This window comes from Oncorhynchus mykiss, chromosome 24 (assembly GCF_013265735.2).
Source record: "Oncorhynchus mykiss isolate Arlee chromosome 24, USDA_OmykA_1.1, whole genome shotgun sequence".
In the NCBI taxonomy this organism is placed as follows: domain Eukaryota; kingdom Metazoa; phylum Chordata; class Actinopteri; order Salmoniformes; family Salmonidae; genus Oncorhynchus; species Oncorhynchus mykiss.
The window spans coordinates 12,268,337-12,397,804 of record NC_048588.1 but is presented as its reverse complement, the minus strand read 5'-3'; the positions used below and the strand labels follow the sequence as shown (position 1 = coordinate 12,397,804).

The 129,468-nt window shown below is 43.2% G+C and overlaps 2 protein-coding genes and 2 long non-coding RNA genes across 5 annotated transcripts; 2 read left to right on the top strand and 2 right to left on the bottom strand.

Moving 5' to 3' along the window:
* The first annotated feature begins 11,740 nt into the window (after window positions 1–11,740).
* Window positions 11,741–18,901, top strand: LOC110503763 (beta,beta-carotene 9',10'-oxygenase). The gene is made up of 12 exons (XM_036961925.1): window positions 11,741–11,864; window positions 12,117–12,318; window positions 12,446–12,657; window positions 12,776–12,891; window positions 14,486–14,588; window positions 14,769–14,906; window positions 15,147–15,307; window positions 15,478–15,645; window positions 17,422–17,559; window positions 17,937–18,119; window positions 18,260–18,370; window positions 18,470–18,901. Exons 1-12 carry the CDS (start codon window positions 11,843–11,845, stop codon window positions 18,626–18,628), a joined length of 1,713 nt encoding a protein of 570 aa, XP_036817820.1. The 5' UTR covers window positions 11,741–11,842; the 3' UTR covers window positions 18,629–18,901.
* A 304-nt stretch (window positions 18,902–19,205) lies between these two features.
* Window positions 19,206–21,100, bottom strand: LOC110503764. Its single transcript, XR_002470513.2, has 4 exons — window positions 21,003–21,100; window positions 20,536–20,633; window positions 19,860–19,911; window positions 19,206–19,615 (listed from the first exon to the last, which is right to left on the bottom strand). It is a non-coding gene; the product is annotated as an uncharacterized LOC110503764 (long non-coding RNA).
* A 5,313-nt stretch (window positions 21,101–26,413) lies between these two features.
* Window positions 26,414–99,364, top strand: LOC110503325 (sortilin-related receptor). Of its 2 annotated transcripts, none has more exons than XM_036961905.1 (48): window positions 26,414–26,800; window positions 40,610–40,726; window positions 42,186–42,320; window positions 45,378–45,539; window positions 46,009–46,076; window positions 47,036–47,216; window positions 61,323–61,424; window positions 61,811–61,980; window positions 63,208–63,400; window positions 64,540–64,657; window positions 69,841–69,914; window positions 70,392–70,480; window positions 70,977–71,155; window positions 71,414–71,600; window positions 72,305–72,433; window positions 73,714–73,799; window positions 75,074–75,246; window positions 75,467–75,598; window positions 79,489–79,580; window positions 79,832–80,078; window positions 80,619–80,757; window positions 80,996–81,169; window positions 81,971–82,084; window positions 82,415–82,537; window positions 82,758–82,877; window positions 83,017–83,142; window positions 83,362–83,472; window positions 83,708–83,839; window positions 84,132–84,263; window positions 84,386–84,520; window positions 85,639–85,791; window positions 86,097–86,267; window positions 86,603–86,731; window positions 87,127–87,253; window positions 88,081–88,250; window positions 88,990–89,102; window positions 89,393–89,494; window positions 89,627–89,693; window positions 91,671–91,753; window positions 91,845–91,935; window positions 92,089–92,279; window positions 92,795–92,914; window positions 93,156–93,320; window positions 94,346–94,520; window positions 94,888–94,994; window positions 95,131–95,323; window positions 95,644–95,856; window positions 96,545–99,364. In XM_036961905.1, exons 1-48 carry the CDS (start codon window positions 26,423–26,425, stop codon window positions 96,610–96,612), a joined length of 6,756 nt encoding a protein of 2,251 aa, XP_036817800.1. In that variant the 5' UTR covers window positions 26,414–26,422; the 3' UTR covers window positions 96,613–99,364. The 2 variants fall into 2 exon arrangements, with proteins under 2 accessions (XP_036817800.1, XP_036817799.1); XM_036961904.1 differs by having other exon boundaries at window positions 86,094–86,267.
* On the bottom strand, window positions 98,842–110,537 carry LOC118944090. Its single transcript, XR_005039398.1, has 2 exons — window positions 109,971–110,537; window positions 98,842–99,908 (listed from the first exon to the last, which is right to left on the bottom strand). It is a non-coding gene; the product is annotated as an uncharacterized LOC118944090 (long non-coding RNA).
* Window positions 110,538–129,468: the final 18,931 nt, after the last annotated feature.

Sequence of the window (129,468 nt, the reverse complement as noted above, 5' to 3'; positions counted from 1 at the left end):
ATAGCCAAGGGGTCCCAAATGGTCAAGACTATCTATAGGCTATTCTTACTGCCAGATCTGTTTTCCCTATCAGCCACTGCATGTGCTTCTTCAACTATTTTGTTTAACATTTATTTAGAGGATATATTTAGAGTCCTGTGAGCTCGGGTCTCTTTTCAAGGGGAGCCCTATGTTAAAAAGTTATAAAACACAAATAGAGTTCTAAAATGATTCCGCAAGACACCAGTACCCAAAATGATAGCCGGAATTGCAATGCCTACAAATTGAACGCCTATTTTTTATTTGGATTGGCCTAAATTAAACATTGAATAGGCTAAAGAACTTGAGCATTTAGATCATTTTGAATACACACATGAATGAGTAGCTGTGTCCAAACTTTTGACTGGTACTGTATATAAAAAAATAAAACATGTTGACAGCCCAATATTATTTATCAACCAGGTTGTCCACAAAATAATACAATAGTAGACTTTATTTTATTAATGCCAAAACTGATTTCTATGCTTGTTTTCCCTTAATACTTTGGGATACTGGTGCACTTGTAGTATACTTGTATAAAGGCCCTATTTCGTGTAGGCAACAGTAGGCCTACATGATATTCTTCATAAGGTATTTCATGGAGCCTACATTACACAATTTTCTTCGTAATGCATTTAATACAAGGCTCCACTTTTTTGTGTGCATTACACAATTTCTTACATAATGCAGTTTGTACAAGGCTACTTCGAATTTTATGAGGGTTGCCAGATTGAAGGTATTTGGATTGGTAATGGGGGATGGGGGATACATTTTATGATGGTTATGATTATTTTTATGATGGGAAATTATAACACACCATAATACACTTACACACACTCACTTTATTATACTCATGACTTATGTATGAATTATTTGTCGTCAAGTATTTATTATCTTTAACTGGTTAAATGTTTGTAGTTTCAGTAATGATTAAACAGTCGGAAATGTCTGCTGATTTAGCTTTTGGTATATTTGGCACTTTTATATATATTCTGTATTTCCACTGAAGAAAGCAACAATTAAATCAACACTACTGTAAATAAATGGCCACTACCTGTATAAAACAGAAATTGCTCTCTGTAAATAAATGGTGAGAAATACTCAGTCTGAAGCCATTCAGCTATGGGTTTCACAGCCCTATAACAATGATACAAGTTATATCAGCTTTTAAAAGGTTTATTTACAACCTCTGGGGTATAACATGTTGGGAAAAGTGGTATCGGAGAGTCTGACATATAACCCCTAACTTCAGTTCAGTCTTTGCCAATGAGAACCAAGAGGGGCCTAGCTTTGTCCTTCATGGCTGGGAAAGGCCTTGATTCTAGGCCCAAGGAAATCCTACATCCATCTCATTAGATCAGAACAGGATGGATCAACAGTGATTCATGTTACTGGTTTGCATCCTAAAAAAAGGATAGTTGTGTTTTGCTGCGTAACACACATCATTTGTCTACCGATATGATGCGGATCATTGTCAGGTTATTTGATATACAAGCTTCCGTAACAACAGAACACCACTTTAAAAAACAGGATGTTTGTAAATGTGCAGAAATGTGCAAAAACAAGCATAGAAGACAGCATTGGCATTAATAAAAAATATAAGGCTACTATAATATTATAAGTATTTCGGAGACAACCTGGTTGATTAATAATATTGGGTTGTTAACATTTTTTGAATATAAATAAATGTGGGACACAAAAAAGCCAATGTAGAACACCCTTGCCTAAAATGCATTGCTCCAACAACTTTCAAAAGATTGTTCTGAAGTTTGCCCCCCAAAAAATGTTTTTTTCCTATAAATGAAGTCACACAAATGTGTATTTTCCTACAAATTAGGTCGCACAAGAATGTGAGACAAGATCCAAATTACATTTGATTGTTTTATAAACTCTAAAACAATAATATGGCAACGAAATGGATATTTACATGTGTTACCTTTAGAATCAACTAATTCATTATAAGGAATTGGGTACAAGTTACACCACACTTTCAAAACAAAATGTGCCTTGTTTAGAGAAATAATTTTGAAATACACAATGTTCCTACAAATTGCTAATATTATATGTACAGTACCGTTCAAAAGTTTGGTGTCACTTAAAATGTCCTTGTTTTGAAAGAAAAACTTTTGTCCTTTAAAATAACATCAACTTGATCAGAAATACAGTGTAGACATTGTTAATGTTGTAAATGACTATTGTAGCTGGAAAAGGCAGATTTTTTATGGAATATCTACTTAGGCGTACAGAGGCCCATTATCAACAACCATCACTCCTGTGTTCCAATGGCACGTTGTTATCTAATCCAAGTTTATCATTTTAAAAGGCTAATTGATCGTTAGAAAACCATTTTGCAATTGTTAGCACAGCTGAAAACTGTGCTGATTCAAAGAAGCAATAAAACGGGCCTTCTTTAGACGAGTTGAGTATCTGGAGCATCAGCATTTGTGGGTTCGATGACGGGCTCAAAATAGCCAGAAACAAATAACTTTCTTCTGAAACTCATCAGTCTAGTTTTGTTCTCAGAAAGAATGGGTATTCCATGCGAGAAATTGCCAAGAAACTGAAGATCTCGTACAACGCTGTGTACTATTCCCTTCACAGAACAGCGCAAACTGACTCTAACCAGAATAGAAAGAGTGGGAGGCCCCGGTGCACAACTGAGCAAGAGGACAAGTACATTAGTGTGTCTAGTTTGATAAATAGACACCTCCACAAGTCCTCAACTGGCAGCTTCATTAATTAGTACGCACAAAACACCAGTCTTAACATCAACAGTGAAGAGGCGACTCCGGGATGCTGACCTTCTAGGCAGAGTTCCTCCAGCTACAATAGTCATTTACAACATTAACAATGTCTACACTGTATTTCTGATCAATTTGATGTTATTTTAAAAGGACAAAAAAAGTTGATTTAAAAAACAAGGACATTTCTAAGTGACCCCAAACTTTTGAACGGTAGTGTGTATACACATAATGAAAATATGTCTATCTATATACACACTAAACAAGGCACATTTATTTTGAAAGCATGGTGTAATTTGTAACCTATTTGAAATGAAACAGATTGAGGTTATCATCAAGATGTTTCCTGTTAGGATAATGGCCATGGATACAAAAGGAAACTTTATTCCATATTTGTTTTTTTAGTGAGGGACATAATTAGCATAGCTGATCAACTCAAATCTGTAGTCTCAAGGCTGTTGATTTAGTAATGCATAAACACCATACTGTGTAAATGGACAAAGATCTAACAGTCATGTCTGTAGTATTGACCAAAATGTCAGTTGGTTTGTAACTTTTAAATATTTATTACATGCTAAATAGAGGGTTTGCTATATTGTGAACATGTATTAATCATAACTCTCACTGTGCAGTACACATCATATAATTGACCATCAACCGTAGGATAAATAACAGGGGGATATGAGAAGAAAATGAAAGCTCTTACAATATTCAATATTCAACACAACATACACTTAGTGTTACTTTCTTAGCTACAGTATACGTATCTCCCTGGCATATTACATAATTTATGCAGCAGCATACTAGAGATTTTTGGATTCACCTTGTTCCTTCCAAACCACTCATTGTTGAATTTGAGATTTCCAACTTGTTGTGTAATGTTATTAATGTCCAATGGCCGATGAGCACCGACACGTTTTATCTATAATTTCTCTTCATTATTTATATTCATATGACAAGGATTGAAAAGGATTTGCCAGTAGATTGTCGACTTGATTCATGATGATGACTGCTAGCTAAGATTTTGAAAGTATGATGTTGACATGATCAGTCCAATCAATGCTACTATAACGTGATTTGATGTCATTTTATCTGTGGCCAATGACCTTGAGCCTTCTTGGATGGGCACTTCTAATGTATCTCTATGTCAATACCCAAAGGGCTAAAAAATGTTAAGCCTCCCCTTAGACTTCGCGGTGACGTAGTTTCCCCATGAGTGACAGAACACTGAGCCAATCACAGCGCAACGCTCCATATTTTCTGCTGGCTTGCCCCACCACCACAGAAAGCACTGAACTGGGCTGAAACACCTGCATTTTCAAGCTGCCTTACTCAAGAAAACCAAAAATAGACCATGTTTGTGTGCGGTTTTATTAACTCATTGATATGACACGTATGAATGCCAAAAGAAGTGTTTTTTAGCAAAAAATGTGGGGCTCAAAACATGGGGACCTGCCCTGAATGACAGGTCACCACTGGCTATGGCCTCACTGTGACACTAACACAAAGACATTGTGGTCACAGAATGCAAGTCGACTGAGCTCTGCATCTGCAGCTTTGCATATTTAGGATTTTGATTAACATCCTTGGGTACCCAAGAGCCTAAGCGTTGCCTATGAGTGATGCCACCGCACATAAAGTGGTAGAAAAAAGTACCCAATTGTCATACTTGAGTAAAAGTAAAGATACCTTATGTTACAGATACAGGTATCCTGTGTGTGTATTTCTTTTCCCTCCTTCTCCCCTCCTCACAGGTGGCAATCATCATTCCCCAATCAGTCATCAATCAGTCGCTAATCAGAAGACACATCTCCTCCTGTTTACATTACCCAATCACATCCCCTTTACCTTGGTTAAAAAACCCATTCAGTTGTTTCCTCTGTAGCTTGATCTCTGTGTTTCAATCTCTCGCAATATCTCTCTCTTTCTCTGGATTGAGCACCTCCATATCACTTTGTCCCCACCTGTGAGTATTGTTTTTGTTATGGTGTTTGACGGTGGGAAAAGGGGGAACCAAGACAAGTTGCCCCTGGGCATACACTACCTGTAGGACTACTTTGTCTAAGAACACTAGGTAGAACTGGGCAGACCCCCACTGTATTTTTGGTTAGTTAGTTGGCTGTAAGGAAGTAGTCTAGTTTAGGGGTATTTTGGGATATTTGTTTCTTTCCTTGGGTCCAGCTCAGCCCCTTTTACAGCCCCCGTTTATCGTTCCATCTATAGGCTACTAATGTACAGTAGTTACGTCAAAGGGACTGTGCCAATTCAGACAGTTTCAGCGTCAGATAGCGCCTATCATGTATATTGTCATCTTCCAGTTGGTTTAGGCTTGACCATCATGAACAGGTCAATATAACTATATCGTGTGTTCTCTACACTGTGATAAATTACATTTATCAGGAATGATCAAATGAACAAGGATTAAATGAGCTTTTTAAGTGACCATCCAATCTTGGAACACTGAAAGAGTATGTTTAAATGCTGTACATAGCTGCCTGCACCTGAACGCCTGTCCAACATCACTACTCTGGACGGCTCTGACTTAGAATATGTGGACAACTACAAATACCTAGGTTTCTGGTCAGACTGTAAACTCTCCTTCCAGACTCACATCAAACATCTCCAATCCAAAGTTAAATCTAGAATTGGCTTCCTATTTCGCAACAAAGCATCCTTCATTCATGCTGCCAAACATACCCTTGTAAAACTGACCATCCTACCAATCCTCGACTTAGACGTTGTTATTTACAAAATAGCCTCCAATACCCTATTCAATAAATTGGATGCAGTCTATCACAGTGTCATCCGTTTTGTCACCAAAGCCCCATATACTACCCACCACTGCGACCTGTATGCTCTCGTTGGCTGGCCCTCGCTTCATACTCGTCGCCAAACCCACTGGCTCCAGGTCATCTACAAGACCCTGCTAGGTAAAGTCCCCCCTTATCTCAGCTCGCTGGTCACCATAGCAGCACCCACCTGTAGCACGTGCTCCACCCCCAAAACCAATTATTCCTTTGGCCGCCTCTCCTTCCAGTTCTCTGCTGCCAATGACTGGAACGAATTACAAAAATCTCAAACTGGAAACACTTAGCTCCATAACTAGCTTTAAGCACCAGCTGTCAGAGCAGCTCACAGATTAGTGCACCTGTACATAGCCCCTGTACATAGCCTATCTATAATTTAGCCCAAACAACTACCTCTTTCCCTACTGTATTTATTTTGCTTCTTTGCACACCATTATTTCTCTCTACTTTGCACATTCTTCCACTGCAAATCTACTATTCCAGTGTTTTACTTGCTATATTGTATTTACTTTGCCACCATGGCCTTTTTGCCTTTACCTCCCTTATTTCACCTCACTTGCTCACATTGTGTATATAGACTTTGACTGTATTATTGACAGTGTTTGTTTTACTCCATGTGTACTCTGTGTTGTATGTGTCGAACTGCTTTGCTTTATCTTGGCCATGTCGCAATTGTAAATTAGAACTTGTTCTCAACTTGCCTACCTGGTTAATTAAATAAAGGTGAAATAAATAAAAACATGACTGTCTTATTGGCTAAATGAGGAAAGTTGCCAGTGAGACCAAGCGTTCCAAGCTGATAGAACGTAGCTCAACTGCAAGTGAAGAACGGTTCAGTGAAGTTGACCACCGCTGACCCGGCTCGGCAGGGAAGATTAGGACCATGACATCAAGTCAAACCATCATACACACTAATAATTATGGAGACATGGACAATGGCGACAGACAAACACATCTCAGGAAATTCCCTATAATACTGGCAAAGACAGCTGGAGTTTCCGCTTTTAAAAACAGCCTTATTCTCAAATTTCAGTGTACAGAGCTGGAGGGGATGTTCAATATTATGAGTGCATGGATGATTTTTGTGTTGTGGGAATTTCCTGTACTGAAATCAGCTGATTTAACCAATTATTGACTTTTCAAATGCAACTATTGCATATAAAATGTTCAGAGCAGAATCTTAATGATTTACACCAAAGATTATACGGTTTTCCTTCCTCTTTGTCTGTACTGTATGTCAGCGATCATAAAGTCAGCGATGGGGTGACGAGGGGATAGTGTTCATCTACCTATAACCAGTTAATATTGCAGGTGTGAGCGTTTATAATATGGAGAAAAATCGGACCTCTGAAATAAATGGATGGCCCTCCCTTCTGCAAAATATACATTATCTAAACCCTCAACGTTTGGGGGAAAGAAAAAAAAGCCCCTCCCCTATAACTTCTTGGACAGACCAGAGCCTTAGATATACTGTTTTAGAAACTGTTCTGTCTTTGTAGGCAGGAATTTTGATAGTGCAGAGGGGTGTGGGGCCAGAAAGTTGTGTTCACAGACCACCATGGACAAGAGTAGAGATGGAAAGATCTCCTTTAAGATCTGAGAAAGTGCCTTTTATTTTTTTAAATCATGCAATTCTAGTAATTTTACAATACCACACACACATGATTGAAATTACAGGAATGAGCAGAGATATGCCTGTGTTCATCTCATGTAGACAAACTGAATTATGCCTGCTCGAATTTGCCTACTTTCAGCACCATGAGCTGCCTATTTCTGATTGATTGTGCTGCGGCTTCAAGTTTCAGCACCACAATGCAAGTTAATTAAATCAGGCTTATTGTCAATAACTCTGATAAATACACTGAACAACAATAAACGCAACATTCAACAATTCCAAAGGTTGTACGGAGTTGCAGTTCATATAAGGAAATCAGTCAATTGAAATAAATTCATTAGGCCCTTATGTATGGATTTGACATGACTGGGAATACAGATATGCATCTGTTGGTCACAGATACCTTAAAGAAAAAGGTAGGGGCGTGGATCAGGAAAGTAGTCAGTAACTGGTGTGAGCACCATTTGCCTCATGCAGCAAAACTTCTCCTTCGCATAGAGTTGATCCAAAGCATCCCAAACATGCTCAATGGGTGACATGTCTGGTGAGTATGCAGGCCATGTAAGAACTGGGACATTTTCAGCTTCCAGGAATTATGCACAGATCCTTGAGACATGGGGCTGTGCATCATCATGCTGAAACATGAGGTGACACAGCAGATGAAAGGCACAACAATGGGCCTCAGGATCTCAGTGCATTGAAATTGCTATCGATAAAAATGCAAATTGGTGTGTTGTCCATAGGTTATGCCTGCCCATACCATAACCCTACCATAGGGCACTCTGTTCACAACTTTGACTTCAGCAAACCGCTCGCCCACGCAAACCCATACACGCCACCGTCTTCCATCTGCTCGTTACAGTTGAAACCGCTATTCATCCGTGAAGAGCACATTTCTCCAACGTGCCAGTGGCCATTGAAGGTGAGCATTTGACCACTGAAGTCAGTTACGACGCCGAACTGCAGTCAGATCAAGACCTGGGTGAGGATGACGAGCATGCAGATGAGCTTCCCTGAGATGGTTTTTGACAGTTTATGCAGAAATTCTTTGGTTGGGCATAACCCACATTTCTCTACCATAAGCCACCTCCAATGTTGTTGAGAATTTGGCAGTATGTCCAACCAGCCTCACAACCACAGACCACGTAAATACACCAGCCCAGGACCTCCACATCCGGATTCTTCACCTGCGGAATCATTTGAGACCAGCCACCCAGACAGCTGATGAAACTGATGAGTATTTCTGTCTGTAATCTTTATTGGGGAAAATCTCATTCTGATTGGCTGGGCCTATGCCCTCCCAGGCCCACCCATTTCTGCGTCCCTACCCAGTCATGTGAAATCCATCGATTATTTCCTTATATGGACTAACTCAGCAAACAACATTTTTGTTTAGCATACATTTATCAAGTATGATAAGATTAACAGGGATGAGCTTTTTCAGTGACCATCCAATCTTGGAAGACTGAAAGAGTATGTTTAAATGCTGTACATAGGAATGTCTTATTGGCTAAATGAGGAAAGTTGAGAGTGAGACCAAACATTCCAAGCTCCCAAGTTAAAACAATCACACACACTAATAATTATGGAGACATGGACAATGGCGACAAACACATCTCAGGAAATTCCCTATAATCAAGGCAGACCGCTGGAGTTCTGCTTTTAATACAGCCTCATTCACCAAATTCAGTGTACAGAGCTGGAAGGTATGTTTAATATTATGAGTGCATGGAGGATTTTTGTGGTGGGAATTTCCTGTACTGAAATCAGCTGATTTAACCAATTATTGACTTTTCAAATGTTGTGACAGCTAGAGATAATAATAACAAAAACACATACTCTATCGACTGAGTTGTTAACCAACTTCCAGATTGTAATAAGATCTAATGGGGGGAATATAACGCAGTAAATTCACAGTGTACTGCAGAGAAAGTAACAGTAAATCGTCATGTACGTGATGATGCCAGAGAAGCCACCCACTGGGAACAGACGTCAGTTCAACATACATTTTTGTCAGCTAATGTGAATTCAAAGTGAAATAAACAAACATTTTTACCAGGTCAATGGATTTAGGTTAAAAGTTGAGTAAAGACAAATGACAGGAAACCAAATTCCTTTATGTTGATGACTCTTTGCAAATCCAATAGGTTTTCCACGTTGATTCAATGTCATCAGAAGGAACAATGTCAAATAGGATTTAAATTAAAACAAACATTGATTCAACCAGTTTGTGCCTATTGAGCGGCTTTTATAGGATATATTGTCAAAGGTGTTGTTAAACCCGAGACAAAGTGAAACACAATCAGACAACAAACAAACCTTATGCCAAAGCAAATCAATATGCCCAACTTAGAGTTGGTTAATAACCACAACCTTAGCCAATGTGTCAGGTGAATCCACATATTTGGATGTTTGAGTAGCCTACATACAAACTGCTGTCCTTCAGTATCACCTTTTATATGACACATCTTTATGAGATGGTACAATGTCCATTGCAGTTAAGTTATTGCCTGGCTAGAGTCTAAGGTTCCAAGCATCCCATAATGTAACTTTTTTTGTAATTACTGAATTACTTTTAGTTAGTTTAACCAAATAAAGTGAAATCACAAATCTTTTGTTAATCTCTACCTTTTCATACATCTGTCCAGTGAGGATGTGTTTGAGCTGTAACATGACATGTAATAATGATAAAAGCTTAATAGCAGCTGTGTGACGTGCTTCCTGAGGTTAACTGAGGGACACATTTAGGTGATACACTACTCAGGGGTCAGTTATCATACAATAGCAGTTCTTGTAAGTTAACATTTACTGTTCATGACTGTAAACGTACACCCTAGTCTCGAACTTCAGCACTGTGCAATTGAGGTCAACTCTTAAAACACCCTGGCACATATTACACCAATCTCTTTGGTATTACTCTTGCCTTGACAATGTTTCAAAGGGTTAGATACAGTAAATTGTTCTACCAAATATGGCCATGTTTGTCCCTAGAAATAATAAAAAATTATAACGCAAAAAAAAATAGGATCAACTTTAAGGTCCCTGAAGCATCTTAGAAAACTGGATGAAACTTAAAGGTGAGGAACATGATGTCCAAGATGGATATCAGTTCACATAAAGTATGCATAAACATTTATTTTTAATTTTTATCCACATTCATTGTCTGTAAATAAGCTTATATCTCTGAAAATCCCGACACAAATAGCTTGTGTTTTATTAATAAAACAGCCTAAGGATACAGAGCTGGAGCGTGTCAAATATCATGACTGGATGGTTTATTCTGTTGGACTTTCCTGGCCTAGTGGCATGTTATTCATATTTTTCATAATATTAAAAAAAAAAAATTTTAAGTATATATTTTTCATACATAGGACACGGCTACAGTAACAGGTTGATAGCGACAATTGAAACCCTTCCAGAAAATAATAGTGCCGCATCAGAAGCATCTGTACCTTTTCAGACAGTAGAATTCTGCTCCTGCTTAGAATGTTCAGCATTGTTTCCCTGACAACAAACGTTGCTGATTGATGTGCTGTTGTGTTCTTTTTCTGCTGTTTTTAAAATGGTAGGGTAGATCGAAGTGTTGTGTTTTCTACTAAATGTATTGGTACGCCATTGTATTTAACGAACTTCAAAATACTTTTCCTAGGAGAGAGTGGTCTGCAAGCAGGCACCAGGCAGGGTGCACGTAGGCAGCTCGAGGTCATTTGATTGGCAGTTCTGGTTGCCTGGAGATAGAAGTTAGTCCAGCTTCAGAATGGACATTCCTTTACAGACATGTTAAATAAACCTTCAGTGGAGCTTAAAAACTATCTCCTGAGAAGGTTTCGTGGCGACATTTAAAAAGCCATAGTGCATGTACCCTTTCAGACAAACAAACATACCATAGCCAAGGGGCCACATTCCATGTCTTAAAGGGGTATATGACAAACGGTTTTGTTATATTTCAGTCTTCTATGATGTTTATAAAATGTAATACTGGGATGCAAACTCAAAATTGAATACATTCAACTCTGACATGGTACAGGTGTCTTTTTTCTAAGCCCACAACCATGTGTGTGGGGTGTATACTTTTGTTTCAAAGTATATTTGTTTAAGACTACCTTAACACTGTGTGACCTTGATTTAGCCCACTTCAGTAAAAGGTAAAGTAACAAATAATGTACACAGATAGCTAATGAACCTGGTCCAAAATATAATGTCCTGTATAGTGTAGTTACTGCTGTGATGGGTTCCAGAAGTTGTAAACTATCTAGATATTATCCCCATGATTGGGTTATCAATCATGGGTCCTTTTTTGACCGCAGGAAGATGTTTGGGGGTGGGGATGCTGTGATTCTTTCACTGACAGGGAAATACAGGACTAGTAAATGCCCAGTGCACTACTTTGCGTTATTAATATATATTTTTAAAATGCACATTTGAGGGGGTGCTGCTGCACCCTCAGTACCCCTACCTCCCCCGGCTATGCTTACAGAACTTCTGTTTTGCAAAGACTTATGTAAGAACCACCACGTGGTCTAAAGGGTTGCGCTACAGCGACCATATAAAAGTTCAGCCCGTTACACTAAGCGGCACACAGGAGCTTCACATGAGAAGAGTCCTATCACTTGCACTCCCTTCAAGCAAGACAGCCACAGACATTCTCAATCCTGACAGCAATGTCACCTCCAAGCTCTACAGGTAAGTTGATGTTCTCCAATGAGGGTTAAAGCATTTTTGCAGTCATACATTGCCTAATGACCTTTCATCTCATCTTTAAAACATAATTATTCAGTTTGTAAAAAAGATTCTCGAGAGTAACTTATTTTAGGCCTATTAATCCTCACAAGCTCCTTTAATAATTTATAGTTCTGCTTTGATATCCATCTGCTGTTTTTTTGTTGTAGGTCTTCAGGTGTTTTGAGTAATAATATTGTCTGTTTCCCCTTGCAGACCTGAAAAAGACTAAGTCAAAGAAGAATAAGAATCATCATTACACAGACGTGCACGGCCTGCCATGCATTGAGAAGATCGTGGCTTCTGTGGATGAGACCCCAGAGGCCATCAGCACTAATATCAGTGGAACTATCCCAGAGTGGATTAATGGCAATTTCCTCAGAAACGGACCAGGAAAGTTTGAGATTGGTAATAACAAGTGAGTATATCTTAAACAAGCTATATATATATATATGTTTAACCAGAATCAAATGAGGAGAAAAATGACTTGCTGCATATATGAAATGAATTACTGTACTATATTAACTATTTCTTCTGCTTCTCAGATTCAACCACTGGTTTGATGGAATGGCCCTCCTGCATCAATTCAAAATCGCTGGAGGTCAGGTGACCTACAAGAGCCGCTTCCTGGGCAGTGACTGCTACACAGCTAACAGTGAGAACAGCCGCATCGTTGTGTCTGAATTCGGGACTGTGGCCATGCCAGACCCCTGCAAGAACTTCTTCCAACGCTTTCTGTCCCGGTTCGAACTGCCAAGTGAGTTTACAGTTCAAGTCTGCAATTCAAGAGTTTGAGGTCAAAGAGTGGAGAATATATGAGACGGAGAATTGATTTACGTTGTACTAATCACATGAAAACGGTCTTTGGTCCACAGAAGCGTCAGATAATGACAATGTGAGCTTTGTGACGTACAAGGGTGATTACTATGTGAGCACGGAGACCAACTTCATGCACAAGGTGGACCCTGAGACACTTGAGACAAAGGAAAAGGTAGGCCTTGGCTAATAAAATATTGCATCGGATCTACTAGTGTGTAGCTTTTCCTTTTCTTTTTAAAGATCTACACAAACACTACCTACAGTAGCCTCATACAGTACAAAGGGTTCCATTAAGTATAAACAAATAACCAAATGATTTCGTTGAAATATTTAATAAGAGACCTATTACATTATAAACTCAGCAAAAAAAGAAACGTCCCTTTTTCAGGACCATGTCTTTCAAAGATAATTCGAAAAATCAAAATAACTTCACAGATCTTCATTGTAAAGGGTTTAAACACTGTTTCCCATGCATATACCATAAACAATTAATGAATATGCACCTGTGGAACGGTCGTTAAGACACTAACAGCTTACAGACGGTAGGCAATTAAGGTCACAGTTATGAAAACTAAGGACACTAAAGAGGCCTTTCTACTGACTCTGAAAAACACCAAAAGAAAGATGCCCAGGGTCCCTGCTCATCTGCGTGAACGTGCCTTAGGCATGCTGCAAGGAGACATAAGGACTACAGATGTGGCCAGGGCAATGAGTTGCAATGTCCGTACTGTGAAACACCTAAGACAGCGCTACAGGGAGACAGGACGGACAGCTGATCGTCCTTGCAGTGGCAGACCACGTGTAACAAACACCTGCACAGGATCGGTACATCCGAACATCACACTTGCGGGACAGGTATAGGATGGCAACAACAACTGCCCGAGTTACACCAGAAACGCACAATCCCTCCATCAGTGCTCAGACTGTCCGCAATAGGCTGAGAGAGGCTGGACTGAGGGCTTGTAGGCCTGTTGTAAGGCAAGTCCTCACCAGACATCCCCGGCAACAACGTCGCCTATGGGCACAAACCCACCGTCGCTGGACCAGACAGGACTGGCAAAAAGTGCTCTTCACAGGCGAGTCGCGGTTTTGTCTCACCAGGGGTGAAGGTCGGATTTGCGTTTATTGTCGAAGAAATGAGCGTTGCACCGAGGCCTGTACTCTTGAGCGGGATTGATTTGGAGGTGGAGGGTCCGTCTTGGTCTGAGGCGGTGTGTCACAGCATCATCGGACTGAGCTTGTTGTCATTGCAGGCAATCTCAATGCTGTGTGTTACAGGGAAGACATCCTCCTCCCTCATGTGGTACCCTTCCTGCAGGCTCATCCTGACATGACCCTCCAGCATGACAATGCCACCAGCCATACTGCTCATTCTGTGCATGATTTCCTGCAAGACAGGAATGTCAGTGTTCTGCCATGGCCAGCGAAGAGCCCGGATCTAATCTCACAGCAAGTACTGGCAAATCTGGTGCAGTCCATAAGGAGGAGATGCACTTGCAGTACTTAATGCAGCTGGTGACCACACCAGATACTGATTGTTATTTGGGATTTTGACCCCCCCCCCCCCCTTGTTCAGGGACACATTCAATTTCTGTTAGTCACATGTCTGTGGAACTTGTTCAGTTTAGGTCGCAGTTGTTGAATCTTGTTAGGTTTGCTGAAAATAAACGCAGCTGACAGTAAGGATGTTTTTTTGTGTGCCAAGTTTAGGATTGGATGATTGAAGGCCTATCAAGACATTTCATTTTTGTTGATGCTCTTAACAGGTGGACTGGAGCAAATTCATTGCGGTCAATGGAGCCACTGCCCACCCCCACACAGACCCTGATGGTACAACATACAACATGGGGAATTCTTACTCTGCTAAAGGTAAGTTAAAGGAATCAGACCCTGCCCATTCACTAACCACCTTCACTTAAGTCTAAAGAATTGCAGATTAAGAATGACAAAACACAAACCTCTTAAACCTGAAATCTGCCTGCAAAAATTGGTCAAAGGTCAGTTTTCCAGGTTCCAAATAAAACTAAAACCACCAGTGTTTTTTTTCAGGTGCAATTTACAATATCATCCGTGTGCCTCCGACAAGGACAATGCCAGAAAACCCAGAGGAAACCCTGGAGGGAGCTACAGTGGTCTGTTCTATTCCTTCAGTGGACAAGGCAAGACCTTCATACTACCACAGCTTTGGTGAGCAGACCACACAAAGCCTCCAGAGGCTCCATAGCTAATGACACATTTAATGTAAACAGCCTCTCATGTAAACCCTCTCACCAGTAGATGGCTCACTCCACAAACCATCTTCAAAGCAAAATGGTCATGTTTCATCCTTTTGTTAATCAGAATGCACAGCAATGATCTATCAATACTGATATGATCTGACTCAACTCCAAAAGAGTGGCAATTGATATACTGCTCATTCAATTTCAGCAATGTCAGAGAATTACGTGGTGTTTATTGAGCAGCCTATCAAAATGGACCTCTTGAAGATTGTGACAGGCAAGCTGAGAGGAAAGGGTATCAGCGATGGGATCTACTGGGACCCTAAACTTGAGACCATCTTTCATTTGATTAACAAGCAGACAGGCAAGGTAAGACCTTGGTCTAGAACGCCCTTGAATTGTTGGGAGTCTCTCAATTCGTGTTGAAAGTTTTGGTAAATGACAAGCTATGAACGAGACAAAGGATACTAAGCCTACAGTAATTGCTTTTAAGTTATACATTTCATTTCTGATGACTGACATCCTTTATTCTCTTCCAGCTCAACTCAGTCAAGTATCATGCCAAAGCGCTGTCCACATTCCACCAGATCAACGCCTGGGAGGAGGATGGCTTCCTGGTTATGGACCTCTGTGCCGCAGACGATGGCAAAGCCATCAACAACTACATTGTTCAGAACATGCGCAAGTCAGGAGAGGCTCTGGACGAGGTCAGTATAAGTCTAAACTGAAGGGTATAACCACTTCAATGAATAATCATTAATAAACTATTTACAAATACTATTACTAACTACAAATACATATTCCATTATTTGTAAACAGTTATATGCATTAGAATTCAGAAGAATATATACTTTTTTTGTATAACTTAAAGCATTAATAATGGCTTGTTCATTAGTTATACAGTGCCTTCGGAAAGTATTCAGACCCCATGAATTTTAAAACATTGTTACAGCCTTATTCTAAAATTTATTAAATAAAAATAATTTCTCAGCAATCTACACAAAATACCCCATAATGACAAAGCGAAAACAGTTTTACAGAAATACCTTATTTACATAAGTATTCAGATTGTTTGCTATGAGACTCAAAATTGAGCTCAGGTGCATCCCGTTTCCATTGATCATCCGTGAGATGTTTCTACAACTTGGAGTCCACCTGTGGTAAATTTCAATGGATTGGACATGATTTGGAATGGCACACACCTGTCTATATAAGGTCCCACAGGTGGCAGATGGCAGAGCAAAAACCAAGCCATGAGGTCAAAGGAATTGTCCGTAGAGGCCCGAGACAGGATTGTGTCGAGGCACAGATCTGGGGAAGAGTATCAAAATGTTTCTGCAGCATTGAAGGTCCCCAAGAACACAGTGGCCTCCATAATTCTTAAATGGAAGAAGTTTGTAACCACCAAGACTCTTCCTTGAGCTGTCCGCCTGGCCAAACTGAGCAATTGGGGGAGACGGGCCTTGGGTCAGGGAGGTGACCAAGAACCCGATGGCCACTCTGACAGAGCTCTACAGTTCCTAGAGATCCTTCCATAAGGACAACCGTCTCTGCCGCGCTCCACCAATCAGGCCTTTATGGTAAAGTAACCAGACGGAAACCACTCCTCAGTAAAGGCACATGTCAGCCCCTTTGGATGACTTTGCCAAAAGGCACCTTAAGAATCTCAGACCATGAGAAACAAGATTCTCTGGTTTGATGAAACCAAGATTAAATAATTTGGATTAATGTCAAGTGTCACTTCTGGAGGAAACTTGACACCATCCCTATGGTGAAGCATGGTGGTGGCAGCATCATGCTGTGGGGATGTTTTTCAGTGGGAGGGACTCGAAGACTAGTCAAGATCGAGATAAAGATGAACAGAGCAAAGTACAAAGAGATCCTTAATGAAAACCTGCTCCAGAGCGCTCAGGACCTCAGACTGGGGTAAAGGCTCACTTCCAACAGGACAACGACCCTAAGCACACAGCCAAGACAACGCAGGAGTGGCTTTGGGACAAGTCTCCGAATGTCCTTGAGTGGCCCAGCCAGAGCCCAGACTTGAATCCGACCGAACATCTTTGAACAGACGTGAAAATAGCTGTGCAGCAACGCTCCCCATCCAACCTGACAGAGCTTGAGAGGATCTGCAGAGAAGAATGGGAGAAACTACCCAAATACAGGTGTGCCAAGCTTGTAGCGTCATACCCAAGAAGACTCAAGGCTGTAATCGATGCCAAATATGCTTCAAAGCACTGAGTAAAGGGTCTGAATACTTATGTAAATAAAAATAAATACAACTGTTTTTGCTTTGTCATTATGGTTTTTTTTAGGTAGATTGAGAAAAAAAAATTGAAATACATTTTAGAATAAGGCTGTAACCTAACAAAATGTGGAAAAAGTGAAGGGGTCTGAATACTTTCCGAATGCACTGTAAGTGTAGGATCAGGAATCCTACATGTGAACTGCTTGAGGTTGAAAATATGTTTATTTGTTCAAATTAGGTATACAACACTATGTGCAGAGTGTTTCCCCGGCGATTTGTTTTGCCTCTCAACGTAGACAAGGAGACACCCTGTGGGCAAAATCTGAACATACGCCCTGACAGTACCGCCACTGCCACCAAGACTGCTAAGGACAAGGTGTGTGAATAATAATCATGCACAAGTCTTCTGTTATACATCACTGCTGAAATACATCACTAAGCTAAGCTCCCGAGTGGGGCAGCGGTCTAAGGCACTGCCTCTCAGTACTAGAGGCGTCACTACAAACCCTGGTTCGATCCCAGGCTGTATCACAACCGGCCGTGAGCGGGAGTCCCATAGCACAATTGGCCCAGCGTCGTCCGGCTTAGGGGAGGATTTGGCCGGGGTAGGCTGTCATTGTAAAATAAGAATGTTCTTAACTGACTTAGCTAGTTACATTTTTAATAATGTCCAAGTTCAGTAAACAAAAGGTTGTGATTACCCTCATTATGTGAATATTCACTATCAGAGCCTTATTAACTCGCTCTCTGCAGGTGTTCTGTACACATGAGGATCTGCACGATGAGGAACTCCATACGTATGGTGGTCTTGAGTTCCCACAAATCAACTATGCCAAGTACAACACCAAACCATATCGCTACTTCTACGGTTGTGGTTTCAGACATCTAGTAGGAGACACTCTCATCAAGATGGACCTCCAAGGCAAAAAAATGAAGGTTGGATGTCATTCATTCCTTTTTTTTAAACTCAAGAATATCTGCATCAGTAACACAGTACTCTATTGCGATGCGTGATGTAGGCCTATGTAATAGGAATAGGAAATTCAATGCTGACCTTCACACTGCTGTTCTTTAAGGTGTGGGAGCATCCTGGACTGTACCCTTCAGAGCCTGTCTTTGTACCCTTGCCTGGCGCTACAGAAGAGGATGACGGTGTCATTATGTCTGTGGTCATCACTCCAAAAAAGGTCAGTCCCCCTTAAACACCTTTGCCTGTTTGTTAACAATTGTTGCTCTCCTAACTCCCAATGTTGGCCTCCTAATGTAAGCATGTTCCCTTTCTCCAGGACAAGAGCACATTCCTGTTGGTTTTGGATGCCAAGACATTCAAAGAGTTGGGCAGAGCGGAGGTGCCTGTGAACATTCCCTATGGTTTCCATGGGACATTCAACTCCACTATGACTCATAGAAGGTATCTATTAGAAAGAAAATTGGAGGCACATTAGAGTACTGTGTTCATCTTTCATTTCTTGCCAAGTATCCTTTCTGATTGACTGGATAACCATCAAAACACCTTATTGTGAAGTTTACTTTCAAAGCACTGTGAAAAACTTGTTAGTTCCATGCAAACAAAGAAAATGTTTAATGTTCTTAAATAAGTGTAAGATTTACATCCACATCCACTCCTGTTTTGTGAATATATCAAACCTCTATATAAACAACTTATAATAAAAAAGATGTATTAAGAAAAGCCATGGGCAAATTTTTTATAATTTGGTTCACTCACCAACGAAAAGCTTGTAATAAATATTTCAAAAATACTATTGGAAAAAGTGAAATATAGGCTATGATAACACCACGCAATATTCCATGTGATACACAGATTAATTAGTCCTACAGCCTGAACTGACTCCATTGACTCTTGTGACCGTCTTGTGGTCACTCACAACACAGTTACTACCTAAAAGTTAGTTTCCTGTTTGGTAATGGTTAGGCTATATTTCACCGTCTCAAGTAAAAATCATTGATTTTATACATTTTCAAAAATGAGTGCTTAACTTATTGCAGACACTGAAACGTCAATATTTTTAACCTATTTATTGTTTACAGTAGGCTACATAGGCCTAGATCTACAGTATTCCCAATGCTTCAATATAAATAGGTCATTTATAAAGAAATGAACCACAATCACACTCACGTTGTGTTTGCCAGTGTGGGATAAAGAGTGAGGACAGTAAACCTAAAAAGCATACATAGAGGTCAAAATAAAAGTACTGACATGTTACTTATTGAGATCAGTGAAGAAATATTTACAAATGTCTGTAGCACATAGGCCCATGTAGCAAGTCTATCCCTGCAGTTTGTCAGAAATTAGAGCCAAGGTACGCCTCAAGTGATCTTTCTTCTCTTTCAGGTGTGACTCCAAGTTTCTGGCCTCCATCAATATGTCTTCCAACTCCCTAACTTGTGAAGCATCTATTGCAGCCCTCTCACTGTAGGAAACAAAGGCACTATGTATGATCGACATGGTGTGTACAGATTTCAAGAAAAGCATATTCACTTAATGCTTGTTAATCATAATAAAAAATGTGTGTATGCAGTAAAATTGCCTGGGTACTTAACATTATATGTGATGTGGGCAAAGCACTGAAATTTAAACTCATGTGGTCTGACATTACAAAGAATGGAATGAAAACCTGTTCAACACGTTTGTCACGTTACATTTGTTGTACCTACCTCAACACTTCAGAGTATTTGGAAAATAGCATGTTGACCTCTCTATTTGCACCTATCATTTGAAGGAAAATAAAGAGCAGCAATGTCAATTTCTCTGTAGCAAACACATTTAAAAAAAATATATATAATACATGCCATTTACCAGACACTTTTACCCATAGCAAGTGAATTAACTTATGAAAGGCTGATTCCAGGAATTGAACCCACTATCCTGGCGTTGCAAGCGCCATGCCCTACCACTTGAGCTACATTCTATTATTAGCTATAAGTTATGGTATCAATTGAGCCAAACATTTATCATTCTGATCTATGAAACAGAGAAATATTATTCCCAATGCAAATATGTGCATACCTGCAAGTGCACCCTCAAACAAATCTGAAGAGATTGAAGCTGGTGTTTTACTACTGTGTGTTTTTTTATTTTTTGCTGGAGAACTGTCACAATATGCAGATGTTTGTTCAACCTATTGCAATGAAAGAGAAAAGACAACTCTCAATGACTACAATCAATATGGATTTGCAGGGACTAGCTAATATAAAATTGATATGGCTGAGTTGAGAACAGATTGAAATAGGTAAATTAGCTATCCCAATTGTAGATGGAAGACATGTTTTTCTGATGGCCCCAGGGAGTACTTTTCCAGCAGATAACATCAAAACTGCAGCATTTTCTGACCTCTTGTGCCATTTTTTGGGGGCCTTTGTTGTCCATTCCCCTCCCTGTCGGTGGCATCACTCTGCCTGGCAATGGTCACTTAAGTTCCTCACTGCTTTCTAAAAAGTTACGTGGAGAGGTGTGGTTAGCTACAATGGCTGATGAGAGACTACATTTTAACACTGTAACATGTTAACGTTGGGTAATGTTTATGCGCCTGTCTAACTGAACAATTGCAGATAACTAACAACATTCTACCAGCTGCAGAATCAGCACAGCTGACCTCAACTAACAAACACTGCTAACTAGCTAGCTAAAGTTTGGTTAACCAACGGTAGCTGGCAGGGCCTTATCACTAGTTAGCTAACATGTTTAACTTAAACACATCCTTAATTTATTTCAAGGTAATCTATCGAGGTAATTAACAAAAATGATGTTATGATAAATTGATTAGCTAGCTACCTAAAACATTTGAAAAGTATACTTACTTTTGCGTATCCGTTTGGTTTGCCAAATTCGAATTCCGAGTGTTTTGCGCGAGCCAATCAGAACGTTCCATCAATTTCACGACGTGCTACAGTTCACACTATCGTGATCTACCGCCACCTACTGTCTCTAGACAGCGAAAAAACATGACATACATTTTTGGACCAAATCCAATATCCCAAAACAATCCAATATCTTGATGGCAATGTCTGATTATGCAACGAACCTCTGGTACTTTATGTTCAGCAAGTCCTGAATTGCATGATGTTTATACTTGTGTGTTGTCAGTCCATGTGCTGCCTGGCTGTCTTGTCTATAATAAAGGAAGTCTGATTTTTATTTTATTCAACTAGGCAAGTCAGTTTGGAGCAAATTCTTATTTACAATGAAGGCCTACCCAAGCCAAACCTGTCCTATGGGACTCTCAATCACGACCAAATGTGATGCAGCCTGGATTCGAACCAGGTACTGCAGTGACACATATCTCTTACGCAGTTGTAAATGAGAACTTGTTCTCAACTGGCCTACCTGGTTAAAAAAAGGTGAAATAAATAAAATAATAAAACAATTACACTGCGATGCAGTGTCTTAGACCACTGCACCACTCCGGAGCCCAAAATTCCCTTATGTTAGCTGTGAATTGATTTAACTACCTCTGTTTTTGAAGATAAGTGTTTTTTATATGTGAAAACGAATTGCCTTTAAAATGTGTGTCTGCTGTATGAACACAATGACGATCCTTTTGATCACTGTTTCCAAAAAAAACCTGTCTGGTCAGCACTATTGGTATAGGGTAGCTGCACCTCCAAGCACTCTCAATGACACATAACCATAGATAGAACAACCTGCTACTGTAGAAGCTGCTATAGACCACCAAGTGTTAACAGTCAGTATCTGGATAACATGTGAAATGCTTGATAATGTATGTGATATCAACAGAGAGGTATATTTGGGTGAATTAAATATTGACTGGGTTTCATCAAGCTGCTCACTCAAGAAAAGCTTAAAACTGCAACTAGTGCCTGCAACCAGGTTCAGGTTATCAGTCAACCTACCAGGGTAGTTACAAACAGCACAGAAATAAAATCATCAACATGTATTGATCACATCTTTACTAATGCTGCAGGAATTTGGTTTAAAGCACTATCCAAATCCATTGGCTGTAGTGATCAGAATATACAGTAGTAAGCATATCTAAGAAGTTCCACAGTTCCAAAGGCTGGACCTAATATAGTGTATAAGAGGTCATACAATATGTTTTGTAGTGATTCCTATGTTGTGGATGTAAAGAATATTTGTTGGTCTGTGGTGTGTAATGAGGAGCAACCAGACACTGAACTTGACACATTTATGAAATTGCTTATTCCAGTTACTAATAAGCATGCACCCATTAAGAAAATGACAGTAAAAACGTTTAAATCCCCGTGGATGGATGAGGAATTGAAAAATTGTATGGTTGAGAGGGATGAGGCAAAAGGAATGGCAAATAAGTCTGGCTGCACAACCGATTGGCAAACGTACTGCAAATTGAGAAACCATGTGACTAAACTGAATAAAAAGAATAAGAAACTATACTATGAAACAAAGATAAACGACATAAAGAATGATCGGAAAAAGTTTTGGAGAACCTTTAAAGAAATGTGGGACAAAAAGACAAACACAGCACCATTGAATCAGATGGCTCATTCATCACATAACCCACTGATGTTGCCAATAACTTAGACAAGATTAGAAAACTTAGGCATGACATGCCAGCAACAAACGCTGACACGACACATCAAAGTATAACTGATCAAATGATGAAAGACAAGCATTGACATTTTGAATTCCGTAAAGAAGTGAAATTATTGTTTACTATCAACGATGACAAGCCACCGGGGTCTGACAACTTGGATGTAAAATTACTGAGCACAATAGCGGACGATATTGTCACGCCTATTTGCCATATCTTCAATCTAAGTCAACTAGAAAGTGTGTGCCCTCAGACCTGGAGGGAAGCAAAAGTAATTCCACTACCCAAGAATAGTAAAGCCCCCTTTACTGGCTCAAATAGCCAACCAATCAGCCTATTACCAACCCTTAGTAAACTTTTGTGAAAAATTGTGTTTGACCAGATGCAATGTTATTTTACTCTACACAAATTGACAGCAGGCATTCAGCACGCTTAAAGGAAGGACATTCAACAAGCACGGCACTTACACAAATGACTGATGATTGGCTGAGAGAAATTGATGATAAAAAGATTGTGGGGACTGTTTTGTTAGACTTCAGTGAGGCTTTTGACATTATCGATCATAGTCTGCTGATGGCTTTACACCCCCTGCTAAATTGTGGATAAAGAGCTACCTGTCTAACAAAACACAGAGGGTGTTCTTTAAAGGAAGCCTCTTCAACATAATCCAGTTAGAATCAGGAATTTCCCTGGGCAGCTGTCTAGGCCCCTTACATTTTTCAATCTTTACTAATGACATGCCACTGGCCTTGAGTAAAGCCAGCGTGTCTATGTATGCGTATGACTCAACACTAGACACGTCAGCTAGTACAGTGAGTGAAATCAATGAAACACATCACAAAGAGCTGCAGTTAGTTTCAGAATGGGTGGCAAGGAATAAGTTAGTCCTAAATATTTCAAAAACTAAAAGCATTCACTAAACCCAAACTAAATCTTGTAAAAAATAATGTGGAAATTGAGCAAGTTGAGGTGACTAAACTGCTTGGAGTAACCCTGGATTGTAAACTGTCATGGTCAAAACATATTGATGAAACAGTAGCTAAGATGAGGAGAAGTATGTCCATAATAAAGCGCTGCTCTACCTTCTTAACAACATTATCAACAAGGCAGGTCCTACAGGCCCTAGTTTTGTCTCACCTGAATACTGTTCAGTCGTGTGGTCAGGTGCCACAAAAAGAAACCTCAGAAAATTACAATTGGTTCAGAACAATGCAGCACATATAATAATATGCATGTAAATCTCTCATGGTTCAAAGTGGAGGAGAGATTGATTTCATCACTACTTGTGTTGACATGCTGAATGCACCGAGGTGTTTGTTAAACTACTAGCTCACAGCTCAGACACCCATGCATACCCCACGAGACATGCCACCAAGGATCTCTTCACAATCCCCAAGTCAAGAACAGACTATGGGAGGCGCACAGTACCACATAGAGCCATGGCTACATGAAACTGTATTCCACATCAAGTAACTGATGCAAGCAGTAGAATCAGATTTTAAAAAAGGATAAAAATACACCTTAATTGAACAGCGGGGACTGTGAAGAGACACACACACAGACACAGACACACATACACATGATAAGACACGCACTCTATGCATATGTACACAAGGATGTTGTATTGTAAATATGTGATAGTGGAGTAGTGGCCTGAGGGAACACACTAAATGTTTTGGGTAAAGTGTTATGAAATGTAATGTCAAGTAATATTTTTAATTGGACATAACTGCCTTAATGTTGCTGGACCCCAGGAAGAGTGTGTAAAGGGGATCCTTAATAAATACAAATATAAAAACCCAGCCAGAGCTAGTTATAATAATATTTGACATACAGTGCTTTCAGAAAGTAATCAGACCCCTTGACCTTTTACACATTTCATTATGTTACAGCCTTATTCTAAAATGGATGAAATTTTAAAAAATCCTCATAAATCTACCCCATAATGACAAAGCAGAAACAGGTTTTTAAAAACGTTTGCAAATTTATAGAAAAATATATTTAAAAAAGACCTTATTGGCATAAGTATTCAGACCCTTTGCTATGAGACACACGAAATTCAGCTCAGGTGCATCCTGTTAACATTTATCATCCTTGAGATTTTTCTACAACTTGATTGGAGTCCACCTGTGGTAAATTAATTGAGTGGACGTTATTTGGAATGACACACACCTGTCTATATAAGGTTCCACAGTTGACAGTGCATGTCAGAGCAAAAACCAAGTCATGAGGTCAAAGGAATTGTCCAAGACAAGATTGTGTCGAGGCACAGTTGGAATCACCAAAATTCTTTCTAGAGTGTTCCAGTCAAACATTCCCTGTAAACGGTGATCTCTGAAAGAGGGAGAATCTTGGAACCACCTAAATTCTTCCTAGAGCTGGCCGCACGGCCACACTGAGCAATCGGGGGAGAAGGGCCTTGGTCAGGGAGGTGACCAAGAACCCGATGGTCACTCTGACAGAGCTCTAGAGTTCCTTTGTGGAGATGGGAGAACCTTCCATAAGGACAACCATCTCTGCAGTACTCCACCAATCACGCCTTTAAGGTAGAGTGGCAAGACGGAAGCCACTCCTCAGTAAAGGCACATGACAGCCTACTTGGAGTTTGCGAAAGACACCTAAAGACTCTCAAACCAGGAGAAAAGATTCTCTGTCTGTTGAAAACAAGATCAACTCTTTGGCCTGAATGCCAAGTGTTACGTCTGGAGGAAACCTTGCACCATCCCTATGGTGAGGCATGGTGTTGACAGCATCATGCTGTGGGAATGTTGTTCAGCAGCAACAACTGGGAGACTAGTCAGGATCGAGGCAAATATGAATGGAGCAAAGTACAGAGATCCTTGATGAAAACCTGCTCCAGAGCTCTCAGGACCTCAGACTGGGGAGAAAGTTCACCTTCCAGCAGGACAACAACCCTAAGCACACAGCTAAGACAATGCAGGAGTGGCTTGGGACAAGTCTCTGAATGTCCTTCAGTGACCCAGCCAGAGCCCGGACTTGATCCCGATCGAACATCTCTGGAGAGACCTGAAAATAGCTGTGCAGCAACACTCCCCATCCAACCTGACAGAACCTGACAGAGCTTTGTCATTATGGGCATAATGTGTAGATTTATGAGGGGGAAAACAATTTAATAAATTTTATAAAAAGGCTATAACCTAACAACACTGGCTCTGGTGTGATGGCTGTGAGAGTCTCTAATGAAATTAAAATAACAAGACAGGTAACTGGGGGCAAGTTATTTCATGTACAACAAGACTAAGACCAATGTGCGTCCTACGGCTGAGCTTGAGTAGGCCTATACTTCTCGTTAGTTTATTTTGGACCGTTTGAACGTTGTCCTTCAGACTTTTTAGATTTTTGTCATTCAGATTTTTGGGGGTTGGTACATGTGTAAGGATTTGCCATGTAGTGTTGTATAGAATTATTTAGATATATATAATTTGTTGTATATCATGTTGTATATCATATTTTTCAAGTGCATCCACAACTGTAAACTCATTCAATATACCAAAAGTCGCTAACAACGGGCGAATTCATTTTCCATTGCCCGGTGCCCGTGATGTCCGGAGTTTATACATTTTAGACATTCCATTGGTCCTTAAGTGAAATCTCCACCCACACGACGCATCGAGACATGCAAAACGAACTTGCCCAATGCAACTAGCATACTTTGCTTAGGAGAGGGGGATGATGGGGGTGCCTCCTACGCTTACTCCAATCGCCTCTCGAAGGAGCACTTCTAGTTACCCAAACGAAACATACACAAACATGGCGACAAGACAGACAGTCAAGATGCTGTCCCCTCTTAGGTTTACAATATATTTGTTATTTTTCTTCGCTCCTGGTACATTTTCCTCCACCCTTCGTCTTCATCGAGACCAGCGGTTATTGCTACTGCAGGACAGGGGGTTTTCTACGGTGAACGCAAATGAAGAATGTATCCATGGAATAGGCGCCGATGCGAAACGACGAGCTGCACGTAATGCAAGGGAAGTTTCGGGCATGTATCAGCATCGCATTCGGCGGAGTGCAGTCCAACCACCCGTGCCAAAGGTGTATGGACAGGTAATGCATTACTTTTCCAGTGTAACTAAAATTCTACTGAAAGCAGCTAGCTAGCTGATCTCTCGTCAGGCTATCTACAGTTAGCTACAGTAGCTAGTTAGGTTTAGCAGCTAACGTTAACTACCTAGCTAGTTTAGTAACGGAACTCAGAAACCTCAATGTCAGCGATCGTCAACTATATTCAGCTGCGGGACGATTTTTTTCTTGTGTGGATGGTCGGGGACCTGAACATAATTACAAATTATTTGTAAACTGCAAATTGACCGCAAGAAGCCACAACATGTATAATGTTTGACTAAAACATAATTTCAAACCTGGCTTACGTTTGTATACGATCAAGTGTATCTCTATTATATGTGTGAATACTTGAGGACAGATTTCTTAAATAAAAATCACTTGGAGCATTTAATTAAAAAAAATATAATAATAATTGGGCCAAATAAAACCACCCGTGGGCCAAATTCGGCCCGCTGGCCGCCAGTTGGGGAACCCTGCTGTATGGCTCTCATTTCATGCACGACCCTTGACGAGGAGAGGTGAAGAGCAAATAGCCAAAGCCAGGCTTTCGAAGTCAGTAGTCAGTGTGTGATTATCAGTACCACTGTAGCGAGATAGCTACTCGACTTTTTAACACAGACTGTCCCCTTTCAGCATACGATGCCATGGCGGGCGCTTTTCTCCCCGATGTAAGGCTCGAGCTACCATAGAAAGCACTGGCATAAAGAAAGCACTGCCTATTCAATGACGTCAGTCCATCTAGTAAACAAACCCTCCGTTTTACTGTCTACCAACAGACTGTTACACACACATGTATTGCACGAAGTCTTTGAATTATCTTCTTGACCAAACTAATGCAGTATTTTTATTTGACCAGTTTTTCAGAAACCCCGTGATCACAGCATGTCACCACAATCACACAGTTGATGACAGTGAACAACAACACAATTCTAATTAGCCAAGACTGCCACTATAGTCTTCCCCATGTGGACATGCTTGCCATATTGGATGGTGGAAATATTGCCAAGAGCCAATAATGGCAGTCTTTGTATATTACATTTTTGTTATTGATTTCTGTAAGATGTTGGGGCTGTTGTGTATGATGAATCAAATCAAATTGAATTGGTCACATACACATGGTTAGCAGATGTGATTGCGAGTGTAGTGAAATGCTTATGCTTCTAGATCCGACAGTGCAGCAGTATCTAACAGGTGATATCAACAATTCCACCACAAAACCTAATACACACAATCTAGTGAAGGAATGGGATTAGAATATATAAATATAAAAATATATGGATGAGCAGTGACAGAGCGGCTAAGATGCAATAGATAATGGATAGTGTAGTATACAGTATATACATATGAGATGAGTAATGCGAGATATGTAAACATTCTTAAAATGGTGTTATTAAAGTGACTAGTGTTCCATTTATTAAAGTGGCCAATGATATCAAGTCTGTAAGAGTCAGGTCACACTGCTGAGTAGCTCCATAATGTGATTTCTTATTTGTTAAGGTAGTCAGCTCTTCAGTATTCCTTAAAATGAAACTAAAAGTCATTGGTGGTTGCACCGCATTCCACACAACCTCGAATTGGAACAGACAGGGTTGCTTATGTGATCAACTTTGGAAATAATTCCTCTGCTGGTCAGATGTCATGGTTTGTTCTGGACAGTCGGTGTCTCTTCTGTGACAGAGGAAAGCCAATATCTTCAGGGATTAAATAGCTTTGTTCACTAGACAGGGCACTCATGGGATTCAGCCTAGATGTTTCTAAAGGTGCTGCAGCGAAAATGCACAAATTGTTTGCCAAAAATGCACAAAAAGGTACTTTATTTGTTTAAACATAAATAAGGTTGGCTATTTGTAGCAACTAGTGATAAGCTAGGCTATTTGTAGAAACTGAATGGCTGTTATTTTGGCATTTAAGTTTAAGTAAGCTTTCAGTCCCCCATTCCTAGCCATATCAAAACAAATCCAATGTTATTGGTCACATACACATGGTTAGCAGATGTTAATGCGAGTGTAGCGAAATGCTAACCTATAGAGATATATCCTATATAGATATAATTCTCCCTTTTAAATTTAATGATTGTACAAATCTGTATCGGATGTTGTCAGTGTGTGTGAAATGTGGATACAATTAATCAGTTTCTAAGTTTAAGTAAGGAATGTGGAATGTTGGTTTAAAGTTCATTCCTGATAATGAGCTCAAAAGAATGAGGAAAGGAAGTAGAAAAAACAATCTCTGAGACAAAGAATGGCACCCAAGGGGATGGCTGCCATTTTACGGTCTCCTAACCAATTGTGCTATTTGGTGTTTTTTCGCATTGTTTTTAACTTATTTTGTACATAATGTTGATGCTACTGTCTTTTATGACCGAAAAGAGCTTCTGAATATCAGAACAGAGATTACTCACCTAATAACTGGATGAAGATAATTTCATTAATGAGTCTGAAGCGAGGATATAATGCTGCTTCCAGATGAGGACCAAATCCCCATCATTCACATGAAGAAAAAAAAAAAGGAAATAAAGGGGGCGAAGATCATGGTGCCTTGTGAGAATTCGTCTGCGAGTGGGTAACCCGCCTCTACCATCCATTATATTTGCCAACGTGCAATCACTGGAGAATAAACTGGATGAGCTCTGTTCGAGACTATCCTACCAATGGGACATTTAAAACTGTAATATCTTATGTTTCAACGAGTCGTGGCAGAATGACGAGACAGATAATATACAGTTGGCTGGGTTTTCCGTGCATTGAAAGGACAGAACAGTTACGTCCAGTAAGACCAGTGGTGGGGGTGTGTGTCGTTTTGTCAATAACAGCTGGTGCACAATGTCTAATATTAAGGTAGTTTCGAGGTACGGCTTGCCTGAGGTAGAGTACCTCTTGATAAGCTGTAGACTTTCTTCTTCTTGAACTACACTGTTGGTTAAGGGCTTGTAAGTAAGCATTTCACTGTAAAGTCTACACTTGTTGTATTCGGGGCATATGGCAAATAAAGTTTGATTTGGTTAGACCACACTACCAAGAGAGTTTTCATTTATATTTTTCGTAGCTGTCTATATACCACCACAAACCGACGCTGGCACTAAGACCACACTCAACGAGCTAAATAAGGCCATAAACAAACAAGAAAATGCTCATCCAGAAGTGGTGCTCCTAGTGGCTGAGGACTTTAATGCAGGCAAACTTAAATTAGTTTTACCTCATTTCTACCAGCATGTCACATGCAACCAGAGGAGAAAAAAAAACTCTAGACCACCTTTACTTTACTCACAGAGACGTGTACAAAGCTCTCCCTCGCCCTCCATTTGGAAAATTTGACCATAATTATATCCTTCTGATTCCTGCTTACAAGCAAAAACTAAAGCAGGAAGTACTAGTGACTCGCTCAATACTGAAGTGGTTAGATGACACGGATGCTACGCAACAGGATTGTTTTGCTAGCACAGACTGGAATATGTTCCGGGATTCATCCAATGGCATTGAGGAGTATACCACCTCAGTCACTGCTTCATCAATAAGTACATCAACGACGTTGTCCCCACAGTGACCGTGCGTACATATCCCAACTAGAGGTCAATCGATTAATCGGAATGGGCGATTATTTAGGGCCGATTTCAAGTTTTCATAACAATCGGAAATCAGTATTTTGGACACCGAATTTGCCGATTTATTCTATTTATTTATTTTTACTACACCTTTATTTAATCTTTATTTAACTGCGCAAGTCAGTTAAGAACACATTCTTATTTTCAATTACGGCCTAGGAACGGTGGGTTAACTGCCTCGTTCAGGGGCAGAACGATAGATTTTCACCTTGTCAGCTCGGGGGATCCAATCTTGCAACCTTACAGTTAACTAGTCCAACGCAATAACGACCTGCCTCTTGTTGCATTCCGCAAGGAGACTGCCTGTTACGCGAATGCAGTAAACCAAGGTAAGTTGCTAGCTAGCATTAAACTTATCTTATAAAAATCAATCAATCAATCATAATCACTAGTTAACTACACATGGTTGATGATATTACTAGATATTATCTTGCGTGTCATGAGTTGCGTATAATCTGACTGAGCATACAAGCATACAAGTATCTAAGTATCTGACTGAGCGGTGGTAGGCAGAAGCAGGCGCGTAAACATTCCTTCAAACAGCACTTTCGTGCGTTTTGCCAGCAGCTCTTCGTTGTGCGTCAAGCATTGCGCTGTTTCTGACTTCAAGCCTATCAACTCCCGAGATGAGGCTGGTGTAACTGAAGTGAAATGGCAGGCTAGTTAGCGCGCGCTAATAGCGTTTCAAACGTCACTCGCTCGCTCTGAGCCTTGGAGTGGTTGTTTCCCTTGCTCTGCACGGGTAAAGCTGCTTCGAGGGTGGATGTTGTTGTTGTGTTCCTGGTTCGAGCCCAGGGAGGAGCGAGGAGAGGGACGGAAGCTATACTGTTACACTGGCAATATTAAAGTGCCTATAAGAACATCCAATTGTCAAAGGTTAATGTAATATAAATGGTATAGAGAGTAATAGTCCTATAATTCCTATAATAACTACAACCTAAAACTTCATACCTGGGAATATTGAAGACTCGGTAAAATGAACCACCAGCTTTCATATGTTCTCATGTTCTGAGAAAGGAACTTAAACTTTAGCTTTCTTACATGGAAAATATTGCACTTTTACTTTCTCCAACACCTTTGTTTTTGCATTATTTAAACCAAATTGAACATGTTTCATTATTTATTTGAGGCTAAATATATTTTATTGATGTATTATATTAAGTCAGTATTGTTGTAATTGTCATTACAAAAACAATAAAAAAAATCGGCCGATCAATCGGTATCGTTTTTTTTTTTTTTTGGTCCTCCAATAATCGGTATCGGTATCGGCGTTGAAAAATCATAATCGGTCAACCTCTAATCCCAACCAGAAGCCTTGGATTACAGGCAATATCTGCACCCAGCTAAAGGATAGAGCTGCCGCTTTCAAGGAGCGGGACACTAATCCGGACGCTTCTAAGAAATCCCGCTATGCTTTCAGACGAACCATCAAAGTCAAAGCGTCAATACAGGACTAAGATTGAACGCTACTACACAGGCTTTGATGCTCGTCGGATGTGGTTGCAAACTATTACGGACCTCAAAGGACAACCCAGCTGCAAGCTGCCCAGAGATGCGAGCGTACGAGATGGTCTAAATACCTTTTTACGCTTGCTTTGAGGAAAGCAATACTGAAGCATGCATGAGAGCACCAGCTGTTCTGGATGACTGTGTCGTCACACTCCGTAGCCGATGTGAGTAAGACCTTTAAACAAGTCATAGACTGTTCTCTCTGCTACCGCATGGCAAGCAGTACCGGAGTGCCAAGTCTAGGTCCAAAAGGCTTCTTAACAGCTTCTACCCCCAAGCCATAAGACTGTTGAACAATTAATCAAATGGCCACCCGGACTATTTGCATTGATTACCCCCCCCCCTCCCCCTCTTTGTTTTTACACTGCTGCTACTTGCTGTTTTATTATCAATGCATAGTCACTTTACCCCTACCTACATGTACAAATTACCTCGACTAACCTATACCCCCGCACATTGACTCAGTACCGGTACCCCCTGTATATAGCCTCATTATAGTTATTTTATTGTTACTTAAAACAACTTTGAAAATTATACTTTAGTTTATTTAGTAAAACATTTATTTACTTTATTTTCTTAACTGCATTGTTGGTTAAGGGCTTGTAAGTAAGCATTTCATGTTAAGGTCTACACCTGTTGTATTTGGCACATGTGAAAAATACAATTTGATTTGACTTGCGGTGTAGGCAGCATTCGAGGGGGCTGGATTGTGAAATTCAAGTGCGAAGTGTGACTGAAACCTGTCTCGAGCATCTGCCAGTTGAGATTCTCACTCAAAACAAACAAGCGAGCCAAGCCTCTAGTCTAGTGTCTCGGTTGTGTTCAGCCGAGACAGAACGTCTTGAAACAGAGCGAAATGCGGAAGTCATACCTGAACTTGTCCAATAGTGATTTTGTTTTGCTAGGGCGTGCCTTACTGAACACGCCCCTGAAGTTGCTCAATCTATCCAGTAAATGGTTTCCCACAGTTCACAAACATCTCCAGGGAAATAACATGACACACTCTGAAGGTGTACTGCAAGCAGGATCTGGTTCCCTGCCACAGGACACACAGTCAACATATCAAACAGGGTTTGTGCATAAGAACACTATTTCAGTGCCATGGTGATGTTTGGTCTGGCTTGGGGAATGCTTGGCTCTACTCATTTTCCTCATTAAATAGTGGTCATCATGTCACACGTAAGGAGCCTTGATTAATACATTTGACTAGACTTGTCTGGTGCCTGGACTCATTCTGATGCATGTCATCTAGCCTACGTCTATGAGCCTACGTCTATGAGCCTGTGTGAGCAAGGAGGATACATATGTTTGCAGTTATGTGTTGAGTTTCAAGAGATCAGGCCTAATGTAGTAGAACAATTACTGTTTGCTAACTGCAATGAAGTGAGTGCCGGTGAAAAACAAGTGCTCTGGTATACAATCCTGAACAATCCTGATCATCTTTGATCGTAATGAAGAAATTATGGTTGAATATCTGCAGTTGTATTAGACACCTTGTTGCTCATTCACTATTTCGGCCTATCGGTGTGTGTGTGTGTGAGAGACAGCGAGCGAGAGAACAAGCATTGGCAAGCTATACCAGCCATTTCATTGGTTTCTTTTGTGTTTGTATATCATTCACTACAGTCTGACAGATCCGTTCAGGACGAAAACCATAGACTAGTTTTTGACCCTTAACACTCACTTACAGTTAGGAGTTGGTGTGAATTCACTGCAATTTGCAGTAAAGAAGGTAGACAATACAGATGTGGAAAAGGTATGTCAAAAAGGGCATTTTCAATGCTCGTGTGTGTGTGTGTGTGTGTGCGCTGTATTTCAGCTCACTAGTCTGTCAAGGCCAGATGAAGTCGGAAGTTTACATACACCTTAGCCAAATACATTTAAACTCAGTTTTTCACAATTCCTGACATTAAATTCCTGACAGTAAATATTCCCTGTTTTAGGTCAGTTAGGATCACCACTTTCTTTTAAGAATGTGAAATGTCAGAATAATAGTAGAGAGAGTGATTTATTTCAGCTTTTATTTCTTTCATCACATTCTCTGTGGGTCAGAATTTTACATGCACTCAATTAGTATTTGGTAGCATTGCCTTTAATTGTTTAACTTGGGTCAAATGTTTCAGGTAGCCTTCCAAAAGCTTCCCGCAATAAGTTGGGTGAATTTTGGCCCATTCCTCCTGACAGAGCTGGTGTAACTGAGTCAGGTTTGTATGCCTCCTTGCTCGCACACGCTTTTTCAGTTCAGCCCACAAGTTTTCTAAGGGATTGAGGTCAGGGCTTTGTGATGGCCACTCCAATACCTTGACTTTGTTGTCCTTAAGCCATTTTGTCACAACTTTGGAAGTATGCTTGGGTCATTGTCCATTTGGAAGATCCATTTGCGACCAAGCTTGAACTGATATCTTGAGATGTTGCTTCAATATATCCACATACTTTTCCATCTTCATGATGCCATCTATTTTGTGAAGTGCACCAGTCCCTCCTGCAACAAAGCACTCCCAAAGCATGAAGCTGTCACCACCGTGCTTCATGGTTGGGATGGTGTTCTTCGTCTTGCAAGCTCTCACTTTTCCCTCCAAACATAATGAGGGTCATTATGACCAAACAGTTATATTTTTGTTTCATCAGACCAGAGGACATTTTCTCCAAAAAGTACTATCTTTGCTCCCATATGCAGTTGCAATCCATAGTCTGGCTTTTTTTTATGGTGGTTTTGGAGCACTGGCTTCCTCCTTGCTGAGTGGCCTTTCAGATTATGTTGATATAGGACTTGTTTTACTGTGGATGTAGATACTTTTGTACCTGTTTCCTCCAGCATCTTCACAGGGTCCTTTTGTTGCTGTTCTGGGATTGATTTGCACTTTTCGCACCAAAGTACGTTCATCTCTAGGAGGCAGAACGCTTCTCCTTCCTGAGCAGTATGACGGCTGCGTGGTCTCATGGTGTTTATACTTGCCTGCTATTGTTTGTACAGATGAACGTGGTACCTTTAGGCATTTGGAAATTGCTCCCAAGGATGAACCAGACTTGTGGAGGTGTACAATTTTTATTCTGAGGTCTTGGCTGATTTTCCTTCCCATTTTCCCAAAGAGGCAGTGAGTTTGAAGGTAGGCCTTGAAATACATCCACATGTACACTCAAATAATGTCAATTAACCTGTCAGAGGCTTCTAAAGCCATGACATCATATTCTGGAATTTTCCAAGCTGTTTAAAGGCACAGTCAACTTAGTGTATGTAAACTTCTGACCCAGTGGAATTGTGATACAGTGAATTATAAGTGAAATAATCTGTCTGTAAACAATTGTTGTAAAAATGACTTGTGTCATGCACAAAGTAGATGTCCTAACTGACTTGCCAAAACTATAGTTTGTTAACAAGAAATTTGTGGAGTGACGAAAAACGAGTTTTAATGACTCCAACCTAAGTGTATGTAAACTTTCGACTTCGAGCTGAACCAGCTTAACCTTCCAAGGAACGAACACACCACACACACAGCTACACTACAAGTCCAAAGTTTGGACACGCCTACTCATTCCAGAGTTTTTCTTTTGTTTTTACTGTTTTCTAAATTTTAGAATAACAGTGAAGACATCACAACTATGAAATAACACATGGAATCATGTGGTAACCAAAAAGGTGTTAAACAAATCAAAATATATTTTGGATTCTTCAAAGTAGCCACCCTTTGCCTTCATGACAGCTTTTTATACTCTTGGCATTCTCTCAACCAGCTTAATGAGGAATGCTTTTCCAACAGTCTTGAAGGAGTTCCCACGTATGCTGAGCACTTTTTGGCTGCTTTTCGTTCACTCTGCGGTCCAACTCATCCCAAACCATCTTATTGGGTTGAGGTTGGGTGATTGTGGAGGCCAGGTCATCTGATACTGCACTCCATCAGTACTTTCTTTGGTCAAATAGCCCTTACACTGCCTGGTGGTGGGTTTGGGGTCACTGGCCTGTTGAAAAACAGTCCCACTATGCGCAAACCAGATGGGGTGGCGTATTGCTGCAGAATGCACACCATCACACCTCCTCCATGCTTCGCGGTGGGAACCACACGTGCAGAGATCATCCGTTCACCTACTCTGCGTCTCACAATGACACGGCAGTTGGAACCAAAAATCTCAATTTTGGACTCATCAGACCAAATTACAGATTTCCACTGGTCTAATGTTCATTGCTCGTGTTTCTTGGCCCAAGCAAGTTTTTTTATTCTTATTGGTGTCCTTTAGTAGTGGTTTCTTTGCAGCAATTTGACCGTGAAGGCCTGATTCACACATCCTCCTCTGAACATTTTGATGTTGAGATGTGTCTGTTACTTGAACACTGTCTAGCATTTATTTGGGCTGCAATCTGAGGTGCAGTTAACTCTAATGAACTTCTGCAGCAGAGGTAACCCTGGGTCTTCCTTTCCTGTGTCGGTCATCATGAGAGCCAGTTTCAACATAGCGCTTGATGGATTTTGTGACTGCACTCGAAGAAACTTTCAAAGTTTTGACATTTTCTGAATTGAATGACCTTCATGTCTTGATTTAATGGTGGACTGTTCTTTCTCTTTGCTTATATGAGCTGTTCTTGCCATAATGTGGACATAGTCCTATTTGGTAAAAGACCATCTTCTGTACACCACCCACACCCCTACTTTGTTACAACTGATTGGCTCAAACTCATTAAGTTGTTAAAAGTACATTTCTGGAATTTCTTTCCAAGGCACACCTTTTAATTGAAATGCATTCCAGGTGTCTACCTCGTGAAGATGGTTGAGAGAATGACAAGAGTGTGCAAAGCGGTCGTCAAGGCAAAGGGTGGCTACTTTGAAAATTCTCAAATATGAAATATGTTTTTATTTGTTTAACACTTTTTTGGGGGTTACTACATGATTCCATATGTGCTATTTCATTAGTTTTGATTTCTTCACAATTATTCTACAATGTAGAAAATAGTAAAATAAAGAAAAACCTTTGAATGAGTAGGTGTGTCCAAACTTTTGACCGGTACTGTATATCTTTTTGTGCACCAACAATTGATTCCCATTCAAAATCCTATCCTAACCTTAACCCCTAACCCAAACTCTAACCCTAAACATAACCCCTATGCCTAAAATTGTGGCTCTGCAAAATGTTCCTCACTTCTCTGAATTTGTGTTGGTTTACTAAAGTGAATACTTCTGGTACTCACAAGTATAGTAAAATGTGTACGCACACACACCAAGTTCACTTCAAGTCTCACTTCAAGCTTGTTTCTCACATTTTACCCCAAAAGAATGTGCCAGGCACTCACTAATGTTTTGCTGGCTGGCTACTCTTCAGCTGGCAACAGCATTGAGACATTCACCATGATCTGCCATGTTAACCCACTTATCATTCAGCCTTGTGAAGAAGGACTCTCTAGTCTCTGTCAAGGAGCCCACTTCAGAGATTCCACAGAGCAGGGCAGCCCTTTTATATAACATAGCCGATCCCAGACTACACCATGGGGAGATAAACATCTAGCCTATAACAGATTTACATCAGGTCCTGTCGCAGCTAGCTGGCCATCATCCAGTGTGTGTGTGTGTGTGTATGTATATATATTAAATAATGTGTGGCATGACTGTCACAGAGGACAGTGGCTCGATTGTGCTGCATCCAGCCAAAAATACACACTGGTAGTTTGAAAATGCAAATTTATCATCGGCGGTTCAGCGCCACTCCAACAGTGACACTCTTTCAGCCGTGGTTCATTATGCTCTCTTGAATAATGAAGGAAAACACGATGGGGGAGATGTATACTCACCCTATTTGACTGGATTTTGTTCTTTGCTTGTTGTTGTTGAGGAAACTGATTTGACGTCGTAGCGCCAGGGTCGTTTAGTAGGGCACAAAACCGTTTTGCCACGGTAAAAGAAAAGGAGCGTTTCTTGGACAAGTTCAGGTATTAGCCAACCTCCCTGTTTCACTCGTTTCAAATCAATTTCTCTCCACTGAACACAACCATGCTTCTCAAAGAAAGGAGGGTGCATGAGAAGAGAAAAGGAGAGAATGTTGTTTTTGGTACCACGAAAGTGTCTCCTGGCTTTTGTAAAGCATGGTTTGCATACTTCCTTTTCCATTCTGATGATGTTTTGCAACTGATATTAATCTAGCTTCGCCCGGTTAGTGCAAAAGGAGCATGAGCCTTGAGCTATGGACAGATTCATTTACTGTTCCTTCAAGGTTTGGCCAAGTCTATAAAAAATAAGTAAATAAATAAAGAAGAAATGGGCCTGCGTTCTTCCTGACTTGGTGTTGAATAATTTTGGGCTTGTATGGTGATACCAGAGCTTACGTCAATGCACTAATGCAAAGGAATTTGTATTGATAGAATCCCTGGGACTTGCTTGGTGAAGACTGCTGGTTGTCTTTTTTATGTACAGGGTCACTTCTTTCTTTGCAACTTTCTATCCTCTAACTAGCATACTAGCAATCATGACTGTCTATGCTAAAAATCATTTGGCAGTGTTAAACAGGACGCTATTATCAAAGTTAGGCACATTTTCGGGCCCAACATTTACTTCAAGGCCTCTGTGACATCAGAGACTTCCGGGAACGCTTTCGAAACAGACCAAACAGACCAGGCTGGTATTTGGGGTTTGAGAAGTCAATGACCGAAGTGAACATTTCTTCCTTACTTGTTCATTTTCTCAATCTAAAGGCAAAACTTAGATCCGAGCCAATGTCTTAAGTAGTTAAATGTTATTATTCCAACCTTATGAAAGTGACAAACTGACACGTTTTAATTTTTGTCAAAAACAACTCTAAATCGAAGGAGTGCCTTTGATTTGAGGGCCTGCACATGCTCAGTTTGGCACGAGACGACCATTCGACCCCGATTACGTGTTTCTAAGCATGAGCTTTGCTCGCCAACGTCGCCATGACATCGCCTACAAGTGTGATCAGGGATTTATTTTGGAGAAGCAGTTATAGCCTCTTCATGCTGCACTGTCTTTGGTAATAACGTCAATCACTTGCAAGACCACAAGCAATAGGAGATGCCATTGTGCTCGAGGTAGCCCAAAATGTCTACACACAAAGACTTTAAAGACACAATGATTAGACCTATTATTAATTCATCACAAACCTAAATAGAAGGCAGTTACAGTCAGTCCCATCTACCCTAAAAGCTGTGTTGTGAGATTTAGCGAATGTTAGCCAGACCTTTTGGGACCAAACGGACAACAGTGAGTTTATGAGGACCTAACCCCAAGCATAGTCCAATGCTTCACGTAGCTGGAGAGGGTTTGAGTGACGCTCACGTCATTACCTGTTAATGGTTGATTTGTTATCGAGCGCGGCGAGATTAATAGATTGTGTCTCATGATGCCATTTGCAGCAGTTTACCAGTGCCATCACTCTCCCGATTCAGCGGTGTCAGGAGGACCACACCGGCACCCTTTTACATGGTCCGCCGGCAACGAGGCTTAAACGGCTCTGAGATTTACCGCAGAGTCATCTCAGCCTCGAAGACGGCCTTGCCTTTGACTCAGCTGACCTCCTGGGATGTGTTCAGTAGGGCCCACCGTAGTGAAAATATTTTAACACGTTCTGAATGAGCGTTTCTTATTTGACAAGTCCCGTTAGTAGAAGTGTTCTTCTACTATTTTGGAACTCAGCGAATGAGAATGTTATTACATGGAATGGGTTACCGTATTACAATGTTCCTGCTGAAATCATGCTTATACACACACAACAAACCCTTGCAGGCTGTTTTGTAGCAATTTGCGGCAGAAATCACATTCCAAATCACATTCCACATTCCACATTCCAGTCTACAAGCCGTAGTACCAATAGTGGGTGTAAAGTTACCACTGAAAGAAGAGGAACGTCTGTTCATCATTTAGACAGAAATTACAGTCTTTGTGTTGTCAACAGTGCAAGTCTGTAGAAATACTGTAGTAAAGGGAGAAAACCGAGCTTTTCAAAGAGCCACAGCCCCCTGCAGAATGATAAATGAAGAGTGAGAGAGAGGAGCGCTCAGATGAGAGGCAAAGGCAGTGGGAATTAAAATGACATACTTTTTTGTGGACTCACACTTCACAGATCTTAATGTCAGAGCTGCACCAATGGAGCGTTGGCGTTTGTTTGACCTGTGCCTTCTGCTTTTACACTACTACATCTACCACAAGCACTTAGTATAGCAGCATTGTGTTGTTTCAATGGACACCGTGAAGGCCTCTGAAAGTGGGCGATGTGAGGTAAAGCTGCTCACTGCTTGTTCTCTCGCTCACTGTCTCTCTCACTCACACACACACACACAGATAGGAGCCTTTAGCCAGGTGCTCCTCACAAGGTCATAACAATAAGACCACGGAGTCCGTTGCCATAGTAACGTGCGCCAGTGAGCTTAACTGGTTAAAAGGATGAATAAAGAAAAGCACAACAGCCCTGTTCAATACACCAGACACAGTCAGGCAAGGTACAGCAACCTTTCACTGATTTCTACCAGCTAAGCAGGTGCTGCGAACCCAGCAAAATCATTACAATGTCTAGCTGATAATAGCTTTTCATAACACATTTGATATGCTAAAAGGATGTTTATCAGATATAAAAGCCTCTGTAATTGATCAGATAGTCGCTTAATTCATTGGACTCTGAGTTGAGCTGCATTTTGACCAAACAGAACAAAAATAGAACAGGTCAGTTGAATGTTCTTTTCTTTGCAGGCCAACCTGAACGATTCCCACAACCAGATGGTGGTGCACTGGGCCGGGGAGAAGAGCAATGTCATTGTGGCGCTGGCCAGAGACAGTGTCGGAGCCGCAGGTCCCAAGACTAGCTCGGTGAGTACACAGTAGTACACTTCCTGCGCATACAGTAGTACACTTTCTGTAAGTACAGTAGTACACTTCCTCTGTGTACCGGAATACACTACCTGTGACTACAGTAGAACACTTCCTGCGAGTACAGTAGTACACTTCCCGTGAGCACACTAATGTAGTAGCCTACATTTCCTGTAAGTACAGGAACATACCTTCTGTGTTGGATGGTGATCCACAATTGCACAAAAATAACATCCATGAACCTATCCACCACCACATAGCCTGATGCCTACATGTTGTTTTGAACCACTTTTGAATCTTCTTCCCTCTCAATTCACATTTCCCTCTATTCAGATAACACACATAGGATTCTGCCATTTCAAATGTAGACTCCTTTGTTTTCGAGTTACCATGGCAGAAATGGTAGCGCCATGTTAACCACAGTTTGACTGTGTCATGTTGTCTTTGTGTATCCATGTGTGTTTGTGTGCGTGCATGCATGTGCGTTGTGTGCGCGGGCGCCCATCTGGTCAGTGACAGTGACAGGCCACGTGTTGTCAGTGCTGCGGGGCCCGGACCTGTTCTCCTGTGCCAAGGAGATGGCGCCGTGGCCTGCCAGCCGGCCGTGTGCTTCCTCTCCTCTCACTGATCAGATTCACTGAGCCACGGATGAATCCCTCCGTCTGTTACACCACCAAAATAGTTCTCTCTCTACTCTGTCTTCTTTTGATGTTATCAGCTCCCTGTCCGGCCTGTTACTCACACTCAGCTTACAGTAACCCAAGCACCTCCCACTGCTTTTGTGCACAGTGTAAGAAGGACCTCCTGCGCTCCTCAAGGGGGTTAATGAAATTAACTTTAGATGTAATGCCATTTGCAAAAAAAAGTGTTTGATACTAAACCGCAGAGATGCCACTGGTGAAGGACAGTTTATTTGTTCAAGAATTGTTAGTTTTGTGTCTCTCTCCGCTCCCAGTTCAGTACGCTCCTCGATATAACTTCCAGCCAGCATTGTGGATTCAGTGGTCTTTGTGTGCTGTTCTCTGTGGTCTGAGATCCTTGGTCTCTGGCACTCTGACGGGAATCTGAGAGCTCTGACCTCACTCGTGTATTGTCTTTGGTAGAATCTGCAGGACAGGAGGGAACAGAACGGAACACTAAACTCTCTAGTCACTTAACATGGACAAAGCTTTTTCCCAAGTATTGTGTTTCTCTCCGTAGATAAAGTCTGTAGCTGGAAAGTCTAGCTACTGCCTAAATGCTTTGATTCCTTTTACTGAGTCAGTTAATGGCCTCCCTCCCAATACACCCATTCTAAAATGATGTTGTCCTCTACAAGAAATGTCCTTCATCAAAAATCATTTTTCCTGTCCAAAAAGCATCACAACAAATAGAACAGCGATAGTGGATTTCATTTGTTCACCATGTACTGTGACTTCCATGTTCTCACCTCGTTCCTCTCTCCTCTGTCACATGGTAGGTGTACGTGTCTTATGACTATGGAACCAGCTTCACCCCCATCTCAGAGAGGTTTCAGCTGAGTGGGGAGAAGGAGAAAGAGGGGAACAAGCAGGTCATCTCCCAGTTCTACCACAGCCCTGCTGACAATAAGAGGGTAAGTGGCTGAAGACCATAGAGGTACGTACACTGAGTGTACGAAGCATTAGGAACACCTTCATAATATTGAGTCACATCCCCTTTGGCCCTCAGAACAACCTCAATTTGTCAGACATGGTCAGGTGTCGGAAGTGTTCCACAGGGATGCTGGCCCATGTTGTCTCCAATGCTTCCCACAATTGTAAATTTGGCTGGATGTCCTTTGGGTGGAGGACCATTCTTGATACACACAGGAAACTGTTGATCATGAAAAACCCAGCAGTGTTGCAGTTCTCGGCACACTCAAACCGGTGCGCCTGGCACCTACTACCATACCCCGTTTAAAGGCCCTTAAATGTTTAGTCTTGCCCATTCACCTTCTGAATGGCTCACATACACAATCCATGTCTCAATTGTTTCAAGGCTTAAAATCCTTCTTTAACCTGTCTCCTCCCCTTCATCTACACTGATTGAAGTGGATTTAACTTCATAGACTGACCAGGTGAAAGCTGTCATGTTTTGTCTACTCTGTGTATAGTATGATAAGACACACTGTATTAAGACCTTTCTCTATATCGAAGACTGCCCTGATAGGAGTTTTATTATGTTTTCTAAGTTTGAGTGTATAGCTCTTTTTCGTTTGTTTTCCCATCTCCGCACAACCAGCGCAAGGCACATAACATTATTGAGCTTGTGGTTTATTAGGGTTGATTTACCTGTATAGTGTGTGTGTGTGCTTGTGTACATGCGTAGTTATCAGTCATGAGCTCGAGATTGTTCGATGCAGTGCCTTGAGGTTTGGTGCGGTGCCGTGTTCGATTATGTCTCATTGTGTGCCAGTGAGTCATAGCCCTGGCCCCGCCCCCAGCCGTTCCCCCTGGCACTCAGCCCAGTGGAGGTTATTGCAAGGTGTAAGGGTGCATGGGAAACGCAGTTTGTTCCATTAGCAGGCAGGCAGTCATTCGCGTGTGGCCTGCCTTGTGAGCCCTGCAGGCTTGGGCCATCAGTCTGCAGACAGGTGGACTCCAGAGAGCGAGGCAGGGCGGCCTGGTACAACAGCTGGAGGACTCCACCCTCTCAGTCTGCAACATGTTCCCAACATCATGGAGATGGTTACGATGGGAAATGAGTGGTTTCTTCTCATCTGCACATTGAGCTGTGAGCTTTCCCTTTTGAATTCAGGGCCCGTATTTAGCAAGCTTCTCAGAGTAGGAGTACAGATCTAGGATCAGTTCCTCTCTGTCCATAATACCACTTAGGTCTGACTGGTTACGGATATGCCTATTTAAAAGAAAGATTCACCCATTTTGATTATTATTATTATTTTTTTTTGCATCTCTGACTGATGTTCTATTCCCAGGGTCATTTCATGTTTCCATGTGTATAAGTATTCACACTCACCGAGTCAATACATGTTACAATCACCTCTGGCATCGATTACAGCTTTCAGTCTTTCTGGGTAAGTCTCTAAGAGCTTTGCACACCTAGATTGTTCAGTATTTGCACATTATTCTTTTTATTTTATTCTTCAAGCTCTGTCAAGTTGGTTGTTGATCATAGCTAGACAGCCATTTTCAAGTCTTGCCACATATTTTCAAGCCGATTTTAAGTCAAAGCTGTAACTTGACCACTCATGAACATGCAATGTCCTCTTCAAGTGTATATTTGGTCTTGTGAGTTAGGTTGTTGTCCTCCTAAAAGGTGAATTTGTCTTCCAGTGTCTGGAAAGCACACTGAACCAGGTTTTCCTCTAGCCTGTGCTTTGTCCTATTAATTTGATTTTTATCCTAAAAAATAATCAATCGTCCTTGCTAATGGCAAGCATACCCATAACATTATGCAACCACCACCATGCTTGAAAATATGAAGAGCGGTACTCAGTGACGTGTTGTGTTGGATTTACCCCAAACATAACGCTTTGTATTTAGGACATAAAGTTAATTTCTTTGCCACATGTTTTTGAGTTTTACTTTAGTGCCTTATTGCAAACAGGAGGCAATCTTTTGGAAAATGTATTCTGTACAGGCTTCCTCCTTTGTCATTTAGGTTAGTATTGTGGAGTAACTACAATGTTGTTGTTCCATCCTCAGTTTTCTCCTATCACAGCCATTATGGAAGGTGGAATCCATGAGTGGTTTCCTTTCTCTCCGGCAACTGATTTAGGAAGGATGCCTGTATCTTTGTAGTGACTGGGTGTGTTGATACACCATCCAAAGTGTAATTAACAACTTCACCATGCTCAAAAGGGATATTCAATGTCTGCTTTTTTTTTTACCCATCTACCAATAGGTTTTTGTGAGGCATTGGAAAACCTCTGGTATTTTTGTATAGATCTGTTTGAAATTCCTTAATTGACTGCGGGACCTTAAAATGATCTGTATGTGTGGAATACAGAGATGAGGTAGTCATTCAAATATCATGTCATACACTATTATTGCACACAGAGTGAGTCCATGCAATTTATGACTTGTTCAGCGCATTTTTACTCCTGAACTTATTTAGGCTTGCCGTAACAAAGGGGTTGAATACTTGTTTTGTTGTCATTTTTTTCTAATTTGTAAAAATGTATTTGTCCCGTTTCCAAGTGGAGGCTGTTGAGAATATAGGAGTTATTGGGAAGGCAGTTAAACAATAGATCAAAGGAAGGGCCGACAAAATGGGATTATAGCTCCTGTATAATTACGTAATCTGAATTTGCAATTAGGCATTTCAAATGAAATATCTCTGAATATTTATTTTGAATTTCTCATTATTTTTGGGGGGTTGTTTGCAAACAGTCTTTTGAAATGGCTATACGAGAGATATTTGGAGGTGAGATATTAGGCCGGTTCTTGCTATTCTAGTTTGTTGAAATCAGTCAGACTTGACGTTTTAGCAGGTTTATTCAGCTTAGAAAGTTGCAGGTACAAATACAAATGCTATGTATAGAGCAAGAATGATTCCCTGTTCTACAGGAAAGAATGTCCTATCTCTTCTACACAATATATTTCTATCTTAACATTCCTTAACACTCCTAAACAGACCCCAGTGGGTATTTAGCCTAACCTTGGCCTGTCTTGTCCTTCTCTTGTTCCAGTACCTCTTTGCAGACAGCACCAACAGCTACCTCTGGAACTCCTTTGACTTCTGCAAGACCATCCAGGGGTTCTCCATCCCCTTCAAGCCCACAGACCTGCTGCTGCACAGCAAGAGGGCCAACCTGGTCCTGGGCTATGACAGCTCCCACCCCAACAAACAGGTACTCAACTGACTGCTATAGAACTGACTGCTATAGAAATGGAGATCTTTGTGCAGGAGGTGTCTATTATGATGATCAGTGCTTTGCCTGTAGCTCTGTGGCCACCATTTTGGTTTGGGGTTAGATGCCTATGTGGACTAATGGCTCTACTCCATACGCTGGATTGCCATACTATAGCCCACAGCATTTGGTTTATAATACAGTGTTCTAGAGAAACACAGCCAATATTTCTTAATGCAAATAGTAATTAAATGTCACAGCTGCATATACTAAACTGTCTCTCTGAAAAACACAATACATTTTGTGGAATTTTTCCGAACTACTTATTCACGTTTCAGCTTAACAGAAATGATGGAAAACGGTTAACTCTCAAACATTCTGCCAGTTCTATGCAGCCTGGAGTCAACATGTGCAAATGAGCCCCTGACCTACATTTACTCCCCACCCCCCGCCTCTGTTATTTTTGCAGCTATGGAAATCTGACGATTTTGGAGAGACATGGGTGTTGATCCAAGAGCACGTGAAGGCCTATTTCTGGTAAGATCAATGCCTCTGTGATTGTGTGAGGAGAGGCAGAACGTACAGTCATCAGTATAACCAATTGTCGATGTTGAGTACCAGACTGTCTGCAAAACATTAAAGCATCGGTCTGGGAGAGGGATGGGTGGGATGTGTGTGTGTGTCTTCATTTCCTGTTTACTTCCTGTTTTTCTGTGACTGCTTGCCTCCTCCATCATCTGGCCCTCACTAGACCTTAATGTCTTCCGATTGCTGTCTGCTTACCAAGCATGCAGCTCGCCAGCTAACCCCCTGCCTCTCCAAGTTAAATATATGGATTAGATTGGCCCTTGTAATTGAATGACAATGCAAAGAAAATGCCACTATGATCCCTGAGGAAGAGAGAGACTGATTACAAGATTTTTATTTGGGCCTCACTATGTGTGAATGGCTTAATGACTCTGGTAACACCAAAATGATTTTGAACCCTGCTATCAATCAGATCTGGGTTCAAATTGTGTTTTAAATCTTTCAAATACTTTGAACGTTTGCTTGAGCCTGCCTGAAGTGCCAGAAGCGCAGAGTTTGCAGAGAAAAGGTCTATCAAGCACATCAAAAACAACAAACTTGCTTAAAACAACCTGATAACGATGATGATTGCGACACTTTCAGTGCCATGTGTCTCTCACCTCAAGTAGTAGGCCTAGGCAGGAGAGTGGCACATTCAAACATAAAACATATTTTCCTTTCCTTTCATATTTCCCCATCCATAAAAGATAAAGCCCTGCTTTGGAAGGATTTGACCGATCTGTTAATGATTTAAAGGCGTGGATGTGGAGGGTTAGCTAGGGTTAGACGTCCAGACCATGCTATCTGAATGGGAAGAATTCCAAGGCCCTTGGCCAATAAATTCTTCCAGTTCAGTTCACATGGTCAACAAAGAAAAACTTTTGGCCCTACCTATGTCCCACTTGCGGCCGTTTTCTGCATCTTTCCAGGGGTGTGGAGCCGTACGACTCCCCCACCACGGTGCTGGTCCAGAGGCACGAGCCCCAGGGGGTGTCCAGCATCCTCAGCAGCACCGACTTCTTCCAGAGTGAGCAGAACCGCCGAGTCGTCCTAGAGAGAGTGGACAACTTCCAGCTCCGGGACAAGTACATGTTCGCCACCACTTCCACAGTAAGTGAGGTTGATTTGCAGGGGGAATTATACATGACAGGCATTCTGTTGCTTTTGCAGTGTTGAGAATGCTCATGTTAATATGGAGAGGAATGCCCACATTGATTATTTTAAAAACACAAAAAGTGGGTGGTCTTACCTTAACTATGTTCTATTACAGTGCCTTCAGAAAGTATTCACACCCTTGACTTCTTCCACATTTTATTGTTAAAACCTGAAGTGAAAATCGATTAAATAGTGTAATAATAGTGTTTAGCATGTTTATTTAGGACTACCTCATCCCTGTACACATACAGTTATCTTTAAGGACCCTCAGTCGAGCAGTGAATTTAAGGAAGGAAACCGCTCAGGGATTTTGAGGAAGGAAACCGCTCAGGGATTTCACCAATGGTGACTTTAACTTCTTGCGTCGAGCCATCCCGGATCCGGGATCGTGACTACAGCCTCAAGCTCATTACCATAACGCAACGTTAACTATTCATGAAAATCGCAAATGAAATGAAATCAATATGCTAGCTCTCAAGCTTAGCCTTTTGTTAACAACACTGTCATCTCAGATTTTCAAAATATGCTTCTCAACCATAGCAAAACAAGCATTTGTGTAACAGTATTGATAGCTAGTGTAGCATTTAGCGTAGCATTTAGCGTTAGCATTCAGCAGGCAACATTTTCACAAAAACCAGAAAAGCATTCAAATAAAATCATTTACCTTTGAAGAACTTCGGATGTTTTCAATGAGGAGACTCTCAGTTAGATAGCAAATGTTCAGTTTTTCCTGAAAGATTATTTGTTTAGGACAAATCGCTCCGTTTTCTACGTCACGTTTAGCTACGAAAAAAACCTGCATCCAGGATTGTGTAAATCTATCCGCAAGCTCATTAGCATAACGCAACGTTAACTATTCATGAAAATCGCAAATGAAATGAAATAAATCTATTTGCTCTCAAGCTTAGCCTTTTGTTAACAACACTGTCATCTCAGATTTTCTAAATATGCTTTTGAACCATAGCTAAACAAGCATTTGTGTAACAGTATTGATAGCCTAGCATAGGATTATCCCTGGCATTCAGCATGCACCATTTTCACAAAAACCAGAAAAGCATTCAAATAAAATAATTTACCTTTGAAGAACTTCAGATATTTTCAATGAGGAGACTCTCAGTTAGATAGAAAATGTTCAGTTTTTACAAAAATATTATTTGTGTTGACAAATTGCTCCGTTTTCTTCATCACGTTTGGGTAAGACATTTAAAAAAAAAAAAAATGTAAGTCATTAAAACGCAAACTTTTTTCCAAATTAACTCCATAATATCGACAGAAACATGGCAAACGATGTTTAGAATCATTCCTCAAGGTGTTTTTCACATATCTATCGATGATAAATCCTTCATGGCAGTTGACTTTCTCTTCTGAAGAAATGGAACGCGCATGGACCTAGAGATTACGCAATAATTTCGACACAGGACACCGGGCGGACACCTGGTAAATGCAGTCTCTTATGGTCAATCATCCAATGATATGCCTACAAATACGTCACAATGCTGCAGACACCTTGGAGAAACGACAGAAAAGGCAGGCTCATTCCTGGCGCATTCACAGCCATATAAGGAGACATTGGAACACAGCGCCTTCAGAATCTGGGGCATTTCCTGTATGAAACTTCATCTTGGTTTCGCCTGTAGCATTAGTTCTGGGGCACTCACAGATAATATCTTTGCAGTTTTGGAAACGTCAGAGCTTTTTCTTTCCAAAGCTGTCAATTACATGCATAGTCGAGCATCTTTTCTTGACAAAATATCTTGTTTAAAACGGGAACGTTTTTTATCCAAAAATTAAAAGAGCGCCCCCTATCTCGAAGAAGTTATTAAAACAGTTACAGATGTCGTGACGTGACCTTCATTAATCTGATGACTGTTATTTATTCAATCCACTAGCTATGTTTAATTGTTACCCCATTTAAATGAGTCATGTAACAAACTCATTAGGAATTTACCATCTCCTGAATTAAACTCTAGATATATATAAGTTGTATATCGATAACAATCACTTATTAATCATTACCTCATATCAGTCTCATTTGGAACGTCGCAGACTTCTTGAATCCGCAAGAACCCCATCCTTTTCTGACTATTCAGTACTAAACAAATGTATTTAATTGTTTATTTAATAACTAACTAAATAGTAATACCGAATACACATACAGTCGTGGCCAAATGTTTTGAGAATGACACAAATATTAATTTTCACAAAGTTTGCTGCTTCAGTGTATGACAGCTTGTTACACAGAGATGGAGAAGGGGGTGGGGAAAATAGAGAGAGAGGGAGAAAGGGAAATTTATCGTGGATACATTCTAGGACTGTTGTCACATTAATCCTATACCTTGCACACGAACTGCCACCCGTTTGGGTAAGAAGTGTATTGATGTGTAGATGTCCTTGTTTGTTGTGTCTCTGTTGAAACCAATCAATCCTTTTATGGGGAATGGCTCGATAATGTAAGGCTCTTATTTTTCACCAGAAGTCGCAATGTCCTTGTCCTGGCTTGGAGTGGAGTGTTTCTTCAGAACAGATACTCAGTGATTGTCTGAGATTGAATTTTATTCTTTCCCACCTCGTGTCTTTAGTCAAAGTTCTAGGACCACTTTTACATGCCCAGCTGCAGACTGGAGATTTTAATGCCTAGTTTTTATCTTCTTCACCTCGTTTTGAGTTTCCAACCGTTTGTAACATTTAGCTCATGCTTCACGTCTGCTGGTCTCAAGATTGATTATTCAGGGTTCAGCTCCCGACCACTTTACATGCCAGTAGCAACCCGGCAATATTCGGGTCTGTTGTAAATTTTGTTACCAAGGCTTTTTATCCTCAGGGAAAAAGGGGTCATTCAATCACGCCGACACGATGTCTGTGCTCACTTGGGGCGTGGCTACTGACTGGGCAAAAGTTTATATGAAAAACAATTATCTCATTAGAAGACTAAAATCACATTCCTATCTTAACAAAAAAAACTCTCATACTTAATCATATATTTTGTATAACATTTAGATGTAAACTTGACACTTTCAGAGTTATTTCTTGATATCATCCTTAATGACATCAAAATAAACAATATGACAATAATATTCTTTAAGTCTCCACTGATCATTCTAAACTTTCAGATGTTCCAATGTTCACTTTCTGGGCAAAAAGGTTTTGTCGGCAAAAGTCTTCTGGAGACAAAGCACATTTCTTTCCCAATACTGAGGAGCAAAGGGAGAGATTCTCCTCCTGCCTAATTTACGACCGAGTGTTAAGGTGTCAAAACCGGGCCACCCCCCCTTCCCCTCTTCTGTGGGTAAGAGGGTCTGGTTGTTGTCAGCTATTTACCAAGCTGATCTGAGGCCTTTGTGTCATGACTCTCCTGGGTGAGGCACAGAGTTTAATGGCTGTGGTAGGAGAAAACTGAGGTTTGATCTACAACATTGTAGTTACTCCACAATACTAACCTAATTGGCAGAGTGAAAAGAAGGCAGCCTGTACAGAATAAAAATATTCCAAAACATACATCCTGTTTGCAACAAGGCACTAAAGTAAAACTGCAAAAAATGTAGCAAAGAAATTAACTTTGTCCTGAAAGCAAAGTGTTATATTTGGGGCAAACACAACACATCACTGAGTACCACTCTTTATATTTTCAAGCATGGTGATGGCTGCATCATGTTATGGTATGCTTGTCGTTGGCAAGGACTAGGGAGAAGAGCTAAGCAGAGGCAAAATCATAGAGTAAAACCTGGTTGTCTGCTTTCCAACAGACACTGGGAAAAAAATTCACCATTCACCAGGACAAAAACCTAAAACACAAGGCCAAATATACACCCTGGTTGCTTACCAAGACAACAGAATGTTCCTAAGTGGCCTAGTTAAAGTTTGACTTAAATTGTCTTAGAAATCTATGGCAAAACTTGAAAATGGCTGTCTAGCAATGATCAACAACCAACTTGACAGAGCTTGAAGAATAAAATAAAAATAATGATGTGCAAATATTGTACAATCCAGGTGTGCAAAGCTCTTAGAGACTTACCCAGAAAGACTCACAGCTGTAATCGCAGCAAAAGGTGATCTTAACATGTATTGATTCAGGGGTGTGAATACTTATGTAAATTTGATATTTCAGTATTTATTTTTCAAAAATTGTGCAACAATGTCTACGAACATGTTTTCACTTTGCCATTATGGGGTATTGTTTGTAGATGGGTGAGACATTTTTTATTCCGGCTGTGACGTGACAATATGTAGAATAATTTAAGGGGTATGAATACTTTCTGAAGGACTGTAAGTCATTAGTCAAACCCATCATATTGAACTGGTATGCTTAAATACCTGATAAGTCCACCACATGCATAGAATCGTTCTAAAGGTAGTATCTCTTATCCCTAGCTAAAGTATTTGGCCTCCTATAACCCCAGCAGTGTCTGTTTGCGATAAAGTCGCACGTTGTTTGGCATATGGAAACCACAGGCACACGACTGCTGCTTTTTGAAACAGATGGGGACGGTTTGATCCCAGGTTCCTTTCTTGGCTGTGAATCTGCGTCACAAATATCCAGCGTGCTTTGCCTGGGCGCATGCAGTCCAATAAATGATTGACTCCTCCATGAAAAGAGGAATATCTTTTGTTGTGTACACAATGTGGACTGGAGAGACAGGCCATGTCATGTACTGTGGAACACTGGGGTTAATGTGGTCTGATACATACCGATCCCATCAAAACTAGGCTGAAATATTAGTTTGCATTTGATAGCACACATGTCTATTCTGAGCCAATTACGGGTAATGATTTCTGTCTGTGCAAACTCAGTCCTAGCCCTGAATAACCACGCAGACTCACTGCAGTCAACGCTGTGTTGTTAAACAGCCATGGCCAAACACACGTATCTGAATCCTGGCATTACCACACACACACACACACACACACACACAAACATGTAGCGGAAAGGGGAAAGAGAGAGACTGAAAGTACAATTGCAGATGACTGTTGTTTGGGGCATTTTCACTATGAGGAAGTGGTGTTTCTGTAAAGAAACTGAATGGAGAGCTGAGGTTCTGCGCTGCTGCTTAGCTTGTGCAACCTTGAAGAAATATGCATTCTTAAACCCCTATAAATATGCACATTGTGTATTGTGAATGTTTGTACGTTGCAACTACCATATCTTTATTCATATCAGTCTCTTACAAATCAATTGACTCAACATTCACAGCTACAAGCATACTTCATAATGTCGTCCCTATCAGAGGTGGGACCAAGTCATTGTTTTACAAGTCACACGTAAGTCTCAAGTCTTAGCACTCAAGTCCCGAGTCAAGTTCCAAGTCAAGACAGGCAAGTGAGACAAGTCTCAAGTCTTAGCACTCAAGTCCCGAGTCAAGTTCCAAGTCAAGACAGGCAAGTGAGACAAGTCTCAAGTCCTAAACAAGTCATAACATGCTCTTCACCAAATGTAATACCATTTCATGTTTTTAACAAGAGTAATAGTTAGTATATTACATTTACGCAAATCATGAATGCTTTTAAAAATATCTATATATTTATTACTTTGAAAATACATTTTATATTACCATGGAAATACATGGGTAGCCATGAGAAAGACCCCCCCCCCCCCCCTCTGTGACAGCGGGAGAGGAGTGGTAGGCTGGGTCGTGTGGGGTGGTTGCTCTCCTGTAGATGAGTTAAGCAGCAGAGAATCTGCTGGCCATCCAACATGGCAATTCACATAGAAATACATCACCTACAACAGCCGTTGCCGTGTAGAATAGACAATCGAGTACAGATCTATGTATTGCATTTCTATCTGTAAGACTGTATCTGAATGCGATGCCTCAGATGAAATAAGCTGCCGTTCTTCATTCATTATCAATGGAGAAAGCTCAAAACTGCGGAGGACAGCAGAGACAGGGATGGTGGGATGTGTGAAGCATAAACCCAACCAGAGGTTCAAGCACTCACTGTAATCAGCAGGTTAGGAAGAGTACACAACCATTCTAGGAGGCACTCTGCCACAAATGTGCTCATTTGATCTATTCCAGCTCCAAACAGCGTGGTGGCGAGTCAATCTGCAAATCTAATCTAGGCAAGCAGTGAGGAGCACACATAACAATGCAGCCTCCAGACATCACAAGCAGTGAGGAGCGCACATAACAATACAGACTCCAGACATCACAAGCAGTGAGGAGCACACATAACAATACAGGCTCCAGACATCACAAGCAGTGAGGAGCGCACATAACAATACAGACTCCAGACATCACAAGCAGTGAGGAGCGCACATAACAATACAGGCTCCAGACATCACAAGCAGTGAGGAGCGCACATAACAATACAGGCTCCAGACATCACAAGCAGTGAGGAGCGCACATAACAATACAGACTCCAGACATCACAAGCAGTGAGGAGCACACATAACAATACAGGCTCCAGACATCACAAGCCAGGCAAAAAACAACAACCATGAAACAAACAAGTTACACACACTCATAAACACACAGCCTCGTGTGATGGATAGCTGTCGGCTATATTAGCCACGACTTACCGTTCTTTGTGCAGCTTCAAATGTTGAACAAAGTTGGAAATGGTTGCGCCTCCGTCTGTCATTTTCTTGCCGCATATTTTGCAAGTTGCAATCCGTTTTTTGTTGATATAGCATCGTCTTTATATCCGAAAATAAATAGTTTTGTGTATCATCTTTCCAAGGGCTCCGTCTGAATTCACCTGCCGACGTTACTCTACACTGCCACACACAATTTGATTGGCTGCTGTCCAATTCAAACTGTAATCCGTTAAATGAAGAGTTGATGCGCTGCACACTTTTTTTTCATAGCATCATTTGTAATATTTGGGCTTGGGGAGGGTTGGGGAGGCTTGGGGAGGGTATCAAATCAGTTCGAGTCAAAAGGCTCAAGTCCAAGTCAAGTCACGAGTCATTGGTGTTAAAGTCAAAGTCGAGTTGCAAGTCATCATATTTGTGACTCGAGTCTTACTCGAGTCCAAGTCATGTGACTCGAGTCCACACCTCTGGTCGAAACTCTCTTTGGGTAAGGCTAGCAGACTTTAACAACACATTTGCATGTGACAGAATGCGTTACTATGACGGTCTCCATAGAGGCGAATGTATGCTAAGGTGGGTCGCTCAGATTGTCAGAACAGCGAAATGGCTTATGTTGTGTCTCGTCTGCATACCCAACCAACATGTTGGCCAGCAGCACTCCTGTTGGTCGGGGCTAGAGAGTGCAACTTGTCAGACATGACCGATCTATGTGCTGTTAATGATGTTGTGGTTTGGTTGCTTGGTGTCACTAACCACTCATGCACACCCTCATCAGGGTTCTGTTGCCCAGTGCTGCCGTGTGCTGCAGTCTCAAGTACTGTTGCTATTCCCAATGGGCTGATTTGTTCCATAGCCAAAGGATAGTATGGTGTGTGTTTTTTTTTCTGGCTAGAATTGTATCCCAAACTATATCATTTCACACTTCCACTCGTAGAAAGTGATATTCCCACTTCCATTGTAGATTTGGATTGTTTTTATAGATGGTAATGAGACTAAATACAAAAGGCTAAACACAAACGAATGGTTGGAATGTAGATTATGTTAATCACCAACATCATTCACATGAATCCAAAATAGGCAAATTAAAAAACAATATGGAAAACTACACTGAGTGTAGAAAACATTAGGAACACCTTCCTAATATTGAGTTGCACTCCCTTTTGCCCTCAGAACAACCTCAATTCATTGGGGTATGGACTCTACAAGGTGTCAAAAGCATTTCACAGGGATGCTGGCCCATTTTGACTCCAATGCTTCCCAGAGTTGTGTCAAGTTGGCTGGATGTCCTTTGGGTGGTGGACCATTCTTGATACACACAGGAAACTGTTGAGCATGAAAAACCCAGCAGAGTTGCAGTTCTTGACACACTCAAACCGGTGCGCCTGGCACCTTCTACCATACCCGATTCAAAGGCACTTAAATATTTTGTCTTGCCCATTCACCCTCAGAATGGCACACATACACAATCCATGTCTCAATTGTCTCAAGGCTTAAAAATCCTTCTTTAACCTGTCTCCTCCCCTTCATTGAAGTGGGTTTAACAAGTGACATCAATTAGGGATCATAGCTTTCACCTGGATTCACCTGGTCAGTCTATGACATGGAAAGAGCAAGTGTTCCTTATGTTTTGTACACTCAGTGAATGTGGTTAAATTAATAAATATAAAGCTATGTTAGTTCCTATCTAAGAGCCTCTGATGTCATATCTTTGCATCATTAGCTTAAGCACTCAGTTAATTAAATAAAACTACTACAGTCTGTGACCCCACAGCCTGACCCAACCTACAGCACAGCCCCCCCCCCCCCTCCCAAATACGGTTGAGCAGTGAGCATGTGAAATGCTCAGTGACGCAGCCCAGTCGCAGAGCATTAGCAACACCGTGTCAACGCTAACTCGTCACTTTCACTCACTCTCATCCGTCTCTAGTCATACCCACTACCCAGCCCCTACTAATATCTTCGGCTAGAGCTAATAGGATTACCGTAATGAATATCACGAGCTTTTGGCAGCACCAAGCTTCTTAGGCCAATTAAAAGCCCCAGAAACGCAGAGTTTTTATCCCAGGCCTGACAATATAGATCCCTGAGTAATGATTGATAATCAGACCTTAAGACCTCTACTCCTTTCCATAGTCCTCCGGAAGATAACTGGCTTAATTAATATAAATGGACGTCAATAAGAGGTTTCTTAGGTTTTGTTTTTAACACATTTCCTTGTTATTTGCAAGGTGTCTCAGTGGCGACGAGAGGAGGGGGAGTGTAACAAGATCAAGGACTTCCTTTTCGAATGGTTGCCTGTGCTTTCCCTGATGCGTCAATACCTCCAATGTGTTTAATGTAGCCATAACGGCATAGAGCAGACCAACAACCACATTGAACAGGAGATTGCAATGCTGCTGTTTGGACTTTTTTGTTTCCCCTGGAAAATAGATTTAAGTGTTGTGACACCCAGAGAACAAGACCTAGCTTTATTCCTTTGGGCAGGCATATTGGTCGCAATGGCCCTTAACGTTGTAGTGGCCTTTTACTTTCTTCCTTAACGTGTGATGCCAAACCCCACATTTCCCCAGCTCCCACTGCAATGTGTGACTCATCTCACACACACACACACACACACACACACACACACACACACACACACACACACACACACACACACACACACACACACACACACACACACACACACACAAACAACAGGGCACTTCGCTGTAAAAAACAATGCGACATGTCCAGTGTGAGAGAAGGAGGGCGGAGATAAACATGCCACTTAAAAGCAATGGGAGGTCTGGGTAATGGCTCTATGTCCCTCAGATTAACAGTTACCTTCTGGCTGGATAAACAAACCACAACGACAGCTCCCATAGGCTCGGCTCTGCAGGAGGACTGGAGAGGACAGGGTTTCATGTGCCCCCCCCCACTACTATTCTTCTAGTTTATTGATTTAGATATAGAATGTGAAAAGGCAGGGGGGTTATCCAAATATCATAATTTGCATTGGAAGCACAGTGCTTCTGTTCTGAGCAGAAGTTAGACTGCTGAAGGTATATTCTTGCTATGAATATGTACAGGTGAATCAATTCAATAAGAATGCATGGTGCTCAGTATCTGTTCCTGGTATTTATATTAACATAATGACGCTTCATAATGACTTAACCATCCATCCAACTATCATGAAATTATTATTAAGACACCGTACATTTGCTAAAGCAAGGTTTGATATGAATCCCTGGTGGATAGAATCCATTTTCCACAGATCGTCAGACCTCTCTTCTGTCATGGAAGCCAGTCAAGCTACTGTGGTTGAAATGACCCCCCTGGCCTGCTGTCATTGAAGCATTGAAGCAGTAGTCTTTTCCCGTGACTAGGTTTCTCTCCCCTTGGTATTCTCCATGCCCACATTGTGTTGTTGTGGCTGCTTGGCTTTCAGAACACGGCAGACTCTGTCGCGGGGACGGAACGTTAACAGCAACAGTAGATAAATCAATAGGTTGAAAAGCACTGTGGGGACCCAGACTTGCGGACAGACTTGCAGGCAGGCAGACAGACAGACTCACACGCAGGCAGGCACATTGTGTCTCAGGGAACAGGGAGTCACTTTGTTGCGCCTGCTGGGTCATCAGATAAAAGACAGACTACATGACATGAATGCTTGCCTAGATCCATCAGTCATCAGTGGGGGAACTGGGAAAGCTCTCAGTGAGCGCGCGCATGTTTTGTTTTTATTGATCATCTTGGCTGCCTTGAGGGCGCTCTCTGCTAATCCAAGATGATGTCATGAACCTGATTGCTGTCCTATGCGGTGAATAATTCTGTGATGTTCAGTGGCTCTTATTTGCTGCCTGCTTTCCAACTGTGCACCACTAGTGTAGCTGTGTTTTGCGTGTGTGTGTGTTTGTCTGTGTGGCCCGTCAGACTGAAGTATTATTTCAGTGCATTACTGAAGCCATCTGTCCTCTTCATTGTTAGCATCATCGTGGGATTTCCATGTCTGTGTGACACATCTCTTTTCCACAAACTGTTGGCTGCTCTATGATGTTAACACTGACCTTTGTAGTGATATTTTATAACATTGTTTTGTCCCAGCTCGGTAAAGATACTTGTATTAATCGGTGTGTGTGTGTGTATTGCGTGTGCGTGCGTGCCTCAATAACTACAAATATAATCATATTAAACTGTGTATTTGGCCTCCCTAATAAAGTGTACTCGCTTGACATTTATTACCTGCAGCTTTTAATGAAGATAATATTTCTGTTAGTTGTTAATGGAGGGTGGAAGGCCAGACAGGCTGTTAGTGGTCCCATCCTGCTGATGTGAGCCTAGCTTAGCCAATCCCTGGGAGGCAGATCACATGGTGTCGGTGTTGCCAGACTGACACGTAAGAGGAGACACATCACTGGCTGTGTCTCAAATGGCACCCTATACAGTGCACTACTTTTGACCAGGCTCCATTAGTCTCTGGTCTAAAGTAGTGCATTTTGTAGGGAATAGGGTGCCATTTGGGATGCAAATAGCGTCTCAGGTCTCTCTGGGGATCCGGAGGGCGGCGAGACTCGGCGCTTTGGTCTTCCTGCTTGTAATTCATTAGAGTACAGCCCCTTTCCCCTCTCTTGAACAAAGTGGTCTCGCTGACATAACAATGAGATTTGGCCTTTGATTGTTCTCATTGGCCCACTGAGCTTACAATCCGCCCAACAGTACAGATAGATTCATCACTTGAGTCTTTAAATGCCCTATAAGACCATGGCCAGAGCTTACCCATGATTTTTCACAATTATTTAAGTCAGTAAGTCATAGTTTCCACTTTGTGCAAATCCTTGTGAGTGCGGTATCTTTTCCTATGATATGACATACAAATTATTTTCAGCCTACCATTAGTTTCAGGGCTGGGGTTTATTTGAATGTTACCACCCACCAGCAGTGTTGTTTATTGTTCAGAAATAGCTGCAAAGTTGCTCCTCTTCGTGACTGAGATGAGCCAAATAACCTTGTGTTCACTTGGCCGCCTGAGCAATGGAGGAAATTAAAACGCGGTGCAAATTTGTTTTTCCACCTTATTTTGGAGCTAGTCTGTATTAAAAATGTATACTCAGCACTCATGTATATACCTACTCATTCAAGGTTTTTTCTTTTCTTTTTACTATTTTCTACGTTGTAGAATAATAGTGAAAACATCAAAATATGAAATAACACATATGGAATCATGTAGTAACCAAAAAAGTGTTAACCAAATAAAAATATATTTTATATTAGCCACCCTTTGACTTGATTACATCTTTGCACACTCTTGGCATTCTCTCAACCTGCTTCATGAGGTTGTCACCTGGAATGTATTTAAATTCTTAATGTGTTTGAGCCAATCAGTTGTGTTGTGACAAGGTAGGGGTGGTATATCAATTTCAAGAACTTTGAAAGTTTCTTCAAGTGCAGTCGCAAAATCCATCAAGGGCAATGATGAAACTGGCTCTCATGAGGACCGTCACAGGAAAGGAAGACCCAGAGTTACCTTCGCTGCAGAGGATAAGTTCATTAGAGTTAACTGCACCTCAGATTGCAGCCCAAATAAATGCTTCACAGAGTTCAAGTAACAGACACATCTCAACATCAACTGTTCGGAGGACACTACGTGAGTTAGGCCTTCATGGTCAAATTGCTGCAAAGAAACCACTACTAAAGGACTCCAATAAGAAGAAGAGACTACTTGGGCCAAGAAACACGAGCAATGGACATTAGACCGGTGGAAATCTCTCCTTTGGTCTGATGAATCCAAATTCGAGATTTTTGCTTCCAACTGCCATGTCTTTGTGAGACGCAGAGTAGGTGAACGGTTGATCTCTGAATGTGTGGTTCCCACCTTGAATCATGGAAGAGGAGGTGTGATGGTGTGGGGGTGCTTTGCTGGTGACACTGTCTGTGATTTATTTAGAATTCAAGGCACACTTAACCAGCATGGCTACCACAGCATGCTGCAGCAATATGCCATCCCATCTGGTTTGCGCTTAGTGGGACTATCATTTGTTTATCAAGATAATTCAAGGCACACTTAACCAGCATGGCTACCACAGCATTCTGCAGCAATACTCCATCCCATCTGGTTTGCGCTTAGTGGGACTATCATTTGTTTATCAAGAGAACAATGACCCAAAACACTCCTCCAGGCTGTGTAAGGGCTATTTGACCAAGGAGAGTAATGTAGTGCTGCATCAGATGACCTGGCCTCCACAACCAGTTTGTGATGAGTTGGACCGCAGAGTGAATGAAAAGCAGCCAACAAGTGCTCAGCATATGTGTGAACTCCTTCTTGTTGGAAAAGCATTTTTCATGAAGCTGGTTGAGAGAATGCCAAGAGTGTGCAAAGCTGTCATCAAGGCAAAGGGTGGCTACTTTGAAGGATCTCAAATATAAAATATAATTTTGATTTGTTTAACACTTTTTTGGTTGCTACATGATTCCATATGTGTTATTTCATAGTTTGATGTCTCTACGATTATTCTACAATGTAGAAAATAGTAAAAAATAAAGTAAAACCTTTGAGTAGGTGTGTCCAAACTTTTGACTGGTACTGTATATAAATGTTATAGTTGCTTGATGTGATATTATTTTGCAATCCCCCGTCGCCCCAAGATGGATTATTTTGACCACTAACGTTTTGCCTCACTACACACCCCACTGCTTTGGTTGGTCTAACATTACCTAGACACCACAACTGTCTATCCAGATAAGGAAACGGCACTCGTGAAAAAAGTTCAAGGAAATTATAGTAACATGTCATTTGCTGCTTGGATGATCATGAGCAAAGCCATTGTAGCCTATCATTTCACTTCCCCTGTGAGAACCATGTACCGCAGCCAAAGCCTGCCAGCAGCCTACTTACTACCAAAGGTTGTCCATTAAAATGTAGAAAAACGCATATCAGCAATCTTTCAATACTTATCCATATTACCGGAGCTTCATCTTGTTCTTTATAAGCCTTTCGATGGTGGATTCGCGGTCATCATTTTTTGGAAGATGCGAAAACTTTGGAGATCACAATAGATGGTGAAGTCAAAGATAGGCCAGTGGTTTCCATCTTTGAGATGGTTTTCCCTAAATCAATGCTCATGACACATCCAGAACCAGCCATTACTGGCTAACATTTTGAAATTAGTATAGGCCTAGTAAAAAATAAATGACAGAACATTAGCCAGCTAGATAAGGTTAGCATGCTAGCTAGCTACACTGCCAGCTGCCAGTGCCCTATTTGCTGATGTTTATAAACGCCACGTGGAAAATCCCACACCCAATTTGTGAATATGAATAAGTAGTAAATCTTCGAAGGTGGAACCTAAACGTGCCTTTCCTGTCTATAGGACAGGAAATTACGTTGATGTAGTTTTGTCAACTTTCTCTGGGGGGTCCTTTTAATAATAGCAGATTCTATAATAATTTTGTCACATTGGTCATAATTAAGAGGTGGTCATTAAGCTGTCTCCATGGCTCTTTGTGTTTCTTATTGATTGATTTATTAATTGTACATCTGTTGGTTCCAGACTTTGTTGGGGAGCCATGAACCATCCTCCGTCCAGCTGTGGGTGTCCTACAACCGCCAGCCAATGAAAGCCGCACAGTTCATGACCCGCCACCCAATCACAGTGAGTCTCCAGGCCTGCTTCGCCACACCAGAACATCCTCTCTGTGGCTCCTAGTTGATTCCTAGTCTAGAGAACAAACCTGTCACTGTATCGTTGATGAAATTGGGAAAATGTGTTTGTAAGGAAATGCTATAACTATACTATGTAGCTAGTATGTAGTTGACAGCTCAACATGAGCCAGAAATCACAAGAACAATGCTGTAAGGCGTTACACTCCACTCACAGTAGAAAGATTTTAATTCCATTACATTATTTATCTTAAAAATGAACCTGTTTTTGTGTAATAAAAGTTTAATTACAATCATCAGCTTTTAGTTGTGAGAGAATCACACCATGCCCTTCACAAATATGGAAAACTGCTCAACGTCTCTTTTCTTCTCCTGCAGGAGTACTACATCGCTGACGCCTCGGAGGACCAGGTGTTTGTTTGCGTCAACCACCTCAACAACGTCACCCACCTGTACATCTCAGACACGCAGGGCCTGTCCTTCTCCCTGTCCCTGGAGAATGTGCTATACTACACCCCAGAGGGTTCAGGCAGCAACACCCTCATCAGGTAGGTACAATATTCCTAGTGCTTCTCAATTCTCTACTGGGGGGTTGCACAACTCTGCTCCAGGCCAGCACTTACACACCTGTTTCCTCTATATGACCTAATCAACCAATCTCGGGTTGCTCATTTTTGTTTCAGGCCGGCCCAGCACTAACCCACCTGATTTGATCTATTAACTAATCGCAGGTTGCACATTTTTGTTCCATCCCAGCACTAACCCATTATATTCAGCTAATCTGCTTATCACTGTGATTAGTGGCTTGTTAGTGCTGGGGTAGGACCAAAATGTGCGCCACCTTTGGTGTATCCCCCCCCAGGAACAGATTTGGAAACACTGCAGTATTCTACTAAGCAACAATGGATCTGAGATCTGGGTTCAATTAGTATTGGTATCTTTCAAATACTTAAGCTGCCCTTGATTGAGCTTACCTGACACAACAGAATCAAAAGAAAAGTCCCAAAAGTGCAAGCCCTTCCCGTCTGACACTCCAGGCAGGCTCAATCAATCACCCAATGCCTTTCAAAGAAAACAAGTACTATTTGAAGTCTGCAATATTCTGATGTGACTCACAGTTAAGGCAGCCTAATTAGTAGGAAACACTATGAGATCTGTAGTGTCTTGCTAGGAACAAAGTAACAGAACTCACCTTGATCAAGTACACACACCCTTGGATCAATTAGACCCACCTTGATCAAACGCACCCACCCAACTTTATTTATTTTGGAGAGAGGAGGCTGTTCTACGTCTGATCATTGCAGCACTGGGGGACCTCCTGGGGTGCATTCCTAGTGACGACGATGAGTCAGTGTGTGTGTGTGTGCGCGTTTTCTCCTCAGAGTTGGTCAACAACAGCAGGGCCTTTGCATGTGTTCACATGTTTAAATCCCAGGGACCAGGATGTTGGATGTTTGCTGAGTCCATGGCGTCACGGCGCTGCAGTGTAGCGTAATGCGTCCAGCGCCTATAATTAGTCAAATGACTAGGACCAGCTACCTGGAGTTGTTGTGTTGTGAGAGCAGCTTGATTGCTTCTTGATAGTGAGGCGACCTCACGACAGGAGCAGAACACGTGTTTCCTTTAACCAACATAGCCACAAGATACACTGAACGTGATCCTGTATTGTTGTTGATGCTAATCATGTCTGTGTGTATATGTGCATCTGTCTGTGTTTGTGTACCTACGCCTGTGTGTGTGTGTGTGTGTGTGCCACTGTGTGTGTTTCATCCCAGGTACTTTACCAATGAGCCCTTTGCTGACCTGCACCGTGTGGAGGGTCTGCGTGGCGTCTTCGTGGCCACGCTCATCAACGGCTCACTCAGCAAGGACAACATGCGCTCCGTGATCACCTTCGACAAGGGGGGCACCTGGGAACTGCTGCAGGCCCCCTCCGCCGACAGCCTGGGAGGAACACTGGACTGCCAGGTAGCTAGCTAGCTGTTACAGTAACACCTGACCCTGTATCAGTGGTTAGAGAAAGCGTTCACCTACTCCCTGGTGGGTTTCCCCTAACCACTGATACAGGATACTGAAACACAGACTCTAGGTTATAGCTGCCTGACAGACCATTGCTGGCAGCTTCAGCAATGTGACATCATACACATCGGGTCGACAACAACAGGATTACACGAAGCAGACCATTCTCTTTTTTCCTTTAATAACCTGCTGCATGTAAAATATTGTGTGCTATAGCTTGGAAAATAAATAAATGTGAGTCTGGATGACAACGTAATGTTTGTTTCCAACATTAGGGCTGTTTTCCTAAATAAGTTATATCCGCTTCGGGTTTTGTTTCCTTTCCACGATACTAGCGTGTGTCGCGATACTATTATCATCCCAGCCCTAATTAAGATCTGCCCAAGTCTCCCACTGTTGGCTCTTGTTAATGTAGGCATGCCTGAAGGGAGGGCAAAAATTGGGAAGAGACATTAAAGTGACAGTCTTGGCAGAATGTAATTATTTTCTTGTTGATGTCTGTGAGCAGGAAGTTGCCTCGTTGTGTGTAACACTGTCAAAGTGTTGAGTCTATGAGTCCTTTGAGGTAGGAATTGGGGGTGGGTTAATATGAACCTACATTAGTGGTTAGGAACAACAGCCGTGAGGCCACAAGGTGTGTTTGCATTCTAAAGGGGAAGTAAGTTTGCATGCAAACAGGTGTGTTCTGTCTGGTTTTAGAAAGTGGTTGTGTCCCTTGTACTAAAATGTATGCACTCACTACTATAACCCGCTTTGGATAAGAGTGTCAGCTAAATTTACTATGATGTAAATGTAGCTTCACTTCTGAGAAAATAGTTTATATTTGTATTTATTTATTTTTGGTTTTGCCAGATTGTTGTCTCCATTGACCTAACACTTCTCTCTCCATCTCTCCCCTCTCCCTCCACAACGCCTCTCCATCCCTCCCTTCCCCCCTACTCGATCTCCCTTCACCTTTCCTATCTATCCCTCCATTTTTTCTTTCTATATCTCTCTCCTCTCTATCCCTCCCTCCCTCCCCTCCATCCCTCTTCGACACCCTCTCGGTACCTCTCTATCCCCCCCATCCTGTCCCTCCCTCTCTGTAGCTCTCCAAGGGCTGCTCCCTCCACCTGGCCCAGCGCTGGAGCCAGCTTCTCAACATTCAACTGCGCAGGATGCCCATACTGTCCAAGGAGTCAGCACCAGGGCTCATCATGGCCACAGGTGGGGAGGCTTAGACTAGCATCATACCACTACAATGACTATTTATTTTAAAATACGTACAGTACCAGTCAAACGTTTGGACACACCTACTCATTCAAGTTTTTATTTATTTTTAATTTGACTATTTTCTACATTGTAAAATAATAGTGAAGACATCAAAACAACTATGAAATAACACATATGGAATCATGTAGTAACCAAAAAAGTGTTATATACAGTGCCTTGCGAAAGTATTCGGCCCCCTTGAACTTTGCGACCTTTTGCCACATTTCAGGCTTCAAACATAAAGATATAAAACTGTATTTTTTTGTGAAGAATCAACAACAAGTGGGACACAATCATGAAGTGAAATGACATTTATTGGATATTTCAAACTTTTTTAACAAATCAAAAACGGAAAAATTGAGCGTGCAAAATTATTCAGCCCCCTTAAGTTAATAATTTGTAGCGCCACCTTTTGCTGCAATTACAGCTGTAAGTCGCTTGGGGTATGTCTCTATCAGTTTTACACATCGAGAGACTGACATTTTTTCCCATTCCTCCTTGCAAAACAGCTGGAGCTCAGTGAGGTTGGATGGAGAGCATTTGTGAACAGCAGTTTTCAGTTCTTTCCACAGATTCTCGATTGGATTCAGGTCTGGACTTTGACTTGGCCATTCTAACACCTGGATATGTTTATTTTTGAACCATTCCATTGTAGATTTTGCTTTATGTTTTGGATCATTGTCTTGTTGGAAGACAAATCTCCGTCCCAGTCTCAGGTCTTTTGCAGACTCCATCAGGTTTTCTTCCAGAATGGTCCTGTATTTGGCTCCATCCATCTTCCCATCAATTTTAACCATCTTCCCTGTCCCTGCTGAAGAAAAGCAGGCCCAAACCATGATGCTGCCACCACCATGTTTGACAGTGGGGATGGTGTGTTCAGCTGTGTTGCTTTTACGCCAAACATAACGTTTTGCATTGTTGCCAAAAAGTTCAATTTTGGTTTCATCTGACCAGAGCACCTTCTTCCACATGTTTGGTGTGTCTCCCAGGTGGCTTGTGGCAAACTTTAAACAACACTTTTTATGGATATCTTTAAGAAATGGCTTTCTTGCCACTCTTCCATAAAGGCCAGATTTGTGCAATATACGACTGATTGTTGTCCTATGGACAGAGTCTCCCACCTCAGCTGTAGATCTCTGCAGTTCATCCAGAGTGATCATGGGCCTCTTGGCTGCATCTCTGATCAGTCTTCTCCTTGTATGAGCTGAAAGTTTAGAGGGACGGCCAGGTCTTGGTAGATTTGCAGTGGTCTGATACTCCTTCCATCTCAATATTATCGCTTGCACAGTGCTCCTTGGGATGTTTAAAGCTTGGGAAATCTTTTTTTATCCAAATCCAGCTTTAAACTTCTTCACAACAGTATCTCGGACCTGCCTGGTGTGTTCCTTGTTCTTCATGATGCTCTCTGCGCTTTTAACGGACCTCTGAGACTATCACAGTGCAGGTGCATTTATACGGAGACTTGATTACACACAGGTGGATTGTATTTATCATCATTAGTCATTTAGGTCAACATTGGATCATTCAGAGATCCTCACTGAACTTCTGGAGAGAGTTTGCTGCACTGAAAGTAAAGGGGCTGAATAATTTTGCACACCCAATTTTTCAGTTTTTGATTTGTTAAAAAAGTTTGAAATATCCAATAAATGTTGTTCCACTTCATGATTGTGTCCCACTTGTTGTTGATTCTTCACAAAAAAATACAGTTTTATATCTTTATGTTTGAAGCCTGAAAAGTGGCAAAAGGTCGCAAAGTTCAAGGGGGCCGAATACTTTCGCAAGGCACTGTATTTTGTATTTGAGATTCTTCAAAGTAGCCACCCTTTGCCTTGATGACATCTTTGCACACACTTGGTATTCTCTCAACCAGCTTCATGAGGTAGTCACCTGGAATGCATTTCAATCAACAGGTGTGCCTTGTTAAAAGTTAATTTGTGGAATTGTTTACCTTCTTAATGCGTTTGAGCCAATCAGTTGTGTTGTGACAAGGTAGGGGTGGTATACAGAAGATAGCCCTATTTGGTAAAAGTCCAAGTGCATATTATGGCAAGAACAGCTCAAATAAACAAAGAGAAACAACAGTCCATCATTACTTTAAGACATGAAGGTCAGTCAATCCAGAACATTTCAAGAACTTTGAAAGTTTCTTCAGTCGCAAAACCATCAAGCGCAATGATGAAACTGGCTCTCATGAGGAAAAGAAGACCCAGAGTTACCTCTGCTGCAGAGGATACGTTCATTAGAGTTACCAGCCTCAGAAATTGCAACCCAAATAAATGTTTCACAGAGTTCAAGTAACAGACACATCTCAACATCAACTGTTCATAGGAGACTGCGTGAATCAGGCCTTCACGGTCAAATTGCTGCAAAGTAACCACTACTAAAAGGCACCAGTAATAAGAAGAGACTTGCTTGAGCCAAGAAACACGAGCAATGGACATTAGACTGGTGGAAATCTGTCCAAATTTGACATTTTTGGTTCCAACCGCCATGTCTTTGTGAGACGCAGAGTAGGTGAACGGATGATCTCTGCATGTGTGGTTCCCACCTTGAAGCATGGAGGAGGAGGTGTGATGGTGTGGGGGTGCTTTTCTGGTGACGCTGTCTATGATTTATTTAGAATTCAAGGCACACTTAACCAGCATGGCTTCCACAGCATTCTGCAGCAATACGCCATCCCATCTGGTTTGCGCTTAGTGGGACTATCATTTGTTTATCAAGAGAATTCAAGGCACACTTAACCAGCATGGCTACCACAGCATTCTGCAGCAATACTCCATCCTATCTGGTTTGCGCTTAGTGGGACTATCATTTGTTTATCAAGAGAACAATGACCCAAAACACTCCTCCAGGCTGTGTAAGGGCTATTTGACCAAGGAGAGTAACGTAGTGCTGCATCAGATGACCTGGCCTCCACAACCCGTTTGTGATGAGTTGGACCGCAGAGTGAATGAAAAGCAGCCAACAAGTGCTCAGCATATGTGTGAACTCATTCATGACTGTTGGAAAAGCATTCCAGGTGAAGCTGGTTGAGAGAATGCCAAGAGTGTAAAATAGCTGTCATCAAGGCAAAGGGTGGCTACTTTGAAGAATCTAAAATCTAAAATATATTTTGATATTTTAACACTTTTTTGTTTTTTTTATGTGTTATTTCATAGAGTTGAAGTCTTCACTATTATTCTACAATGTAGAAAATAGTACAAATGAAGAAAAACCCTTAAATGAGTAGGTGTGTCCAAACCTTTGACTGGTACTATATATCTTTAAAGATGGAGAGAGACGAGGACAGTGAGGAAAGAAGGAGGAAGGTTGCGTTAAAAGGAGCCCATACTGCTACGGCATTACCGCTATACACGCCAGGCCACTTAATTACCATTTCTATGGTGAATACGTGACTTCCCTTATGGTGGTGCAACTTCCGCTGTTGTCTGATCTGATAGAGAGGACCACTTCCTCCATCAGTCAATCACACAGGAAATGAGACTATGTGCATAGAGAAGCTGCCTAGTCTCTCCTTCCTGCTTGTTTGTCTGCGTCTGTGTTCATTTAAAAAAAAAAATATTTTAACCTTACTTAGAGGTTAACCTTTATTTATTCAGGCAATTCAGTTGAAAGCAAATTCTTATTCACTGTGTGTGTGTGTGTGAGTGGTGTGTGGTTGTGCGTGCGCGCGCACGCACACGTTTTTCTGAGTGCTCATTTTTGAGTGCTTTTTTTCTGAGTGCGTGTGTTCATGGTTTGTGCGAACGTGTGTGTGTGTGTGTGTGTGCATGTATAACTGCGTGTACTCAGGTCAGAGCAATAGACTTTGACTGGAGTTACACGAGGAGCAGTTGGACACATCCATTGTGTTTCATCCACTAAAATTGTCTCTCTGTCTCTACCTCGTCGCGCTTCTGCCTGCTTGGCCGAGTACATTGATTTCCTTTGTAGCTGTGTCTGGAAGGAGGAAGAAGCCTCTACACCCTGCGAGCTGCTAGAACCCTTAATTAAATTATTAGTAGATAATGGCCACGGGGAGAAGTGCAGAGAGGAGCAGGGAGGGAGGGCTGCGGAAACACTATGCCCCTCTCGTCCATGTTATCGCTCACACACAGATGCACTAATTACTTCTGCATCACACAGCGGGTACAAGCAAACGCACACACAGACCGTCTCCCTCCTTGTGTGGACCCAGCCAGCCACACACGACCAGCATCCCCACACCACCTATCAGGAGGAGCGTTTCCACCGAAGCGTTTTGTTTTGTGACTGGTACCTGTATACAATTTCTTAATTTGTAAAGCACCGTTAATATGGCCTCCAAGAGCGACAGTCATTAGTGGTGGCGCAGGGGAGGAGAACATCATTCACATACAGTGGCTTCATTAAACAGCTCTCAGGATGAGTGTCACGTAGAGAGAGAGCCGTACACAACTACATAAAACAATAAGGAGTTGGAGTCAGAGCTTTGATACCTGCTGTGATCCATATTGTACAACAGGTACCAGTACGCGCACACCGTTAGGTGCAACATGGTAGTCTACATCCACCTAGGATAAATAGATATATGATGTTAGACATTAGACTCATTACACTCGTTAGGGCCTTCCCCCTAGAATGACTGCAGACTGATTTTGATATTATTCATGCCTTTATGTTCAGCACATGGTAAAGACAGAGTATTGACACTGCAATCTAATGTTGACAATAAAGCACACGAGAGAATAGGAACTTTTTGGGAACATCGGTCTATCACTTGATCTCAAGTATCCGTTTAACAACCCTGGATAGAATCTGTCCCTATATAGAGCCACCCAGCTATAGGGCCATGCTACACTAGCCCCTTTCTCCATGGCCTGCGTCTCAAGTCACTTTGTGTGCTCTGGGCTGTGCTCGGATGCGTCCCAAATCGCACCCTATTCCCTATGCATGTAGTGCACTACTTTTGACCGGGGCTTTGGTCGAAAGTAGTCCACTATGTAGGGAATAGGGTGCTGTTTGGGACAAGACCCGGGATACTGCAGGCACTGGAGACCACCTGAAGCTGCAGTAGTGATTCTACTGAATCACTCTCTGTGTGTAATGTTTAATTCATCACCTCCTCTCTCACAGCCATTCCACTGATCATCCTGTGTCTGTGTCTGTCTCCCCTGCAGGCTCTGTGGGTAAGAACCTGGCCAACAAGCCCAATGTGTATGTGTCCAGCAGTGCTGGGGCCAGATGGAGAGAGGTCAGTGTCTGTCTGTGCGCGCCTTGTTTTTGTGTGTGCTCCATAAACGTAACTATGCACATGATGAGCATGCTGTAAATCATGACGTTGGTTATTCTTTCCTGCCGATGCCACCCCTTCATATGCCAAAGGGTTTCTGTGCAGCGCCTCGCCATAGTGCTGAATGGCCAGCGGAGGACACTTTCTTTGACAGCATATTATTAAGCAACCACAAAGCCACACGGGGAACCCTCAAAAACAGAAACAACGGAAAAGCACCCACAACATTTTCACCTGCTCTTGATGTCTACGATGTGACATTCCACAAGAGCAGAATGACTTTAAAAAAATGTTTTACATTCTTTTAATCTGACCATGGTGTCATATTATTTGTAAAAATACAGTTGTATTCGTCTTATTATGGTAACTATATCAATTGACCAGCAATCTTATGGAGTGTGGCTTTAATGGGTGTTCTTCACATTTCCCCTTCTCAAGGCGCTGGCCGGTCCTCACTTCTACACGTGGGGTGACCACGGTGGCGTCCTCATGGCCATCGCCCAGGGGGGCTCCAGCACACACCTCAAGTGAGTCTCACAGCAGGGGCCTTATTTAGGGCTGTTGTATCTCCACTGCTAGAACAGAACAGTGTGCTGTGTATCACCCCCTCCTCATTGCACCCCTCTACTTCCCACTGCAACTCTGCCCTAGGATGTTGACTTTCAGTCTGCTTACCTTAACTTAAGGTTCAGTGAATTATACCCGTCTCAACCCACTGTGTCACTGCCAACCCAAGCAGTACTGTGCTGGCTCTGAAATGTTATTTTCACATTGTCCTTTCCAGCATGGTTCCAGCTACTACAGGTCATGGGATACGTAACCAGGCTAATGCACTACAGCTTGGCTTGGCTCAGTAGTGTAAAAAGGGTATACATATTGTAACCATGCTAATTCTGATCTTCGTACTGTCTGCCGGCCCATCTATAGACTAGCATCCTGTTCAGATGGTGAATTAGGAGATTTTCCCTACGGGCCATTCTGGCTCGGACAAGGCTACCTACCTACTGTCTCTCTGTGTCTCAGGTTCAGTACCAATGAGGGGGAGACGTGGACAGACTTCCGTTTCTCTGACAGGGAGGTGTATGTCTACCAGCTGCTGACAGAGCCGGGGGAGAAGAGCACCATCTTTACCATCTTCGGCTCCTACGCCGACCAGAGACACAGCTGGCTCATCCTGCAGGTCAACGCCAGCGACGTGCTCGGTGAGGCGACTCTCATAATATTACTACGCTGGGCAGAAGTCATGATTGAAGTATGCTCAGCCTGGTGCTTTTGCGTCTGTTTGTCTTCCATTTTCACAACGCAAATGAGAAACATACGCCCACTGACCCAGTCTCACTGAGGTGTGTGTTTGTGCGTCCGCGTGTGTCCACTGTCCAGGCATATGTACTCTTCTGTCCCCATGCTACGGTAATAAAATATCACCAAATCCCAAATCAAGTATTTGTGTGTCTCTTCAGGCGTGCCGTGTGCCGAGGGAGACTACAAGCGCTGGTCCCCATCAGACGAGCACGGCAACGACTGCCTTCTGGGTAGAGAGATGGTGTACAAGCGACGCACGCCCCACGCCACCTGCTTCAACGGGGAAGACTTTGACCGGCCCGTCACCGTATCCAACTGCTCCTGCACACGCCAGGACTACGAGTGGTGAGACCAGAGGCATCATTGCCAAGCCCAAATCCACCCTTTGCCTCTACCCCTATACTCTATCTACCCCGAGACACCTTATATAGATCTGAAAGGATTGGATAGCTGCTGTCTAGAAAGGTAACAGCTCCATGTTTCCTTCTGTTAAGCTAGGACTAGGTGGAATGTTTCTCCCTTACTTTACAGCTATGTTATCCTTCCAGGGTAGGAGCTAGGGGTTGATTGGAATTGGGCCACGGTCTTTTTCCACTCATCTCTATCTGTTCATAGTTTCATAGTTAGGTCGGCGAACAATGGGTCTCTCTGTTTCTCTCTTTCTGTTTCTCTCTTTCTGTTTCTGTCTCTCTGTTTCTCTCTTTCTGTTTCTCTCTTTCTGTTTCTGTCTCTCTGTTTCTGTGTCTCTCTTTCTGTTTCTCTCTTTCTGTGTCTCTTTCTGTTTCTGTCTATCTTTCTCTGTTTCTGTCTCCCTTTCTGTGTCTGTCTCTCTCCTTCTCTGTCTCTCTCTCGCTCTCTGTCTCTGTGTGTCTTTCTCTCCCTCTCTCTCTCTCTCACTCTCCTCTCTCTCTCTCTCTCTCACCCTCCTCTCCCTCTGTTTCTCTCTGTCTCTCTCACCCTCCTCTCTCTCTCTCTCTCTCTTTCTCTCACCCTCCTCTCTCTCTCTCTCTCTCTCTCTCTCTCTCTCTCTCTCTCTCTCTCTCTCTCAGTGACTATGGCTTCAAGCTGAGCGAGGACCTGTCCCTCCAGGTGTGCCTGCCCGACCCCGAGTTCTCGGGGAACCTCTACGCCCCTCCCGTGCCCTGCCCCGTTGGCACTACCTACCGTCGCAGTACGGGGTAAGTCAATATCCCTTTGGTATTAACATATTGTCACTTCATCAGAAACCAAGCTTTACCCTTCTCATAATTATAGGCTTTACCCTTTTGTTAAGGTGACTGTTACGGCCTTGCAATGTGGGATGGGTCAGGATTATATGACCTAGCTGAGCTGAAGGGGTTTGGACTGAATTCATAGTGTGTCCCAAATGGGCCTTGGTAATAAAAAAAAAAGTAGTGCACTATAAAGGGAATAGGGTGCCGTTTGGGACGTACAAACAAATGTTGAGATACACTTGTCCTTGGTGGCAGACTGGCAGTGACATGTCTTGCAAAAACAAATGGCGTTACCTAGCGTACCAGTCTTCACCTCAGTCTTCTATGTTTTTTACTGCCACAAAGAGATGAGAGTTCGATATCAGCATGGTTATTGATGAATATGATATGCACTCTATGTAATTGGCGTCTTTTGTTGTCAGGGTAGAACTCTCTTTGTTCTTTTTTAGTGCTGTGGGGAAGAGGAAGGAGTGACGTCATTCCATTACATAGCCCTCGTTTATCATGGAGAACAGCCCCACCTAGTGTCATAAGGAGAGAAATGTCCCAGCAAAATCTTGACATACACTGAGTGTACAAAACATTAAGAACACCTTCCTAATATTGAGTTGCACCTCCTTTTGCCTTCAGAACAGCATCAATTCGTCGGGGCCTGGACTCTACAAGGTGTCGAAAGTGTTCCATAGGGATGCTGGCCCATGTTGACTCCAATGCTTCCCACAGTTGTATCAAGTTGGCTGGATGTCCTTTGGGTAGTGGACCATTCTTGATACACACGGGAAACTGTTGAGTGTGAAAAACCCAGTAGCGTTGCAGTTCTTGACACAAACCGGTGTGCCTGGCACCTACTACCATACCCCATTCAAAGGCACTTAAATCTTATGTCTTGCCCATTGACCCTCTGAATGGCACACGTACACAATCCATGTCTCAATTGTCTCAATAATTAAAAATCCTTCTTTAACCTGTCTCCTCCCTTTCATCTACACTGATTTTGAAGTGGATTGAACAAGTGACATCAACAAGGGATCATAGCTTTCACCTGGTTAGTCTATGTCATGGAAAGGGCAAGTTTTCTTAATGTTAAGTATACTCGGTGTGTATAAAATGGGGAACATGTAAATGTTTGTACTCCTCGTACACAACTACGCACAAGATACACTTTATGGGTGGTGGGTGTTTGTCTGACCATATTGTTAAGCAGTTTGTTTGTGTGTGTCTCTCTCTCTCTCTCGCTCTCTCAGGTACAGGAAGGTGTCTGGGGACAGCTGTAGTGGAGGGGATGTAGAAGCCAGACTGGATGGAGAGATGCTGCCCTGTCCTGTAGGAGGTAAGCCTCCCCTCTCTCAATTAAGTAACCGTCATTCGAGCTGGACCACTAGCCATCATGGTGGATGGGCCAATAAAGAAGCCATCATTAGTGCACAGCTTACTTACCCACATACAATCAGACGATGGACAGTAGGTATCAAGCACCTGGGAGTATGCTGATTTAAGATAAGTTTAGTCTTTTAGATCACAATGAATAAGAGACACCTGAATGAATGAATAAGAGACACTTGAATTAATGAATAAGAGATACCTGAATGAATGAATAAGAGACACTTGAATTAATGAATAAGAGATACCTGAATGAATGAATAAGAGACACTCTGAGACGCTTGATACTGGGTTCACAATTATTTTCCCTTTGAAAGGCCACAATGGAAAGGGGAGAACCTTATTCCTTTTTTGCCATTTATGAACGTGTTATTCATTGTGTTTCTATGGGCTATAGTAGTAAAGGCCAAATGAAGTATTTTAATATTACCTAAAGGGCCTAAAATTCAAAATCAAATAGCTCAATTATCCAAATCTAATTTTATTGGTCACATACACACGTTTAGCAGATGTGATTGCGGGTGTGGCGAAATGCTTGTGTTTCTAGCTCCAACAGTGCAGTAATATCTAACAAGTAATATCTAACAATTTCTCAACATATACCCAGTACACACAAATCTAATTAGGAATGATGAATTAAGACTATATAGATACAGTGGGGCAAAAAAGTATTTAGTCAGCCACCAATTGTGCAAGTTCTCCCACTTAAAAAGATGAGAGAGGCCTGTAATTTTCATCATAGGTAAGGAGAGGGGTACCTGTACAGAGTCAATGTGGAGGCTATATACAGGGGGTACCGGTTCAGAGTCCATGTGGAGGATATATACAGCGGGTACCGGTACAGAGTCAATGTGGCGGCTATATACAGGGGGTACCGGTACAGAGTCAATGTGGAGGCTATATACAGGGGGTACCGGTACAGAGTCAATGTGGAGGCTATATACAGGGGGTACCGGTACAGAGTCAATGTGGAGGCTATATACAGGGGGTACCGGTACAGAGTCAATGTGGAGGCTATATACAGGGGGTACCGGTACAGAGTCAATGTGGAGGCTATATACAGGGGGTACCGGTACAGAGTCAACGTGCGGGGGCACCGGTTAGTCGAGTTACAGAATAAAAGGCTATTTGTTGCTATTTTGTTACCAGTTGTTACTCTTCACATGGATGAAGATTAGAATGAATTGTTTTAAGTGTTCTTTTTTTTCTCCTGTTCTTCTCCAGAGAGCAATGAGTTCATCCTGTACGCTGTGAGGAACTCCATCCATCGCTATGACCTGGCCACAGGGACCGACCAGGTCCTGCCCCTCTCTGGTCTCCGCGAGGCCGTGGCCCTGGACTTTGACTACGAAAGGAACTGCCTCTACTGGGCCGACATCTCGCTGGACACCATACAGGTCAGTGCCTTCACAGAAGGCACTCAGCTGTAACCATGACTTACCCTATTCCCTATATAGTACATTACTTGTGTACTATATAGGGAATTAAATGCTATTTCGGACACAGAATCTATCCCACACACACTTCAGTGACCAAAAGTACATAGTGAATTGTGATTAGTGAAAACCATATACACACACTTCAGTGACCACATCCCTCCCTGTTCTCCCCCTCCAGAGGCTTTGTCTAAATGGCAGTACGGGACAGGAAGTGATCGTTAGGAAGGACCTGCAGAATGTGGAGGCCCTCACCTTTGACCCCATCAGCAGGCTTCTCTACTGGGTGGACGCCGGAGCGCAGAGGATTGAGGTAAACATGAGGAACAGGGATTTGTCCAATATTTTATATATACTGGGCAAAAATATAAACACAACATGCAATCACATTTTCAGTGATTTTACTAAGTTTACAGTTCATATAAGGAAATCAGTCAGTTGAATACGTTCATTAGGCCCTAATCTATGGATTTCACATGACTGGGCAGGGCTGGGGGGCAACTGGAGAGCCAGGGCCAGCAAATCAGAAGGAGTTGTTCCCCACAAAAGTGCTTTATTACAGACAGAAATACTCCTCAGTATCATCAGCTGTCTGGGTGGCTGGTCTCAGAGGATCCTGCAGCTGAAGAAGCCGGGTGTGGAGGTCCTGGGCTGGCGTAGTCACACGTGGTCTGCGGTTGTCAGGCCGGTTGGAAGTACTGCCAAATTCTCTGCTGCCAAATTCTTGAGACATCTGTGGCATTGTGTGACAAAACTGCACATTTTAGAGTGGCCTTTTATTGTCCCCAGCACAAGGTGCACCTGTGTAATGATCATGCTGTTTAATCAGCTTCTTGATATGCCATACCTGTCAGGTGGATGGATTATGTTGGCAAAGGAGAAATGTGTCACTAACAGGGATGTATAAAAAAATGCGCACAACATTTTAGAGAAATGAGCTTTTTGTGCGTATGGAACATTTCTGGTATCTTTTATTTCAGCTCATGAAAAATGGGACCAACACTTCACATGTTGCGATTATATTTTTGTTCAGTGTGTGTTTTTATTAGTTTATTTATTTATAAATGTGTTTATACATATATATGTATATATATTTATTTAGATTATATATATATATATTTAAACTGGGTGGTTCGAGCCCTGAATGCTGATTGGCTAAACACTGTGGTGTATCAGACCGAATACCATGAGTATGACAAAACATTTCATTATGTTGTTAACCAGTTTATAATAACAGCAATAAGGCACCTCAGGAGTTTGTGGTATATGGCCAATATACCATGGCTACGGGCTGTGTCCAGGCACTCCGTGTTGCGTTGTGCTTAAGAACAGCCTTCAGCCGTGGTGTGTGTGTGTATATTATTATACACTGCTCAAAAAAATAAAGGAACACTTAAACAACACAATGTAACTCCAAGTCAATCACACTTCTGTGAAATCAAACTGTCCACTTAGGAAGCAGCACTGATTGACAAGAAATTTCACATGCTGTTGTGCAAATGGAATAGACAACAGGTGGAAATTAAAGGCAATTAGCAAGACACCCCCAATAAAGGAGTGGTTCTGCAGGTGGTGACCATAGACCACTTCTCAGTTCCTATGCTTCCTGCCTGATGTTTTGGTCACTTTTGAATGCTGGCGGTGCTTTCACTCTAGTGGTAGCATGAGACGGAGTCTACAACCCACACAAGTGGCTCAGGTAGTGCAGCTCATCCAGGATGGCACATCAATGCGAGCTGTGGCAAGAAGGTTTGCTGTGTCTGTCAGCGTAGTGTCCAGAGCATGGAGGCGCTACCAGGAGACAGGCCAGTACATCAGGAGACGTGGAGGAGGCCGTAGGAGGGCAACAACCCAGCAGCAGGACCGCTACGTCCGCCTTTGTGCAAGGAGGAGCAGGAGGAGCACTGCCAGAGCCCTGCAAAATGACCTCCAGCAGGCCACAAATGTGCATGTGTCTGCTCAAACGGTCAGAAACAGACTCCATGAGGGTGGTATTGAGGGCCCGACGTCCACAGGTGGGGGTTGTGCTTACAGCCCAACACCGTGCAGGACGTTTGGCATTTGCCAGAGAACACCAAGATTGGCAAATTCGCCACTGGCGCCCTGTGCTCTTCACAGATGAAAGCAGGTTCACACTGAGCACGTGACAGACGTGACAGAGTCTGGAGACGCCGTGGAGAACGTTCTGCTGCCTGCAACATCCTCCAGCATGACGGTTTGGCGGTGGGTCAGTCATGGTGTGGGGTGGCATTTCTTTGGGGGGCCGCACAGCCCTCCATGTGCTCACCAGAGGTAGCCTGACTGCCATTAGGTACCGAGATGAGATCCTCAGACCCCTTGTGAGACCATATGCTGGTGCGGTTGGCCCTGTGTACCTCCTAATGCCAGACAATGCTAGACCTCATGTGGCTGGAGTGTCAGCAGTTCCTGCAAGAGGAAGGCATTGATGCTATGGACTGGCCCGTCCGTTCCCCAGACCTGAATCCAATTGAGCACATCTGGGACATCATGTCTCGCTCCATCCACCAATGCCACGTTGCACCACAGACTGTCCAGGAGTTGGCGGATGCTTTAGTCCAGGTCTGGGAGGAGATCCCTCAGGAGACCATCCGTCACCTCATCAGGAGCATGCCCAGGCGTTGTAGGGAGGTCATACAGGCACGTGGAGGCCACACACACTACTGAGCCTCATTTTGACTTGTTTTAAGGACATTAAATCAAAGTTGGATCAGCCTGTAGTGTGGTTTTCCACTTTAATTTTGAGTGTGACTCCAAATCCAGACCTCCATGGGTTGATAAATTAGATTTCCATTGATAATTTTTGTGTGATTTTGTTGTCAACACATTCAACTATGTAAAGAAAAAGTATTTAATAAGAATATTTCATTCATTCAGATCTAGGATGTTATTTTAGTGTTCCCTTTATTTTTTTGAGCAGTGTATTTATTTATTTAACCTTTTTTTTAACTAGGCAAGTCAGTTAAGAAATTGTTTTTATTTACAATGATGGCCAAACCCGGACGACGCTGGGCCAATTGTGCGCCACCCTATGGGACTCCCAATCACGGCCGGATGGGGTACAGCCTGGATATATTGGTCAAATACCACACCCCCTCGGGCCTTATTGCTTAAATATTTAATATTTTTGATTTAGATTTATTTCCTCACCTGATAAATAGTGTCAGGCAATACAGTGTGTGATGATGTTGACCCCCTCCATGTGTTGTGTTGTGTAGGTGTTTAACCCTGATGGTGACCCCCTCCATGTGTTGTGTTGTGTAGGTGTTTAACCCTGATGGTGACCCCCTCCATGTGTTGTGTTGTGTAGGTGTTTAACCCTGATGTTGACCCCCTCCATGTGTTGTGTTGTGTAGGTGTTTAACCCTGATGTTGACCCACTCCATGTGTTGTGTTGTGTAGGTGTTTAACCCTGATGTTGACCCACTCCATGTGTTGTGTTGTGTAGGTGTTTAACCCTGATGTTGACCCACTCCATGTGTTGTTGTGTAGGTGTTTAACCCTGATGGTGACCCCCTCCATGTGTTGTGTTGTGTAGGTGTTTAACCCTGATGGTGACCCCCTCCATGTGTTGTGTTGTGTTGTGTAGGTGTCTAACCCTGATGGTGACCCACTCCTTGTGTATGTGTTGTGTAGGTGTTTAACCCTGATGGTGACCCCCTCCATGTGTTGTGTTGTGTATGTGTTTAACCCTGATGGTGACCCCCTCCATGTGTATGTGTTGTGTAGGTGTTTAACCCTGATGGTGACCCCCTCCATGTGTTGTGTTGTGTAGGTGTCTAACCCTGATGGTGACCCACTCCTTGTGTATGGGTTGTGTAGGTGTCTAAACCAGATGGTGACCCACTCCTTGTGTATGTGTTGTGTAGGTGTCTAACCCTGATGGTGACCCACTCCTTGTGTATGGGTTGTGTAGGTGTCTAAACCTGATGGTGACCTACTCCTTGTGTATGTGTTGTGTAGGTGTCTAACTCTCATGGTGACCCACTCCTTGTGTTGTGTTGTTTAGGTGTCTAACCCTGATGGTGACCCACTCCTTGTGTTGTGTAGGTGTCTAAACCTGATGGTGACCCACTCCTTGTGTATGTGTTGTGTAGGTGTTTAACCCTGATGGTGACCCACTCCATGTGTTGTTGTGTAGGTGTCTAACCCTGATGGTGACCCACTCCATGTGTTGTTGTGTAGGTGTCTAACCCTGATGGGGACCTACGTCACACTCTACTCAACTCCTCAGTGCTGGAGCATCCCAGAGCTCTGGTCCTCATGCCAGGAGAGAGGTAACACAGTCTAATAACCTTGAATAACTACCATACATTTTTCAATCAAATACATTTAGAAAGCTTTTTTTACACAAAAAATGTCTCCCTCGTGACCGACTGGTAAAGGGGCAATCTGTGATCGCTACATACATCTTGGACTGTATCGCTTTGTTTTTGTTTGAACTGCAGATTGCCCCTTTACCGTAAATAACATCAATGCTAATATCTGTCTGATATACTTCCTTAATCTGTGATGCGTCTCCTACCAGCCTGATGTTCTGGACAGATTGGGGCGACCGTGCAGCCGGCGTGTACCGTGGCTACATGGACGGCTCCAACGTGTCTCGCATCGTGTCCGAGGGCGTCCGTTGGCCCAACGGCATCACGGCTGACGACAACTGGCTGTACTGGACCGAGGCCTACGGCGACCGCATCGAGCGGGCCGACTTCGCCGGCGGTCAGCGCAGCGTGGTCATGGAGGGCCTGCCTCACCCCTATGCCATTGCTGTTTTCAAGGTACTTTAGAACAGTTGATGTGTGCTTATGGACTGGACTATTCAGGCCCACTGTGATATTCATAGCCGTTTTTGATTATTTAAATGAATGTAAACCCGTTGATTCTTGAAGAATATCACTTATAAATGCCTTTACAAGCTTAGTTAATTTGTCTTAACGTCTTTTGATGTAGACTCAGTAGGACATCGTCGTACACAGCCTGTCAACTTCCTTCTTGCAGATGTCAACAACAACAGATTTAAAATCTGCCCAGAACTGTCCCTATTGACTTTTTCCAAATGTGCCCCCTCCCTTGAGGCATGTCCACATTGGAATTAGCCAATAGAGGCAGTCTTGGCAAATAAGAATGTTATTGATGGCTGGAAGCAAAACGTTGGCAAACTGGGTATGATGATGTCATATCCCCAGTGTTGAGTGTGTAACACTGGGGATAAGTCTGGCACACACTGTAGTACAGTCCCACTGTAAAATATATCCAGGTTTGTTTTCATAATCTCACAGTTACTGGGCAAATCCTCATTGGCCTGTGTGTGTTTTCAGAATGACCTGTACTGGGATGACTGGTCAAGGAGGGGCATCTTCAAGGCTCCCAAAGCAGGCTCCCAGGACAATGAACTCATAGTGGGTAGACTAACCGGGGTCATGGACCTCAAAATCTTCTACAAAGGCAAGACTAGAGGTGAGAGACAAGCAGCGAAATCATATTTAAAAATCAATGCCCATTGTAAGTACACCTTCCAAGAACTTCAATTGTCAGCATTAAATAGATATTATCAGAATGCTGCTCTGGAAGGGACAATACTGGAAGCTTTGTTTGGACAGCCACACTACTTCAGCAGAGTTAGATGAGTGGCATGATTGGATCTAAGTGTAACTGTCTGCTCATGACAAACCCGTGTGTGTCTCCACTCTTCCAGGCCATAATGCCTGTGCAGACCAACCCTGCAGCCTACTGTGTCTGCCCCAGCCCGGGCACCGCCACACCTGTGTCTGCCCCGACGGCACGCCCACCACCACCCGACCCGACGGACAGCTCCAGTGCCAGTGTCCCACCGGCTACCAGCTCCACAACAACACCTGCGTCAAGACAGGTGAGGCCTGGCACACACACACTAACATACGTGCGCATCGGCTCTCTGACAGACAAACAAGCGCGCACACACACACACACACACACACACACACACACACACACACACACACACACACAATGGCCTCTGTGGGCACAAAATACTACTGATCAAATCTCACATTTTGTAGGTGTAGTAGACCTTACTGTGAAATGGTTCTTTATGAGCACTTAACTAATTCATGCCATACGATTAACCTACAATGCAGTTTGAAAAAAGTAGGTAAGAAAAATGTTGTAGCTAAACTAAAGAAAAAATAGTAACCCAATTAAAATAACAATAACGAGGCTATATATGTGCATGTATAGAGGGGTAAAATGACAAATGCATGATAAAGTATTGAGGTTCTCGACAGTCCTTCAGGCGACCCTATCACACTACTACAGATCCACAAAGGTGCAGGCTTTTGTTCCCACCTAGCACTAACACCTGTGCCACCTAATTCAACTCATCGCCAAGCGATGAGTTGTAATCAGGCGTTTTAGTACTGGGCTGGACCAAAAGCCTGCAGAGCCTGCGGGTGGGACCATCGCCAGGATTCGGGATTGAAGATCCCTGCCTCAGTGAATGTAGAGAACCACTGCCCTCCTCCCCCTCTCTTCCTGACTGGCTGTGTGACTGGTGGTTGTTCTGCAAGGACCACTTTGGAAAGAAGTGTTTTCATTGACACTTTCAGTTGCTGTCCTTCAGGATTCAGATACACTTCTTGATGATGTGCGTTTTATTTGCAATCCAAAATGGAATGAAATTAAACTCCCCCAGAACACACGTGCCTGCCCAACCAGTACCGCTGCGCCAACGGCAAGTGTATCAGCAGCATCTGGAAGTGCGACAGCGACAACGACTGCGGCGACATGAGCGACGAGCAGGAGTGCCGTGAGTGAAGCCAAAATGGCACCCTATTTCCCATATAGTGCACTACTTTGGGTCAGACCATTTCAGACACACAGCTAGACAATGGACAACTCACTCAGATTATTTTGTTTATTATTATTGTGGTAAAAAATGATTGTGTGCTGAGTTCTTGTTTGTGTACATAGTGAATCAAATGGATCCAACAGATAATGTTCAATAGAGCCGGACTAGAGTTTGTTGCTGTCACTGTCACAATACACTCTGCTGCTGTTCTCTCTCTGTCCTTCTGGCCTCAATGTCAACACCCTGTCATTCTGTCTGTCCCTCTGCCCCCTGTCCGTCCCCCTCCAGCCACCACCTCCTGTGACCCGTCCATCCAGTATCGCTGTGTGGCGTCCGGCTCCTGCATCCCGCTGGCCTTCAAGTGTGACCACGAGGACGACTGTGGGGACAACAGTGACGAGGAACACTGTGGTACGAGGACGAGAGTGTGTGTGTGTTTTTTGTATCCATCCATTCAGTCGTGTGTGTGTGTGTGTGTGTGTGTGCGTGTGCATGCACTTCCAAGCATGTTTTTTTTTCCTGACAACGTGTGCTCTAGCCTGTATGACTTTTGAGATCGTATATAGCCTATGTGATGCTTCCTCTGATTACTGACCGTGTGTGTGTGTGTGTGTGTGTGTGTGTGTCCCAGAGAGTCACCAGTGTGGATCAGGGGAGTTCTCGTGTGCGCGGGGCGTGTGTATCCGCGAGGCCTGGCGATGTGATGGAGACAATGACTGCAGGGACTGGTCAGACGAAGCCAACTGTACAGGTGAGATCAGGAACATGTTCAAAAAGAATCCACTGTGGAACGTTGCACAAGTCTCTCTCTTACTCTCTCTCTCTTACTCTCCCTCCCTCCCTCCCTCCCTCCCTCCCTCCCTCCCTCCCTCCCTCCCTCCCGGTCTCAGTGGGTCACCACACCTGTGAGGCCAGTAGTTTCCAGTGTCTTACGGGCCACTGTATCCCTAAGCGCTGGGTGTGTGACGGTGATGACGACTGTCAGGACAGCTCTGATGAGGAGCAAGCACACTGCGGTGAGGGGACACACACACACAAACTCACACACGCACAGACACAGCCCTCTCTCTGCTTGACCACAACACCCATGATGTTATGTCATTGTTATGACAATACTATGACAGTGTCCGGTAGCATTTATGAAGGACAGTTCAAGCAAAGTGTTACCCAGATTTCTATGCCCAGCCTTTGATAGGAGGGTTTGGCACTAACACATGCTGTGTTGTTGTTGACAGTGGGGGATCGCTGTAATGGCTTCCTGTGTTCCAACGGCACCTGTCTGCCTGCCAGCGCCCACTGCAACGGAGTACAGGACTGCCCAGGGGGCGCCGACGAGCAACACTGTGGTGAGTGACCAACTGAAAGTCGAACTAGAATCTATTTCTACGCTGCAGACATTGTGTATGTGTATCGTCAGTGTTGTTTTTCGCCTGCTACCCCAGATGCACTTTGGTCTTTTGAAAAACGGAAACATTTGAGGGTTATTGTCGTAGAAAAGAGTTAAAATGAAACGTTTGTTGAGACGTATATCCCATTGTAATATAGTAGTACTCTGTGTGTGTGTGTGTGTCCTCCTTGCAGATCCCCTGTGTACGCGCTACATGGATTTTGTGTGTCAGAACCGAGCCCAGTGCCTGTTCCAGTCTCTGGTGTGTGACGGCACCAAACACTGCGAGGACGGATCCGATGAGGACGTGGCCTACGCCGGCTGCTGTGAGTCCTTCTCCTCTAACCCCACCGTCACAGAAAACACTACAACGTTGCTGATATCTACAGTCACTAAATACATATATATTTTCCTGTGCATGTGACCGAACCTGGGTCATGTTCAAAAGGAAAAATCCAGAGGGAAACATTTAAAAACGTGCAACGGAAAAGAAACAAGCATTCCTTATTTGGTTTCACTCCGTTTTCTCCGTGAACCAGGAACATGTTTTGGCCGGGTCAGGAAAAACTAAATGAATCTGCCGGTCCTAGAAAGGCATTGAAACATCTCTCCCTCTAGCCACTCACCCGGAGTTTGAGAAGACGTGTGACCCCTACAACTTCCAGTGTGCCAACGGGTTGTGTGTGAGCCTGGGGTGGAAGTGTGACGGCATGAACGACTGCGGGGACTACTCTGACGAGGCCAACTGTGGTGAGTACACACATTGTGTGTGTTTGCGTGTCACATGCATCAGTTGTGTTCACTGCAGCGCTTTATAAAGGAAGTGTTTGTATCTAGAAATTAGATTATTCCTGAGTGTGTGTATGTTTCAGGCTCCCCCACTGAGGGGCCAGGCTGCACGCGGGACTTCCAATACGAGTGTCGTAACGGGCGCTGTGTGCCCTCCTGGTGGAAGTGTGACGGAGAGAATGACTGTGGAGACTGGTCTGACGAGGCTCAGTGCTCTGGTACACCCTCTCTCTCTGTGTCCATCTCGCTCGCTCTGTGTCCGTCTGTCTCCCTCGTTCTGTGTCCGTATGTCTCGCTCGCTCTGTGTCCGTCTGTCTCCCTCGTTCTGTGTCCGTATGTCTCGCTCGCTCTGTGTCCGTCTGTCTCCCTCGTTCTGTGTCCATATGTCTCGCTCGCTCTGTGTCCGTATGTCTCGCTCGCTCTGTGTCCGTCTGTCTCGCTCGCTCTGTGTCCGTCTGTCTCGCTCGCTCTGTGTACGTCTGTCTCGCTCGCTCGCTCTGTGTCCGTCTGTCTCGCTCGCTCGCTCTGTGTCCGTCTGTCTCGCTCGCTCGCTCTGTGTCCGTCTGTCTCGCTCGCTCGCTCTGTGTCCGTCTGTCTCGCTCGCTCGCTCTGTGTCCGTCTGTCTCGCTCGCTCGCTCTGTGTCCGTCTGTCTCGCTCGCTCGCTCTGTGTCCGTCTGTCTCGCTCGCTCGCTCTGTGTCCGTCTGTCTCGCTCGCTCGCTCTGTGTCCGTCTGTCTCCCTCGCTCTGTGTCCGTCTGTCTCCCTCGCTCTGTGTCCGTCTGTCTCGCTCGCTCTGTGTCCGTCTGTTTTGCTCGCTCTGTGTCCGTCTGTCTCGCTCTGTGTCCGCCTCGCTCGCTTTGTGTCCGTCTCGCTCGCTGTCTTTTTCTCTGCCTCTCTCGCTGCCTCTCTCGCTGCCTCTCTCGCTCTCTCTCTCTCTCTCGCTGTCTCTCTCGCTCTCTCTCTCGCTGCCTCTCTCGCTCTGCCTTTCGCTGCCTCTCTCGCTCTGACTCTCCTTCTCTGCCTCTCTGCCTTTCTCGCTCTCTTTGCCTCTCTCGCTGTCTCTCTCGCTGTCTCTCTCGCTCTCTCTCTCGCTGTCTCTCTCGCTCTCTCTCTCGCTGCCTCTCTCGCTCTGCCTCTCGCTGCCTCTCGCTCTGACTCTCTCTGCCTCTGCCTCTCTTGCTCTCTCTGACTCTCTCGCTCTTTCTCTCTGACTCTCTCTCTCTGACTCTCTCTCTCATTTTCTCTCTCTCTTACTCTGTCACTCCTGCCAGATCTCTCTTACCAAACCATTTGAAGTGCTATATGTATCTACACCTCTTCCTCTCTGTTTTCTTAGGAGGAGTCACGCCCCACACCCCTGCCCCAGGCCCGTCGTCCTGCGCCCCTAACCGCTTCCACTGTGGCTCGGGAGCCTGTATAGTCAACTCCTGGGTGTGTGACGGCTACGCTGACTGTCCCGATGGCAGTGATGAGCTGGGCTGTCCCACAGGTGAACCACCGTCTCCATCTACACCAAAGGGCTTGTCACCTTGGCTACACAGCTCAGGACTAGTTATATAGCTGTATGTAGGTAGGGCCAGGTGGTTATTCCTGACCATGTGACTTGGCCAGAAAACACTTTGGAGCTACTTGTCTCCTTTCATTCATCTGCCGCGATTGGAAAATACTGATGGTGGAATCTCAACATTAGGCAGGGTACGGTAAGACAGAGGAGGGCTTTTTTTGCTCGCTCAGACGCTCTCTTCTGTGAGACTGTTTCAGACGTGTGGTTATGTTCTGTTTCCATGGCAGCAGCCAATGGCACGGCGACACAGGCTCCGTGGCTCACCCAAGCCCCTCCCCTGCCCCCTGGCCACTGCAGCAGGGGCCAGTTCCTCTGCCGGAAGCCCCCCACCTGCATCTCTGACTGGCAGCGCTGCGACGGCCACCAACACTGCCTGGACGGTTCGGACGAAGCCCACTGTCGTAAGTGTTACACACAGAGTGTGAAGGACCTATGCTCCCCATTCATCCAGCCAGTCAGTACAGACTTGAGTGGAAACTTTCAAACTGGCCAAAAAGGTGCGTCTGATACACATAGCCAACCCAGTAACGGTGTTCATTCATAAAATGCACAAAACACAGTTCCATCTTGAGTCAGTACCACAAAAAAAAAATGACTAAGACACTGGAGTGTTGACGTCTCAGTCTGCGTGCCAAGTAAACCTTGAAAGGGGATGTGGTTCTCACACTTCTCTTCTCCTTTTCTCTCTTTCCCTTCCTCCCCCTGTCTTCTTTCTCTCGCTCTCTCTGTCTGGTAGCCACGCGAGGGCCTCTGACGTGTGCGAACGGCACGCGCTGCGCTGACGGGGAGGCCTGCGTGCTGGACGGTGAGAAATGTGACGGCTTCATGGACTGCTCCGACCACAGCGACGAGGACAACTGCACCAGTGAGTCTTCAGTAGTCAGGCTTCTTCCGCACTTAAAATGGAGACTAGGGAATGTACAACCATCACACGTTGCGGGCAACTTCCTGCTTTACAGACGTCAACAACAACAGAATTAAAATCTGCCCAAGAAAGACTGCCTGAAACAGACCCACACCGAGCTAATAGAGGCAGTCCTGGCCAATTCTAATGTTATTGTTGTTGTTTATTTCTGTATTCAGGAAGTGGCCCTGCTGTGTATTACAATGTCACATTGCTGAGTCTACTTTTAATGAAACTCATGTCACAGCCCCAATCAATGTACATAAGCAGAGTCTTCAGTCATCCAGGTGAGGGTGATGGCGTAGTATCTCTCCTCTCTAACGTTTGTACTGGGGGTGGGTTTCTGACCTGTGTAGCCGACTCTCTGGTCTACAAGATCCAGAACCTGCGGTGGACGGCAGACTTCTCTGGCGCCATCACCCTCACCTGGTCCAGACCTAAGAACCTGCCCCTGACCTCTTGCTACTTCCTCATCTACTTCAGGTCAGTCTGTGTGTTCTGTCTGTCTGTGTTAGTGTCGTGAGTGAGTGAGTGAGTGAGTGAGTGAGTGAGTCTCCAGGGCCAGCTCTAGCCTTTTGGGGGCCCTAAGCAAGTTTTGGTCCCCCCCCAACCTTGCTGCAAACATTTTTAGTGGCTCCTCTCTTGACAGCGTAGAGAATAATTTTTAGTTAATTTCCTGCAATTCTACACATTTTGCCATGGGGCATAGAAACATTTTGCAGTTTTAAAGCAAGTTTTCTGTAATTGTAAAAATTGTATAACATTTTTATAACACATTGCAATTCTACTCATTTTTCCATGGGTTGGAGATGTAGTTTTAAAGCTAAATTCCTGTAGTATTATTCACATTTCCCCATGAGTTATGCCATATTAATATGATGTCTGCGTGAGGATGACTAACAAAATAAATGGGGGGCCCCCTGGATGTCAGGGCCCTGGTCACATGTCCTGCGTGCCCGCTCAATATTCAGCCATGATTACTACAAGTTTAGATAGCTAGCTAGCTAACTACCAATCTGAAAATTGTCAGCTGACATGGCTAATTGAGTGACTGTCTGTGACATAATGAGAGAAACTGTCGAATGACGCACAACCAATTCAAATTACACCTGGTGTATTCTAATATTCTTACTCTCAATAGTAAGTTGAGACCCCCAAAAATAAAAAGTTTGAGTTTTTAGGGCTTGGGGGCCCCTAGCAGCCGGGGCCTCTAAGCAACCGCTTATGTCGTGTTTGCGTGTATGTGTCTGACTGTATGGGTCTGACTGTGTGTGTCTGACTGTGTATGTATGTCTGTCTCTGTGTGCTAGGCTGGTGGGCACCCAACAGTGGACCTCTATGGACACACACAGCAACAAGAGCAGCTACACCCTGTCGGTGCTGAAGCCAGACACCACGTACCAGGTGAAGGTTCTGACCCAGTGTCTCAGCAAGCAGCACAAGACCAACGATGTGTTGACCCTGAGAACGCCCGAGGGATGTGAGTACTGTCTCGTGTGTAGACTACACGACTTTCCAAATCCTAAGATCGCTGAGCCTCTCGTTAAACCACCGTCTCTCCTGTAGGGGTTTGTCTTTCCGACGTAGTGGTGCGCTCGCTGAACGATGTGACCCCCAACGGGGGGGGGGGGGGGTCGCACACTACAAGATTCTTCACTTGCCCGCGATGATCTCGACACCACGCTGTCTCGCGAAAACAATGATGTGATTCGATTGTTAACGTTAGCTGTGGCTAGTCAGACTTGCCGTACAGAGTTGAAATACCTGCTCAATCCATTTTTGAGTTGAACGACATTGCTCGTGGCGAGCTCTCATTGGCTATTGCTGATCACTGTTCTTAAAATGGAGAGGGTAGAGGGGAAGGGGAGCGATGAGGGGGAGTGAAAGGGAGAGGGAGCAAGACACACGATCATTTTACTGTGTTTATTCACAGCAGTTGAATGCTCACCCTAGTTGAATGCACTACTTGTAAAAGTGCGCGGCTAACTGACAGGCAAAATGAGTAACAGAAGGAATACAGGAAGGTTTTTCTGGACCCAGATTAAGCCCCTGGACTGATGCTCAGTGGAGAATCTCCATTGAAAGGGTCTTGGAAATACCTCTTTAGTGTTTATATCACTGTTATGTTACTTTTGAAGTTTGTGGCCTGCCCGCTAACAGTGTTTTCGAATGGAATATTATGGTGGATCGACAGTACTGTTATGTAATGTTTGTTGCAGTGCCCGACCCCCCCAGAAACCTGCAGCTGTCGTGTGACCACGGAGAGGACGGCACGGTGGAGGCCTCGTGGAGCGCTCCGGACAAAGCCCACGGCCTGATCCGGGAGTACATTGTGAGTTAGCCTGCCCAGATACTCAATGTCGTTTCCTCTGGTAAACCTATTAACCGCCTCTCCGTTAGTGTCATGTCCTGAGCAGTAGGGCTATAAGAAGAGATAGAAACATACGCACAACCGTTGGCTTTGAGCGGGTGCTGGATATCAAAGTAAATGTTCACCAGAAAAATATGAAAGACTTTGAACATGAAAAGAGTTTCAACCCTGTCTTTCCTGTTTTGTTTCTCTGACTGTGTGTGTGCGTGTGTGTGTGTGTGTGTGTGTGTGTGTGTGTGTGTGTGAGACAGGTGGAGTACAGTGAAAAAGGTGTGGAGTGGTTCTCTCAGCGAAGCACCGGCAACAGTGTGGAGGTCAAAAACCTACAGCCCAGCACTCTGTACAAGTTTAGAGTAAGAGACCTGTCTTTCAGAGCAGCTTCATAATGACATTTGGGTCCTTAGCATTAGAGCAAGGTAACATGAGCTCTTAGAATTGTTGAGTTGTGAGCCTGTCTGATGAGTTGTAAACCTGTGTGTTTTCAGGTGGCAGCAGTGACGGGTCGAGGTATGGGGAACTGGACTGAGGTTAAATCCATCATGCCCAAGAAAGGTATGACAATCTCTCATGATCATTGCCCTGACAATATATAATTTGGCAATGTGATAGTTTGATAAATTTGACCAATTCACTAATCCAGGGTTTGTTAAAGTATGTGAGAGGTGGGTCGCAAGTTAGAAGAATGTATCTGTAATCACACGCTACAGTGCCTTGCGAAAGTATTCGGCCCCCTTGAACTTTGCGACCTTTTGCCACATTTCAGGCTTCAAACATAAAGATATAAAACTGTATTTTTTTGTGAAGAATCAACAACAAGTGGGACACAATCATGAAGTGGAACGACATTTATTGGATATTTCAAACTTTTTTAACAAATCAAAAACTGAAAAATTGGGCGTGCAAAATTATTCAGCCCCTTTACTTTCAGTGCAGCAAACTCTCTCCAGAAGTTCAGTGAGGATCTCTGAATGATCCAATGTTGACCTAAATGACTAATAATGATAAATACAATCCACCTGTGTGTAATCAAGTCTCCGTATAAATGCACCTGCACTGTGATAGTCTCAGAGGTCCGTTAAAAGTGCAGAGAGCATCATGAAGAACAAGGAACACACCAGGCAGGTCCGAGATACTGTTGTGAAGAAGTTTAAAGCCGGATTTGGATACAAAAAGATTTCCCAAGCTTTAAACATCCCAAGGAGCACTGTGCAAGCGATAATATTGAAATGGAAGGAGTATCAGACCACTGCAAATCTACCAAGACCTGGCCGTCCCTCTAAACTTTCAGCTCATACAAGGAGAAGACTGATCAGAGATGCAGCCAAGAGGCCCATGATCACTCTGGATGAACTGCAGAGATCTACAACTGAGGTGGGAGACTCTGTCCATAGGACAACAATCAGTCGTATATTGCACAAATCTGGCCTTTATGGAAGAGTGGCAAGAAGAAAGCCATTTCTTAAGATATCCATAAAAAGTGTTGTTTAAAGTTTGCCACAAGCCACCTGGGAGACACACCAAACATGTGGAAGAAGGTGCTCTGGTCAGATGAAACCAAAATGGAACTTTTTGGCAACAATGCAAAACGTTATGTTTGGCGTAAAAGAAACACAGCTCATCACCATGAACACACCATCCCCACTGTCAAACATGGTGGTGGCAGCATCATGGTTTGGGCCTGCTTTTCTTCAGCAGGGACAGGGAAGATGGTTAAAATTTATGGGAAGATGGATGGAGCCAAATACAGGACCATTCTGGAAGAAAACCTGATGGAGTCTGCAAAAGACCTGAGACTGGGACGGAGATTTGTCTTCCAACAAGACAATGATCCAAAACATAAAGCAAAATCTACAATGGAATGGTTCAAAAATTAACATATCCAGGTGTTAGAATGGCCAAGTCAAAGTCCAGACCTGAATCCAATCGAGAATCTGTGGAAAGAACTGAAAACTGCTGTTCACAAATGCTCTCCATCCAACCTCACTGAGCTCGAGCTGTTTTGCAAGGAGGAATGGGAAAAAATTTCAGTCTCTCGATGTGCAAAACTGATAGAGACATACCCCAAGCGACTTACAGCTGTAATCGCAGCAAAAGGTGGCGCTACAAAGTATTAACTTAAGGGGGCTGAATAATTTTGCACGCCCAATTTTTCAGTTTTTGATTTGTTAAAAAAGTTTGAAATATCCAAGAAATGTCGTTCCACTTCATGATTGTGTCCCACTTGTTGTTGATTCTTCACAAAAAAACACAGTTTTATATCTTTATGTTTGAAGCCTGAAATGTGGCAAAAGGTCGCAAAGTTCAAGGGGGCCGAATACTTTCGCAAGGCACTGTATTTCCTTTTAGTTTGGGTCACCGGAGGATGGCACATTACTTATATGGGTCTCGAGCTGTCATCCTTCAGTGCTCTTCCTCCACTGGTTGCGTTGTGGAGATGTACAGTGTTTTATCGCCCTCTGCTGGCCACCACTGTGTGCTGTGCCTAATGTATTGGAGCTGATGCTTATTGTGTCTCTCCCTCTCTCTCAGCTCTACCACCTCCCTCAGTTATCACCGACAGCATCACAGAAGACTCCATGAGCCTGTCTTTCAGCTTTAACTCCCAATATGAGGTCAGTTGGTGGCGTCTCTGAGTGACTTAGTGCTTGTCTATGTATTCTAACTTGCCCTATAATTCTACCGTTGTTCCGTGGGTGTGTGCAGGTGAGGCAGTATGTGGTGGTGCTGTCCTGGGTGTTTGATGCTCACGTGAAGGAGAGCAGGAACTACACTGTGCGAGGCAGCGTACTGAAAGGTAGGCCCCTGTCTGCCACTAGTGTCCACACATTTTCAGACAACAAAACAAGTGTTTTTCAAACATAACTTTGTGTTATGCATCACAAACACACACTTAAGTGTTTTCAATATCCTAATCCAACTCTGTCTGTATCTACCTGTACACTTGCAGCTGCCAACCTGACCACGGGTACCATCTACGAGGTGGCTGTGTGGGCCCAGACCAGTGTAGGAGACAGCCCCACAGCCCTATCCCGCCAGCAGACCACAGGCACTCAGCCGGAGCCTCCCCTCCTCAAGGCCCGGGCCCTCAACCAGAGCTCTGTGGACTGCAGCTGGACTGTAACCGGATCCCCAGCACAGGTAACACGGGTACAGCATGACAGCTACTGTATTACAGACATGGGACATGTTCATTTGGTCACGCAACGGAAAACATCATACAACGTTTTTTTGACCCGAAAACGAAAATGAGCGCTTCTTCTTGGACAAGTTCGGGTAGTCCCTACCCAAGTCTGTTTTCTTCTATTTGGTGCCTAATGAACATGACCCTGGGTTTAAGTAGTATCTGTAGTATCATTTCAAATGCTTAAAGCATTTGATTAAGCCTGTCTCGAGTGCCCGATGGGCGGGGTTTGCACTGTTTCATTGCTTCCATTACGCAAGAGCAATAAAGCGAGTCCCCACAAACAAAATATAATAAGGAATTACATAAATGAGTCATAACTGATTGGATGTGTTTTCTAGATGCTCAAAGCTCTATCCATAGTAAGGGGGGAACTCTCCTCATCCACCGCTACTGTGAAGCACCCTGCTGGAGTATTCTGGCTCCCTGTGCAGCCAGTGATGTACTGCGTGGTTGTTGTCTGTCTGTACAGGTGTATGGCATCTTCTTTGCCACCTCCTTCTTGGACCTGTACCGCAGCCCTCACAGTGTGAACACCAGCGCTAGTAGCCGGACCGTCACTGTGGACAGTGATGAGCAGTACCTGTTCCTCGTGAGTTCACCCCCTATTCCTCTTCACCCTGATTCCTCTCTCAGATACAGAATCCGACAAATTTATTAGACGTGCAACACGATTTTTCGTTGTCGCCACTGATTCCATTTTGGTCCCAATTGGACTGAACTGTAAAATGATCGACTGCAGAAAATCCGCTCACAGTTAACCAATGTGTACATTTTGGTTTCTGAAGAACAATATCTCAATGTGTGTGTGCTTGTTCACGTGTGTGTGACAGGTGCGGGCCATCTCTCCCTACCTGGGCCCTCCCTCGGAGTATGCGGTGGTTAAGATGATTCCCAACGAGCGGCTTCCTCCTCGTAACCTGCACAAGGTGCGAGTTGAGAAAACCCAGGCTACGTTGAAGTGGCAGCCTCCCTACGACTCCCCCAGCGCCCCTCTGGTACGGCCAACCTCAAGTGTCAGCTCTTTCAGATACAGTTAATGTGATGGGTAACTTTTTTTTTAAGTAAGTTGAAGCTTAAACTTCAAAACAGACCCAAAGTCTGGATTGCAGTCTCTCCTAGTTACACTTTCAGTGTAAGGATACATTGTTTGAAACATGACTGGGAGTACAGATATGCATCTGTTGGTCACAGATACCTTAAAAAATGGCCCTCACATTGGGCCTCAGGATCTGGTCACGGAATTGTTGTGCATTCAAATTGCCATCGATAAAATGCAGTTGTGTTCGTTGTCCGTTTGCTTATGCCTACCCATACCATAACCCCACTGCCGCCATGGGGCATTCTTTTCACAACGTTGACATCAGCAAACTGCTCGCCCACACGATACCATAAATGTGTTCTGCGGATGTGAGGCCTGTTGGACGTACTGCCAAATTCTCCAAAACAACGTTGGAGGCGGCTTATGGTAGAGAAACTGGCAACAGTTCTGTTGGACATTCCTGACGTCAGCATACCAATTGCACACTCCCTCAACTTGTGTCATCAGTGGCATTGTGTTGTGTGACAAAAGTGCACATTTCAGAGTGGCCTTTTATTGTCCCCAGCACAAGGTGCACCTGTGTAATGATCGTGCTGTTTAATCAGCTTCTTAATATACCACACCTGTCAGGTGGATGGATTATCTTGGCAAAGGAGAAATGCACACTAACAGGGATGGAAACAAATTTGTGCACAAATTTGAAATAAGCTTTTTGAGCGTATGGAAAATGTCTACCTTTTATTTCAGCTCATGAAGCATGGAACCAACACATGTTGTGTTTATATTTTTGTTCAGTGTAGTACCATGAACAGTTGTCCCTCACTACTTTTGACCAGGGCTCTGGTCAGTCGGGTGCCATTTTGGATGCCAACACGCCTGTCATTCATTGTTCTTGTGTTGTATTATATTACTGTAAACTCTGTTGAGATTGTTAAATGCACCTTCAATAAAGTTTGATTTGGATGTGTCCGTCCCGTGCAGACATACGCGGTGCACCTGAAGGACGTGGTGCGTAAGACCGAGAGCAGCTACAAGCTGACCACCCAGAACAACACGGTGGAGTACTGCCTCAAGGGCCTGGAGCCCGGCGGACACTACAGCGTCTCCGTCCGCCTGCGCAACATGAGCAAGGAGGCCAGCTACACGCTCAACACAAGTACGGCTTATGTCCTTGAGACGGGCGCGTTCCAGGTCATCTTTATTGCAGCCGACGATCAGCTTTTTCTTTTTCCCACAATCCCCCGGGAAAGAGTTAAAACATCTCAGGGGTCATGTTAATGTAATGTAGCGATCTTCTGGCATGTGCAGCCCAACTGCAATATAGATAGACGACCTGGAACGCGCCCACAGTGTGTTATATAGTGGCTGGGGGATAGTCAAGGTTTCTTGAATATTAAAGGAGTTCAAGCTAGAGCACCAACAGCTCTGGGGAGACCACATTCAAAACCTAGTGTTCTTACATGAACATAGTTGTATGAATTGATGTTGTTAAAACGTCTTCCTTCTACTCTGTGTGGACATAGTGCCCCTGCCTGCTCCAGAGGCTCTGAAGATCCTGACGGAGAAAGACCATGTGTTCCTCTTCTGGAAGAGTTTGGCCGTGAAGGAGAGGAGCTTCAATGAGAGCAGGGTGAGGGACACACACAGCTGTCTCTCCCTGTGACGACAGATCTACCCCATTGTATTTTAGTTCCTCTGATATTCACCATCACTGTCTATGTCTGTCTGTGTCTGTCTGCACATCTGTGCTCGGTGTCTCTCCGCAGGGCTACGAGGTGCACGTGTACGACAGCCTGTCCAACTCCACCGTGCTCCTGGGTAACACCACAGAGACCTTCTTCCGGATCAGCAGCCTGCTGGCGGGCCACAACTACACCTTCTCCGTCCAGGCCCGCTGCCTGTTCAACGGACAGCTGTGTGGCGAGCCCGCCCTGCTGCTCTACGACCAGCTGGGACAAGGTGAGGCGGGGAGGGTACACTGGGGAGGATGGGAAGTTACGGGACAGATTTACTACCAACATCCATAAATCCTCAACGTCGGTTTCAGTAACAATGTGTGGTGACATTCATACAACAGAGGTATACGAGGTAGGATACTGATATGATGGATATGATGATTGTTTCCATGTTCATCTTACTTCATCAATCAACTTTGTGAGATAAAAGTATATAAAGAATCTCTCATAATGGCTCCTTCATGTGCTGTATATGCAATGTCAACCACGTCAGTGAGTGAATGTCACTCACCAGGTGTAACTCCTCCCCCCACCTCCCTGTAGGTCCCAGTGATGCGGTGCGGAGCTCGGGTCAGTCAGGGGACATGGCGGTAGTGGTGGTGCCGGTGCTGTTCCTGCTGCTGCTGGGGCTGTGTGGGGTCCTGGTGGTCCTGTACCTGAGGCACCGCCGCCTGCAGAACAACTTCACCGCTTTCTCCAACAGCCACTACAACTCCCGCTTGGGCTCGGCCATCTTCTCCTCGGGGGACGAGCTGGGTAAGACTCCTTGGTTAAGTTCTATATCGAAGTAGCCACATACGTCCGTAATTGCGTCGCTCCCTTGTTTTGTGTTGACTCTTGGTGTTACCGTTGACTTTGCCTGCGTGTGATGGCTGCTAAGGAGCCTTAATGTTATCAGTCTACACTGTGTTGGACTTGAACCACGTTGTCTTTATTTGTGAACTAACACCCATCGGGTATCCCGCTCTGCGTCCATCTGATTGGCATGGCTTTTGGGGCGGCAGGGTAGCCTAGTGGTTAGAGTGTTGGACTAGTAACCGAAAGGTTGCAAGTTCAAATCCCCGAGCTGACAAGGTACAAATCTGTCATTCTGCCCCTGAACAGGCAGTTAACCCACTGTTCCTAGGCCGTCATTGAAAATAAGAATTTGTTCTTAACTGACTTGCCTAGTTAAATAAAGGTAAAAAAATCTAATGAAAATCACTTGTAGGGCCCGGAGTTTCTCCTGATGGTGTGACCTGACCAGGAAAACTCTGGTCCCCAATTAAAGGCTGTGCTGCTAGGGACCGTAGTTTGTCCTTGTCAGGTCCCATTGTCCGGAGAAACTCCTGGCCCCACTCATTTCTCATGGGTATGACCAGGATGATAAACCACATTTTAGCATGAGCCGTTCTCAATGCAACTATCATGTCATTGTTCTCTTGTTTACCCGTCCTCCTTAAAGGTGACGATGACGAAGACACCCCCATGATCAGCGGCTTCTCAGACGACGTTCCCATGGTGATTGCGTAGCAGGACCACCCTTCCTCATCCTCTATCCCTCTACTATACACTCTGCCCTGCCTGTCCCAACCCGTCACCTACGCGCCCGTGCCCACGTGGTACGACAAAAGGTCAGAGGTCAAGAAAGAAGGTGCGCCAACACTTTCGTCAACCAACACCCTCCGAGAAAACAGTCTTAATACGATTCCGGATCAAAGGAAGAAAAAGTGAAACGCAACGAGAGATATTTTTTAAAAGAAAAAAACGATGCACTTTTTTGGGATGCGCAATAACTTATTTTTTTATACATAATATATATATATCGGTCAAAGGACTATTGGTCGGGAACTGATGCTAACTGTGAAGGATTAGGAGTCTGTCAGGCGAGTCGAGTCGTGTGTTAGTCGCTCTGGGAGAATAGACCCAACTACAAACTAACTCCATAAAGAGCAGTTTGTTGCTTGAAGCCAAAATAAGTACCTAGCAACTGGAATATCCAATGCAGAAAAAAACACACCTAAGGAAAGAAAATATAATCAATATACTGTATGTAAAAAAAATATTGTTCAAAAGTTACCAATAAAAGCTTCTTGAAGGGAGTGAGGAAAACAAGCTCTTGACACAGCATAAATTAACAGTCTTTATGGTATTTATTCAGGATTTATGTCACTTTAAAGAGTATACTATTTGCCCATGGTATGTTGTTTAGTGTCCATACTGAAATCGATCTGAATATGTTGCTGTCTGTTCGAATGAGATCACTTTAATCTGTTGTTGATATTTGATTTGAAACTGTCCGTTGCCCTGAACACAGCATTTCGGCGTCCGCGTAACCAACCAATGAGTAGCGATTAGATGAAATCGATGGCACCAGGCAGTGTCATATAGATCCATGTACCTCCTACCACCAGCACAGGAGTTGCTGTAGTCTACTCAGCAGTAACAATAACACAAGAGGAGTTGTTCACATTTATTAACTCCAAAAAGTCAGCTCGATCATTCTGTTGTGTTTCTCTACCCCCAATGCTGCATCAATAGGAAAACAGTTTGATTTTAGTTGGGGTTTTTTCAGGACCACCACGATGTAAATATTCTTGTTATTCAAATATTATTACGCCCAATCTGCTGCCGTTAGTTTGTAGTGTTTGGAACCTTTGTCTCTGATGTTCTCAGGGAACTGGGTCTTTGTCTGGTCTGACACTGGCGTGGTACCATCATCTGAGTCTTTCGCCAGAACCCTTACTGAGGTACTATCGTAACCCTAGAGACAGCATTTGGAGCATGACGTAATGTTGTTGTAAGCTGGTTTTCTGGTTGAAAATATAAAACCAGATGACAAGGAACTGGTCTCTGTTACAGCAAGATATATTTTTCATGACGAGCGCAAGACGTCATATTTTGGTTGTCATCTGGTCAGATAACCAGATTATTGCATTTTGTGGTTGCTGTTTGTTTTTTTTGTTTTAAAAAAAAGGACACGTCTAATCTACAACCTGATCATAATTTAATAGTAGACATCATAACGATGTCATTGAAACCACTTTTGCTTGCTGGGATAACAATATGATGTTTAGGTCACAGTGAAGTGGACTGTGTGTCCGGCTCTCTTTCCCTGTTTAGCAAAACGCTTCATGTCAGTTTGATGCGCCAAGAAATGTTTTTGTTTTTACTCTTCCCCATCTCAACCTATTGTGTAGTCATGAACTGAAACGTGTTTTTTCCTCTATGCTAAAGAGCCATTTCAATTGATGTGAGGTATGCTTTTATTCATTGACCTGTTTTGGGGTTTTGTTCATGAATGTATTTTATATCTGTGATTTTATGGCTACGAGGCAATGTGGTCCTCCCCCCCCCCCCTCTCCCTCCCACCTCTCATGTGAAATGGATACACTCGCAGTCCTCTCACTTTGTATAGCCAAGAACTCTACTTTGAAGGGTTCACCCCTATACTCTTGGAAGAGAGACCTGATAATGAGTTTTGATAGTGTCTGACTGTAGACTGGTTCAGGGCAGGCATCGCACCCCCAGACTCCAGGACCACGTCCCCATCCCACTGTGGGGGTGACGTCACAGCAGCCCCCCCCTCCCCCATCGCACTCTCCGGCCCCCGGCCACTGCAGGGCTGCTTTCAATACATTGTTTTGACATTCTTTCCTTAAGGTACTTGTGATTTTATCTCCCCCTTTTCTGTTTTCCAGGCCTTAAATAGTGCTGTCAAGTTACTGATGGGACTGTTTATTTTCTGTGGACTTTGATATGCCACATATGCCTTATTAGAACACATTGAGTTTGTATGTATGTATGTACTGTATTTATGACGACACGAGTGCACACACACACACACACACTCAGTACCCTTACACAATTGCTAAAGAGAATGATCTGTACTGAAGAGAGAGCAGTAGAAGTTGTTTGTTGTTGTTCTATACAGGTCACTACTCCTGCCTGCTTTGGCTGTTTTAAACAAGGCACATATCTACAGCCACCTGATGGATTTTATCTCATGTAGTCCCAAGTTTTGACAATTGTACAAAATATACATCTTGATTGTGTGACCGTTTCAACCCCCAACCCTTCCAAAATGTAGATTTTTAATTTTTTCTTCTGTAAAATAGTATGCTTAAAAATGTTTTTGCACAGAATATAATGATATTGGACACCGCCATATTTGAATATGTTGATCTTGCTTGCTTATGGGGGTCTCAAGGAAATGAGATGTTTGAGGTACAGTGTGAAGTGTTTTAAAAACCACTTCTACTGAAATAAACTCACTGGAAATGTGCCGAAGCCTCATTTTTCTCTTTTTTCACAGAGGATGGATGGATGGATGGATAGACAAAAACAACACTGAAGATCTCTGCTTTCTAAAATGATTTAATTATTTTTTGTTTAATTTACTGTCTTTAGTCAATGTCCTTCCAACTTCCAAATGCTTTTGATAGAAATAAACAAATCCCCTATCGAGTCTCCTCAAAGACCCTTAACAAAGCAACGACGAACTCAGCCTTGGTTAACCACAATGCTATGAGTAAGTCCTTCAGTATTTGGCAGCGTGAAACAGGAAGGAGTGCATGTAGAGTATGTGTGTGTGTGTAGAGGTTCTAGAGTACGGACGTCCTGGAGATGAACTGGGGTCAGTCCTTAATCAGGCCACTCTCACTGTGGTTTTTGACTCGCGTCTCATCTCCTGGTCTTTTCATTCTCTCTCGTTCCTCCAGTCACGCAGAACGACCACAGCTCCACTGACGCTCATAAGGCTTTTATGACTGTTGAGTGAAGGGCATTGTCCATGCTCTCAGGGGAACTTCTGAGAAAGAGACAGAGGGCTAGAAACAAACAGTGAGGTCATTCCAGCTTTAATGCAGGCTGCACAATTCCCCAGACAGCTCTATGATTAAGTAAAGAGGCAGGTGTGCTTCTGAGACTGTCAGGCTAGGTGCTTTGAAGGTACACAGTACAGTAATCAATGGAATAGACATCCATGAAATGAAAAAACAGAACAACACAACCGCAAAAGAGAGTAATATCTTTTGTGTTTTTAATCAAAGTTTTGAAGTGCTACCTTAATCAAGTGTACATATTTATTTTATTTTTTTGGGGGGGGGGATAATTGTGTACTTAAATAGTAAAATCATGAACAGCGCTAAGTTTAACAAGGTCATTAGCAAGACGCTCTTCACACTTCTATACTGTATGTCATGCTTTCAGTATATCAACAGCAGTTCAAACTTCATCAAATAAATACTATAATACTTAAAGACGAACGTTGGAAGTTGAATATGGAAGTTGAATTGCTCTCTGATTACAAGGGGTTGAGTTAAATGCGGAAGACACATTTTGGTTGAATGCATTCAGTTGTACAACTGACTAGGTATCCCCGTTCCCTAATTGTTTGCTAAATGTTGACTTGAATGTTTGCTGTATGGTTCATATACAGCACATTATCACACACAATATGTTTATCATAACAAGGTGCACTTCTTGATATATTTGTCCACTTAGCCCTTTTTTCTCAAGAGCATCCCCAGGGGCAAAAGTTCTGTATGACCTCTTCTTTAATCTCTCATTCCTTTGCGCCAGCTCATTGTTGTGTTCCACCTGAAAAGAACCCTCTGACATTGCCGAAAGAAACGCTCCCAAACATAGTTAATAATCTTGAACTTCAAACATGACTTCAAACAACACTGTTATAGTACAGGGAATTAAATCCTGAAAGGGACATTATCATATATTGCCCAAAGAGTAACCAACTGGGCAGTCTCCCTCAGCAAAAATACCCTGTCGGGAACCGCTATTAGAAATATTTGCTCCTTCTCAACTGTCTCCTCTCTGTTATTTCTCTGACTAAACTCGTCTGGCTGTATTTATTTTCAGATCTGACTCGTCCTGGTCAACCACAGACAGCGGACCCAGACATGCTGTGCTCGGATGAATCCAAGTATATTTGTTGTGTAGGCTACAGATTCTTTTAAAAGCTCAATGACGAAGTACTGTAACAGACTGCTCTCCTTTCTTTCTTTCTTTCTCTGCTCCAAAAAGAAAGCACTCCACTCTTACAACGTTCTAAATTGAGTTGCGGTACTCCTCTCTCCTCACCTCTCCATTCTCATCTGTCCATCAGATTCTGAGGTCAGCTCAGACAGAGAGCACTGACACCACAGAGTGTCAGGATTTATCTGACGCTGTGATGCATTTAGCCCCCACTGTTGTTCAGAAAACACAGACCTGCAGTCAGAAAAGCTCCTTCCTCGGCTCAACTGTTCACAGTAACTGTGCCGTCATACCAGGGATGCTCTTGTCTTTGGCTTTTTTTGTTTGCCTTTTTAGAGTGTAGGGCTCCATTTGGGATCCAGACAAGCTCTTCTTCTTTTGTGGAATTGCTTCGTTGTTCTCAAGGCTACCACTAGAGGTCTCACGTGTTCGGTTTCAGAGCTGTCGGAGAAAGACCTGCTTGTTGAAGAAGTTAATTCCTCCCTGTTTCTCTTTTCAAGTCAAAGTTATTCATCTCTTTCCAAATCACAATCACTGTTTATGTGAGTAACGGATGCCAGTGCACTGAGAAAAGTACATTGTTCAAGATTTGAGACCATCAGTTCTAGATTTTGAATGGAATATTCCACATCATGGTATCACTATCGACCTTTGTAGACAACAATGATTTGCTAAACAGTGCTTAAGAAATGACCCCAAACATAAGCGGCCAGGCCCTGACCCTCCCTTCAACTGGTGTAATTTCATGTCAGTCACAGATTTGTCTCTCCCTCCCACTCCCCCCTATACAACAGCCAGTTGTTCTGTTGGTGACCTGTCAGTGCATCGGAGGGAGCAGCATTGAGGTCGGTGCCTCTTATCAGCCCCAGCAGACGCAACAGTGGGCTCCAGTGTGTACTGCAGCCAGGAAAAGGCCCGGGCCTTGGGAGGACGATGAGCAGATGCTGGGGAGGAGGGGGGTGAGAGGGGTAGTCTGGATAAACAGCCCGTATTGTCATGGCCAGGCAGCGTTCACCGTACACAGCACAGACTGGACAGTGCAGAACACACACACATCCCAAGGTATTTTTAAACCAATAGGTTACCCAGTTCACAAATGTGTGCATGTCACAGTTTCGGATGAACGTCTTCCGATTTAACAATTGTCAGCCCCATATATAGTAATTTTCCGACACCATGGTTCTCAGACTCCTACATTGCTTTTGGTAAGTACTCAAACAACCCTGTTACATAGTCCTGTAGCCTACAGTACCCCTCTAGTGGGCCTCAGATTGCTAAGGATTCTCACTGGCCAGAGATTTGGGAGGAGGAAACTTGAACAAGTGTTTATTTCTCAGCCTGGAATCTCCTCCAGCAGAGGGCATGCTTGATATAACACCATCTGTGTTGCCTCCTCAACAAGACATTTATTACTGCCACATTACAGTGTTCCAAGACCCAATCAAACTGATAAACATCATTAGTCAACTACTTTGTCGAACCCTCTTGTATAGAGAGGTGAATGACCTCAAAATCAAAGAGAACATGATTGTGTCCTGGATGCTGGGACTTAAGATATATTTTTACCTTTTATTTAACTAGGCAAGTCAGTTAAGAACAAATTCTTATTTTTGATGACGGCCTAGGAACAGTGGGTTAACTGCCTTGTTCAGGAGCAGAACAACAGATTTTTACCTTGTCAGCCCAGGAATTCGATCCTGCGACCTTTCAGTTACTAGTCCAACGCTCTAACCACTAGGCTACCTGCCTCTCTAACCACTAGGCTACCTGCCTCTCTAACCACTAGGCTACCTGCCTCTCTAACCGCTAGGCTACCTGCCTCTCTAACCGCTAGGCTACCTGCCTCTCTAACCACTAGGCTACCTGCCTCTCTAACCGCTAGGCTACCTGCCTCTCTAACCGCTAGGCTACCTGCCTCTCTAACCGCTAGGCTACCTGCCTCTCTAACCACTAGGCTACCTGCCTCTCTAACCACTAGGCTACCTGCCTCTCTAACCACTAGGCTACCTGCCTCTCTAACCACTAGGCTACCTGCCACTCTAACCACTAGGCTACCTGCCTCTCTAACCGCTAGGCTACCTGCCTCTCTAACCACTAGGCTACCTGCCTCTCTAACCACTAGGCTACCTGCCGCTCTAACCACTAGGCTACCTGCCTCTCTAACCACTAGGCTACCTGCCTCTCTAACCACTAGGCTACCTGCCTCTCTAACCACTAGGCTACCTGCCTCTCTAACCACTAGGCTACCTGCCTCTCTAACCACTAGGCTACCTGCCGCTCTAACCACTAGGCTACCTGCCTCTCTAACCACTAGGCTACCTGCCGCTCTAACCACTAGGCTACCTGCCGCTCTAACCACTAGGCTACCTGCCTCTCTAACCACTAGGCTACCTGTCACTCTAACCACTAGGCTACCTCGAGAGAGAGAAGGGAGATCTCCTGCTTAGTAATAATTTGTTTTTTAAAAATGTATAATACAAGCTATATTAGCCTGTATTGTACAGAACTTAGACGTTACCAACGTTTTTCACTTCATTTGAATTATACAAAATAGGGGCCTCCCGAGTGGTGCAGCGGTCTAAGGCACTGCATTGCAGGGGTTTGATCCCAGGCTGTGTCATTACCGGCTGTGACCAGAAGTCCCATAGGGCAGCGCACAATTGGCCCAGCGTCGTCCAGGTTAGGGGAGAGTTTGGCCGGGGGGGTCTACTTGGCTCATCGCACTCTAGTGACTCCTTGTGGCGGGCCGGGTGCCTGCAGGCTGACCTCGGTCGTCAGTTGAACAGTGTTTCCTTCCAACACATTGTTGCAGCTGGCTTCCGGGTTAAGCGAGCAGTTGTTAAGAAGCGTGGTTTGAGGGGTCATGTTTCGGAGGACGCTTGACTCAACCTTCGCCTCTCCCGAGGAGTTGCAGCAATGAGACGAGATCGTAATCCCGAAATTGGGGAGAAAAAGGGGGTGAAAAACAAAGTAGTGTGGATATATTTTATACATTGAACATAACACAAAACTGTGAGACAATAACATTCATGGCATAATTGCACATGAGACAAAATTACCATAATCAAAGTCAAATTTGCAGTCTTTATGTTAAGATGTCAATATCATACACATCAATACCATTATCGACCTAAATATTAAAACAAAACTGCCACTGGTAGTTACTGAATGTAAAACTACAAATCTAGGCTAACAAGAAGACATCTGAGTTAAATTCATAAGATGGAAACATGACAACATCAGAGTTACTGCTGGCGTTTTCTCAGTTTGACTGTGTTAGTTTAGCTGTGAAAGATCAGTCGAGGAAAAAGGGAGGGAAACCTCCAGCAAATGGAGGAAGCTATGCTAAGCGCGTTATGATAGCATTACGCCGACAATCCAATTGGCGGGACGAGTGAGCCTCTCATGTATGTCGATGATAACATGTTTATACGCTGCGCGGCTATACATCCCCATGACCACACACACTGAGTCATCATCTATATGACACCGCAATCTATATGATACCATGCCCTTCCTTCATAAGGAAGGAAGGGCACTCTCCTTGAGTGTTCCTACCATTATCAGACCGTTAGACACGTCACACAGTGGGCTCTATCATGGCCAATCCAATCAGAGGACCATGGAGGCTCCTCAGTACAACTCAGTAGGAGGTTGAAGGTCAGCGACGGGCAGTGAACAGTGTGGGTGCACGTGTGTGGTGTGTAGTTTCTACAGCCACTTGACCAGAGGAAGAGAGTCCACCTTTACCACTTCCCAGGGGTCAAGAGGTACCTGACCCACTGATTGGTTGGGAGCTGAAAGGTCATTAGGCTGGAAACTGATGGCTGGTCAAGGTCAAGGACAGGCTTGCGATAGAGAAGGCAGGCCGTTGTGGACAGCAAGCCACAGCCATTGTGGTCTATTGTGACCACTGTTAGGGGGAACTCAAAAGGCACTTTCCCTCCGAGAAATCTTTGGATGTCCAGGTTGAAAGAGTTATCCTTGTGGACATGTCAAGATAATGACATTTTAACTTGCATCATAAGGGTGCCTTGGTATTGTTTTTTTTATATGAAAACGTCTGTCTCAATAGCTACTTTAGGTTTCCATCCATTTGTCGAAAGATTTTCAGGTGGATATTTTAATATTCACACAAAAAGAGATGCACATTTTCAGGCAGCGGTGTGTTTCCATCAAATTGGCTAGTGTAACGTAGTGTAAATACAAAGCTGTGCATGATTACGTAGTGTAAATAAAAAGCTGTGCATGATTACGTAGTGTAAATACAAAGCTGTGCATGATTACGTAGTGTAAATACAAAGCTGTGCATGATTACGTAGTGTAAATAAAAAGCTGTGCATGATTACGTAGTGTAAATACAAAGCTGTGCATGATTACGCAGTGTAAATACAAAGCTGTGCATGATTACGTAGTGTAAATAAAAAGCTGTGCATGATTACGTAGTGTAAATACAAAGCTGTGCATGATTACGTAGTGTAAATACAAAGCTGTGCATGATTACGTAGTGTAAATAAAAAGCTGTGCATGATTACGTAGTGTAAATAAAAAGCTGTGCATGATTACGCAGTGTAAATACAAAGCTGTGCATGATTACGTAGTGTAAATAAAAAGCTGTGCATGATTACGTAGTGTAAATAAAAAGCTGTGCATGATTACGTAGTGTAAATACAAAGCTGTGCATGATTACGTAGTGTAAATACAAAGCTGTGCATGATTACGTAGTGTAAATAAAAAGCTGTGCATGATTACGTAGTGTAAATAAAAAGCTGTGCATGATTACGCAGTGTAAAGAAAAGCACTTTGTCATAGGACCACACAACATAGCATCATGTGACTGCACATTTACTGCGACATGATGGCTATTCTATCAAAAGATGTGCAAAACAAAAATTCACTGCCATTTGTGGCATTATCTATTTCCCAGACAAAATAAGGATCCACCCTTTCAAACGTATTTTGGTTTTGTCAACATTTAGGAAAGTTTACCGACAATTGCTTTTTCCAACAGGCCTGGCCTGAGTTTTTTTTATCCGACAGGCAGCCTACTTTTTACTTGCATAAAAAGGGTTGGATGGAAACATGATTATTGACTAACCTGGCTCAGTAAGAAGGTGACATTTCTCTGAAGGTGAATGATGCTCAACTTGCAATAAGTTTTTAGCTAAGAAATCGATTGTCTGTGTACCCTACCAAGTGGGCAACATTTGGCACAGGAAGTCATAATGATGTTTATTTGTAAGTCGCTCTGGATACGAGCTAAAGGACTACAATTGAAAGATGTCATTTCTTTGTAAACGTCAGTACCATGATATCACACAACAACAAAAAACATCCGCCTTACGTCATTGCAACCAGTTCTGCCCACTGGGTAAAGTGTTGGGTGAACAACCAGTTCTGCCCACTGGGTATAGTGTTGGGTGAAAAACCAGTTCTGCCCACTGGGTAAAGTGTTGGGTGAACAACCAGTTCTGCCCACTGGGTAAAGTGTTGGGTGAACAACCAGTTCTGCCCACTGGGTAAAGTGTTGGGTGAACAACCAGTTCTGCCCACTGGGTAAAGTGTTGGGTGAACAACCAGTTCTGCCCACTGGGTAAAGTGTTGGGTGAACAACCAGTTCTACCCACTGGGTAAAGTGTTGGGTGAACAACCAGTTCTGCCCACTGGGTAAAGTGTTGGGTGAACAACCAGTTCTGCCCACTGGGTAAAGTGTTGGGTGAACAACCAGTTCTGCCCACTGGGTAAAGTGTTGGGTGAACAACCAGTTCTGCCCACTGGGTAAAGTGTTGGGTGAACAACCAGTTCTGCCCACTGGGTAAAGTGTTGGGTGAACAACCAGTTCTGCCCACTGGGTAAAGTGTTGGGTGAACAACCAGTTCTGCCCACTGGGTAAAGTGTTGGGTGAACAACCAGTTCTACCCACTGGGTAAAGTGTTGGGTGAACAACCAGTTCTGCCCACTGGGTAAAGTGTTGGGTGAACAACCAGTTCTGCCCACTGGGTAAAGTGTTGGGTGAACAACCAGTTCTGCCCACTGGGTAAAGTGTTGGGTGAACAACCAGTTCTGCCCACTGGGTAAAGTGTTGGGTGAACATTTACATTAGTATTAAAAGCAAATGACTGCTGGGAATGTCTAGCAGGATAGGGTGCCGAAAGCCAAGTTCAAACTTTCAATCACTTCCCATCACTTCCCTCTGCTTTGGGAGACGTGTAGGTTGACCTCGTCAGAGAAACCGATGGGACACAGCTGGGACTTTTATTGTCATGCAATACTGGTTCTATTATTCCAAATATTGGGAGTTAAACACTCCTTAGTGTGGAACCACTCCTTAGTGTGGTACCACTCCTTATTGTGGAACCACTCCTTAGTGTGGAACCACTCCTTAGTGTGGTACCACTCCTTAGTGTGGAACCACTCCTTAGTGTGGAACCACTCCTTAGTGTGGTACCACTCCTTATTGTGGAACCACTCCTTAGTGTGGAACCACTCCTTAGTGTGGTACCACTCCTTATTGTGGAACCACTCCTTAGTGTGGAACCACTCCTTAGTGTGGTACCACTCCTTATTGTGGAACCACTCCTTAGTGTGGAACCACTCCTTAGTGTGGAACCACTCCTTAGTGTGGTACCACTCCTTATTGTGGAACCACTCCTTAGTGTGGAACCACTCCTTAGTGTGGTACCACTCCTTATTGTGGAACCACTCCTTAGTGTGGAACCACTCCTTAGTGTGGAACCACTCCTTAGTGTGGAACCACTCCTTAGTGTGGAGCCATTCTTTAGTGTGGAGCCACTCCTTAGTGTGGAACCATTATTTAGTGTGTAGCCACTCCTTAGTGTGGAACCACTCTTTAGTGTGGAACCCCTCTTTAGTGTGGAACCACTCTTTAGTGTGTAGCATGTGTGATGACTATGGTTTCAGAGAATACAAATCAGGAAAATAGCACCTTGCATTCTCAACATTTCTAATAACTCCCATTTACTACCATCACACACACACACACAAAATCAGTCCAATCTTGACCTTTCCAATAAATATACCTTTCAATCCACTTCAGCCCCGAACTCGGCTACCATATTAATTGTCACGATGGCTAGCACTGTCCTGGTGCTGTGTGGGGTTTTATTGGAGGATCATGCAGGTCTTTCTAGCCAATTGGAGAGATTGGTGCTGTTCCTCTCCTAGCAACAAGACTCCCTAGCTGTGCTGTGCTGCTAGCTAACTGACACCCAGAAGAAATGTTTTCTTTCTTTCTCCTTTCACTCCATCTGTCTTTCATTCTTGTTATCGTTGACGGTTTTATGTCATCAAACATACCGTAGCCGTCCACAAATTGTGAAGCTGCCTCTGGCCACAGTATAAATAACAGTAGACTAGAGTACACAGGTCCTTACTTGGTGTGAGTGTCACAAGATGCATCATTTTACCAGTCTTTTCTTTGACTTGAGTGAAACTAAAATCTCATGTACAATTCATTTTCTGTAATTTCTTTAAAAGCCTTTATCATTGATACAAAGGAGAGGACTTGAATTAGAATAGAGAAATTAAGTCAAATCTTCCAAGTCAAAGAAAGAGACGGGTAGATGAAACCATAGTCTGCAGTGCAGTCATATTGTGAGATAAATCAAGAGACAGAACATCTTATTTATATCGCTGCAATAATGACAAATCCATTTCTGTCTTAGACTCTTCCTCCAACTCCCAAATGGCACCATATCCCCTATATACCTATAATGCATGACTTCTAACCAGAGCCCTATGGGTCCTGGTCTAAAACAGTGCACTTTATAGGGCATAGAATACCATTTCAGACTGATTCGAGGTGTGCTACCACTCCGGACAGTGGCCACTATCATATTCTCTCCATGGCGACTGCTGACCCTTTTCAGTGCATACTTCCTAATAATAGCGGGCCTGGTCAGGTTGCTATGTTTAGCAAGGTTTCAGTGAGTCTCCATCAGGACTGGGGCTAGCTGCCTATCTCCTCACAGAGTGGACAAGGTTGAGAAGGCTTACCCCCTCCTAGCCCTTCTGCTGTTTCAGCATCAAGCTCAGGAGTCAACCCTCAGCTCAACATACGCACGCACAAACACGCACGCACAAACACGCACGCACAAACACACACACACACACACACACATGGATGTGCGCACACACAAACGTAATGGCAACTTAATGACAACTGTGAAGTGTGAGAAAGACCAATTTGACTTTTAAACCCTCTGGCTCAAACATGACCTCTTGTGAGAAAATTCTTGAGCAATCCCAGTGTCCTGATATTCCTGCTGTCCCCCCATCAAACAAATTCATGAGCTGCATTTAGTCCTTTTCCTAGATGCCGGTTTAAGTTTAATTCAGCTTCCTCCCACTTCCACAGTTTTGGCCACTTGCCCTGCCCTGGCCATGTTTTAACACATTAATACAGATTTTTAAAATGATTTGTAAATATTTGAAGAAGGCTGTTGGCACTCTACTGAATCATTTTCACCTCTTTAACACTGTGTCTAAGTACATACTTGTTTGCCAAAATCACAGACTCCCTTACGTACGGTGGCCTACTAAGCACAAACCATATATATGCATGTACGTATAAATCATTTTACGCATATTGCTCATTGTAAATGTAAATGTCTCTTCCTTAATGTCCTTGGTGCTTTTTAAAATTTTGCATAGCCTAAAATGTGAGCCTTGTGAGTTCTTATTTTTTGGTCTCCAATGTTAGACATCTCCCCAGCATTGAACAAGGCTGGAGGTGTTCTGTAGCTACAGAGACTCCCTGTGGCTTAAACCAATACAATCCCTTCCATGTGGCGAGAGGGTTATAGTAAGCCCCATAGGCATCTCTGAGGAGGGTACGAGTTTGAAATGAAGACGTTAACGGCACAGGCACAACCTACCGAGTCGATGCTTTGCTTGCATGTGCATTTGATGTTCTTTTCCTGTGAACTCTTGTTCCTTCAGTCGTTGTGAGGGTTCTCTGGTCTTCAAGAGTGATTGTCTGTCCGTCCATCTGTCAAGGGCGGCGCCTGGACCTGGGTGACTACAGACAGGCCCAGTGTAGATATGATCATTTCCTCCTGTGAGTGAATAACCCCCAAGCACACAGTATCCTGGCAACATAAAAGCCACGCTTGTTGTTTGACCTGTGTTGCACCGCTGATCACTTATTGTTCTGGCACATTAATATCCGTTGCAAATCTGCTTATTCTCCAGATTCCATCAATACGACTCGGACAAAGGGATGGTTATTGCAGGGCCCTTCTGAGAACAAAAAACAAACAGAGGTTGCCAACGTGTTTCTTGATTCTCAGGAACCCCAACAATGGGAGGCTGTGTGGGACAGTAGGGTGATTGATGGGCATCGTGCTCTGCAGTGTGGGATGGCTGCAGTGAGTCCACGTCTCTCTCTCTCCCTTGCTCTCTGGGGTGAACACAGCAGAGCAGCTGCCATTCAAGCCCTTTTTTAGTCAGTCTCATCCACAATACCTAAAGCTAATGCTACCATGTAGGGTAAGGCTCTCTCCATCTAAGATGGGAAGTTGGGACTAGCAAGATTGCAGAGAGGCATTGAAACGGCCAAAGATGAAAGATGACTTGAGTGTGAACCAAAAATACACGTAATTGGCCCCCTCATAATAGGATGCGTTTGAAATGACCTATTGCCAATAAAGTGCACAAATTTTGACCAACACACTTTGTAGGGGATAGGTTGTCTATTAAATAAAAAATAGTGCACTGTAATAGGGAAACGGTTGACCGTTTAAACCTTCACCCCATCACCTTGATGACTCCTCCGTCCTCATCAGGTTCATTTCTGACACTCTGCCCCAATCTGCCAACTTCCCAAGTTAATAAAAACACAAAATGTTCTCTCCCGACCCCCCCCCCCCCCCCCTTCCCAGCCCTCCGCTACCATTCAATCACTGAGGCCATTACCAAACAGCGTCTGGGGATGTGGCTGGGGCAACGGGCATCCTGGGAGAAAATGTCTCTCTGGTCTGGACACGGTGCCACATTAGGCCGTGCCAGCTTCTTTCACATGTCATTACTGGTGAAAAGGAGGAAAACTGGGGCCCCCAGTCCCATGTCAAGCCAGGAGTGTGTGTTAGTGTGCGCGTGCGCATTTGTACGTGAGAGAGAGAGAGAGAGAGAGAGAGAGAGAGAGAGAGAGAGAGAACTGACATGTGTGGTCACTTTGTGATATAGATGGAAACCATCTGTTGGCTATTGCAGTGACATTTGAATGGATAGTCTGTGGCTGCCTGTTGAGCGGAGCAAACCTCCCACATTGGCATGGCATTGGCTGGAAGTACAGTATGTGCATTCAGATGGCTACTTGTGACTACTTGACAGGGAAGAGAGGCGCAGCAAAACATTTTACACAAGATCAATGGAAGACCATTGAACGATCATGAAATCCTAACACAGAGAATCCCACATTCATATTAGGAAATGTTTGCGTGCCTCTTTTTGAATACCTCTGAATTCTTACCCGTTCGTTCACACATACGTTTTACTGCCCTGGGTTGTGTCTCCAAGTGTTTTTGGCTTGCTGGTTTTGAAAAAGAGCTTTGTTTTCAAAAACAATTACTATTCTGTCTACTTGTTAAATGTTTGTAATGTCTTAATGTAAATGTATTGTTTGTAATGTATTTATAGTTCTGTGTTGGACCCCAGGAAGAGTAGCTGACATTATTGTGTCAGCAAATGTAGATCCTAATAAAAAGTTGAATTCAAAGTGTAAAGTAAATACCTTCAGGACTGAAAGATTCTCTGATTGAATGGAATCCCGTCCATCATGTCATGTGTACAAAAATATCACATTATAGACTACAGCAACTGAATGAGATAGGTGGCAGTAGCATGTGAGGAGGAATGTCAACCTCCATGTACATTTTCTGCCCAGATTAATTTTTTTAGAGGATTGAAATCAATCTAATCATGTGTATCGAGTATAACCTGAACTGTATAGGTCCGTCTGACCAATGCTGACATCAACACATTATTGATAGCCAACCCAAAGAAGAATGACAGTTCTTTACATTCTAGACCAGGAAAATAAACAACCCATTTTTGTTGACCCTGTCCGAGTACTCTGATAATAGAAAATGCAAGCGTCTAAAAATAAGTTAAGCAACTGGACCTAGTGTATTTGCGACAGCTCTATTCTGAGCCTGGGTTAAATTATACAGACCCCAGAGACTAGTGGGTCAGGTGGTCTGAAAGATGTGCATTCCTCAGCAGTACACATACATACTGTACACACACCTACACCCTCTCTGAACCCCCTGCAGGCAGGCGTAAGCCCCCATTGCTCTCCTAGACTTTCCCAGCTGCAGGAGTTGGAGGCTTTATACCCGTCAAGGACTATGCCCCAAATGGCATCCTATTCCCTTTTTAATAGGGCTCTGGTTAAAAGTAGCGCACTATATTAGGAATAGGGAGCCATTTTGGACACAGCCATGATCAGATAGAGGTTCTGCTGCCCCTGATCCTCTTCAGCAGTAGCCATTCTGATAAGGAGATCATCGAAATGACACAACCTCCGGAGTCCATTTGTCGCTCACTCCGAAGTTTCGGAACAGCAGGAAGTGGCAAGTAGGAAATGGGTTGTCCGTTTTTTTATATTGATGTGCCAGGATGTCCCTTATAGGCTACAGACAGTGAGAAATCTGAAAACAACACGATAGGTCAGTGCAACCATGAACGATATATGTCAACGTTGTGTGTGTGTTATTGCTGTACTCTGATGGGGCAGCAGTTGGGAGGGAGGAGGGGGGACTGGAGACAAGCTGCCGTCTCCCTAATGTACTGAACTTGTGATTGGCTGGGATTTCTGACCGCATACCTGATACTGACTCACCTCTAATGGCCTTCTTCCTGTAGTCAGGCTCAGACAGGGCTCCTTTCTCCTTTTATCTCTCCCAACCTCCTTGTTACAGAGATCAGGTTGCAAAAAGGAAAAGCCGACTGACCGCCTCTGCAACTCTCCTCCCCTCCCGCTCTCTCTCTCCGTGTCGCTCTCTCTCTCACTCACATACACACACACACACACACACTCACACACACACTCACACACACAAAAGATGGCTGCTAGTAAAATTACAGGAGAAGACTCTCCTGTATCCTGATTATAAGTATAGAAGTCTAGCCTACCCAATGAACATAGGTGGCATTTTGTTGAAAGTGGAAGGAGAGAAGATGAGAAGAAAAGAAATGAGAAGAGGTGAGACGAGTTGCACAAAGCCACAGTGTCCTCCTCACCCCCCCCTTCCTCTCCTCTCTATACCATAACTCATGAGCTGCATGTGGCCTGCTGGGAGAGAAAGTGCTATCGCTGGTGCCTCTGCTGCGAGGGGCCAGGTGTTGCTGGGTGCCGATTCTCAATGTCATTGGTGATGTGAGAGGACAAAGGCTTTATTGAGGGCCCAGGCAGAGAGCTAGGAGCAGTGGGATATTCTTACAGAAAAGCCTGTGTTTGTGCCAGGGCTCCCCCTCGTACACAACAGCCACTGTGTTCTGTTCCTCTGCTCCCAGCTTTGTCCTCGTGTTCTTTCTCTCCCCCCCACCCCTCATTTTCTTGTTTAGAACAGGTACCAACGGAAGCCTCGCATCTAGGGCGTAGATAAGAGGGACAGATAGGCAAGTGTTAAGAACACAGTCTGGGTTCATTCTAGATCGGGCTAATCGCGTTCTGACACAAGGGGCTGGAACAGCTAGGAAACACGATGCAGTTGCGTACTGACTCCGTCTCTTCGTCAAAAGGAGCGGTCAACAACTCCCCCCGTGCAAAGCTCACAGAACCAAACTGTTGCTCAAACCAAGGGGTCTAATTGGTCTCCGAACAGAAATGTTTGGAGCACGTTTTCCTGTGACATCATTTCCCAGCAAATCAAATAATCTCTGTTGTACCAGTTTTTGGCACAAGGATGACCTAAGACAAGTTATATGATATGCAATATGCAACACTGGTATCGTCTTATTGAACTTTGAGGACAAAAGAGGTCAAAAGTTGCATTTGTCACAATGTTAGGGAGACCAAGTTCAAGTCCATTATCTCACCTGAAAGTAAAAATAAAACCAACGCTTTGGTTCCTGCAAAACAATTTACAATGGTCCCTTATTTAAAGAAAAGTCCACAACTTCGGTCTCTATTCAAAGGCGTGACTGAATTTTAAAGGCGTTAGCGGAGACTGCATTCACTGTAAATGCTGCATCTGACGGCTCAGTCGGGAATTACCTTCAGATCTATAACACTTCAGCCCTACCTTCGCATAAACTCATGCCAAAAACTATTATGGATGAAAAGTATGAAACAGAATAGAATATGCACATGCACCGACATGGCCGGGCCCATCTGTATGAGGCGGTAGATATGAGGGCCGGCATGGTCCTCCTCTCGCAGGGGTGTGAGCTGCCTTGTGGATGAAAACAGAGAAAGATGACACTGATGTGATAATGAGGGCCCTTGCCCAGCAGCACAGAAAAACAACCTGTCCTTCGCAAACTGACAAGTCATCAGAAAACAGGCACAGCAGCTGGCAACAGTGGCCCCCTCCCAGTCTCCCTGAGACACACACAGTGTCTTTCCATCGTAGCTTTCTCTTTCTCTCTCTCTCCGTCTGCTCTGCACTCTCTTTATACACTAGCTAATTAACCTGTGTGTGTGTGTGTGTGTGTGTGTGTGTGTGTGTGTGTGTGTGTGTGTGTGTGTGTGTGTGTGTGTGTGTGTGTGTGTGTCATTGTGTGAGACATCATCCATGATATGATTGACTCTCCTGATCTCTCTTCCTCTCCTAGTGCTGGAAGCAGTGTCAGCTCTCTCTAAACCAAACTATCCAAACACAACCAGAAACCGTCTGCATCCCAAAGCTGCTTTGCTCAGTAAATAAATCCCAAATCTCTATTCACTCAATGTGCCAACGATGATCTCAGACTGGCTGTGCATCAGGAGAGAGAACATCCTGGGTGGCAGACAGACCGAGGGAAACAGGAAAGTAGACAAAGAAGAAAGGACAAACGTGAACCATCGTATCAGGAGTACGCACACGTCTGCACACACACATACCAAACATACACGCACACACACACACACGCATAAACACGATCCAAAGCCATGATTAATCAAAGAATGGATTCCGTGAAGCTGAAGTCAATGCCTTCCTCAGACAGATATTGCATGCAACACATTATTGCAGACAATGCATTTTGGTGAATAAAAGCGGATTTGGGTGGTGGGGACAGGGGCGGGAGGTGGTGCAGTAGTGAGAAGGGGTGCGGGACGAGGGGTGTGTGGGATGAGGGGTGTGTTGGACAGGAGCAGAGAGGGGGGGAGTCTGGATAATTAACCATCCACAGAACCGTGTCATTCATCCATTGTCTGCCTCTGTAGTCTGTGGAGGACCTTCAGATAAACGGAAATGCTGATTTAGCCTCGCATTAGTCAATTATCTCCTTCCTTTTCTTGATTTGGATGAGATTCTCCTTGAATCTTATCGGTTTTCCTTACTGATAGTGCAACTGCAATCTTCGCTACACGTACACACATACATACAAACACGTTTGTACGTTTGTTTTACTATCCTTGTGGGGACCAAAGAAAATAATCCCATTCAAAATCCTATTTTCCCTAACCCCTAAACCTAACCCTAAGCCTTAACCTAACCCTAACCCTAAACTTAAACTTAACCCTAACCTTAACCCCTAAACCTAACCCTAAACCTTAACCTAACCCTAACCCTAACCCTAACCCTAAACTTAAACTTAAACTTAACCCTAACCTTAACCCCTAAACCTAACCCTAAGCCTTAACCTAACCCTAACCCTAAACTTAAACTTAACCCTAACCCCTAAACCTAACCCTAAGCCTTAACCTAACCCTAACCCTAAACTTAAACTTAACCCTAACCTTAACCCCTAAACCTAACCCTAAACCTTAACCTAACCCTAACCCTAACCCTAACCCTAAACTTAAACTTAAACTTAACCCTAACCTTAACCCCTAAACCTAACCCTAAGCCTTAACCTAACCCTAACCCTAAACTTAAACTTAACCCTAACCCCTAAACCTAACCCTAAGCCTTAACCTAACCCTAACCCTAAACTTAAACTTAACCCTAACCTTAACCCCTAAACCTAACCCTAAACCTTAACCTAACCCTAACCCTAAACTTAAACTTAACCCTAACCTTAACCCCTAAACCTAACCCTAAGCCTTAACCTAACCCTAACCCTAAACTTAAACTTAAACTTAACCCTAACCTTAACCTAACCCTAACCCTAAACTTAAACTTAACCCTAACCTTAACCCCAAACTCCTAACACTAACCCTAATTGTAACCATAATCCTAAACCTTTAGCCTAAAATAGCCTTTTTTCCTTGTGGGGACAGGTGAAATGTCCGAATTTTCATTGTTTTATAATCTAGCGATTCTGACAAGTGGGGACTATCCAAGGATAGTCAAGTCAAAAACACACACAAACACACAAACAAACACTTAGAACTGTAAGGATAGCCAGTGGCTAGCCTTTCCTACAGTATAGTGGCCACCAGCAGACTAGTTGCCTTTCCAGAGAATTCTGAGGGTGATGTTTTAATATTCCATGCCGCTTTGCGCCCTCAGATTTTACACTGCAACATTAACACGAGCTGACACAGAGGATTACACGCAGACAGCTGGAATGCCCGGGCCTTTTTGTCTAGCGTGGATCTCAGCCAAAAGCCTTCGGTCGGAGGCCAAGAGAGACCTGGGAAAAAGACTTCTCCTTGGAAATAAACACAAGAGTGGCCAAGAGGAAGGAATGTGCCACTGGCGGACAAATGGAGCCGGGAGGGACTGTGCAGTGACTGGACAGCACCAGGGCACCATGCAGGACAGGAGGCTACTCTGCTGAGCTCGGCAGGCTGGGCTGGAACACTGTGTCTGAGACCTCCGACCTCCAACCAGTGGACCAACAACCACTCACACAATGAGAATGCTTTGTCTGTCTGTCTGTGCAAAGTCATTACGATCATTTCACTCACATATTGATCTCCTCAATTCCTACAGTATTCAGTGAAAACAAGAATGGACTACTGCAAGAGACAAGCATAGTCCATGTCTTCAAATATGAAACAACAAAAATCATGTATCATTGGTCAGATAATATTGGCATGAAATAGGTCCCTGTGAGATAAAAATATATATATATATATATATTACGTAAACACTGCATCTCCAAAATAAAAATGTATAATAAAATGTGAATAAAATAGATGCATGACATATCAATATGATATTAGGAAACAATCTTGAAGTACCACTAGCCTATAGAAACAGCTGAACGGGATAACAGAAGAACGTCGATGAATGAGTTTGAATGTGGTGAGCTTTGTGTGTGTGTCTATGCGTGTGACCCTGTGTGTGTTAGTGTGTCTGTCCCTGTGTCTGTGTGTGTCCCTGTGTCTGTGTGTGACCCTGTGTGTGTTAGTGTGTCTGTCCCTGTGTCTGTGTGTGTCCCTGTGTCTGTGTGTGTCCCTGTGATTGTGTCTGTCCCTGTGTCTGTGTGTGTCCCTGTGTGTGTTAGTGTGTCTGTCCCTGTGTCTGTGTGTGCATTCCCAGCAGAGAGCAGGAACCCCCTTCCGAGGGATCAGAACAGTGCCTCAAACACCTGGCCTGTTGTTCCTGGTCAGGGTTGGCTGGGCAACGCAGTTCTAAGGCTTAGGATGGGAGACGCTTGAGGAATCTCAAACTTGGTGAATGTGTTTCTGTGTAAAAATAGTGCAGTGAAAAATGTGTCTTTGAATTGAATTGTAGCATATATTTTTGATGTAATCATAGACTTTCTACTTCCAGTACATGCACTACTACTGCTAAACGCATCCAATAAAAGACGGGTTCTCCAAAATGGGATGATACTGAGACAGCTTGTTGAGGGGTCTCCATGGTAACCCCTCCCCAGTCTAGTCAAGGCTCATTATGACGAGCAGTTTGTTTGTATAGGCTGGCTAGTTCCGGAACGTATTCCCCCCATGCTAATTGCCTTCAAATGCCAATGGCTCATTGCACTCAGCTAGTATCACCCAGCCAGCCAGCGCGGATATACACACAGCAGCAATCTTTCACTTTTCATGGATTCACATATTCCCCCCGCACACCCAACACAAGGGGAGGTAATCTGTCGGGGTAGATAACATCATTATCCTTACAGTACTGCCGGCTCCAATTGGTTCAACCTAACTTAGTGCAATTGGATGCAAATATATTATTTTCTATAACGATGCAAGGAAAAGGATTTGTTTGGAGTTCTTATTGTACTGATGGACTAGGAAGTGTAGTTCTCTGATTCTGGGATACAGTGGAAAGTCATTATCATTTGTCCGTTTAGGGCAATTTCAAATATATTCATATTGTTATACTCCCGTAGAAGCCTGTTATATTAGTAGACTATACAGAATCTAATTATGATTAGTAATGTTAACTATAATGTCATGTTTTGATGTTGCATTATGTTTTAATGAAATGAAGTACAATTCTGAATTAGGAAAAATAATGAAATATGTTATATGTGTGTGTGTGTAAATCTAGAGAGATTAAGCTATAACCCTAACCCCATCCGTTTTCTTTATCCACGAGAGCAGACATAAATTGACCAATTAACCTATAGGCTCTCAGCAGCTATGGCTAAATTTTTGGTTTGGTGTATGACTGTAGCCTTAATACAGTGGTGTCCGCTCTCTACTGCAGATCACTGTTCCTCCCTCAGGGTCTTTGGCATGGAGGGACATTGAGGGAATTTACATTCTCTGGCAACTTCTGGGCTGGCTCTTGCTGTGCGCAGACTAATCTGAAGAATGTAAGGCAATTTCAACTACAAAAGCAAAAAGAGCCCCCATCCCTTACAGAGAGGGGGAGGGGGAGAGAGAGAGTTAGAGAGGGAGGGAGGGAGAGAGAGAGAGAGAGAGAGAGAGAGAGAGAGAGAGAGAGAGAGAGAGAGAGAGAGAGAGAGAGAGAGAGAGAGAGAGAGAGAGAGAGAGAGAGAGAGATAGAGATAGAGATAGAGATATAGAGATAATGATCATGTGAGACAGTTGTCTAATTAATTGTTTACACTTACCTCCCACACAATTTTTTTCTTATTTTCACATATTTCCCATAGGGGGATATGGGTTTTTCACACATTTGTAGGCCAAAATTGAAATGAGACACAGGTAGTAGCTACAGATTTGATCACCCTGTTGCAGGAGAACTTTCCTGCAATGCAGGACATTTTTAACTTGTAGTGTGTTTGAGGTTTAAAAAGGCTCTGAGTTTGTAATTTCCACTTAGAAATTTCAGACTTGATTTTCCCTTACGAAAAATGTAGCAACCCCTATGAAAATGTATATTAATTACAATCCACATAATTATAATCCACATTTCCTGTTGCTGTAAGATTTTGTTCCTGCTGTAGCTAACTGGCTCAAATTAAGATCCTACATATGTACCTCATTGTCTGGCAAGTTAAATTATGTGTGGCTTTTGTGATTGTCTCCATCTATAGATAAAAAAAATGCAATGTTCTGATTCAAAGTTAATTCGATATTTAATTTGCTTTTCAATTGTGTGTTTTTCAGTAACAAATGCTCAATGTAGCTGTAAAATGTATGTTTCAAAATGTAACTAAGTTGAAGCACAATAAAACTTCAATTAGATAATGCACCTGTTATTCCTACGCAATTTGAAGAACTAGTGTGATGTAAGATCATTTAAGATAATATGGGATCATGTAAGATAATGTAAGAAAGATGTGATCATGTAGGATAATGTAAGAAAGATGTGATCATGTAAGATAATGGAGAATAAGACGGAAGCATTTACGATAATGTAAGTATGATAGGATCATCAAGATAATGTAAGTACTGTGTGAAGAACCATTAGCTACAACTAATCATGTCATTGAGCCTTTGAGCCCAGTATGATCTTATGTTGTGTGGCATGGACTAAACGCACAGTGGTGTACAGTACATTCTGAAGGTTGTTTACAGTACATGAGGCACTTGTGGTTACGTTGTTTTCATGCCTGTGGTGTGCAGGCACAAGCCTAACCGATAAAACCGTCTGAAATTGTACTTATCTCTGCGGGGAAAAGTTGAAAGGCAAGGGGTTGCTTGGTAACTTAGTTGCTAATGACTCGAACCTTCTAGGCAAAGAGTGTTTTATGTACAGTAGTTTTATCCAATCTCATCTAAACAAACGGTAATACGAGTATGGATGTCGGAAATGACCTCGCCTGTGGCACCCATTGTGATACTATCAAGCTGTGCAGCTCATGAGAACAGAGTAAATCCTCACCCTCCCACAAACAAACACAAACACAAACTAATGCTAAATATTGAAAACAGTAGATTAACAGTAGAAGGGGTTTTGATGTCATTATTTTAACAGATTAATTGGTGGTGTTGAGTGTGGATTGTAAGTGATTTGTTTGGCTCATGTCGGTAGTGCATGGGGGTTGCAATGCCAAATGTTGTGGGTTCGATTCCCGCTGGGGACACCCATATACACAATGTATACACACATGACTATAAGTTGCTTGGGATATAATATTATATATTAGCAAATGTTATCACTAGGCTTTGCCATTTACTTTTCTTGTGGTATTTTGGCACCAAACAAACATACAGTACAGACAGCACATTCAATATAGCCTGTGGTTTAATAGACAGCAACACTAAAACATTTACAGTGCATTCGGACAGAATTCAGACCCCTTGACTTTTTCCACATTTGGTTAAATTACAGTCTTATTCTAAAATGGATTAATGGATTTTTTTCTCATCAATCTACACACAATACCCAATAATGACTAAGTGAAAACAGGTTTTTAGAAATGTTTGCACATTTATTACAACTAAAAAACAGAAATACCTTATTTACATAAGTATTCAGACCCTTCGCTATGAGACTCGAAATTAAGCTCAGGTGCATCCTGTTTCCATTGATCATCCTTGAGATGTTTCTACAACTTGATTGGAGTCCACCTGTGGTCAATTCCATTCATTGGACATGATTTGGAAAGGCACACACCTGTCTATAGAAGGTCCCACAGTTGATAGTGCATGTCAGAGCAAAAACCAAGCCGTAGAGCTCTGTGTCGAGGCACAGATCTGGGGAAGGGTACCAAAACATTTCTGCCTCATTGAAGGTCCCCAAGAACACAGTGGCCTCCATCATTTCTAAATTGAAGACATTTGCAAACACAGACTCTTAGAGCTGGCCGCCCGGACAAACTGAACAATCGGGAGAGAAGGGCCTTGGTCAGGGAGTTGACCAAGAACCTGATGGTCACTCTGAGAGCGCTCCAGACTTCCTCTGTTCCTCTGTGCAGCACTCCACCAATCAGGCCTTTATGGTAGAGTGGCCAGATGGAAGCCACTCCTCGGTAAAAAGCACATGACAGCCCATTTGGAGGAGTTTGCCAAAAGGCACCTAAAGACTTAGACCATGAGAAACAAGTTTCTCTGGTCTGATGAAACCAAGATTGTACTCTTTGGCCTGAATGCCAAGCGTCACATCTGGAGGAAACTTGGCACCATCCCTACAGTGAAGCATAGAGGTGGCAGCATCATGCTGTGGGGATATTTTTCAGCAGCAGGGACTGGGAGACTAGTCAGGATCGAGGGAAAGATGAACGGAGCAAAGTACTGAGAGATCCTTAATGAAAACCTGCTCCAGAGTGTTCAGGACCTCAAACTGGGGGCAACGATTCACCTTCTAACGACCGTAAGTACACAGCCAAGACAACACAGGAGTGGCTTCGGGACAAGTCTCTGAATGTCCTTGAGTGGCCCAACCAGAGCCCGGACTTGAACCTGATCAAACATCTCTGGAGATACCTGAAAATAGCTGTGCAGCAACACTCCCCATCCAACCTGACAGAGCTTGAGAGGATCTGCAGAGAAGAAGGGGGGGGGGGGGGGGGGGGGGGGGGGGGTGCATACTTTCTGAATGCACTGTATACTTACTGTCACATTCACCAAGAACAAGATTAAACAGCTACTGTATGTAGGCTACTGTACCATTCTATCAAACCTACTTTTTACTGTAAATAGGCAGAGTTCAGGTTTCTCATAGGCTAATTATCTTGGTGTCACAATAATGTGCTCATTCCCAGTCGGTGTTAGATAGAAATTCGACTGTGGGGAAACATCCTGTACAGTAGTTACCTAGGTTACCCCATTGACTCACAGCAAAAACTTGACCTTTTTCAAAAGCAATTTACTTGTTGTCTGCTTGTTTTATATACTGTTATTTATACCATCTATTGCATCTTGCCTATGCCTCTCGGTCATTGCTCATCCATATATTTATATGCATATATTCTTATTCCATCCCTCTACGTAGATTTGTGTGTATTAGGTAGTTGTTGTGGAATTGTTAGATTACTTGTTAGATATTACTGCACTGTCGGAACTAGAAGCACAAGCATTTCGCTAATAAACATCTGCTAACCATGATCGATACAATTTGATTCGATTTGATTAGTCAATTACAAAATTCCATTTAAGAAAAGTACAACATGTCTAAGGATGACTTTTCAACATTACCTGCTCCCGAGCATTCTCACTACTTAGAAAAACGTAATATTGTAGGGCTTCTCTCATGCATTCGTTCATGATGAGGAATAGCTAGCTAGCCAAGACCAACAACACAAACAAACAGACTATACAGCTACAAGTTGTGAGTGGAGTTACAAACTCACTGAATTAAACAAGTTAAATGTCTCACCTGTGAGGAAATGTTCTCCACACACATACAGTTGAAGTTGGAAGTTTACATACACTTAGGTTGGAGTCATTAAAACTCGTTTTTCAACCACTCCACAAATTTCTTGTTAACAAACTATAGTTTTGGCAAGTCAGTTAGGACATCTACTTTGTGCATTACAAAAGTAATTTTTCCAACAATTGTTTATTTCACTTATAAATCACTGTATCACAATTCCAATGGGTCATACGTTTACATACACTAAGTTGATTGTGCCTTTATACAACTTGTAAAATTCCAGAAAATTATGTCATGGCTTTAGAAGATTCTGATAGGCTAATTGACATCCTTTGAGTCAATTGGAGGTTTACCTGTGGATGTATTTCAAGGCCAACCTTCAAACTCAGCGCCTCTGCTTGACATCATGGAAAAATCAAAAGAAATCAGCCAAGACCTCAGAAAAAAAAGTCTGGTTCATCCTTGGGAGCAATTTCCAAACAAAATAGTTGGCATCATGAGGTAGGAAAATGTATTGAAGCAACATCTCAAGACATCAGTCAGGAAGTTAAAGCTTGGTCGCAAATGGGTCTTCCAAATGGACAATGACCCCAAGCATACTTCCAAAGTTGTGGCAAAATGGCTTAAGGACAACAAAGTCAAGGTATTGGAGTGGCCATTACAAAGCCCTGACCTCAATCCCATAGAAAATGTGTGGGCAGAACTGAAAAAGTGTGTGCGAGCAAGGAGGCCTACAAACCTGACTCAGTTACACCAGCTCTGTCAGGAGGAATGGGCCAACATTCACCCAAATTATTGTGGTAAGCTTGTGGAAGGCTACCTGAAATGTTTGACCCAAGTTGAGCAATTTAAAGGAAATGCGACCGAATACTAATTGAGTGTATGCAAACTTCTGACCCACTGGGAATGTGATGAAAGAAATAAAAGCTGAAATACATAATTCTCTCTACTGTGATTCATACATTTCACATTCTTTCTTTCACATTCACATTCTGATCCTAACTGACCTAAGACAGGGAATTTTTACTCTGATTAAATGTCAGGAATTGTGAAAACTGAGTTTAAATGTATTTGGCTAAGGTGTATGTAAACTTCCGACTTCAACCTTAGCTACTTGTAGTCAGTCTACTTGGACACCAGGGCCCCACATTTCCCAATCTCCCACACCAAATAGCCTGAAGCCACAGGGTTCTTTTCTGAGGGTCTATTACCCAGGTCGGGATTTTTGACCTGGTTACATTTACATTGAACAACAAAGCAGCATTTCGGCATTTATTATTATTTCTGTATGACAAAAAAAATCTAAGACGAAGTTGACTCTCGTACAATGGGGGTCAATAGGAAAGAATAGGAACATTCTAGCAGCATGTGAGCAGCACTCTAAACAGCACGTCAAGCTACTGCAGAGACCATTAACCAAACATGTTCAACAACATTAGCTCCATACCACATTTGAAATGCCCTGCAAAGAATTTGTTAAAGCGTAGATTTACCCATTTTCCAAATGAGCCTTGGTGTTTGAATCAGAGTGCAGCATGGTGTCGTATGTAGTTACTGCAGCTTTACAGGGACATACGGTGAACTACAACACTCTCATTAGAGCCACCTTAATACCACTGGAGAATGGAGCTGTGGTTGGCTCAAATTTAGCTTTGTTTCATATTGTTAGCCCTGCATAACAGCCTCAATGCAGGCCTCCCAGAAGGAGATAATAGGCTTCATGTGCCACTTGAACACCTGTGTTTAAAGCCCAATTGCGGTGAAAAGGAGCGGTGCTCTCCTCTCTATCTAATCACCCTCCATGTGCAGCACAGCTCTCCTCTATGGACAGACTCCCAGCCTATTCACCTGCTGGAGCAGCCAGCCCCCCCCCCCCCCCCCCCCCCTCTCTGTCCCTGGGCTTTGTCTTAAGAGAAATAAGTGGCTTTGTCATAGAACTCCTTGTCACCTGGGTATTTGTTGGTGCAGTGACTCGGCCATATACAGTAGCTGACATATGGCAAGGTATTCTCCATTTCAGAAAATGACTTTTTTGTGCCTGTCCAGCTATGATGCCTCAGTGATCCGCCACCCGCCTGCCCTAATGAAGGATGTCCCTCCAAGCCAGCGGGGTGACAGGGTCAGCGGCATGTCGGCAGGATGGAGGCACAACGCCACCACGCCCCACTTTGAAGTCCTGGCCGTGGTCCGGTCACGCCTGTCCCCTCCGCTCACGGCTCAGGGAGGTGACTCGGAGGGACTTTGGCAGCCTCCTTTTAGAGGGGCCTGGTTTGAAGTGAGGGACCCCCTGCAGCACACAATCAATGGAGAGTCATATACCTTGCTGACGGCCGTTTGTGCAGTGGCCCTGGGAGAGAGGAGAGGAAAAAAAGAATCACAGGAAGGGGAGAAAACAAGGTGCTCTAGAACTTGGCTGATAGCATCTGCTATTTCCTCTGACTCGGTTCCGGGTTCCACTGTATGTATTATCTAGCCTGCTACCACATTACAGCCGGAGCAATGCTTGGGCTTTGTTGAGTTGTGGCGGGAACAAGGAAAGAGAGGTAGAAGGAAAGAAAATGTTCCAGTCAATTATGTATTTTTTTCCTTTGAAGGCAATAGAGGTGAAATGTATTGACGGTACAGTGTACAGATACACACAGACAAGTATTTCCAGATAGACTCAAAACATCCCAACTCTATGTGCTGCGTCTTGTACAGTATGTACTTTCAGTGGATGGTATGTTAACATCACGGACCATGTTGCTTCTCACTGCTCCCTGTCCCCTCCAGACATCACCTTCTGCCGCGGTATAACGTTTCAGACTCTACCAAACCACTCAGACAATGCCGCCTCGCTTGGCTAACGTATTGTTAGCTGTGTGGGAACCTGCTTCCTTTATTAATAAACAGGAGAGAGAGCCTTGCCTGTCACACGGCCGCCCATTTCACCACTTCTCCACAGACATAATAAGGCTCTTATAGTATGGGGGAGGAATGAAAGAGAGAGAGGGGAAGAAAGTTGCACACTCTTAACACTTCAATGGTTCGACCCCCTCCACCTTCTCCTCCTTCACTGCACACCCATTTCTCTTCTCGGGCTCCTTTTGAAACGAGACAAGAGAAAGGGCTGGATCAAAGACCGGCCCGAGATTACCACACACAGTATTCACAACTCTGCTTTGTCCGCACGCACACACACACACAGGCACACACGCACACGCACACACACATCGTTACTTACCTCCCCAGGAACATTTATAGTTCATATTTATTTACAACGGTATCATTTCAAATCTGAAGAAGCAATCAATACCTGGCTTAAAAAGTGATGTTTTATGTATACAGTAGTAGTAGAGAACATTAAGGACTGAATTATTGGCTCACTTCAGTTAGTGAGTGAACGTCTTGTGAAATTAAAAAAATGTCTTAATGAGATCTCACCACTCATTACGATATTCACTGTTATGTCAGACATCTTGGGAAACTACAGTTTCTCAGTTTTCACACTGCCTGAAGCACCAGGTCTTTAAGTCAGAAGCATCGCCTCTGTTTGTTAGGATCCTCTATGACACACACAGTTCAGGCTATTAAAAAGTTCCCTTTTCAAAGGGCCTTGTTGCATAAAGGTTAGTGTGATGCCAAGTGCATTAGCAATCCTCTTACCATAACCCATATATTTATTTACCTTTATTTAACTAGGCAAGTCAGTTAAGAAAAATATATTATTTTCAATGACAGCCTAGGAAGAGCGGGTTAACTGCCTTGTTCAGGGACAGAATTCTACCTTGTCAGCTCAGGCATTTGATCTTGCAACCTTTCAGTTACTAGTCCAACGCTCTAACCACTAGGCTACCTGCCATGATATAATGAAATACATTTCAGAACTATGCCCCTGAAGGTGCTGCTGCATCCACTTAGGGCTTGATTGAATCTGTATCCATATTTCTGATTGTGCTGATATATGCAGCGTTTACCATCTCTGCGAACACGGGTGCATTGACTTTAAACTTCAATCGAGCTATAGCACTGAACTTCCACGCTACGGATTGAATCGAGCCTCTAGAAACACATTTTACAGTACAGGTTAGCTTCCACACTGATCAACTAGCTAGGAATTGGTGAAGTCTATGGTCTTAATGCAAGCATGGCAGCTGTTATTCAGGTCAGGCATTGTGACCTAGGCCACCGGGAAAAGATGGCTGATGCTCCACAGACATCATATGATGTCTGAAAGGGTTGTCGTCACTGATAACGGAAGTGGACATGAATTTGTTGATAAGTGTCATACAATGTAGTCATACAAGTAAAGCTTTGAGAAGCCATCCCCATTCACTCCCTCCACAGACCATGCCTCCTGCGAAAGGCAAAGAGTATTTACAGTGCCTTCAGAAAGTATTCATACCCCTTGACTTATTCCACATTTTGTCGCGTTACTTCAAAATTGATTGAATATGCTTTATCTGACCCATCTAACAAACAATACCCCACAATGACAAAGTGAAAACATGTTTTAAGAAATGTTTTTTTTGAACAAGAAATACAGAAATATCTCATTTACATAAGTATTCACACCTCTGAATCAATACATGATAGGATCACCTTTGGCGGCGATTAGAGCTGTGAGTCTTTCTGGGTAAGTCTCTAAGAGCTTTGCACACCTGGATTGTACAACATTTTCCCATTATTCTTTTCTAAATTATTCACGCTCTGTCAAATTGGTTGTTGATCATTGCTCGACAAGCACTTTCAAGTGTTGCCATAGATTTTCAAGCAGAAAAACCTTCACTGTCTTCTTGATAAGCAACTCCAGTGTAGATTTGTCCTTGTGTTTTAGGTTATCTCCCAGTGTCTGGTGGAAAGCAGACTGAACCAGGTTTTCTTCTAGGATTTTGCCTGTGCTTAGCTCCATTCTGTTTCTTATTTATCCAGAAAGACTGCCCGGTCCATAGCGATTAAAAGCATACCCATTACATGATGCCGCCAATACCATGCTTGAAAATATGAAGAATGGTACTCAGTAATGTGTTGTATTGGATTTGCTTTGGTGCCTTGTTGCAAACAGGATGCATGTTTTGGAATATTTTTATTCTGTACAGGCTTCCTTCTTTTCACTCTGTCATTTAGGTTAGTATTGTGGAGTAACTACAATGTTGTTGATCCATCCTCAGTTTTCTCCTATCACAGCCATTAAACTCTGCCCAGAGAGCTCCAGCAGGTGAATAGGCTGGGGGTCTGTCCATGGAGGAGAGCTGTGCTGCACATGGAGGGTGATTAGATAGAGAGGAGAGCCCCGCTCCTATTCAGCTGCAATTGGGCTTTAACACAGGTGCTCAAGTAGCACATAAAGCCTATTATCTCCTTCTGGGAGGCCTGCATCGAGGCTGTAATCTTTGCGGTGAATGGGTGTATTGATACACCATCCAAAGTGTAATGAATAACTTCACCATGCTCAAAAGAGTATTCAATGTTTGCTTTTTTCATTTTTACCCATCTACCAATAGGTGCCCTTCTTTGGAGGCATTGGAAAGTCTCCCTGATCTTTGTGGTTGAATCTGTGTTTGAAATTCACTGCTCGACTGAGGGACCTTACAGATAATTGTATGTGTGGGGTACAGAGATGAGGTAGTCATAAAAAAATTATGTTAAACACTATTATTGCACACAGAGTGAGTCCATGCAACTTATTGTGTGACTTGTTAAGCAAATGTTTACTCCTGAACTTATTTAGGCTTGCCATAACAAAGGGGTTGAATACTTAATGACATTTTAGATTTTAATTTTTAACTAATCAGTAAATCTCAATTGAATCCATTTTAAATTCAGGCTGTAACATAACAAAATGTGGAAAAAGTCAAGGTGTGTGAAGGCACGGTAACTAGACATAATATAGTATAGTATCATTTAGTATAAGTAACAAGACATCCCATGGCAGGGGAAATTAATATTACCTCAGAGTTTCAGAAATGACAAAGTCCTTTTTCTGTATGCAGCAATGATATGGGTGGCAGTATTATGGAATATTGAGCTTCAGTTCATGGTAAATTATTACCATGGCAATGCCCCATTTGCATTTTTTTCCCTGTTTAATGGAAAGTGCTGTTTAATGGAAAGTGTGAGTTCAATTCCGGAGACTCTATTTCTAGCACAGGAAAGAGCTGTTATCAGCTATTCATAGCCAGTCACAAAAAAACACACTCCGACTTCTCCCAGACGCATGAAATCACACAGCCACACTTCGCTTAGAATGAAAAATGATGACATCACCTCGCCACTGACCCAGACTATGGCTATGTCCCAAATGGCAACCTATTAGTGCACTACTTTTTTCCAGGTCCTGCAGGAAAGTATCGTACTGTATAGGGATAGGGTGGCATTTGGGACGCAACCTACCAGATGGATTAAATACTAATCAGCCACTGCAATGTTAAGGCAGTGTAATTCACAGCTACACCATAGTTGTATAACTTGTTGTTTCTATGCCTGAAAAATAGTGTGAGTAGATGAACAATCCATTCCAATGAATGTTCCTCCAGGTTGAAACAGAGGATGGACCTCCCTAGAAAAATTAGGACTAATAAAAAGTATTTTTTAAAACATAATTGTAAATAAAACTATACTAAATCCAATATTTTAGTTTTATTCATCTGCTAGACAAATGTGAAGTGAC

Excerpts from the sequence above, each read along its gene's own strand:
- LOC110503763 (XM_036961925.1), top strand. The coding sequence starts at position 11,843 with ATGTCACCTCCAAGCTCTACAG. Across the intron at positions 14,907-15,146 it reads TTCATACTACCACAGCTTTG|CAATGTCAGAGAATTACGTG; the intron begins GTGAGCAGACCA and ends ATTCAATTTCAG. Across the intron at positions 15,308-15,477 it reads TTAACAAGCAGACAGGCAAG|CTCAACTCAGTCAAGTATCA; the intron begins GTAAGACCTTGG and ends ATTCTCTTCCAG.
- LOC110503325 (XM_036961904.1), top strand. The coding sequence starts at position 26,423 with ATGATGGGGGTGCCTCCTACGCTTACTCCAATCGCCTCTCGAAGGAGC. Across the intron at positions 63,401-64,539 it reads GAGGAACACTGGACTGCCAG|CTCTCCAAGGGCTGCTCCCT; the intron begins GTAGCTAGCTAG and ends CCCTCTCTGTAG. Across the intron at positions 86,732-87,126 it reads CGACGAGGACAACTGCACCA|CCGACTCTCTGGTCTACAAG; the intron begins GTGAGTCTTCAG and ends TGACCTGTGTAG.